General features: G+C 40.8%; 8 protein-coding genes and 3 non-coding genes across 22 annotated transcripts; 7 read left to right on the top strand and 4 right to left on the bottom strand.

Annotated features, from left to right (window-relative positions):
* Positions 1-37,248: 37,248 nt before the first annotated feature.
* RPS12 (ribosomal protein S12) lies at positions 37,249-41,313 on the bottom strand. Of its 3 annotated transcripts, none has more exons than XM_074924139.1 (6): positions 41,206-41,308; positions 41,016-41,067; positions 40,477-40,593; positions 38,673-38,775; positions 38,094-38,195; positions 37,249-37,335 (listed from the first exon to the last, which is right to left on the bottom strand). In XM_074924139.1, the coding sequence occupies exons 2-6, from the start codon at positions 41,027-41,029 to the stop codon at positions 37,273-37,275; spliced, it is 399 nt and encodes a 132-aa protein (XP_074780240.1). In that variant the 5' UTR covers positions 41,030-41,067; positions 41,206-41,308; the 3' UTR covers positions 37,249-37,272. The 3 variants fall into 3 exon arrangements, with proteins under 3 accessions (XP_074780240.1, XP_074780250.1, XP_074780259.1); XM_074924149.1 differs by having other exon boundaries at positions 41,016-41,064; positions 41,206-41,279; XM_074924158.1 differs by lacking the exon at positions 41,016-41,067 and having other exon boundaries at positions 41,206-41,313.
* LOC141956621 (small nucleolar RNA SNORA33) lies at positions 37,654-37,788 on the bottom strand. Its single transcript, XR_012632991.1, has one exon. It is a non-coding gene; the product is annotated as a small nucleolar RNA SNORA33 (small nucleolar RNA).
* On the bottom strand, positions 38,263-38,349 carry LOC141956569 (small nucleolar RNA SNORD100). Its single transcript, XR_012632941.1, has one exon. It is a non-coding gene; the product is annotated as a small nucleolar RNA SNORD100 (small nucleolar RNA).
* LOC141956595 (small nucleolar RNA SNORD101) lies at positions 39,660-39,734 on the bottom strand. The gene has a single exon (XR_012632966.1). It is a non-coding gene; the product is annotated as a small nucleolar RNA SNORD101 (small nucleolar RNA).
* Positions 41,314-49,423: 8,110 nt separating the features above from the next.
* SLC18B1 (solute carrier family 18 member B1) lies at positions 49,424-67,355 on the top strand. 4 transcript variants are annotated; one of them, XM_074896346.1, is made up of 14 exons: positions 49,424-49,518; positions 50,239-50,378; positions 51,448-51,543; positions 53,220-53,293; positions 54,062-54,209; positions 56,988-57,144; positions 58,663-58,799; positions 60,438-60,539; positions 61,539-61,630; positions 62,731-62,826; positions 63,631-63,705; positions 65,149-65,242; positions 65,343-65,389; positions 66,922-67,355. In XM_074896346.1, the coding sequence occupies exons 2-14, from the start codon at positions 50,247-50,249 to the stop codon at positions 66,992-66,994; spliced, it is 1,323 nt and encodes a 440-aa protein (XP_074752447.1). In that variant the 5' UTR covers positions 49,424-49,518; positions 50,239-50,246; the 3' UTR covers positions 66,995-67,355. The 4 variants fall into 4 exon arrangements, with proteins under 4 accessions (XP_074752447.1, XP_074752444.1, XP_074752445.1 ...); XM_074896343.1 differs by lacking the exon at positions 49,424-49,518 and adding an exon at positions 49,669-49,770; XM_074896344.1 differs by lacking the exon at positions 49,424-49,518 and adding an exon at positions 49,691-49,770 and having other exon boundaries at positions 50,242-50,378.
* A 2,038-nt stretch (positions 67,356-69,393) lies between these two features.
* Positions 69,394-75,791, top strand: LOC141956175 (pantetheinase-like). Its single transcript, XM_074896347.1, is given in 8 exon segments — positions 69,394-69,566; positions 69,662-69,792; positions 70,672-70,864; positions 71,401-71,692; positions 72,742-73,115; positions 74,001-74,136; positions 74,139-74,170; positions 74,562-75,791. Coding segments are annotated over 8 exon segments (1,332 nt in total). The 5' UTR covers positions 69,394-69,512; the 3' UTR covers positions 74,682-75,791.
* A 188-nt stretch (positions 75,792-75,979) lies between these two features.
* Positions 75,980-89,924, top strand: LOC141968866 (pantetheinase-like). 3 transcript variants are annotated; one of them, XM_074924118.1, is made up of 9 exons: positions 75,980-76,170; positions 81,246-81,487; positions 81,592-81,722; positions 83,488-83,680; positions 85,150-85,441; positions 86,789-87,162; positions 88,927-89,097; positions 89,357-89,445; positions 89,514-89,924. In XM_074924118.1, the coding sequence occupies exons 2-9, from the start codon at positions 81,275-81,277 to the stop codon at positions 89,530-89,532; spliced, it is 1,482 nt and encodes a 493-aa protein (XP_074780219.1). In that variant the 5' UTR covers positions 75,980-76,170; positions 81,246-81,274; the 3' UTR covers positions 89,533-89,924. The 3 variants fall into 3 exon arrangements, with proteins under 3 accessions (XP_074780219.1, XP_074780212.1, XP_074780226.1); XM_074924111.1 differs by having other exon boundaries at positions 75,984-76,170; positions 89,357-89,906; XM_074924125.1 differs by lacking the exon at positions 75,980-76,170 and having other exon boundaries at positions 81,342-81,494; positions 89,357-89,905.
* A 3,639-nt stretch (positions 89,925-93,563) lies between these two features.
* On the top strand, positions 93,564-105,026 carry LOC141956173 (pantetheine hydrolase VNN2-like). Of its 2 annotated transcripts, none has more exons than XM_074896341.1 (7): positions 93,564-93,797; positions 93,902-94,032; positions 95,087-95,279; positions 95,847-96,138; positions 97,131-97,504; positions 97,665-97,835; positions 99,108-105,025. In XM_074896341.1, exons 1-7 carry the CDS (start codon positions 93,585-93,587, stop codon positions 99,240-99,242), a joined length of 1,509 nt encoding a protein of 502 aa, XP_074752442.1. In that variant the 5' UTR covers positions 93,564-93,584; the 3' UTR covers positions 99,243-105,025. The 2 variants fall into 2 exon arrangements, with proteins under 2 accessions (XP_074752442.1, XP_074752443.1); XM_074896342.1 differs by having other exon boundaries at positions 93,640-93,804; positions 99,108-105,026.
* A 238-nt stretch (positions 105,027-105,264) lies between these two features.
* TAAR1 (trace amine associated receptor 1) lies at positions 105,265-121,183 on the top strand. Of its 4 annotated transcripts, XM_074924077.1 has the most exons (5): positions 105,265-105,478; positions 108,397-108,563; positions 109,726-109,802; positions 113,061-113,317; positions 115,537-121,183. In XM_074924077.1, exon 5 carries the CDS (start codon positions 115,572-115,574, stop codon positions 116,634-116,636), a length of 1,065 nt encoding a protein of 354 aa, XP_074780178.1. In that variant the 5' UTR covers positions 105,265-105,478; positions 108,397-108,563; positions 109,726-109,802; positions 113,061-113,317; positions 115,537-115,571; the 3' UTR covers positions 116,637-121,183. The 4 variants fall into 4 exon arrangements, with proteins under 4 accessions (XP_074780178.1, XP_074780188.1, XP_074780197.1 ...); XM_074924087.1 differs by lacking the exon at positions 105,265-105,478 and having other exon boundaries at positions 108,335-108,530; XM_074924096.1 differs by lacking the exon at positions 105,265-105,478 and having other exon boundaries at positions 108,335-108,563; positions 113,190-113,317.
* A 4,143-nt stretch (positions 121,184-125,326) lies between these two features.
* TAAR2 (trace amine associated receptor 2) lies at positions 125,327-126,562 on the top strand. Its single transcript, XM_074924054.1, has one exon. The coding sequence runs from the start codon at positions 125,474-125,476 to the stop codon at positions 126,509-126,511; it is 1,038 nt and encodes a 345-aa protein (XP_074780155.1). The 5' UTR covers positions 125,327-125,473; the 3' UTR covers positions 126,512-126,562.
* An 11,881-nt stretch (positions 126,563-138,443) lies between these two features.
* On the top strand, positions 138,444-139,529 carry LOC141968840 (trace amine-associated receptor 5-like). The gene has a single exon (XM_074924040.1). It carries the CDS (start codon positions 138,492-138,494, stop codon positions 139,527-139,529), a length of 1,038 nt encoding a protein of 345 aa, XP_074780141.1. The 5' UTR covers positions 138,444-138,491.
* The last annotated feature ends 3,089 nt before the right edge of the window (positions 139,530-142,618 follow it).

Genomic DNA, 142,618 nt, shown 5'->3' with positions numbered 1-142,618 from the left:
TAAGGGAGGTGCTCCAGACAACTGATCATCTTCGTGGGCTCCTCTAGACCTGCTCAAGAAGGTCCATGTCTTTCTTGAGTGGGTCCAGAAGAGGGCCACAAAGATGAAAAAGGCCACTGTAGTGCACAAACTTAGAAAGACCGCATACAACTCCTGCACCCACGTAAAGAGTCTGTAAATCTGCAAACATTCTTGGTTGAGGAAGCCGGCAGCTACTGCAGCCTCTTCACGTGCCTGGAGAGAACAAACCAGGTGATCCTGTCAGATAACTTCAATCCAGGAGAGAGACCCAGAGGACGGTATTACATTATTTTATACCAAGGTTGGCAAGAGTGTCAAACAGCTTATGTCAATGGCAAATCTCCCATTGCCTGCAGTGGCACCGGCTTTCCCCTGGCCAGAGTGCTGGAGCTCTGTGGGGAACTGCAAACCCCCAGGCACTACAGGTGCCCTCATGGCTCAGGCCCATCTCTGCATCTTCTGCCATAAACTCTGACCAACACAAGGAGGGCACATCCTCAGGTCTGAGCAGTGCTGACACACTGTAGATGTGTCACCTCAGAACCTTCACCCCAGGACTAAGCTCTGGCTGAGCAGTGTGTCCATTACCTATGGCATCATTTGAGGGAACTAGTTAACTATCCATCTTTGCAGGAGTGGGCTCTTTTTCCACAGGATTCATTGGAAGCATAAGTTTCATTCATATACAGGATTTAAGTTTACTTTTTCATCATAGGAACAATGCTGTTTGAGAGTCCAGATGACATAATGCTGAATATTGCAAAAATGAGAAAATAACCACAGGCAATTTTAAACCAAACACAAAATTATATTAGTTGCACTTGAATTTAAAGCCAAATTTTGGATTAGGGCTTCATTTATTGGCAATTCTGGGAAAAGGTTTCAGTATAATCCCCAGTTAATGAAACCTTTGCTAGTGAATTTCCTTTGTCAACACTGCATTTAATGTGAGAAGTGCTTATACCTGCTAGATCATCAAAACCTGAAAAGCTAATAGACTCAACTGGAATGTAAAAAACAGGGAGGATTTTCATAAAACTTTAATAAAAGATTTTGGCCTAGAATGGTGTAGGGTGATTCCTTTAAAAACAACTCTACTATTACTATTCTGCAGTTTCCAAATACTTCTTTGCCATGAAAATTGACAGACAGCTATGCTAAAAAAAATATATATAGCAAAGTATTTCTTGGAAATGTTGCACAAGTAAAAGAAAAAATTCAATTGTAAAATCCCCAGAAACCTAGCCAAGCTGAGGCTGAGCTTTAGATCCTTTTGGTCTTGTGCAGTGCTTACAGAGTCAGACAGATGCCAAGACCCAAATAAACTCGTCAGAGAGAAAGGCAATCTTGACCACTGCTAGGAAGCAGCAAGAGGAGAGGCTGGTTTAGTTCACTGAAATGCTGGGCTCCCCTGATGCAGTGCTGGGTTTCCCTCAGTGTCAGAACACACAGTGACTGACAGGAGCATGACAGAGAGATATAATTTGATCTTTATCCAGCTCATCCATCCTACCCTGCCACAGGACAGTCTAGGCTTAGCTGGGTAGGGGTATCTGCATCGGAGGCATTTTAGAAAAGCTACCTTTAATGAAAGAGCTGTAGGGTGGTGTATTTTTGTGAGACTTCTCTGCCAAAGGTGAAGTTGTTGATTCTGTTTTTATGTCACTCAAAAATGCTCTGGGGCTTTCTGTTGCCAGTAGCATTAATTATGGTATAGGAAAAGTGTTTCCTTTTTCAGGAATTCAAAGTAAAAATGCTTTTGAACACCACATGACTCTTTTTCCCACAAGCTGGAAAACTGCAATTTTGTAGTCATCCCTGACACCACTTCACTGGATGAAATGTCTCTTGCACTGTAGTGTCATTTCCATAACTGCTTATCTACCTGAACTTTAGGTACTCCCTTATTCCTTCTCCTGTATGAAGACATCTGCCACAAGGTCCTGAGATCCAACAATGAGAGAGACTTTTAAAGAATCCTTCCCTCTACATGTAGCATGTGCTGAGGCAGGACTTTGGAAATTCAATTAATGCTTCCATGAACACAAGTAATGTGTGAACGTGCCTGTGGCTGTGTATTTCCCCATGAAACCTTAGAACTAGGATTAAAGTGACTTTCAGGTCAAGCTGGATGATTGCGCTAAAAAAGAAACACTTTATTTTTCCTTTAAAATTTTAAACTCTTCATTCAACCATGTTGACTTTGTGTTCACAAAAACAGGAATGCTCATGGAAACGGTATTAAAAATATTTTTAAATACTCGGGAAAAGCAAATTTTGAAGTCCTACAAAAAATATTTGCAGTGGAAATCTCATTCCCCCTCATCCATTCAGGAAGCAGAAATACACCATATACACTGTACAGCCATTACAGCTGTTTGAAGTGTGCCAAGAACTACTCATAAATTAACTACAGACGTAGAATTTTGTAAATAAGTTTGATGAATAACTAATCAAAATCTTCTCAATGGCAACTCAACTGAAAAAAAGTGGAAACATTTTTTGGAAAATAAGGTATTACAGACTGCATCTCTAGATTGACTGCCCAGTTATCTGAACAACTGTGCTACTTTCTGCCAAACGTATCCCGGCTGACTGGTAAGAAAAACTTTTGCTTTATTTTTCTTCCCTTTCACTTGCCATATTTCTAGCTGAGTTTCTCACGACAGTGCTGCCTGAGTGGGATCTATGGGAGTGCACAGCAAAAATCCTAGGAAAACAGGGGAACTGCCCTTCACCAAAGACATACACTTGGGTACAGTCCTACACCAGTGTACACAGACCTCACCCTGATTTCTTGCAAAATCCCCTTCTTCACATTTATGCTTGAAGTCTCAATTTTTAAAAACACCTACACCCATGCTTAAGTTTCTCTCTGTTTGAAATATGCCTTAACGTGGAACAGACCTGTGACTGATGTTAAGTGCACTGTAAACTGACTTTTCTATAGAAATGCCTTCCTGAATTTGAGTTTAAGCACTCAGTTACTAGACACAAAAATAGATTCAGAATCTTTTTGGCTTCTAGTTTATTACAGTCATAATCACCACAGTGCTGTGTTGTCTAATACTGTACAACTAATCATATCCTGAAAAAATCATATCATTAGTTTGATATCAAACATTAGGTGAGTAGAAGCCAAAAACAGGATATCTGCAGTTGGGATTCCACTTGAGCATAACATCACCCCTGTCTTCATTCTTCTAGCCATGGGTAGAAGAAACACAAGCAAAACATCAGATTTCAGTGATAGCTGGATGATGTGCACATCAAACATCATAGCTAGTCCTTGAAATATGGACTCATCCAAACACCCACTGAAGCCAGTTTGATGTCAGTGAATTAGGAGGTTGAATTCGTCTTCAGAAGTATCACTCTCCTGGTTGGTGAGGAGAAAGTAGCAGCTAGTGCTGCCTAAGTAAGCAAGGTTAAAGGAAAATTATCTATCTATCTATCTATCTATCTATCTATCTATCACCTGAATTGTTCTGAAATCCCAAAGCTTTTTCAGTGCAAAAGTTTTCTTCCTTTCCCACATAAGCAAAGTTTTCTGTGATGCAGATTTTCTACAGGCTAAGTTCAGCAACAGTGTAAACCTCCATTTTGAGTTGTGTTCTGGTAAATAAAGGTAAATCAGTTACTGGACTAAGAATGAGTTGTCTCAGTATCAGATTACATTTTGCAAATATATAGAGTTGGTCCTTTTAGTTTTCAAAAGTAAGCAATGCTATAAGCAAAACTGTGAGGAGAAGATTGCATGGTAAAACCTGGAAGTGCTTCTTAAAAGTAATTTATTACATTTTGGTAAAAAAGCCCAAGAACTTTATTGCACAACCAAGGATGACAACTTTGGCTACAAATGCATTTTGACTCAGTGGCAAAGAGGAAGAAAAGAACAGAAATAGAGTCATAAACAACAAATTCAAGACAAAGATACAACAAGCAATACATACTACAAAGTGTGGAAAATTTATAGAGAAAGCCAAAGATGTTCACATGATCAGGCTGGCAATTAAAAAAAATCATAATAAAAGCAAAATCAAATTTAATGTAGAATGAGATGGCAGGGGTTAGAATATATAATAAAATGGTGGAAAAGCAAAATAAATAATTTTCTTTTGTATTTGAAAGACACAGAAAGATGAAATACTTTCAGTGCATTTGTAACTCAGGACATCTCCTATGGAGGAACATTCTATCCCTAGATAGATTGTACCCCTTTTCTTAAAGGAGACATCTTAAATGGCCACATGCAAATCGGTACATCTGGAAACAAGGGGTGCAGGTCGCAGGCAGGAATATGGGAGTTGCAGTCCTGGAAGGAACTGATGCTTGTGAGAACCAAGGGATCGGTATGGCTGACCCTGTGTGGCCCTCATTACAGCCACAGCATGAGCCCTCAGCCTGATTTTCCAGCAAAGGTGCTGCATATGGGGTGCAGTATAACATAGTAAATAAAAAGGCAAAAGAGAGTGTGAAGACACCAAAGTGGGAGGTACAAAGGGAGTAGGAGGAGAGAGTCCCAAGCTCTCTTCAAAGGAAACAGTGACCCACCAGGATAATGAGATGATGTGGGCAGAGGGGATCTGTGAGAAGATCTCCTCACTGAGAGCAAGGACCTCACGGAGGGACAGAGAACACTGGGGCCAGTGAGTCCCTGCTAGGTGCTGCACCAGTTTACAACAAAGACAGATTGCCACTGGTCACGATCCAGATACTGTCCTGATATATCTTTTAAGTACTTACCAGCCAGTCATTTTATTGCATTTCTAGAGCCTATAAATCCACTTGTACCTAAGAGGGATGTCTGAGCACCCGAGCCCTGCTCTCTGCTCACAGATTTTCTCTGCTCCCCTTGAAAGAGGCTCCTCTGGTCCAGTGCCTTTTTGGCTGAGGGGCAGAACCCTTTGATTTGCTTTCTGAACACTGGAATTTATTGTGATTTGCAATGATTCAGCCCTCAGCACTTGAAATGTTTATGACATTTTAAAATATCAAGAAATATAATAGTCACAAGTATAACATAAATAAATTTAAATATAATAAACTCCTCTTGCTTCCAGCCAAAGCAGACTATGAAATGAGAAACGTGGGGACTGTCTGCCTGAGGAAAAAGAGACTAAATACACTTAAACACACACAGAAGCCAAAGGATTTCTCTGTCCTGGGAAATGTCTTGAGTCTTAACCCCATAGACTAAGAAAAGTTTTTTGCTGTTGGTTTAAAGCAGTCTTTCTTAGGGCCCTTATTCAGAAGCCCATCACAGGTGACCCAACTGAAGGAAAGCACACTCTTGGACAACCCAGAAAACTGCTACTCAAGGCTTGAGCAAGGAGGCGCCTTTCCTAAGCCCTAAGCTTTTAAGCACTGAGGGCTGAAGAGCATTTCTCCTGCTCTTCTGGGATTCCCACGTTAGTGTCTGTCTCCCCATTTTGTGTTCTGTCTGCAAATTCCACATAGCAGGTACAGCACCTTGGTTTATGTTGGCATTGCACTTAGCACTGCAGGACCATGACCTGTGTCCACGCTCTCCAGACTCTATCATAAGACTGGTAAGTAAAGTCTGCAGATGTAGTACTGCTACCAACATATGTAGGCAAGAAATACAAAGACCAAATGAGTATGATTTGGATACTGGCTATTTCAGAGGCAAATATAAATTACAAATATTTAAAAGATCTGCTATGTCACTGGTAGAGAGAAATTATACTCAGTATTACAACAGTGGATAAGAAAAGGAAACACTAAAGCTAAAATCGGGGAAAAAGTGCTTCTCAAGAGGATGAGATATTAGTGTGCAAAAGAATTTTCTAGTGAACTAATATTGTCTTCAGATTTTAGGCTGTTAAGTACTGTATTGGACAAAACCATTTATAGATGCAGTAACAAACAATCTTGTACTGTCAAAAAACCAAACAGATGATGCAGAATTTTCCCCTCTGGAGTTGATAAATGTAAACAGCTATCTCTTTTTTCCTTTTACATATAATATGATATGAATCTTACTCTCATTTGAAAATACTAATTCTTCAGAAAATACTTCAGAATTAGTCCAGAAGTATTTTCAGCATAAAAGTTGCCTGTTAAGGGTTCACATTGACTAATCTATGTTCAAAAATAACAAGAAATTTCTTTGGCTCTGCTTCTATTTGAGGAAAACATTTTACACTTAGAAAAATAACAAATAAGAAATAATTATGCTTGGTTAGATAAACACTCCTCCAGATTTTTTACCCTTATATCCATGAAACTTGGAAGAATCACTGACATCTACATACATATTTTTAAGGCACAGTTTGGCTCAAGGAAAGAAGCAAAAGAATCCTGTATTTTCAAATGACATCATTCAGGCTTAAATTTACTTTAAATTCTCGTTTTTATTTTCTATAATCATGATTCTTTCCATCACAGAGAAGTTAAAAAGAATCATCTCAATAACTGCAGTCATATCAACAGGACACAGGAAATCAGAATTAAACCATGTATTTTCTGACTTAAATATTGACATTTGATTCTTCTGGATTAAATTTGCATAGTGCACACTTGATTGCAGTTAAATCATTATTAAACTCTTTTCCAAAAATCTAGTTTTGATGTCTGACGTGAACAATTTCACCATTAGACTAGACAGGGTTAAGCTTGTCTATGAGCACAGGACTAGCACAGAGCCTAAAACTTTCACCAACCCCTGAAATCCTCTGACGTGGCTAGACTTCTGCACCGCAACCGGGGTATCACAGAATTACATTGTATTTGAGTATTTTTAAATTTGATGGATTAAAAGGAAAAAAAAAAAACACCAACAAACCAACAAAACCAAAACAAAGAACAACCCTTTATTACTTTGAAAAATGAAAGCTTTTATTAGTAAAATACATTTTTGGAGTGCTCAAGCTCTTCAGTTCAAGGTTAACAACCTGAACTAACGCTCAAAGCTAAGAATGTTCTCACAAGCACCCAAATAAGTGGTTTGTGTATCTGTTTGAAAAAAAAACCTATTTAGTAGAGTGAAACCTAAGACAAATTCTTTTTCTTCTCTGGCAGGGAGAAGAAAAAATTAATTTTTCCATTTCTTTCTCCCACCACATAAAAGTGTTTAAATAAGTTCTCATCACTTTATTTTTGTGGAAGTACAAATAATACTTCATAGGTGAGTTTCCCATTTATATTCAGAATTGTATAGTGGCCCCATTCTGTTTCATGCAGCTGTTACAATACTGAATCAAGCCACTGTCCACTATCTATCATTTCAGAAAGAGCATGAAGTATTGCCCAGTTCTTCTAAATCAGGCTACTCGGCAAGCGTGGCTTAAAATAAAATTTAAAAGAAATACAAACAAACCCTGGAAAATATCTTTGTGAAACCGGCAGAATTGCAAGGAGATTTCAGAATAAAATTATTTTCTTTCTACTGCAAAACTTTTTAAAATCAAAAACTAGGGAGCTTCTAATCCAGAAGCACATTCTCAGCAAAGATGACCTCACATTACAACAATAAATATATTAAAATGTTGACTAAAATGACAGAATATATTAACAATTGTTGCATAAAATTTCAACTTTGTGAAGAAGGGATCTTCAAAAGGAAACAACCTGTATGCAAAGTATTTTTACCTAGCTAAAATAGAAGGTAACAATGAAGGCATGTTGCATTACAGCTGCTATGCTTATTAAGGGCCAGGCCCTCTGCCACTTTGGTCCCATCAGGTAGTACCCGAATTCCTTAAGTAATCCCACTGAATCCAGTGGGAAAGCTCACAGAGTAAGGTACAACTATTGTGATTAACGGTGGCAGAATATGACCTTAAGGTCATTTTAATAAGCATTCTGGGGACTTGCTACTTCCTAAGGACCCCTTTTCATAATACATTCCATAAAAATAAGCTCTAGAAAGATACGGTTTCTCCTTCAATATTCCAGGCATTTGGAAATCCTGGTGAGAACAAAACACTGTCTGCTTGTCACAGTGATGGAAATGCCCAGCAGAACATCTGTATGCTGAGGGCCATGTAAATGACAACGTTAAACTGTCCCCTGTGGCTCTATCCTGGAACTGCCCTGGCTTTCACCACCGACAAACCAAGACCACAGGTCTGATGTTGTCTTCCTGGTCTGCACATCACATAGTTTGCCTGGCCGGCAGGTATGTGCTTTAGAAAAACAGAATGATAGAAACTAAAGGTGAGGAAGTTTTATTAGATTGTTTTGTTCACCATCATCCCAGGGCAAGAATATTCCCTACAGGATAGTCTTCAGTACTTTGTCTAGTCTGGTTTGAAGCCTCTATGGCAGGAGGTATATAGGCCAAGACTGAGCAAGCTTGGCAAAACTGTGTGGGGAAACTCACATTATCCCAGCTGCAAGCCAAAGAGTATTAGTCCATCACTTTTAAGAGCACAAAACCAACTGACATTTTAAGCACTAGATTCACTTCCGCTAACATCAGCGCCAGGGCCATGAATACCACACATACCTTCAGGACCAGAGCTGTGCTGGGGAGTGGCCACACAGACTGCAGACTGGGATATGCTTTTGTGACAAACTGGCATGAAAGAGTTAGGTATAGCCTTTAGAAAAGCACAAAAGAAGTGTTTAATCTTCAATATCAGGAAGTAAAGAGGACATTAAAACACATGCTTAGCTGCAGAACAAGCTGCATGCCTGCATTACCAAGGTACTAGCTAGGCTGGCAGCCAGAGAAGCAATGCAGCTGCAGTTGCTATGAGGCTCCTCTAAAGCAAGCAAATGGTCGTAACACAGAGATTTATATCCAGCTCAGTGTTACCTTACTGGGTGGAAAGATATGGCTGATGATGCTGTTGGCTTTGCCAGGGCAAAGAGTTCCCAAGGGACTGCTGCAGGGAAAGAACCACACGATCTCAGAGTAAGTTCTGCCCTTGCAGCTTCCCATTGCCGATGGATGGCTCCTGCAGCCAGCAGGCTCTGCTGGATCGGGTACCCATGATGGAGAACACCCACAGGGTCTTAAATACAAGTCCCAGACATAACCATTCCCCTCTGGTATCTTTACTGATGTGTCTAAGACGAAATGCTGAAGCTTTAACTTGCTCCTGGTTATCAAGCTACTTTTTGTCAATTTTCATTAGTAAGTTTATACTCTGAGATAAAAGTAACACACTAAAATGTCAAACTGTTCCTTAAGTACCAATTTAAAGTTCCAACATATCAACAAAAAGTGCATTCCAAAGTGTAGAAACATCTTATGTAAACAGACCTTGTTGACAGTATTTCAACAGTAGAAAATATACATCTGATCTACACTCTCTCAGCATTATCTTCTAGCTGTTGTCTCTGTGCAATAAGAAAATAGCACATGGTTTATGTATTGACCTGTCTAGCATAGAAGAAATGGAAAAGGTACAAACCAACTGGTGCTGTCACTGAAAAAATACCTCAGGTCTTCAGTGCAAAATGTAATATCCTACAGAGATTAATATAAGCATACCAGGTTTATGGTTATTCATTATTAAGCTTCTGGGGAAATAGAACAATATATCCTGATAGTTTTAAATACATATTAGATCCTCTGAGTCATTGCTGATTATTTAGCCCATATTTCTGTCACCATATTTCAAAATGACCTGAGAGAGCATTCTGAATTTGTAAACATACAAGAAAAATCAGCAAAAATATATTTTTTTTTACACTTAAAAAGGACACTTAAATGCTGACTGTAGCAGACTCTCATCAAGACACCAGCCAGAAAGTGGAAGGCAAGAGCAGGAGACAGCTAACAATAACTTTGAACTGACCCTCAAACGTCAGCTACCAAGCGATGCTCTCAGGATCACATAGATTGTATTTCCTATAATGGGAAATAAAAGCCCATCGTGTTCTGCTCAAGTGAATAATTTGCTTTGGTCACAGGATTAAGAAGCTAAATATTTCTAGCAAACATAGGTACTTACAAAGTTCTGTTTTAAAGTCTGTTCTTATATTGGCCTTGGGAGGGCAAGAATAACCTGGTCCTCCCCATTCAAAGTGTAAACAGATCTCTCCATAGGTAGAGAGGAAAGGGTAAATTAATTAGCCAGCTTTTCTTTTGACTTACAAAGCTGTTTGTTGAGGTGGGGAGGAGAGTTGGAGGGGGGCTGGAAAAACAAAACAGCCCTTGCATAAGAGCCTTTAGCAATACACCTGAGTAAGAAAAGATGTCAGCTGAATTCAGATTAATTGCTTGCACACAAACCTGTTCAGAATTACAGTACAATTTATGTGAGCTGAGATGAATTTTTATGCATATCGGAGGAGCATGTTATAGCCTGGCTTAGAACAGGCAGTATCCTGGTAGGTATGGAAAACACTGCTGAGGAATTCACCATTTCAGTATGCAAGACAGAGCAAGAGTGAGGGAAAATGAATGTATAAGATTCATTTTGCAACAAAAAAAAGAGGATTAGATAGACCACAAATGGATGGTTCAGAGGATGAGAAGACCCACACTGGAATCACACAGGTGATTCCCCAGCACTCTCTCCTCTTGCGCTGTTTCGTTGTGATGGGTCCAGCTGGGATACCCGAGAGTTAGTCTTTTCTACAGACACTGGGTCTAGGCTGAAACCATTTAGGCATGTAACCACCTCTGAAAGCCTGCCCATAGACATGGCTGTGGAGAAGAGTGAGGTACAGCCTGGTAACACCAGCAGTGAAAAGGTGAAAATTTCATAATCTATTGCCTTCCTTTTGAACTCATCCCACCTAGACTATCTTCCCTGCTTCTCGAGGAAGATTTATTTGTGATCACTGAAGAACTGATGATTATTTCATTTACCATACACAGCAACTCTCATTGCAAGGATACAACCAGCATCCCTTGGCTTCAGGGATTCCTGCTGGTTTTATAGCCCTAAACCTCTCCTCTTCTGAAGGCAGGACTCCTGAGAAGAACTGAATGTTTTGTGCACAATGTAGAGGTTGCTAAAATATTCAGTCCACCACAGATTCGCTCCTTAATGTATGCAGTTCATTAACCACCACAGCTTTAGGTTTATAATTCAGCAATTCTACTGAAAAAAAACAAACAAACAAACAAAAAAAAAACCCAACCAACAAACAAACAAAAAAACCCCACCCAAACACCACCTGTATTAGGTAGAAGGCCATGCTCCAAACTCAGCTGGTAGAGCACATCCAGTTTTACATAGCTGTATCCAAGATCAGAATTTGACTTCAGCATTACCTTGAGCTTAAACAAAACCTCGAGGTGAGACCTGCCGGTAACAATGGGGGCTGAGATGAGCAGACCTCATTGGCTGGGATTCCCCCTGCAGCATACCTGGCAACCTTGGTAGCTCCTTCAGGGAACCCTATGTTCAGATGTCCATCAAAAAACAGATTTTCTGAGTGGATATTTTGTGGGACCTTTTGATAACTGTTGTTGTGCTAGTCCCCAAAGAGAAGCAGATGAAAATGAAGAAGAGGAAGAAGAAGGAGGAGAAGAAGAAGTGGAAGAGGAAGGAGGAGAAGAAGAAGAAAGAAGAAAGAAGAAAGAAGAAAGAAGAAAGAAGAAAGAAGAAAGAAGAAAGAGGAAGAAGAAGAAGAAGAAAGAGAAGGAGAAGGGGAAGGAGAAAGAAGGAGAAGGAGAAGGAGAAGGACAAGGACAAGGACAAGGACAAGGACAAGACAAGGACAAGGAGAAAAGCAACAAGCAACAATGGGTTTAAAGTTTATCAGAATTTCAGGCTTGAAATTGCACAGAGGCTAAGGAGTCAGCCCAGACCCCCCTCCATCCTCAGCCTGATCTGCATCCAGCATTCTTCGCTATGTTTACAGCTGGGGAGAAATTGAATTACCTATATAGTATTATTTTAGCATAAACGAACAGGAAGACTGCACCAAAATTGATGACCCAGCGGGTGTTGCCCCTCCCTGACTGTACTGTATACGCCAAGCTTTCTAGACTCCAATTTATTGGTTTGTCAGAAACTTCAGTTATTTTCATCAAGTTGAGTTTTACATTAAACATTCCTCCACTTAATTGGAACCATGCGGATACATTTGGGCAGCATCCATATTCCTGCTCAAATAAAAGGGGTACTTTGTTACAAATTCAGCATACTTTGCTGTTAAATTATATTTTGCTAGCAATTACAATTAAATATGAAGTTCACACTTAATAGCAGACCTTGTAATCATGTGGGAGTAGTTCTCCCGTGAACATCATGTGTGGGTGGGAAAAGGGAGAGTTCTGCAGCCTCATTTTAATAATGAAATAAACAATTCTGCTGGTGAGTAATTCAGGGATTTTAAAACAGGACAGTGGCACGATGGAAATTGTTTAAGAAGCTTATTTAACCCTCTCACCTGCTACTTCTCGCTCACTTAAGAATTACCCACCACCCAACTGCAGTCGGACAGGAGCAGCACCAAGAGATTTGGGAAGAGTTCAGGGAGTGGGGCAGGGGGTTGTGTCATGCCCAGTTTTATTCTTGCTTTTAGTCCCCTTGTGAAAATTGTTAAGGACAGCAAAGTCATATTTGCAGAAAGCTTTTAAAGTTCTCTTTTTTTCCCCCAATTGAATTCTGAATTATAATAACAACAATTCTCTAAAAATTTTCTGCTTTTCTGGCATTTGTCTTGGAAAATAGGTAATGTTGTTCTGCAAATTGAGATTTCATTTTAAATTTCATTTGTGGTTTTATATTTTTATGCTTGTTCCTCTTAGCCATAAGTGTGTCTGTTATGAAAAGGTATCAAGTGTTTTCATTAGAAGATGGAGAAATTTTGCTATGGAAAATCAGATTTGATACTTCAGTCAGTACAAAGCAGGCTCTTCCAATTTTAAAAACAGAATGTGAAATATTGTACCTATTAAATGTTATGGTATTTCTACTATCCTGAAACATGTTTCTACTGACATGTCATGGAATTATAGAATACAAATTACAATTAAAAATACAAAATATAAACCGTACAGGAAAACTTCTTCATTCTAAATTCAACTTTTATTTTCTTCTGAAAACAAAGTTTGAAATTTGGATTTGTGCATGAGGAAAACTTATGAAAGAATCTTCTAGAGGACTCAGTCTGAGAAGACACTGTGATGAAATCTGCTTTGCTAAAACAAAGAAAACCCAAGATTAACCTTGTGAAAATATTTCTGCCTAGCTCAAGCTAATTTCCTAGTCTTTGCCTTTAAAATCTCTTGTTGTCATGCAAATGAACCTAATCTCCATGCTGCCCTTTTAGAAGCAACTGGAGTTTGTCCTCCACATAAAATTGATACTGGCCTAGCTACTGTCACCCATCTTTCAATCCAAGGCATGCCCTGCTTTTTCTCTGCTAGACCAGGTTCAGTATGTTTGAAAGACAACTCCATCCATGTCTGACTCAGAAGAAAAGCAAATGATGAGACTGATGCTGTGTCAGCAGTTCAAAGAAACTGCCCTTGCTGATGATGGCAGCTGCTTGCATTTGTGATCACGTTAGTGGCCAGCAAGAGAGGTGCATATATCACAGGGCCTGTGGGGATGGGATTTTTGTCCCCAGATACACAACTTCCACACTGAGACTTGCAGTACATACCACAGAACTCTGCACCGAGCACCTACTCACTGTAGCGTGGAATTTAAAGGTCTGTTTTCCTTTAGCCTGAACACATAACCCGGTTGCTCCCACCATTGTTGTTCCTGCATAAAGCACACTGAGAGAAGCCAGATCTGTGCAGGCATAAGCCTTTCAGTTCTCTAGGATGGGGGAGTTAAATGAGAGCTACGGAAGACATCACCCTACAATGTTATCACCCGATTTCTGATGTTGCACCAGGGAATTAAACCCACAACAGCACACTGTTCGCACTATAGAGCTCGCCTTACTGTTTCCCTGGAGTGAACTGCTGAACTCTTCTGGTCGCCCCCAGAGCTGATGTCCCTCCTGGGGGTTGGTCATCCACAGAGCTAAAACTTCTCCTGCGGTCCTGAGGGGTGGCAAACTGCTTCCCCAGATTCAGACTTTTCTTGTTTTATGTCTCCTCTCTGCCTGTGCAGCCCTTATAACTGTAAACACTGGAAAGTCCATCTATTTCAATTATAAATGGGTGAACCTTGTGGCATTTGAAGCATTGAAGATACCTTGAAATACTTTGGATTCCCAAGACAGTTCCAACTCAGAAAACACTTTTACTTCGTACAATTTAGTTCCATGTTTGTCTCACCACACTGATTTCCAGTCACAATTTCATTTTAAGCTGGAAAAAAAATTTTTTTCTACACTGGGGCTTTCCTAAAAAGATGACAAACAACTGCACAGACAGCACATTGAACTGTGGAATCTCTGCTGTTTGAATTGTTTCGAAATTTTACAATATAATGATCCTTAAAAGATCCAAGAAGTGTTCCTGCTCTGTTATGAAGTCCCAATGGATCCCAAAGGATTTCCCTGGCCAGCACCTTGTGCTTTAGTTCCCAAAGATTCCCAGTGCTGTGCTCCAGCTCACGCTTTCTCTGGAGGTGGCCAGATTTCCCTAAAGGCAGACAACACAAGAAAATTGCAGCTGAAGAGACAAACCCAGAAATATTCTACTGAGCTTGAAGCACCATATTTCTTTCAGATCTTGAATCCAAGTCCCCATCATCCTGCAAATATGCCTGAAAAGGTATTGCACTAAAAATTACTCTGCTTTGCAGAAATAGATGCCTTCTGCTCTTTAAACAAGTCCCCTTCAACAACACATATTTTCATCTGTGCATTTTTAATAGAAGCATAATTTTTGTCATATGTTATAATGAATAACATACAACTAAACGGTGGATATAAGACTGTAATTCCATCTGGGAGTTTGTTGACATTGATAAACCATTCGGGTGTTGCTTTTGTGGTTTGTACATTACAGCAGCTCAACAGGATTACAGTTCTGTTAGGATAGCTGGTTGTAGGCATTATACCATATGATAATGACTGTAAGTTTTATTAAAGAAAAGATTTAAATTTAAATATGTAATTGAAAATTCTCATCAATGGTCTGATAATATGGTGATTAAAATTATCTTTATGTTTTTACCTGAGTGGATTGTTTATTTTATTTAAGATTCCTCATCTCAGGCAATGAACATACTTTAGTTGGATTTAATTATATCTATACTGAGGGACTGAAGCATTTCCCTTGCAATTTTGTGGCATCACGACTTTTATAGGATATGAAAGCCAGAACATTGCACTGCCCAAAAAGGAAAGTGAACCAGACAAGCCTAGCAATTTCATAGTCTAAACCAAGTTAAACAGATACACACAAAAGCAGATAAACAGTGAAAACTGTGGTTTTACTTTTTGTTCTTTAATTTCCAGACACTAACAGTGATAGCAGTGGCACTGCTCGGGATTGTTTAAAATATATAACATTTTCCTTTAATTTGATTATAATTAATAGATTGGCCAATCCATGTGTGCATTTCCCTCAAAATGAAGTTTATGTTAAGACATATTTCCCTCCTGTCTGCAAGTAAAGATATGAAATCGGTGTGAACAGGAGCTTTCATTCTTCGGTATTTTACTCCCAGTTTGTCTGGATCACCATGAGTTTTAAAAATTTCAGTCATGCGTCCTGTTTCTAGTGTAGCCTCTGTTAATTGCCATTTAGTTCACAATGAAATTACTACACTGACTACTTCAGCGAAGTCCAGATATCCTAGGTTGGACAGAAGGGAAATATTTCTGATCTGAATTTTTCTACTTATATAAATCACTGGAAATGGCCACCACTGCCTGACAGAAGACTGTGGGCACTAAGTCTGATGTCCTGCTGTTTGGCTCTGCCCAGTGTGCTCTGTGGAAAGGTTATTACCTGTAACAACCCCTGTACTGAATTTCCAGATTTCACTTTTTGCACCAAGTAAACATCTAGCAGCATCAGCAGGAAAATCACTGGGATAGGTCATGGCAACCCACAGGCACAGTGCGCATGGGACAGAGCACATCTACACTTCTCCTTTTCACTGGTGGCTTTACCAAGCTGCTGCTCACCCAATGCCTGCACATCAGCCTCAGATGCCTCACTGTTGCTTCCAGATGTTTGCTCTGTTCAACCACAGGAACTCTCGTATGGCGGGAGAGAGTAGAAGTACTCACATTATCACCAGTCAGCAAAATTAGGGTAAGAAACTAGAGGGCAAGACTGCCCAAAGAGCAATTGGAAGCTATTCTGCTGAAGCCTATGTGCTCTGGATCCTCGTCTTGAGGCTCTGCAGGTGATGAGAAGCTTCCAGGCAGAGGCAACATTCACAAAGTATCTGCTCTAAAGGCCAAGCTACTGTTTAAAGTGTTAGGAGATATTGGGGTACGTTTGCCCATTTATCTCCATTTCATGCAGTTTCAGACTCCACTTTAGACTATAAGAACTGAAACTTCACTTTCAACATAATGGCACTTCCACCCTGTGGCTATGGCCTTCTCTGTAGTACAAGATCCTTGCAGACATAGTTTTCACAACAAATTCTCCGAATGGAGATGTGGTGTATAGTGGCAAAAGATTTTTGTCAGCAGTGTTTATACCAGCTACCCAAATGACATATATTATATCTCTCAATAGAGCTTTTTGCTGGTATAAGAACATTTTCCAGAACTGGTAATTTAATTAGTGGTATGTTTCTTTTCCTCTCTTCCCATGCTCTTAGCTGACAAAGCTATATATGCAAAATGTTTGAATGCAGACAGACCTATTACTTCTGGGGAAGCTGTGCAATGGCCAGCAAACGATTCCAGCATTGATGGGGGAGTGGAAGGGGCTGAAGCAATACAGCCATGACATGCAGTGAAGCAGCCTTCTCATGGATCCTGGGCAATGTCCAACAGTAACACACAAAAATCTGGGGTGGGATTTAGGGCTGCAGGTTGCTCTTACAGAAGTTCTCTAGAGCAAAGGTGGAAGGAAAGGGAAGACAACCACCAATGAAGCTAGTTTCTCAGTGATTTAAGATGTTTAAATTCTTTCACTCAACATAGGTACTAAATTCTCATTAGCCTTAATATATAACAATGATCAGAAAACCTTCAGTATGGCACCTTCCCACTGAACACTGTCTTTGTCATCCAGCTATACCTCCTCACTCGACTAACCAACACAGATTTTTCCTCTGTTAACACCCTACAATTACGATGACTCCTGGGAGGGCGGGATGGAAAAGGAGAAAGACTCGGTGAGCCAGACATTATTCTCTCTTGCACATCTTAATAACATTGTCAGCTAAATAATTAAATCATCCTCATTATAAATGCAACATAGAACAGAACTTGATGCCAGGTGGGATCCACCACACTGTCAATTTTTTAAAATATTGTTTAAAGTAGGCAAATTAGATCTGGAGCAATTGAAAGAATAAATTTGGAAGACCACCAGGCCATTTTTACAGAATCCCTTTTGTAAATGTAATGGTACTTTAATGGAAGTTACACTGCATACACACATAAACAAGAGAAAATTGGTGTATATCAGTTATGATAATGTTTTCTGCTGAGTACTGAAAAATTACTGGAAAACCACTTAATAACTATGTAATGTTTTATAATACTGTCAGCTGAATGATTTCCTGCTCTACGGGGAGATACAGCCCTGCAGTTATTTTCACCGAGTTGCACTCAGGGACTGTTCCTATGCATACAAGTGCTCTTAGTAGTTGCCTTGTTTGTCATTACACAAAAGGGAGTACAGAACCTACCCTCTGCTCTGTCAAAACCCAGAGACATGAGATAGTTTTGGTATTATAGGCGTAGAGATTTGTGTTGGTTTTGAAGCTTTAGTTTTACCCTAGAATGAAGAAGCCTGAGCATCTCTGCCACAGCTGAACCAGGAATGCTCCAAGCTTTATTGACAACATCACTACTGTAATACAGCTATTAATAATTTGTTTACCTCAGGACTGACAAAATGAATAGTTCAGAAGAAACTAATCAGGAAACAGAAAATTAAGACTGGTAACTCAGACACTAGGACAGGCATGGTACCTCTACCAGAATTGTTGGGCGATTGACAGTTGGCACAGCCAAGCACAACTAGAAGGTGGTGTCACATGAAAGAGGTATAGCCATGCAGCAAACCCCCTTTAGCTCTTTCCTCTTTCTTCCCTTTATATGGCTCACAGTTAGATCAGAGCTGCATCTTCCCCTGTACCATGCTGATCTCAGCACTGATCCAGAGTGAAAAGAGTTTAGACCTTATCCATTCCGGATTTTCTAAGGTCACTTTGTTTCGTATATTGAAAGGAAGATCATGCATCTTTCCTAGGGTTAGACACATCTGTGGTTTTGACCATTTCATATGTTGCTACAGCTAGATCCAACACTGACTCCTAGCAGCTGGTTTGTACAAAAGGTGGATACACAGTTCTGATTCCTTATTATGAAGCAGGGGAGAAACTAAGTGTCCTCTGTGTCTTGCAGTTTTTCAGAGGGGAGAAAACAACATAACCAATACTTTTTAGAATGTACCATCCTGAACAAACATGCTGTGGAAGAGGTGGCAAGGATCTTTTGCTGTATTAGGTGTTTTCATGCCAATTGATTTTATTTCTGGGACTAAATAATCTCAAAACCTGATTTCAGTTTCCATATCTCCTTCCACTAAAGGCAGTGAGGATGAAGGGCCCAACTGCTTGCTAGTTATTCGTTTAAAAGTAGGGGCAGTTACAGTGTGCTCACATTTACTGGCACATATTTAACTGACTTTCAGCATACCTGACTGGCCACGTGGGTTTGCAATCTCATGGATCGCAATTTGAGCTTTGGGGTATATCCAGCTTGCACACTGAGAGCAAAACTGCAACTCTGAACAGTTTCTAGGTGGTTGTGGTCAGGGTAAAGCAGCTATTTGGTACTGTGTACACATTATTTTTAAGCACTGACCCTGTCTTTGATCTCCTTCCAATGCCTTCCCCCACACAGAGCTCACTAACAGAGCACAATACACTTCTTTTTCTGTGGCAATTCCTGGGGGTGTTTTTTGGTGTGTTTTTAAGGAGGAAGATTCTCCCCATTCTTACCAAATTTGGAGAACAGACAAATATTAGTGGCTGTCAGATTCCAGCAGAAAAAACACAGAGTAAGAGAACTAAAAGTTGTTCAACTCTAGCCTTTTCTGTAATATATTGAGCCAGGGCTACTTAAATGGGGGACTGTGATGCAGACCTGGTCTGAGGTAGCTTTGTTCACAGCACCACAAGTATGCAGACATCTGGGTCCATCATCAAAGGCTCTCTTTGCACTTCTAGAGGAGTAGGTGCTTCATTTCACTCACCATTTTAATTACCTACTTTCCAATGAGATTAAGGGACCCCCATTTTTGTTTTCATTGGCAGTAAGGAAATCAGGGATGATAACCATACCTGGCAGTAAGGAAAGTCAGGGGTGATAACCGTACCTTGCAGATGCATAGGTTTGATAAACCAGACTTGAAGTCGTAAAGAAACACCATGGGAGGGATGAAGGACCTTACCAGAAGAAAGTCAACAGCATTCCTGGTATTACGTCCCATGAACGGCTTCTGCATTTTATTTTAGAGAGTCGTTGAATCAAAAAAGCAAACAAAGTCCCAAGAAATTACTTGGACATAAAGGACCAAGCTTCTTTCTCTCCATTCTCAGTTCAGGATTGCATCCACTGAATTACAGATCAGAATCTCTCCTGCCTCTTCTCTTTCTTAACCCAAGACTTTAGCATTCCTGGCTGCACAGATCCACCTTCAGCAGAGTTGGGAGGACACTACCTACATAGAGAGACTGAAAGGGCTGGACTGGTTCAGAAGAGAAATCAGTAAAAATCTCTACTAGAGAAACTTCCTAACACAGGCAACAACTAATGAAATGGACATTTGTTCGCGATAATAAAAATATACCCAATTAAATTACTGCACATTTAAAAGTTCTTCAGGACTTCAGATTTTTAAGCTCAAATGAGTGAAACTCTGACATCATTATTATTAAAATCAAGAAAGAAATGAGTAGGGATAACATGAATATCTCCAAGTACATTACCTCCTTCAGGGAGGGAAACACACATGTATGCACATGTACACTTGTATGTGTGTGATCACATGCAGTGGGGGAGTTAAGAAAGGAAACAATTTTATTTTCCTAGACTCCCCAGGAAAAAGATATTTAGATAATGGTGTATTTTCCCTTAAATAAACAACTTAAAAGTTGCAAAACAAGGTAGAAATTTCTCTTTTGTATCAGCACAGATTTCTGAAGTATTAGACTACAATGTATTTTATAATGTGATAAATTTGTAAATGTTTTCAAGAGTAAACAAAAGAATATTATATTAATCTAATGATTTTTTAAATTATTATTATAGCTAAAAGAAAACATTAACAGATGCAAATGGTAGCTGCTGTCTTGACTTTATGCAGACAACAAATTAGGTCATGCTTAAAGCTGTAAGGATTTGTTTGTGCTTCCCATAGGCTTTCTGTTTGCCTTAATGTTATCCTACCATACTATCCTCTAAGTACAGGAAGTTTACTTGGAAACATTTGGGTTTTTTTTTTCAGTTGACCACTACTCCTTGAGATAATTGTTTTAACATTGCCTTTATGGCTGGGCTGTTTCAAGTCTATGTAGTATACCAAAATTATCTTGTGAGAACCTGTTGAATTTCTTTGTGAGTTTTCTCCCAGGATCCAAAACTTTAAAAATGCTATTATTTTGGTCCCTGAGGTCAGTTTCTGATGGAAAGAGCTAGTGGGCTTCTAACCTCTCTACTCAAAGTGTCTTCAATGCATTTCTTTCCTCCACATTCTTTGTTTTATGAATTTTCTCATGGCTACCCAAGCAATTTTCACCAAGGTTCAGCACAAAGTTTCGGTAATGACTGCTCAAGAACTATCAGTGAGTGGACTCCAGGTTTTCCAGGACATTCAGATGCTGCAAACTGCCTTCAGACCTGGGAACCACTGCAGCCAGAAACAGCCAGCCCCTCAGAGACGGAGAACATGAGGGACCACGAGGACTCCCTACAGAAACCAGGGAGATATTGCATGGATAAGACCTGGGTAGGTCTGAAGAAAATTAAATCATTATACAGTTATAAATCAGCTCACCACCTACATAAATCTGTTTTAGGAAAATTGAGTTGGTACACACTAACACTCTCCTAAACACAAACATTACAGTAGTGACATCACAACCATGAATCTCTTGTTGGTACAACACATGGCTATCAAAGTACAGGATGATGGCAAGCCATCTGTATTTCGAGGGACTCTATCAAATATTCTGTAGGTTAAAGTTCTGTTCTATCATTACCAGTAGACTCTGACTCTGTGTACAAAAATTGGGATCCACAATACATACATCTAACACAATGCAGTCTATGTCCTAAAGGGTTTCCAAGCTAAGTAGATGAAACACACAGGAGAAATAAAAAGCCACACTACCATCACTCTTTGTATTTGATGAGCTGAGTGACAGATTTGCTCTAGGTTTCACAGTAATCACTGGCAAAGCTGGGAAAGGATTCAAGACCCATGTCTTAACCATAAAATCATGCTTGCTCTCCTGGCATAGAGAGAAACAGGAACATGCCAGAGTTGCAAAGCAAATGCCAAGTTGTAGAACGGGCCCCTAAAGTATTTTGTTCCCTGGAGAGAGATTAAAGTCTTGCAGTACATATAAACACCTGCCTAATGATGACAGAAGAGAATTTATTGCTTCATGCAGCAAAAATGCCTCAGAAATAAGATACTAGACGTACTATTGAGATCATCCAAAATACAGCACATGTTGTAGTTATCACAAACTTCAGGTGATCAGCCTAAAACATCTGCAGCACATGTACTATCTATCTAGTGAACACCAAGACACAGCTCATCGCAACTCTGCCCAGGACCCTCCAGAGATTGTAAAGTAGCTGAGACATGATAGACTCGAAAGAACACCTCACTTCATGAACAACCACCACTACCCTAGCACAGCAGCGCCAGTGGAAGCACTGCCAAATGCCTAAGCTGCGCACCCTCTCCTTCAGCTTATTACACTCTTAGGTTAGTGAAAACACATTTCTGAGACTGGGATAATAAATTTGAACAGAGACCTTAATACAGAACTGCTGCACCTTTTCCTTCAGGAATAGACTATCTTTTATAAGCACCGAAGACACAAAGTATTTCTAAAAGACGAAAACTGGGTTTCAAAAATATCAATCAAATGCAACATTTTAAACAAACCTTTCTAATCCCTCTTGATACATCCACAAAGTTGAAAAACAAAGCAGTATCATAACCAGCATCTGTTGGAACAAGTAGTATCATGCCCATACATAAAAGCTTTCTGGCTCTACTGGGTTTAAAGTTGTTATGAGTAAAGGCAATTTCCATTAAACTGTATCTGACAGTGATGTTAAAGGTGAGGTACTGTAATTTATATACTGGCTGTAATATGGTTAAAATCCTGGTACAAATAGCAAAACAATCGACACTGCAGTCATCTGATATTGTTGGATTTCTTTTCTCTTATGAAAAAAAGTTTTCACGGCTTTTTATTGACAGAAGATATAATTAAAATAGTCACTCTTGACTGAAGAGAGTTAATCATGCAGGTTGAGGTGGAACCATATTTGCAGCTCATAAAAGATCCATGTTTGTTTATTTTCATTTCTTCTCCTCTGGACAAAAATCTCTATTTTATTATCTGGAGCAACTGGCAAATATTTTAAAATACAGTCCCTACAAATTACAAATTTAGCTTCACTCCTCAGATCTCAGGCCAACCACAGCTAAGAGAAAGAAAAAACCAAATAAATCCTTGCCCCCATTCACCCTTTCACCACCTTCACGATTCTTTCCTCTCAGAACAACTTAAGAGAACTGGTGAACTTTGCAGTGTGCCAGAGAAGCTGGTGCATACGGGCTATTTTAGATCAAAGGGAGAAATGCCTTCTGAAGTGCCAAAAGCTCCCTCACTATTGTATCAGAAAAGTGCCACTTCACCTTTTCTGCTGGATGAAATATCATGGAGAGAGAAGAGCTGGTGTCTAACATTGGCAGGCCTGGATCATTAAGAACTCTTTGGAGTGGATAAAAACCAACATTCAACTCCTTTTGGAAATAGCCCATCCTGGTGCACAAAGGCAATACACTTGCAAGGCAATAGATAGCATGTGCCAAATTCAGCCCCAGACTGACTTCAGTTTCTGATCTGGCTGGGTGAGTAGTTCCAAGTGAAGTGAATCACAGCAACGTAATTCCCAAGATGACAAAAGCACAGAAGGTATGTCCACTGCAAAACCAGCCCAACCTCAGAGGGGGAAAAAAGAAAAAAAGGACTTTTAACAAGGTTACCTACAAGTATCTAGAAAGCTAACTAGATTAGGTATGTTTAGAGTTCTAATAGTCTAAATTTAAACGATAGTAAGAAGGCCTACTGCTGCTTTTACTTTCATAATATATCACCCTGAGCCACCCTCAGTCTCTGCTAGTCTACAGTTTGGCCCCAGCTGCTAGTCAAGCAGATTCTTGAAAAAGTCTAGCTTATTGACTTCTAAAATATTGAAGTAGCCACCTCCTCATGTCTTGCTTTCTCTGTAAATGCTAACGATTCCTATTGTACCTTTTTATGATGTGACCATGAAACCAGAGGTTTTAGACATCCACCTAGGCTCTTTTAGCACTCATACTATTTCCTGGTGTACATCACACCATTTCCTATCAGAAATGCTCTACAGAGTGAGGTCAAAGTCCATCACCCAGTTTTCTGTCTCCGACAGTGGCTGTTGCAGAAGTTGCTCAGGGAAAGTATGTGAAATGAGTCACTATCTGAGGTCCAACCCTCATGCCCCTCCTGCATCCCGCTAGATTTCGGATGTCAGCCGGAACACTGATTCCTATTCCCCATAGTATCTGGTTTGCATCTTTTAACCATTAATTTGTCTAATCCATTTTGAACCTCTTGATGTGTTCTGACTCCATACCTTCTTGGAGCAGCAAGTTGTAGAAGTTTAGCACATGCTTTTGGGAAAGGCACTTTTAAAAACTTCTTTTAATTTATGTCCTATCAGTTTCAGTGCACTTTCCCTGATCTACCATAGTAGGATATGGTAAACAAGTTTAGCACTCATCTTCTGTACTGTCTTCTTGATTTTGTAAATCAGTTTCATCCCTGCTCAGCCTTCTCTTCAAACTGAAGTGAGACCCTAAGTCTGCTATTACTTCCCCTTAATAGTTTCAGATGTCCTTTTCCATACCTTTTTTCTTTTTTTAAAACAAAAAAGAAAAAGAGATGTAGAGACCAATTGTATGCAGCACTCAAGATGTGGAGGCAAAAAGATTTTCTACAGTGGCAAAATGTCATCTTTGGTTATGTTCTCGGTACCCTTCCTGATATGGGCAATCTGGGCTCCAGCTGAACACTGAGCCAATGATGACAAAGAACTGCTAACTCAGCATGGCTTGGATTATTCTAAAGCACCACAGAGTTGTTTTAGAGATACCCAAATTAACTCCAGACAACAGACTAGATCACACAACAACATAGGATAATGCCATGCAGAGATACTTGCTTAAGCCCTGGAAGATTTGTAACGAAATTAACACAGTGCACAGACTCCTAGATTTGGTAGCACCTTGCCCAACTAGGGTGCTTACAATCACAGCACACTGGGTAAAATGGGCAGGCCAGCAGTCCCTCCTGTGCATCTAACTTCAGAACAATACCTCTCTTTCGAGGAGGTCTCTCCCCCCAAGGTGTTCAGAGGTCTGTATCCAACGTAAACAACATCCAAAGTCCATGTACTACAGAATTAATCAATAAAAATCAGTGACTAACAAATTCTCCCCAATTTACAACTCGTTTTCAGTCACTGAGAAAATTTACCAGTACCCCATCTGAAGAGCAAGGCATAGCTGTTATGTGACAGAGGAGGATGAAAAGTATGAACTACTTCCTCTTCACCCAGTGCTGCATGTCTTCTCCCTCCCCATGTACGCCACTGATGCACCTCAGAAAATATTTATGAGTTCTCATTCAAATACTTCAGCTGATAAATTTAATATCACATTCCCTGGGGTAAGCAAAAAGTAAAATATTGCATTGGCCTTCGCACATGTGGAGATTATATTACTTTACAATGAAACCCAGCAAGCTGCACATTACAGTTTTTACCACAATCTCCTTGGTAGGAATGTTTCAAATACATTGCATATGTGTGAATACAATATATGCATACTGAAACTCTTTGAACACTGTAATACATCAGACACTTGAGGCAGTGGGGGAGAAAAAAAAAAAAAAAAAAAAGCCTTCACCTATCTTGGCTCTAAAGTCTGTATTGTCCTTTAAATGCATAATTTGACACTGGTGTTCTCTCGTCTCATAGATGGTGCTACTTACAATGTACAAAGCGAACTTCCAAACAACCGACTACTTAAACATGTCCCCCAAACCTCTCTACGTTTGTACCTTGTTCATTAAATATCTCTGTGAAAGGAAGCAGACGGGAGCGCTTGCTCTATGTGGTACTGCTCTGAGAAAAACAGACTAAAGGAGTCGCAGCTGTACAACAAAGTCCTTCGGTTTATGCAAACACATTTCTACACACCGTAAAAGTCTAAACATCTGACTGACTTGGATTTTACAAGGCTACAATACTGGAAAATACGCATAGAAATCGACAACATTCAAAGGCATTAAAGAGTTTCATTTCACATTTGTTTCCTATGTCGCCAGCTTGCTGGGATCACCGCACCACCTGCTCCTACCACTCCAGTCCCGGGCAGCCAGGCCCCGCCACAGGCCTGGGCCATGTTTTTTGGCCACGGCCCTTCAGCTGTAGCACGGGTGCCACCTCCTGCCTCGCCGGAGAAGCGCTGCCGGCAGCGGCCGGCCGGGTACGACCGGCGGCGGGACCGGGAGCTGCCCGCCGACCGCCGAGCCACGGCCCCGGCCCGGCCCGCCGGGGCTGCACAGGCCGGGCTCCCCTGGGCTGCCCCCCGCCAGGGCCTAGGTACAGCCCGAAACTGAAACACCAGCCAAAGCCCAAAGCCGGTCCCCGGTGAAGCGCTTGACAAACAGAAAGGGATTTGTCTTCACTGTCCTCCCAAAGAGGGTTATTCCCCGTTCTACACTTTGGGAAATGGTAACTCACAGGCTGCAGGCCCCCATTCACGTAGACTACCTCATCTGAGACTCTTGTAAACTCTCTTTTTTTTAGGAAAAAAAAAAGCATGCTTGGTAGCTTCCTGTGCTTACTGGGTCAGTAGCTGTGAATGTTCATTCCTACAGAGTAAGGCACAACCAAGCTGGTGCACCCAGAAAATGAAAACACACTCAGACCCCCTTTGTGAACATTTCCAAGTGACTTACCAACCTCCACATAGGAACTCCATGGCAGGAGCAAATCTACATCACCATTTTTAACCACAAAACCATAGGGGTTTTTTGGTTTGGCGGTTTGGGTTTTTTTTGGTTTGGGTTTTTTTTTGGGGGGGAGGGTGTATGTAATAAACAGCAGCCTTCACAGTAGTTTTAGACCATTTTTAGGGTCTGATGGTCTTCGTTGACTTCAAATTACATAAGACATTTGTAGAAACAACAGCACATGACTACATATTTAAAGAATACATATAGACCTACCAAGAGACTTGAACAGGGTGGCACATACAGCCTTTTTTTCCTATACTATTGTCTTGAGCTTTGTAATCTCCCTTAAAATGACACATGCATGTGTATTTGTACATGCATTTTCATTCTTCCACTGAATTTTTCTTGACAATCATCCTCCCTATAGATGAGTGCTAGAGGACAATGAGAAACATAATTTGACACTCATTGCATGGATGATTACTGGCAAGAAATCCATGGTGGGACAGCAGCCTTGAGGCTCAATACCAGACTCTCCTGTATCTCACTGACTCAGCCTATTGCTATTCCTGCTCTACCCCCACCTACTATTAATTATGTTGATCAGTCTGCCTTTTCTTTCCTACGCATCCAGATGATAGATGAAGGGAGAGTATTGGAAGTGCTTCTTCTCTCATCCCCCCATTTTCCTACTACATCTCAAGCCCATGAATGGAAACACTTGAACTTCCTAACAAAAATATTTTAAGAAGTTAGCTGAACTTTAAAAAAAAAGAAGTAAATAAACCCCTACCAAACACCTTAGATTCAACAACAGTCTCAGAAATAGCTATGCTGCTTTAACTAAAGTTAAAAAATAAAAATATTTGAGATAGACCCTCAACAAGGAACAATTTCAGGCCATGAAGAATGAGCTTAGCAAAGTTCTCAACAACTTAATTAGGATCTTATGGAAGAGCTAGCTAACTATCTACATTCACAACCATACTAGCTCGGTCAATAACGACATGATGGATTTTATCATAGGATAATGGAGACAGCCATACAAAGGGCACTGCAATTCCAACCCTGTTTCTTGGCTGTAGGCCAGTTTGGCTAAAAGTTTTTCTTCTCTTCTGAATATATGCAAAATCATTTATAGCTTATGTCCAAACAGTATTTTTAGGGGTGTTTTCACACAACTGCAGAGGCACATATATTCCAATTAACTTCCATTTGAAGACGACACAAATAGGCTTGAGGGTCAGACAGAATGATGATGCTGTTCGTAATTATCGGAAAAGGATCAAGACAATACTGGTCTTAAAAGTAAATGGTAAAAGCTATCATGCTGAGTTTAAAACAGAGGGTTAAATAGCTGTGAGTGAAGAATCAGAACAAGCTGAGATTTTGACTGGGATATAAAATGTATTCATGGAAGGAACGGAAGGGTGAAAGTCAGTCTCTGCAGAAAGAGGAATTGAATTTATAGGTTTTTAAAAGTACAGTAGCTTGCTAAATTCCATTCACATAAAGGCACTTCTTGTACATGTGCTGACAAACATTGTATTTTGTTGCCCTGAAAAAAGCAAAGCTGAAGGCTGTTACTTGAATATTGTCCATTCAAATAAATGGATAAAAAAGAGAATATAGACCATAGCTTGTATTGACATACAAACACTTATATATATGGATATCTGAGGGTGTTTCATTTTTTTTGTGCAGGGGTTCTACAAAACATGACCTCCATTCCCTTAAACACATATTCTTAAAACTAGAAACATTTCAAGGTTTTTTCCTCCCATTTGCCTTCCTAAACCTGTCCTAAACATCTGTATTATGTTATCCAACACACTGGCTGCTAACAATACTATCAATATAAAAGGTTACTTAGGGGGCATGGCTTTTTTTCTGCCCTCAAAATACAAAGCTTATTTTAACAGGGATTTGAACTCTTTCACTGTGGAAAATGTCTTAGAACCATTCAGAAAAAAAAAAAAAAGGAAAAATGAAGCATACTGGAATTACAATTTTTTGGAGTATGAAAACAGGAAATTTGCTTTAATAAATACTTCTTCTGCACATCAGCATAAAATATATTTTTTCAGTTTCATAACTTGATTGTTAAATTTTACAGGGCAGGATCTTGGCATGCCAGGCACTGACCTAAATGCCTATTAAGAACATCTGACCACTTAGGCATTGGTATTTTTTTAGAGTATTGACATACAAATTCTACCATTGTGCTTCACAGAGTAAAATTTACTCTCATCTTGGACACTAGCCTTGCTCTGGCTACAGCAAAGAATAGTTTCCTGACATTGACTCAACTCGAGGACTACCTGAATGTAACAAACTTCCAATCAGATAAGCAAAACAACAGCTAGGTTGATCTATACATAAACATTTTTCCCCTTGTAGATACATATTTTTATGGAACTCTGCTTTGTGCCTAACAACCTTTCAGTAATATGAAACAGCAGATGATCATTAAAAGGATTTTTTTTTAAACAAATCAATCAGGTACAAACAATTATTATATCAGTGTGTAAATTTTTGAAAAGCATGATTGTTGTTACTTCACTTATCAAAAGTATTCCCTTATTATGTAATACTGTATTGCTCACACAGGTCCCAGGAAAATGTTTTAAATACTTTTGCTTAAGTACTCTAAAAAGTCTCCCCAATTGCTTTTTGAATTGGAAGAGGAAAAACTCCTGTAAGTCAAAGTGATTTTCAAATTAGTTTCTACTATTTCACATGTCTCAGACACTTTTAGAATTAAAAAGAAGCACAGTTACCAATGGCTGAAAGTTCAGATATTTGTACAGTCATTTACTTTCATAAAAGATTACATCATCATTTAGAACAAGTCAGCTACATGAAGTAGTTAACGTGGATTCAGGGCTTTTTTGTAAGTGGACTTTCATTCAAAAATAATGCCAATGCATGAGAAAATTATGAATGTGTGTAGGAACATTATGTATGACAGCATACTAACCAGTTAATCTGCTCAATTTGTTAAAAAGACTCTCAAAATAAACATTTGCTTACTGACCAATGGCTGAAAAATTTCTGTATATTTACTTAACTGTCTAAAACCATTGGGAAAATAATTTGCCATTACTTCTGTTTTTTCTCAGGCTACATAAATCAAGCCACAGCTGTGCTCACCCAACATCCAGTATGTGGTTCAGTGGCCTAACACAAATTAAAAATCCTACTGAGGCTTCACATCATCTCCAAAGGAGAAGACAAGGCTGAAACAGATGTATGTTCAGAGTTCTTTTACATCAGTGGATGAGAGACCTTTGTGAGGTCTCCAGGAAAGGGAGCACATTTTAGGGACCACGTTTGCACCAGCTTCAGTAACAAGAACACAAGAGGGTCACTGGCTCACAGCTGGGATATCCAGGTTCCGTTGTACAAACAAGGAACAAAACTGAGCAGGTAGAGACAACTCAATCTGGAATATTAGTTAGAAAATACTGAGGCTTATGCCTATTTGTTACAGAAAGTGTTAAGGATACATGTGTTTTAATACTAAATATTTTTTTTCTTCATGTGGGATTAGTGTTCAGCCTCCATAAAATACTTAACATGTTAAATAAGACTGGAAAATACACTCTTCTCTTGGCACTTGGCAAAGCAAGCAGAATAAACAGTGCTCTCCAAAGGAATGGTTGGAGCCTGTAGAAGTGCTTGTACAGCATGGTGATTTGCTGCTGACAAGCCCTGGTCCCCTGACCTTCATGCTACTGCAAAACCTATCAGCATAATATAATGGGAGATCCTGATGCAAATGAGCTGTCCTGATAAGAAATTACCTTAAATGAGCACCCAGGCTCCCACTACATGTTACAAGCACACATACTTCCTTCTTAACCAGAATTAGCATAGAGTAGCTCTGCTGTTATCCCCGACTCCAAAGGATTGAAACAGTAAAATGGGCACTGTTATGGGAAAGAGTGAAGGGCAGGTACAATCAACTCCCCTACAGGAGCCACAGTCAGGGTCCACAACTCCATCAAAGTAGGAGCTGTGCAAATATGAGGTGGTGCTGTCCAGATGCTCAAGCTTTTACATCTAAGGTAAAATGCACAAGACAAAAAAAGCAGTACTGGCCAGGATGACACACAGATGGTTCCAAAACATAATGATCTTAGCTGTTGTCAAGATATTTTTTTATTATAAATCCCACATAGGATGTTCTTCCAATATTGTCTAGAAGTCTGTACTTTGCACCTTCAGAATGACTTACCAGCATTTCTTCAAAGCACTGTTAGCTTTCTACTTCACATGGAAATGTAAAAATGTAAGCCTGGAAAGGACTACCAATCCATTCAAAACCACTAAAACTTGGTATTTTAGTCCAGAAAAAAATTCATTCTGCTGCTTCTGCCAACTAAAAGCCACAAAACGTGCATCATGGAGCAAGCCATTCTGCATTATCATTTCACAACAAGGAAAACCTACAATGGACATCACGTATGATCAGCAACAGTGGAAAAGTCAGGGCCAGTCCTGGAACTCTAAATCCAAAGTCTCTAATTCCCAGTTCAATGTTTAATGCTGTCTACCCACAGGTACCTTTAGGGTGATAACTGCAGATGGCTGTAATTTAAAGAGTAATCCAAAGTCTAGTCCTCTGAAACCTTATCTGAAGTACTGCAGGTGTTAAGAGAGAAGCATTCTCACACCAGCTGAGTCACACACACACACCACCCAAAAATTTAACTGCGAAGACCCGGGTCCCTTCACAATGGGCAACTCCAGGGAGCCAATGAGTGCCCCTTTCAACTCCTCACACACACATGCTCACCCTCAGACACTACTTCCCTCACTCGACCCTAAGTTCTCCAAAGCAGAATCTCCAAAACAGGGCCTTCAAAATAAAAAGTGTAATTTATACTATGGTGACAAATTCAGACAGCTCGATCTAGGTCCCTCTGGAGAGGGACCCCAAATACTAAAATCCTGGTCAATTATACCCTTACAAGCTAAGTTCCCATCCCTCACACCATAGTCTGGTCCAGTAGTAATATTTGGGTCCTGGGTTGTCTTCTGCTTCACTGCACCTTTTCTTACCTCTAGGCAGATTCTTTCTTGTTCCTGTTTTTCAGGCTAGTGGTCACTATATCTCCTTTTCCTGGCTCAAAATGGTTCTGGAGCTTTACAAATCTTCTTATTCCCCCCAATCACAGAATAAGTCTACATTAAGCAAAAGCATTAAGCAAGCTGTAAGTTCTGCTTTATCCTGTACTACTTTTAAGTGGCTAAACAAAGTCCTTAAAGCCCTCCAAAACATATTAACAGCCTCTATATGTATTCCTGAGCTATTACAGCCTCATAATCTTATACCATTATTGCCACATGCTGTTCATATCTTGTCTGTTGTGGTCTGCATGCTCCTGTAGCTTCTCTTTGCCCTCTTCCACAACACAGGACACAGTTCATCTTCTATGGCAAAACAAAAATACCATCTACCACATGTGAAGAAACTCAGTCTCTAGTCTACAGAGGTCTCAAAGCATATGCAAAGTCTACCAGGATGAAGAAGGATTAGCAATCACTTGTCTTCCTCAGCCAATTTGAGTAAAACACAAATTAACTTTCACAAAAGATGATGGTGAACTAGAATGTTTGGGTGGAATTTAGTTCTTAGGGTATTTTTGAAAATAAAGTCAACACTATGGATAATCATAATAAGTATGAAGTAAACTGAGTCTTAACCAGTTCTCCAACACTGACCCTGCATAGGTTCTAAGGTCACTTCCAGGAAAGAAAACATTACAGGAAAAACCCTGATTTGATACCTAAGCATTTTGATCAGAAAATTAAAATCTCAACCCAATTCCTTCCAGCAAAAACATTTAGGAAATGTTGGTTCTAGTCCAACCTTAGCCCAAAGAATTGTCATTCCCTAGTATTAATATTCATTGCCACGTAAAATAAGGTGATGTAAAAACCCCACAGCTCTGAATTTGTATTATTCCATTGTTGCAAAAGAAACACTGCCTAAAAAACTTGCTCGTGGACTACTTGAACCCCTTTTCTTGCGAGTCACATGATCATACCAGATAGTAATTAAAAGGAAACCTATAACCCAGCTAAAGCTGAAGTAGCAGTTCCAACATCCCATGAAACACAGAAACCATTTTGATAATGAAGATGTTATTTTTCTCCCACTCAAAGTTAAAATGTGCAAAATTAAGTAGAATATTCTGTAGACTTGATAGCTGGAGTGTGCTGGACTTCTCAAATTGCTTGCATGTTTACAATATGTAAAACTCTTTAAGGACCTATTTACATTACAATTAATAGTTTGACTAGACATGTAAGTTCACAATGTGTTAACAATTCTCAAGTCTTATACAACTATAGATTGAATGCACATGTTCCCCATATAGGGCTTTAAAAAAACCCCAAACTAAAAAACTTGTTAGAAGGTATTTCACTGCTCATCTCAGAAGTAAAAAGCAGTATACTAACTTCAAATCCATGAAAACGGGCATCTCACCTTTAACACAAGCCTGAAACTAGGGTTGTACTATTCGAGCCTAGCCCAACAAATACAATCTTACCATGACCTTTGTGTAGGTTGAGTGATCACAGAAGATTTTCTTTACCCAGCATAGCCTGGTTCTCTACAATGTTTTAGTTGGACTGGAAATGCAATGATACTACAATGTGTCATGTTGTTTTGAATCAACTTTCTTTACACTTCCCTCAATATTTGTGAAGGGGAAGAAATTCAGATATTAAATTCAAAACACAAGGTGAACAGCCTTCCACATCCTCTATTCAGGTAAAGTGATAAGAGCCAGACAACTTCTTCAGAATTTTAATAAAGCTACAGGTTATCAACTTCATTTTCACTTCAAGACTATCTTCTCAGTTACAATTCACCTGGACACAAACATTTCTTCCTTCTTCCACCAATATCCTTCCTATTTTTTCCTCCTAATAGGAAATCATAATATAGTCCCCTCTGAAACTTTAGTACACATTGGTATTAGTGCTTCACAGGATACCATTAATAAATTTATGAGAAATTAAGTTTTACTAGCAGAGGTTTTCCATGTTGAGTTGACCTCAAGCTAAGTTTCATTTAGAACAGCAAATCCAATTTAAAAAATCTAATGTCTATTGTTTGCCCATGTTAAAGCAACCAAAATTTTACCCAGTAGCCTTAAAACCTTATGCGGGTTAACTTCCCATACTCATACACATGCAGAAAATAAACATGTAGATATGATTTACTTGCCTGAATTCCCACCGTAGTAAGTGAAGTGTATCTTAATTAGGGATGATGCTTTTCTCTATTGTCCTGGGTCTTCTTGTGTTACAATGTAACAAAAAAATGAGAAGTTGTATTTTAGCCAAAAAGCCAAACATCTGGAAAAGCTCAATTTGCTTGCACAGGCTTAGAATAGACTTTCCCTAATTTGGTAATTTACATCTATGGATTTCTTTTTAAAAATCTTCACCTGCTACCCTGGAGGGGCTTACTGGACTGCACATTTTAACCCTGCATCCAAGGATGTAAGGAATCAAGAGGAACTTACTACTCCTAGCCAAGTAAAAAACATTCTGGTACAGAAGCACATTCAATTAAGAAACAATTTTCAACCTCAGCAACACACAGGCATTGAACCCAGATACTGAGCTCATTTTGGATCCCAATTCCCTTTGTGAATTTAACTGATAGAGCAGCCAGCCAAGGAAAAGCAAACCATAAATCCTCTTAGACTGCCAACACCACCATTTCGGACAATTCTTTCTCTATAATGTAGCTACAAACATTATAAAAATATGACGAACAAATAGCCTATTTTAATCAAAACTCTTGGAAGATGCAGCTTCAAGACAGGACAAAAGATGATGTGATGTGTGCTTTGGTGTGCTTCTGTATACAAGTCATACTCAAAATTAGACAAACTGACAGCTTTTCAATAGTTGGCATTTTTCAACTCCATTTAAAAAGGAATATTCTTACAAATTACTCCTGTTCTGAATGTTTAGAAACCTCTAGTAATGTGATTATATAAGATCTGCAACTAAGTCTCTTATCTACAGGAATGAACTTCTGTAATTTCAACTATATTCAAATGGAAAATGGCAACATTCACTCATTTGTTAACTTCCCTTTATTTGCAATACTGGCTTCACTAACTGAAATGCTAAAAGCTACTTTAACTCCTTCACTGACTTTCAAAGACTGAACATGTAAGAAGTTCAGCACAAGGATAAATTTCTTGGTTTTAACCAGACTTGGAACAGGTGACTCCATCATTAAATACACCTGAAAATGTTACTATAGGAACCTCTCAAAAAAATCGAAGTCACCCCAATCTACCTATTCAAAAGCTGCAACAGGGCTAAACCCAAGCAACATTTCAAAAGCTTTAATGACAGCTGTGAGGAAGTGTACCTGAGCCCAGCATCTGGAGATGCCTGTCTCTACACTACATCAATGAATGGCAACATCAAAAAACGGGTTTACAAACGATAATGAAAATTCAAGCTCAAGAGCCTGAGAAGTATACAGATACATATTCCCATCCCCAGTTTACAGGTGCCCAGTCCCACCTATTCACATTCGTTTCCTACTTATTAGCATAATGGAGCAACATTCCTTACAATTCCGCTTAGAGAGCTGCTCTGCAGAAAATATAATACAACTTGCAGGAGAAAAGTAATCTTAAATTCCAGCGTGAAACCCACTTTGCTTTGAAAAAGCATGACAAAAGCGCAACTTCTGTACATCATCCAACTATTACAGAAACACCAAGACACTGGTTAAGTCAGAGTTCAACACTGCCGCCTTTGAGATCTCAACTACCTGGCTACCCTTGAACTGAGAACTCCCACAGAATAAGATCTAGAAGTACATGACGATAGTTCTTGTAAGAAGCCAATTCCACCCACAATTTGGGGGGTGGTGGAGGGTGGAAAGGGTCAGGGGACGGCAAAACACATTGTGTGAAATAAGTTCTCTGAATAAATGAAGACAGCATTTAAGACTCCCTCAACATCTCAGAAGCCTAAGATAACCATTAAGGCCATTTTCCTCATTTATTCCAGCAGAGGGAACCAAATTTTCATCACAGATACAGCAGTACTTCAGGCTCCTGTAAGGAACTTTTTGGACTTTTAGCATGTCTCAACATCACTGTCTCCACGACAACCACTTCCTGACTCAGCATAAAGGAGCACATCTTGAAGGAAACACACAGTCCCCCGACGAAAACCACATCCGCCCTAGACAAGACACCCATTGAGCTGTGCCTACACGTGAGCCGGGTGGAGGGGAAACCACGGCGAGACAGATCGGCCCCTTGCCAGCACGACCACCATGGACACCCAGGCATGCGCGCATGGAGGACCATGGGTGGCACCTACAACAACGAGCCCCGTGGAAATGGGCAGACCAACTGTGGGGTCAGAGACTATAAAAAAAGACAGACTGTGTACTCATTTGAAGAGGGGACCCAACTAACTAGAAGAAAGAGGGGACCCAACTAACTAGAAGAAAGAGGGGACCCAACTAACTAGAAGAAAGAGGGGACCCAACTAACTAGAAGAAAGAGGGGACCCAACTAACTAGAAGAAAGAGGGGACCCAACTAACTAGAAGAAAGAGGGGACCCAACTAACTAGAAGAAAGAGGGGACCCAACTAACTAGAAGAAAGAGGGGACCCAACTAACTAGAAGAAAGAGGGGACCCAACTAACTAGAAGAAAGAGGGGACCCAACTAACTAGAAGAAAGAGGGGACCCAACTAACTAGAAGAAAGAGGGGACCCAACTAACTAGAAGAAAGAGGGGACCCAACTAACTAGAAGAAAGAGGGGACCCAACTAACTAGAAGAAAGAGGGGACCCAACTAACTAGAAGAAAGAGGGGACCCAACTAACTAGAAGAAAGAGGGGACCCAACTAACTAGAAGAAAGAGGGGACCCAACTAACTAGAAGAAAGAGGGGACCCAACTAACTAGAAGAAAGAGGGGACCCAACTAACTAGAAGAAAGAGGGGACCCAACTAACTAGAAGAAAGAGGGGACCCAACTAACTAGAAGAAAGAGGGGACCCAACTAACTAGAAGAAAGAGGGGACCCAACTAACTAGAAGAAAGAGGGGACCCAACTAACTAGAAGAAAGAGGGGACCCAACTAACTAGAAGAAAGAGGGGACCCAACTAACTAGAAGAAAGAGGGGACCCAACTAACTAGAAGAAAGAGGGGACCCAACTAACTAGAAGAAAGAGGGGACCCAACTAACTAGAAGAAAGAGGGGACCCAACTAACTAGAAGAAAGAGGGGACCCAACTAACTAGAAGAAAGAGGGGACCCAACTAACTAGAAGAAAGAGGGGAACGTGGAGCATCATCGGACCGACAGAACATCGCCGGATCCCTGGTTGTGGTGGTGGTAATTAGTTGCGCCTCTACCGTGTTCTTGTTTAGGGATTCCGACCTTTTCCTTTCTTTTCCTCTCTGTCCTATCGCTCTTATTAGTTGTTATAGAAAATAAAGTTCATAAGGTTATGCAGCATCTGACCTCGTTTGTGTCTTAATCTCGCTCTCGGGATTGTTTAAGAATCTTCCCCGATATCGGATCGGGACAGCTCCCTAACAAGTTAGTCAGAATCCCTGCAGAAGTACAGGCCTAAGCACTGCCAAGCAAAGATAAGTCATCAACTGTCAGCATTTTTGCAACTCAGCAGCTGTGAAAAGTTCCCCAAGTTGATAACCTCTGGGGTAGGAACAGGAAGCAGAAGCACCCTAGAAGAGCAATGGCTGGGACTGCCATTATCTTTTTAGCAAGCTGACAGTTAACACACTAATAAACTACACCAAGACCCACAAAGTCTTTTTATCTTCTGATATTATCCTTTGCCATTCAAAACTATTCCACCAACACCCACCCATTAATCACACACACAAGACAGGTTCAAAATTTATTTTCCATTCATTTCTTGCACTTGAAGTACTCTTCGATGACATCTTTGGCCTGAGACTCCTTGCCGTAGTCCTGTAACACAAGATAACCCATTAACAACATACAGGCCCATGCAAAGCTTCACAAGCTATTTTTAAAAGCACAAGTGATATTCTGACATTTTTTCTTAAGGCATTCCCAAAATTTCATACCAATAACCTCAAGCAATCTGCCAGCTTCTTTCCCTCTAATAAAAGACTGTTTTGATAAATGACTATTTCATTAAAATGTAACACCCATTGGTATGAATCCAAACAAATTCTTAATTTCTGCTTAAGGAAAGCCAAGTAAAATATGTGAAAGTAGTAAAACCATGAAAACACATGCAGAAGGCATTAGTCTTTATTGTGAAGATGTAGCCAGCTCTTGGGACCTCAAAGACTACAAAGTCTTCAAGGCTCGTACTGTGGCTGTACTTTACCAGTGTAATTTAAAAATATGCTCCGCAAAACATTTTCAGGTTGAGCAGACACATTGAACTGGTTGTTTTTTTTCAGCAAAACTTCATCTCTTCTATAGTTAAAAGGCCTTTCCTTTGACGCTTACTGGCAAGAGGGCATAAATATTTTAAGGACACAACCATTAACTCACAAAATGAATACAAGTATTTTAAACAAACATGAAAGGGAATACAGAACAGGGAAACAGTTTATTTTCACTATGAACAATGGAAAGCAGCTGCTTAAAAAATATCTAAGAGCTCTACTTAATAGTCCCTTATGTAAAGCAACCTTATCTTTACTGCTTATTTTCAGAAGCCAAGAAGTAAGCTGTAATTAGCATCATCTTACTTTGACAACCACACAACTGCAGCCCACTACTTTGCGAGGTTTTCCTTCTCTGTCGATCTTGCAGAGACCTACCCATTCACCCAGTTTCTTGTTGTCATCAACCTGCATAAAACATTGTATCACGTTAGAACGAGCCATTTCCATCCTAACTGGGTTCAGCAAAAAAGCTGCTGTACTCTCAGAAGCATTGGGTAACGGATGGCTGCTTTCCTCACAAGTATCAGTAGAGGGAGCCAAAGTATCATCATTGTACAGCTTGTATTTTAATTTGAAGAAAAAGCCATGCTGAGACTCCTCCCATGCTCCACAACCACTTGCAGCATTAGTTCTTATACAGGACAAACTTACACCCGATACACGTATCGTTCACCATTTGCATCCAGTTTCTGTATTGCTTCTATGACAATCATACAGAACTACGACAATCTCCACCGCCAAGAGAAATTTTGCTTAGATAAGCCATATACAGAATTATAGGATAATGTTTCAAAGGTTCAGCTCTCTATATGCTGAAACTAGCATCTTACACTGCAAGCTGGACAACCGTTCCAAGCTTGTGTCTGAAGTTCTGACACTCACCTTTATTAAGTTGATCTGATGTTCTGCACAAAGTGCTTCAACTAATTTGACATATGTGGGTTCATCACAGTTTGAAGCCAGAACACAAAGATGGGCTTGACGTCTAAAAAACATGAAAACTGACAAATGTAACTTCAGAACTGCTTTAACCTTCTTTACAATCAAATCACAAAGAACAAAATTCAGCACGTGCATTTCTAGACAACCACTTCCCAATTTTTAATTTTTATTTTTGAGACACCATACACTTTTGAAATACTAAATAGACCTTTGCTTTTATCTACTACTATTTATGTTTTTCATATACATAACATACTGATATGTTGTTATGTTTATTATCAGGTTCTATTCCAGTTTTGGAAGCTTCTAAAAATTCCACTCACAAAATTCTCAGCCACTGGGAAAAGGTGTAATGACTGGATAAACACCAGGTCCCACGAAGAACTAGTGTCACTACTAGATAGCAACCAAGTGACAAGTTTTTTCTTCTTGCTTACCTCAGATTACAATAATTTAATTTTAGAATTGTAATTAAAAACTTGAATTTCCATGTCAAGTTGTTATAAGCTCTTCAGAATAATCTTTTCTACTTACGTTCAAAGAAGCTGTTATGACAGGGCCCCAATTCTAATTAGGATCTTTGTATACTGTGGTACAATGTTAAGAATACCAAGGGGATACCTGACAACAGAGAGAGCTGTATAGGTCTTCTATGCTTAATCTAATATAATGTGGCCACTACAAACAGTTTTCTTTTATAGCCACCTTCATCACAAGTTTCACCAGAACGTTTCAGAAACAACATTTCCAAGCAAGAACCATCACACACGAACACATATAAACCTTGTGCATACATCATCATCTTAACACAAAGCATATGAAGTTGTAGCTGAACTCAAAAGAAGTCTTACAAGCTACCTGTCAGTCACCCAAGTTGTATTTCTCTTCTATCATTTGGTACCTTGTCTTAGAGGTTTTTGCATACAGGTTTGTCAGACTGCTGTTCTCACTCATACAATGAGTGAAGGGGTATCCGACAAACTGTGAAGTCATCACCCAAACACTGTAGCACTGAACTTAAAACCCTGTCTATTCTTAAAAGCATGTGCCTATATAAAAAGCATGTACCTATCTATATATAGACACACACAGAGGTGTGTATGTATGTGTATATACACACATATACATACAATACTTCATCCTTCCAAGAAACCATAACTAATTACAAGAGTTAGCACATACATGACAACTTTAATATTTTATCAAAGCAATTATTTACAGCTGCAACAAAAAATGAAGCTAGTAAAAAAGTAAAGGCAAGCTATGAGTTCCAGGTATTTTTCATAAAAACTAAATCAACTCTTCAAGGTTAAATCTGATATAACATTAACCCTCCCAAAAAAAATCTTAGAAAGTTCTGAGAACAGTTTATCACTTCGTTAAACACAAGGTTACTGAGACCGAGATTTCCATAGCTCCATAGCAAAATTGCCATTCTATTTTCTTCACAAAACCAATTCACACGAAAACTCAATGGCACCGAGGTCACAGAAAGACAAAACCTAATACACTATATGCTGCTATTCCTGAATCACCAAGTTTAGCATGTGTATTTTAAGATCACAGTTAAAAGAATCCAAAACAGAGATAATAAAATACAAAACTCACTGGCAGAAAAACATGGTCTTCCAAAGGCTTTCAATTAAACAGCTAGACAAAGTGACCACTGCATGCGTTCAACATATCACGACATACCTCACCCAGTTTTGCTATTCACCAAACAAAATGAGAAAACAGAACTTACTTGTCCAAAGCTTTGGCTGCTTCACGAATACCACGAGCTAGGCCATCATGTATAAGTGCGGTCTTCAGCACTTCTTGCAGGGCGGTGTTAACATCCATTACACCTCCAGCAGTAATGCTACAGGGAGGACAGACAGTACTCTCTGATCGTGCCAACATGTTACAACTATAAGCAAAAGCTTCCCGTTCACCTGCAAGCATCCAGTCGTTAACAAATACACAAGCAAGCTAAGGCACTAAGCCAAATAAGAAACCGAAAAAAGGTGAACTTGAAAGCAAGCCAACTGGCTGCGCCCTCTCCGTGCTCCCTGACAAAGGGGGGGAAGTCACGCCATGCAGAGAGCGACCCTGTCAGCCAGACGCCGGCCGAGCACCCCGCCTCTCATCAGCGGGAAGCATGCGGCAGCGCCGCGGCGGGGCCTGGCATGCTGCACGCACCCGTAGCTGCCAGGCCCGACACGGAGCGGCGCGAAAAGGCGCGGTCGGGCGGGACGCGGCCCGCGCGGCCCCTCCACCCCCGACGGCCCCGGTCCCGCTCACCCTTCCTCGGCCATGGCGCTCTCGGTGAGTGCTGTTCCCGCCCGGGTTCCTGCTGCAAATACAGACACAGGCCGCCCCGGTGAGTGGCGCCGGCCGCCCCGGGGCCCCCGCCCGGCCCGCTCCCGCCGCGATGCCCCGCCGGCCGCGGGGATTCGGCCCGGCAGGCCCCGGCGCCATCACGGTTACTCACCCCGGCACCACCGCGAGCCGCACGAGAAAAAGGGGGCGGGCGTTCCGCCTCACGCTCTTATGGCGCGCGAGGACCCCAGCCCGCGCGGGCGCGGAGGCTGTCCGCGGCGCTGCCTGATCCGCCGCCTCGCCCGCCGCGCACCCCCCCGCCCCCGCGTAGCCACGGAGATGGCGGCGGCGGGGCCGCGGGGCCTCCCGCCCTCCCTCGGTGCCAGAGCAGGCCCGGCCCCGCCCGGCCCAACTGCACCAGCCGGCTAGGGGCCACCTGGGGCCACTTGGGGGGTCCCGTCAGCCCCTCTTGGGCAGTAAGAGCACCTGTTGCTGCTACAGCGGGCTGGCTTCACACGGCACCGTTCCTCAACACCTGCAGCCTGGAGGAAGAGCAAACCATATTTAAATCTCTGCCGTCTTTCAGCGGCGGTTAAAGCACTTAGCTGTAACTCAGAAACTGAAAAGGAGGAATTGCACGTTCCTGTCAGATGCGGCGTGTGTGATGCGTGCACGGGCACGCACAAGCGATCCCCCTGATCCGTGCATGCACAGCACGGCCATCACACTTCAAACGCGTTACTTGCTCCGGTGCTGTCAGTGTGACGTGGGACTTCGTCCATCCTATCTGTTTCAGACTTGACAGTTGCACTATTGGGTGGTCTACATATTGCCATCTTTGTAAAACTATGCAGTGACAAAATACAGCAAAAATAGGCAACAAATATTGATTGCCACGGTTTGTGGCTAATGCAATCAAACATATTAGTCACCAATGTCGTCAGTCACCCTTTCTACCATATGCCTTTCTTTGATCTTCATGGCATCTCCTTCATACTGCTCAGACCCCAGAAAGCACTCAAACACACACAAACTGTAATGGCCACCTTCTTTCCCTCTCCCCAGGGAGAATGTTCTTCCCTAAATCATCTATCACTTCATCTTCTTGTGCCCCTTAAAAAAAGTCCCAAAGATGCTTAATCTATAGAGGAGTTTTTGTACTGAGTGGAACGATAAACCATTATCTCCCTCAAGGTCTTCAAAGGGTAACAAGTCCGTAGCAACCATGACATACGCTGGATAAGTGCAATATATATTCTGTCCAGGAGATGGAAGCATGCACATCTGAAAGACTTGTATTACAGCAAAAGTGTTATTCACAGTCACATTATAATTTAATATTCTAGAAGTAGAATATGCGAAAATACTTTTCCTAGCACAGTTGCAAGAAAACAAAGCTGTGCTAAGATTAAGGTTATGTATGTGTAGAGGGAAGGTTGGCATTGGCATTGAACTCTGTGTTGAAATGTTTGTACAGCATGGTAGGTGCACATACCTACTGTGTGTAATAATTAATGGAAGTGTGTGATCCAGTTTGAAAGTCCACTGCACAGTGTGTTAATGTGAGCTCAGCGTTCACACAGGTGCTCTGCATGCTGTTGTCACTACTTGACCTTCTCCACCTTTCCGTCCAGATTCCTACAAGGAGTAGCTAGTTTCTTAACCCATGTATTTTCTCCTGGAGTTATGATGTCCACTTAGCACCCTTCAGTTTAAATGCTCACATACAGACACAGGGCATGACACGTTTAAGCCAAGGATTGCAGTCCTGTGCTAAGAGAGTACTTCTAGTTCACTTGAGGGTGGGCAAGCGGGGTAACAAGCAGAGTGCTAGAAACCGAGGAGCTGCCAGATGCGGGGTACAAGAGTCTGCCTGGGCTCCAGAGGGCTGAGGTGGTGTCAGTGCAAACGCTGGCCTGGTGTTTCACTGAGCGGCCAGCCCCAGCAGAGGAACTTGGTCCTCTCAAGATTTCCTTTTTATAAACACCGTAACATGCTGTCTATAAACTTGGATTTGGGGGGGGGGGGGAGTAACAACAAGCTGCTGTCCCATGACATTCAGGAATTTGGATTCTCACCAGCCAGCTGTTCTGGGTGATCCATTAGGACTCACCATCTTGCTGCATATATTTAAAAATCCTCTTGTTAATAGCTATTACCCTCTGTGCTCTCCATTCAGTTCCTTGACTCCCCCTGACTGTCCCCCCTTTCCACGATGGCAGCCTTCCTCTTTTTTCCCACTATGATGAAAATGACAACTGAGCTTGGGGGCTTTTTCAGGAGAGCTGTACTGCAGTGAGGATATAATGGTTCACTCTGTCTCAGCCACCCTCTTCCTTCTCCTTTTTGCTTTAGTTATTTCTCTCCTTGTCTCTTGCTGTGGTAACCTTTACCTTCACCCTGTGCTCACCCTAGCAACTACAACTCATCTTTTCGTCAAAATGCCAGATTCCAGTTATGGCTTAACTTAAGTGCCACATTCTAAACTGTGGAGACTCAGGAACTGAGTAGTGAGTAGTTTAGACAGTGGCACAGTATGGCAAGACAGCCAGTAGGCAAATGAAAGTGTCAGGTATTACAGACTTGCAAGAGAGGTCCACAGCACTGCTAAACTCTGAACAATCAGTTCTGAATTTCAGTTCTGAACAGTCCTTACAAAATTTATTTCCCTCTGACATCTGTTTCTAGAAATACAAAGCACAGGCATGTGCTACGATTGGATTTCCAGTGTCACAAAATAGAATCATCTAATTTTCCTTCCAAAACAGACATGATTTCACAGTCTTGTGGGACACTGAGTTGGAAGCCTTCTTGCAGATAACACCAGTGCACATTTCACCCTACTCTTCTTAAACAATTATCTTAATCATTTTGTGATCACGCAGTTCAAAAAGAAAAGGTTCTGCATCATAAAGATGGAAGGCCAGGCTATTTTTACCAATTTTCTTGCGCTATAGCCACAGAAGTCCTGCTCACCAGCCCAGGGGGAGAGGTGTGTATTTCCAAGTGCCTCTGGGTAACAGTTCAGAACAGCCAACCACATGATTCTACTCAGGAGCACAAGAGATGTCTGCATCGAGTTTCAGGTGCCTGAAGAAATTATGGTGAGACTATTCTGGGGTCTCAGAAAGAGGACAAGCTATGGCATTTCAATACCAATTTGAAAAGAAGAAAAACGTTGACGTCATGATAACTGAACAAAAGAGTTTTCTGCATTTTGTTGCCTTCCACAGATTCTGCACTAGCCTCTCAAAGGCTGTGGTTATCATGTGGTTACATTAGAGCCATTTTAAACTCTGTCCAAATACCTATGTGCAGCCACTATGACTTCTGGCAAAAGAAATATCAATATAATACAAATAAGCACTGGCTAAGTTATTTTTGGATTGTAATGCAAAAGTATTTCTAAGTTCTCTACAAATATACAGAGCAATAATAAGGTTATGTATTCCCATATGTGCTGAGCATTTCAGAATGTCCTGCATCTCCACAAAGGAAGCTGCTCTTAAAGCAACTTTCTTAATGTTTTTATCTTGTGAACATAAGCAATGGATGTAGACTCCACTTGTAGTATTTATAGAGGACTAGTGCTCCAAGGCTTGAATTCTACATATGATTTGGGATCTGAAGGGAAAGACACATTTTCCTAAAGTTGCTGCAGACATGACATATGCATGAAAGGTCTGTACACTGTTAAAAAAAATATTTTTGTTAGACATAAAAAAATACCATGACAGGCTGTTACCAAGTCCCAGTTCAAAGGTTCACAAACATTTATAGCTGTGTTATTTTTGGCTGGGATAGAGTTAATTTTTATTCATAGTAGCTAGTATGGGCTATGTTTTGGATTTCTTCTGGAAACAGTGTTGATAACACAGGGATGTTTTTGCTACTGCTGAGCAGTGTTTATGCAGAGTCAAGGCCTCTTCTGCTCCTCACCCCACCCCACCAGCTAGGAGGCTGGGGGTGCCCAAGGAGTTGGGAGGGGACACAGCTGGGACAGCTGACCCCAACTGACCAAAGGAATATTCCATACTGTATGACATCATGCTCAGCATATAAAGCTGCAGGAAGAAGAAGGAAGGCGGGGGACATTTGGAACGATGGCGTTTGTCTTCCCAAGTAACCATTATGCATGATGGAGCCCTGCTTTCTTGGAGATGGCTGAGCTGCTGCCGGCTGATGGGAAGTGGTGAATGAACTCCTGGTTTTGCTTTGCTTGTGTGTGAGTCTTTTGCTTTACCTATTAAACTGTCTTTATCTCAGCCCAGAGTTTTCTCACTTTTACCCTTCTGATTCTCTTCCCCATCCCACCAGGGCTGAGTGAGGGAGTGGCTGTGTGGTGCTTGGTTGCCAGCTGGGGTTAAACCACGACAGTCTTTTTTGGCACCCAGCGTGGGGCTCAAAGGGTCCGAGATAACAACAGGTTTGATTGGAATGTGCTGGACTGAATTTGCAGCTGTTATTGCTGTTTAGCTATTAATTGACAGGCTCCTATACTTGCCATGAGGCTTGCTTGCCTCGCCGTATATTAGAGTCTAGAGCTCATTAGTGGTGGCTTTTTGCTTTCGCGGCTTGCTGTAGTGCTGTACTGCTTATCATCTTCCTCTGCTGTGCCTGGGAACATTTTGATAACAGCAGTGGTGATGCGCCTGGGCTGGCAGATGGCCAGGGCACCGCTGCTGCTTCTGTGCTGCTGTACTGGACAGGCAGGAACTCCAGTGCGAACTCGAGTCGAAGGATGCATCCACGTGGGAGCAGGACACCCCAAAGTGTCTGTGGCCGTGATTATGTCTGTGCCACAGCAGGTATATCTCTGAAGGGATTGTAGCCTGTGGAGAAGGCCACGCTGGAACAGGTGCAGCTCAAAGGGTCTGTGGCTGTGGCTGAGTCTATGCCACAGCAGGTCCAACTCTGGAGAGACTGTGGTTCGTAGATAAGTCTCCACTTGAAGCAGGTACACTCCAAGGGACTGCAGTCTGTGGATAAATCCAAGCCAAAACAGGGGCAATGGGAGGAGTTCATTGCAATGTTAAACCTGATGGTCTGGCCCAAAGGGACAAGGGGTGGAAATTGTAATGGAAATACCTTTAAAGTGTTGTAATCTGGGATTTTAGTTGCATGTTATAAGAATTACTATAGCAGAAACCACTCAAAACAGTAGAGAACAAGCCTTACAAGAAGCAGTGCAAGTGCAGCATGACCCGACCTGATCTGGCTTTGATGCCCAATAACTCCACACAACACACCACCTCATCTGTCCTGAGTGACCACCATAACAGATGGAGCCCAAAGTCATGGTCTAAATGAACTGCATGGACATTTTGTGGGCACTGTGAACATTCATAGACATTTACAGACATTTCACAGGGATGGTTCATAGACTAAGAGAATTAAATCTGCATATCACATCAAAGGATGGGAAGGAGGATTGGTTAATGAGGATGTATTGAATAGTGTGGGACCTGAGCATGATGTAAATGGTACGGAATAAGGGGTGGAGAATGTGCTGGTTTTGCCTGGGATAGAGTTAATTTTCTTCATAGTAGCTAGTATGGGCTATGTTTTCGATTTCTGCTGGAAATGATGTCCATAATACAGGGATGTTTTTGTTATTGCTGAGCAGTGCTTACACAGAGTCAAGCCTTATTCTGCTCCTCACCCCACCTCACCAGCAAGGAGGCTGGGGGTGCACAAGGAATTGGGAGGGGACACAGCTGGGACAGCTGACCCCAACTGGCCAAAGGGATATTCCATACTGTATGACATCTTGCTCAGCATATAAAGCTGCAGGAAAAAGAAGGAAGGCGGGGGACATTTGGAACGATGGCGTTTGTCTTCCCAAGTAACCGTTACGTATGATGTGGAGCCCTGCTTTCCTGGAGATGGCTGAGCTGCTGCCGGCTGATGGGAAGTGGTGAATGAACCCCTGGTTTTGCTTTGCTTGCGTGTGAGTCTTTTGCTTTGCCTATTAAACTGTCTTTATCTCAGCCCACGAGTTTTCTCACTTTTACCCTTCTGATTCTCTTCCCCATCCCACCAGGGCTGAGCGAGGGAGTGGCTGTGTGGTGCTTGGTTGCCAGATGGGGTTAAACCATGACAATAGCTTATGAAGAATGTATGAAGAATTAGCAAACATGTTCCATCAACCATTTTCTTCTGGCAATAATGAGCAGTACATAAGTAAACTGCATGCACTCATAGGGAGTTCATAGCCCCATTTCATTATTGGAGCCACAGCTCATGTTGATCACAGTGCATTGCTATTTCCCACACTTCAGCCTTCTACTGCATACACTGACTTTGGGGAAATCTGACTACCACAGGCTTTAGTGGAATTGGATTACTCATTACTCGCATGTAATTATTAATGTGAGGAGGACTGGGTTTTGAAAGTAGTTGGAATCCATTGAGTGAGAGTCTAGACTGAAAAGAGCAAGTAGTTGGAATGAAAACTGTTTCATCTCCTGAACATAACTGTCTATCGCTAGCCACAAAAAGGAAAGCTTTACTCTCTCACCACAATTTTAACCTCTCTTTACAAGTTTCTTTTATTTGCTGTACTTGTGTATTATGTTTTGCATATATCACCTTTTTCTTATTTTCCTTTTGCAAACTCGGGATGACTTGCAAATGCTCTTCCTCTTTTTTTGGGGATAATAAGGCTGTTCAAGGGTCAGTATCTATGAAAAGGATTTATGTTTATGTCTTTTTCTGGAGGCAGACAGGAAAAGACCAAGGTAGTTCTTAAAGATTTTTCAACTTCACAGCCATAATATATGCCACACACAATATATTGTCAGAACAGGCTTCAGCAATGGAATGTGTGGCTGTTGATCTTTGTGGCTGCTAAATAGTTTTTAAGTTTCCTAATCTTGTGGTAAGAAAGTAATTCTGCTTTTTCCTGTCACATGGAATGTGGGATTCTAAAGTTAGGTACATAACAACTTTTGCTCTGAAATGTCCTTATCATGCATAACTGGTAACTAGATGGAATAGTGATGGCCTAGGTAAAATAGTGCTTTTAAAAAGTAACTACTGTTTTTTCTTTTCAAACAATAAGTGGTTTGCCTTTTGTTACATTTGGAAGAGGTCCCTAGCTCATGCCTCATCTCCTTCCTTGTGTCAGATGTGTTGATTATATTGCCTCTTCCTCACCTCTAGCCTGAGTTTACATTTGGCCAGTTTATAGCTATTAATTCTTGTGACAGCTTTGTCATTCAGCTCTTCTGTTACTGATTTGTGGATCCTGTAACTTGGTAGAGGCTGTCTAGATGATCAATGACCTTACTGGGTCTGTCAGTCCTAAGACGCCATCCTAAATCTCCTTTTGGTATGGAAGACAGGGACATTACACCTCTTTTAAAAACAGATGAATTTTTGTGCTTACAAGGCAAACCAGCAGTCCTAAACCTGCCAGCCACCCCTGAGGGAACCTTAGAGAGCAAAGCATTATCAGGAAAGGCAGTCAGGTTAGTCAGCTGTAGCAAGGCAGAGTCCCTGGAGCTGATCCCTCCTTTACCATCCAAATTTTCTTTAGCTGCACAAACTAGGATGTACCTCTTAGGTCCCTGACCTCAGCTCCCCCAGTCACAATAACATAATATTAATAAATTCTTTGAGCTCCCACTTTAATACACTTGGGATTTACATTTCCATTTTGAGGCTTTTCTGTAACGTGTACTGTTCTGCTTGTCAGAAACATCATTCTAATGTGCAGGTGAGGTATAGTTGTGTTCAGCAAGTACCTTGAAACAGGGTTTGCTACTCACTGTGCAAAAGCCAGTCTTACACACAGAGCTGAGATACCAGTTTGTTCCATATTTGCTCAAAGATGGGTGCTAGGTGGTAATTCCACAAAGCTAACACACCACACAAAGGAAATTCAAGGTATTTATACACTTCAGGCTACATGATTACATATTACTCCAATGACTATTGATTAGTTACTTATCACTTTTTTTCCTCATTGGTTAGTAACGTGCCTTGTCTCGATTTAAAGTTACAGGGGGTTTTAAATTTTCTGCTCAAGTTCAAAGCGTGAGGGTCTTTATTCAGGCAGGGGTCTTTGAGGCAGTGGGTGTGACTCTTGCTGCTATATAGAGGATAGTTCTTCTAAAGGGCACTCTAATTAAACTGATTTACAGTAAACAATTTTTAACAAGCATTCAAGTTCCAGGATGTTTCTCTTCTTCAGGGACTGTAGCTCCTGGTTAGAAGTTCCTTACTAATTATCGTTGAGGGTTTAAAGAACGGGCTGACCTAACCGATGCGTCTTATCTCTCCTTGTATTTGACGGGAAACATTTCTAGGGACAATAATACGCCCTATGTGTCCTCGTGCTTGAAATGTGCTCGCACATTTGTGGCGACTACATACCCACTCGTTCTCCTGACAGCTTTGTCCGCTGCCTCCTCGGTTTTCTTGGCCCGTAGCCTCCCGGAGCCGCTGTACCGAGAGACCCGCTTTCGGGTCCGGTAAGCAGGTAGCTCCCTCCCCGCCGGGGCAGCCGGCCCCGCAGGCCGAGCATGCTCCCTGCCGGCGGCCGGGCCGCCGGGGCTGGCGTTGGCCCCGGTGCGCTGACAGCCCGCGGCCGGGGCCAGGCGGGGCCGGGGCCGCCCCGCACCGCCCCGCACCGCCCCACAGCGCCCCGCGCCGGGACGGCCATTGCGGGCGCGGCGCTCCTTCCCCATGGGCAGCCGGGCGGCGGGCGGCGCGGGGGGCGAGCAGCCCCCAGGTGGGGAGGCGCGGGGCGCCCGCGTTTCGTCGCCGGTGGCCGGGGCTCTGCCGGCGCCGGCCGGGCTGGAGCTGAAGGGCCGCTGGGCAGCGCCGGAGCAGGGAGCGGTCGTGCCGGGGGTGGCGGCGGGTTTCTCCCCGAGGTTGAGTCCGGCGGTGCCGCGTACCGGGGCTGTTCCCGCGAGGCTGCGCCTACACGCGTGGGGCCGGGCCTGCGGTCGCGGCGGGGCGGCTCCTGCGAGAGCCGGTGGGCTGAGGGGCGCCGCGGGCCGCCACCGCACCGCACCGCACCGCACCGCGGGCCGCTGCCTCTGCGGCGCGGTCCGCCCCCGGCCGGCGGGGGGGAGATTTGATTCCCCCGAGCCGGGAGGGCAGAGTTTTGTGCGGATTTCAAACCCGATTTGCAAATCGTAATTCCCTCTACCAGTTCATAATAATTTATTTTTCCCTTGTCATTGTGCGTTTTAAGAAGATGGCATGCCAGAAGCACTTGGTGAGGAGTCAAGGCGGCTTACCAGAGATCAGCTATTTACAGTGATCGCGACAGCTTCTATAAACTTCAGTTCAATGATATGTTATTCAATCCTGGGACCCTTTTTCCCTTCAGAGGTAAACAATTTAGCCAGCTACTCTTTAGATTATTTTCCGCGTGTTGAAACTTTTAAAAGGATCTTGAACGCCGTGGGACCTTCATGTCTGGCTGTAAGCTCCGAGTTAAGACTTTTCAGTTCTTGGAATTCATAGTGATAGCCTGGTGCTGGCTAAAATAGTGTGTGTAACAGTGGCCTGGATCCTGTCCGTGGACTAACTGCGTCTTCCCTGTGGCTGCAGAGGAGACAGCAAACTAATGAAATGAGGTAGAAATGGATGCTTGAGGAAGTGAAGTAGTTTTTTGCCCAGTGTTGCACAGCAGTTTGGTAGTAAAGCTGCGATTAAAACTGCCCGTGTCCTGACTTGCATTTCAATGCCTTAGCCACTCAGTGACTTTTTATTTATAGCTACCTCTCTGTTAACACATCCTGGGATATCATTCTCTGTGTTAAACTTCTGACCTAGCAACTGGAGAGGAAAAAAATAATTCTCTGCTTATGTTGAGTCAATACAATGTTTAAATACAGGATGAAAAAAAGTGGTCATGGCACCTTTGCAGCAGAAATCCATTTCTTGTGACCAAGTTGTTCCCAAGTATTAACACAGAAATGTTAAGATTATCTTTGCTGAAAATATGCCTATGTACTGCTTGTACCCAAGTAAGTGTACTTTGCCAGTTGCATAAGTCAAAATTTTTCCTGGTTCTTGTTGTGGGGAGTCATGGTGCAGTGAAGATAACAGATAACTCTGTTCACTGCCCTCTCGCCAGACTTTATACAGTTGAAGCCACCTCTATAAGGTCTGGTCACGTGTGCAGTAGTTCAGCAAACAGCACGGTGTTTCCATTCGTTGAGGAATGAACGTTGCTTTTCCCTTGATTACGTGTAGCTTAAATAGAAGTGCAACATGTCTTCAAGTTGCTGTGTTGTTATGAACTGCTTTATGAACTGCTGTTGCCTTTGAGAAAGGAAATTACTTTGTAACTGCACTACTAGAAAATTTTAAAAAATTAAATGTACAAGCCATGACTGTTACTCACCTCACGAATTTGCTTCCATCTTTACACAGTTGTGATCTTTTTTTGCAGGCAGAAAAAAAAGGTGCCAGTAACACCGTTGTTGGCCTGATTTTTGGATGTTTTGCTTTGGTCAATTTCTTGTCGTCTTTAATCTTGGGAAATTATGTAAGTATAATTGAAACTGTAACTTATTTCTGTGATGACACAGGTTGGTACCTGAAGACAGTTCTCTAAGGCTGGGAAAAGAGCTGTCTCTTCAGTAGTACTCCTTCAGGCTTGTGTCTGTGGTAACTGGAGCCTAGCCAGTCAGTCTGCATTAGATCTAAGTCTTGTTAGTACAATTTAAAAATTACTCTTCTACAGCTTTGAGGGTAGCATAGGGTGGCAGACATGTAACTGTTTTGTTTCTTTGGTTAACTGTTCTGTTTGCTTTTGAGTAATCTGCTGATCAATTCTCCTTTCTATTATCTCCTTTCCCCCTCCCTTTCCCCCATTTTATTTATTACACTTATATATTCTGTTTGCCTTTGGCACCGTTCTTAAGGTGTTTGGTTTTTTTCTTTAGTTAGCTTCACCTCTTCTTCTTTTCTGGTATGTTGTCTTTTTCTTAACATTTCCTCCTATTATGACTCTCTGCTGCTTAACTGAGTTTCCCCTTCCACTTCATTATACAGCACTAGAAAGGAAATGTGTCCAGTTCTTGCAAATTCACTTTTCCTACAGATTCAGGATTTTTCTCATGCTGGAGAAATTACAAATAAATTATGTAACAGTTTGTTTATATGCTGGGGCACCACTGTGCATTCATTTTTGGCTAGGGCTGCTCAGGATCATACCCTAAGTTGGGGCTGCTGCAGTTTCACAGTATTTTCTTTCTTTGGTTGGGCGGTCTCTTCGCTGACCCCATGGTGAATGATTTTCTTTGGTGGTGAGGTGGCTCATCAAGGTGTCACACGAGTGCCATTGGTAAGTCCAGCCCCGGTGCTTGTGATGGCATTCAGCTGTGGCACAACCCTCGCCAAGTACTTTGCAGGAGAGAGAGAGAGTGAGCATGCCATCCTCACTGCAGACAGGTGAGGTGAGCACCAACAGAGGTAGACAATTCAGAAGTTAGAAATCCTGAGGGTTTCAGTGGAACTCGGCAAAATGTGGGCTTTAGTAATAACGGCAGAAATACAGGGACTTTGTCCAGGTCTGAACAAGAAAAGAGTCTGAAATACCTGCTCTCCTTAGGAGAAGTCACAGCATGGAACTAGAAGCTGAGATGTACTTTGTTACGGGATTGAGTTAGCTTTATGTCTTGCGTCGTCTTGTCTTTCATTCTGGAGTCTGAAATGAAGTAAGGTGTGGTCTTTTACTTGGTAATGAATGGGGAAGCCTGAAGCTACCATGCTTCCTAGACCAAAGCTTTGTGCTGGTAAAGGTGGTGATAAATTTGCTTTAAAATCAGTTTCCATTGACTCTCCTGAGCTATGTATTTGACAGGTATTGCTGAATTGGCATCACCCCCCAGTGCTGGAGGGAGTATTACTTTGTTTATAATGAGCAGTGCTGCTGTAAAGGGCTGCTCTGCAGAAGCTGTGATGCAGCATTGTGAAATAGTTAACTGCACCATTGTCTTAATGATTTTGAAAACTGGGTTAAGTCACTTAAACGTTTAGAATGTATTCACGTTCAGTATTGCATGAAGGCATACCAGCAGAAGCAATGTCTCCAGATCTTTTAGTAGCATATGCTATAAATTGCCCATAATGTTTTGATTTCTTAACAGTAACTTACATTGAAAGATTTTTGATCTAGGTTTGAAATAATGACATGTAAAAATGGTATTTAATTTACAGCTCACACGTATTGGAGCAAACTTCATGTTTGTGGCAGGGATGTTTGTTTCAGGATGTGTGACCATTCTGTTTGGGTGAGTAATTTTTGCTGGTTGGTTTTGTTGCATTTGTCTTTGAATCATTTCCATCCATATGAAAAGATGGACACAAAACAAAACTGGAAACTCTTGAGCATCTTTTGGGTGTTGGTTAGGTCACCTAAGTTTTTGCATCTTTTTATCTATTCCTTGTAAAGCAGAATGAACAATTCTCCATTGCAGTAGGTTTCAAAGCTTGTTTAGTACTTTGAAAGCAAAGAAAGAAGGTTCTGTGTATTTAGATAACTACCATAGCTGATGAACAGCAAGCAAGCAGTCTGTCAAAGTGCAGCTGTGAGGGAACTATTTATGAATAATGTTTTAATTATTCTTTTCTTAAAAATATTGAGTGCAAATAAGAAGCTTTGTCTGACAGGGGGAGGGGCTAAGCCTTAATTTTAGGAAAATAAAAGTTTTATTAACAATGAAGGAAGTTCTTATCAGGTAGTTGTAATTCATTGCGTCAGACTCCTTGCACAGTTGCTTGGAAAAGCTATGAAATACAACAGAAGATGGCACTGAGTTTTTCACGGGTTAGGTTTTTCGTGCTCTCTTCCACCAAAGAAAGGGGAAAAGAAAAAGCTGCCAGAAACCATTTGGTGGAATTTTGAGTAACTTCACTGATGTGATACAAAAAGATGTAGCAAAAGAAAGCATTGAGTGTCTTGTAACTGTGTCCTTTAATTAGTAAGATATGATGCTCCAGGGCCCTTAGTAGATGATTTGTTGCATCCTGAGCAATCTCCATTTTCTGTTTTTTTCCAGAATGCTGGACAAAGTGCCAAGTGGACCGATGTTCATCGGTTTGTGCTTTTTAGTAAGAGCAATGGATGCAGTAGGTTTTGCAGCAGCAATGACAGCATCATTTTCAATCCTTGCAAAGGCATTTCCCAATAATATAGCTACTGTCCTGGTAAGTGCAAAAAACAGTGTTAAGCTGAGTACCTGCAATATGATAAATTGTCATCAGGCAGCTTAAAACCAGGAGGAGAAAATCTGCTGTCCCATATGCAGGCATATTTGAAATTGTCACATAATGTTTGTTTGTTTGTAGTCTAGAATCACAATTCTAGAATAAGTTTAGACCTTAGCATTACTTCAATGCGATATAAATTAAGCAGTATGTATTAGTTGCTTATATTTTGAAGACAGCTGAGCATTGATGTCAGTAGTTATCTCTTCAGTTGAAATCAGACTATTAAAATACTAATACAGCTTTTAGCAACTACTTCAACATAGATGGTGAGAATACATATGGATGGATTCAAGAAATTTGATTAATTCCTTCAAATAGTGTTGATTTAAATGACTGAAAGATGCAAAACTGGAAACAATCCTGGTTTTATTTTTCTAATCTATTGATAAAAGTAAGGTATGACAAGAGGAGAGATAGAACGTCTTGAAATCTGAAGGGCAGTATTTCTAGTCATCAATGATTTATTACAACCAGAGATACTACCCATATTTAGCTGAGTTTTATGATGTTAAGAAAAAAAAAAAAAGCTTTGTATTTAATAAAGTGTTGCTTTTTCTTTCTCTTTTTCAAAAAATTCTGGTTTCAATTAAAATATAGACCGACAGAAATAACTGGGTTAAATTTTAATGGGTGAACAAATGTTAAGAACGTCCTTCAGAACGTTTAATAAAATTGGAAAAGTAGATGCTTTTATTAATATTGTTGTTAAGCCATATAGTTACTTTTATAAATAAATGTCTATAAAAATACGACCTCCTGATTAGCAGAAAATTACTAAATTGTATCAGCAGTGAGGGGCTGGCAATTTCCTTGGAAAGCAGGTTATATACTGTAATCATGTTTTGTATTTATTCAATCTATAAGGTTAAGATTTCCTGTTTACAAATTTTAAAATGTAATTTAAATAGGTAGGTAAAGTAACTTTGACTCAAAGGGACTTAGTTATCTATCTTATAATCAGAATTAAAAATAAATTAAATTCTGTGATAGCAACACAATAAACATGATGCATAGATGAAAATGGTACTTGGTGATGAAGGTCACCTCAAGACCACAATCAGAAACACTACACAGCTGGGGCTTGGTAGCTACCTTTGTTTAAAATCTGGAAAGCGTGCTGTCAGAAGACAGAACACCAATATGGTAAACAAAACCAAATATTGGGCTGTTTGCCATATTACATGGTCTACATGAGGACAAAAGCTTTTCAGATTCGTTCATGTAGACTTACTATCCTTAAATGGACATGATGGAGGGTTCTTACTGTGAGCTCTGCTCGTGGTGGTGGCAGAGGCAGGAGGAAAAGCTGATTATTTGAAACAAGGTGATAAAGTCATAAAGTCTGAAGGAATGGATGAGGGGAGTGTATAGGGAAGTTATTAAATGTAGACATGTCAGCCTTGTAGAAGTGGCACGTTCAGCATCTGTCAACATGATCCCTCTGTTGGGGCAGGTATGAACTTCAGAACATAAGCAATACCACTTTTCTTACACTGTCAGGTTTACCTTATGCTCCCCTGATCTGCCATATGCAACGCCTCTGCTCTGCTCCGCCCCCCCCCCCGCCCCCCCCTTAATTGATTTAGAAAGGCGAAGTGGTGTACAGCCTGATTTGAACTGAAGTCTCACCGATTATAAATATTTTTTACAGTTGATGAGCAACAGAGGTAAAAGCATTATTTGGATGCAGTTATGGTAACTCATGGGCATTCCATGTGTTGAAGTCTAACAAAATGTCTCAAACCTATCTAGAACTAAGTTTGAGGACTTCCTAGTCATGTGCTGTTATTAGTTATTTCCTCCCCCAGGAAAGTAGAAGGCTGGAACCCTAGGCTGACCTAGGATAAAGAATTTGGCTATTGCTGACTGTGCCCACTATCAGGCCATTTGACCACTCTGACTTGTATCAGTAAAAATAAAGATAAGGATGAATCCCTGTACTATCTTTCTGGGTCCTAGAAGTTAGCAAAACTTTAACTGTAAGCAGTTATTACCACCAGCTGTTACTTGTTAAAAGGGAGTGGTCTAAGCACTGATAGTCAAGTATTGAGGCAGATGTTGACAGTGGTTATGGTGCTGTAACACAAGACTTAAGTGTAACTGTGTTATTGTCCTTTTGAAAATTAGTGTCTCATAAAAGATGCCAGATTATTAAATAGTCAAAATAATCTCAGTTATCCTCATTACAATTTCACTGTCATTTCGTACCCCTAGTCAGTGAATCCAAACAGTCGGTTATGGAGAGAAAGCTTTAACGGGGCACGTGTGACTCATCCCATGAGATAATGACCCATTCAAGTAGGCTTGTTTGGGTCCAACCCCTCAGGCTGGAGAGTAACTGAAGGTGGGGGAGCTGATCACTTCATCCAGAGTTGTCCTACAGATGCTTTCCATCAGTAGAGCATTTGTCTTGCCTCAGGACAGGGATGTGTTAGGTGACAGCAGAGTAGCTAATGTTGCCATAGAGGTGGTTCTCCCATAGAGAAGCAAAGGAGGTGACTGCTGTCATGCAGACAAGTGTGAAATTCCTTTTGCTGTCCCACTTTGTGAAGGTCTCTACTAATCATTATCCCTCTTAGTGATGTGGTGCCTTTTTCTTTTCCGTAGCCTGACTATGTTGTGCTGGTCCTCAGAAAAATTGATTACTTTTATTGTTACATTAGAGTTTCTCAGCATTCCTCTCTTTTTTTGCTGGCTTTCTTTTTCATCCTTTAGGGCAGCCTTGAAATTTTTACAGGACTTGGACTGGTGCTGGGCCCGCCTTTAGGTGGCTTTTTGTATCAATCGTTTGGTTATGAGGTCCCTTTCATTACACTGGGATGCGTAGTGTTGGTCTTGGTGCCTGTGAATATGTGCCTATTGCCAAAATACGGTAAGCACCCTTTTCCTGTCTCCTTCACTAACCTCAATTTCTCATGTCTATAACTGTGTTTTAGAAAAATACCAGTTTCTGAAGTCTGATACAACTCAGAGGGCAAAGCTCCGGCTGAAATAACCTGTGATCTTGATCAGGCCCGTGTTTTAATGCAAACTAAAATTAGTGCATGCAGATGTCCTGGAATGAATCCAACACCTCGTGACCATCTCTGCGAACACTAAGAACTCTGTGTGACAGTGAATTAAGATTTTTTTTTTTTTCTTTTGTCTCTAACTTCAGGGCTTGTAAAGGATCAGTTTTGTCTTGTTTGTATCAGTTTGTCATTGTAGCTAGCTGAAGAAAAGCTGGAGATAGGTTTTGCCTAAAACAAGAGAATGTGTGTCATGTTTGAGGGGTAACAGGAAAAAATCAGAATTACAGGGAGAACAAAAAGGGTTTGTTTATACTGAATGATGCAGTATCTGATTATCATGAATTAATGTTAAAGTTAATAAATGTGGGGTTTAATTCAAGTACTGGAGGTCATATAAATTTGATTAAATTTTAGACGATCCTGCTTGGACAGAAAGTTAACTTAAATTTTCACACAAGATTGTAATTGCAGGGTCTTTTCTAGAATAAAAACTAGTAACTTTAAATTTCATTTAAAAAATATTTTTTCTTCTTAAATATGAAAACCTTGGAGAATAACTTCATAAATATTGGCTTTTAGAATAAACTGACAGTGGTTAACCATGTGCTGCTACTGCTGGCTTCCTCCCCACCTCCGTGAGCTCTGAAATTGTGTGGAGTCATGATATTGCTAGCCAGTTTGAAATTACATTAAAGAAATTTTAGCTTTGAGCTGGTGGATGCTAATGAATGAAGTTCTAGTTCTATGTATACTTTAACACCACATTCACACATTCAATTATTAAAGCACCAAGAGCATCGGGAAGAGAGCCTGCCTTAGAAATGACATCTAACCGTGACATCTGAAGGAGGCTTCCTGTCTGAAGTACAAGCTGAATGAACATGTGGGAGACCTGAATGACTAGTTGCTTAAAAAGTCAGTCAGATCTCAACTAATATACAGCAGTCTCTTTATCTTACTTTCAAAGTATGTTTCTCTGATTGGATATGAATGGTTGTTGCATTCATGTGTGCATGTTTTTTTGAGATGTATCGATGAGATTTTCTTTGCATAAGAGTTAGTGGACAAGTAACTTGTTTTCACATAACTGGGAACAGTACATGCTTTTGTTCAAGGTGGGGATTTGCAGTGTTGGAATAGAAATTGTGTACTTCACACCTATCAAATGTTTTTTTAATCTAAAAATAGTGTGGGGTGTAATAGTCTACTCTTGACTTTCATTTCTTACATAACAAGGGTAACAAGACTAGAAAAGGGAAATACTGATTTTTGTTTTAAAACAAGAAGATAAGTGTTGAGCTTATGCTGCTGAAAATAATGCAGTGTTGTCGTGTATGTGTGTCGTGTGTGTGTCCCCCCGCCCTTTTCTCTTGAAACAGATTCGATCCCTAGCAAGGACTCCTTTTGGAAGCTTGCTCTTCTGCCAAAAGTCTTAGTACTCTGTTTTACTATATTTTCTCTGAGTGCATGCTTGGGCTTTTTGGATCCCACAATGTCTCTCTTTATCCTAAAGAAGGTAAGTTCTGTTAACATGAAAGGAAGTCTTGTCTTGCTAAATAGTAAATAACTGGTTATAAATGTGGTTTACATATCCTGAACAAAATTAAGCCTTATCCAGCTACACTGATTTAATTAACTGTTAATAATATGATTTCCAAATAACTTGATTTCCACAGTACTGACAAATCACAGTTTCCATTGACACCATCTGTTGCCACTGGGTCTTGGTAACTTTGAGGAAATGTAAGGCCTTTAAAATGTGCTTTTTTCTACTTGATTGGCTTTCAACAGGGCATGGCAGCTGGTTTTGTAAAGGAGGGACTTTATCCTCCTTTCTGAAAGCAAATTCTGTAAACCTGAAACAGTTACTGACAATGTCACACCTCTTGATGTGGACATTTGTTTTTTGGGAGATATGATATCAGAGCTCTGCCTTGTCTTACAGCAATGATAGAATTAAACTTGAAACTATGTATCCTGTCAGCAGACTTCTTCACTTGCTCATTAAAAAGGCAAATGTTGTTTTATTTAGTTTGTATTTATTTTAATATTTATTTATTTGTTTCCTAGTTAATTTTATTTTTAATTGATTTTTCCCCATGGTGTTTAAGGTAATGAATTTGAAGTAAACAGTTTAAGATTCTTTTCCCCTTGTGAAATTAAGCAATGCTTTTTGAGTGGATTATTAATTGTTTTTTCTGGGGCATAGCATTTTGTTTATGCTAGTCCGGTACTTAGAGCAGTCATCCAGGTTGAAGGAGACTTGGTGCTATCCTCTTCCATCAGTGGAGATGTGAATGTATGTCTTCCACCACCCAGGAGGGATCTGTAATTATTCTGCTGTAGAATATTGCACACTGGTGTGACTCTTCTACTTTCAGTCTGCGTTATGCTAACAGATACTTGCTGTGGAAGGGCTGTAGCCTTCTTGGCAGGTGTTTTAACCACTAAATTAGAGTTATTATCATGTGCTTGCATATGGCAAGGATATTGTGAATATTTATGTAGTCCATGCCACATGAAACATCGTGGAGTACCTTCTAACTGGTAGTTAAAGCACTCATTTGAGAGACTAATATGGTTTTGGTTCCTTACACATTTTGTTTCAGTATGGAAATGCAACTGTATTAGGAATGTGTAGACCTCAGGGTGTTTTCAAGAAGCCTCTTACTCATAAAAATCCTCCTTTGGTTGAAAAGCCAGAGTTGTGTTTTGTAGCGCTATTACTCTTAAGATGCAATGATTAGCAGTGGATGACTACTGTATTTATGCTTTTCTAAGTGGAAATAAAACTGAAGATTGGAGAATTAAAGACTAAATCCATTGAAATTTCAGGGTCTGTAATGTCTGTTTCAAATATGCCAGATATTAACATTAGAATACAGAGTGCTGGTGTAAGGACATAGCATAGCATTTCCTCCTGAGATTATTTGGGCTTTATCTGAGTAAGTTGTGTCTGATGTTTTCACTTCATGCTTAGAAATGGAAGTGTAAGGAAACTGACTTCAAATACTTGAAAAACCTCTGTATGATACCAGTAAAATACTTAAAATCATGCATTTAATTATTTTGACCTAAAATACAATTTTTGGATTGTTCTTTAATGAAGGTAGCATGTATTGTTTGATGTTTTGTTTTGTCTTCCTTTCCATAGTTCAAACTCCCAGCTGGTTATGTGGGCTTGGTATTCCTTGGTTTGGCACTCTCCTACTCCCTGTCTTCTCCCCTCCTCGGATTCCTAAGTGACAAGCTGCCAGTGAGTACTACCCTGCTGTTGTGCAGGGTTAGTAAAGCACTTCGTGCATTTAGTTAAAACCAGAGGACTTCCCATATTGAAGCGATGGATGTAGGCCTGGTCCTGTAAAGGGATCTGTTTTTCAGGACGTTGCATGTGCAGTGAATACTGTCAACTTGAAGGTATATTTTGCAAGGTCCATGTAATACAAGAATGTCCAAAATAGTAAAGGATGTTGGACAAATATCCTGTAGTTGAAATGTGTTGAGCTTTTCTGGTGGACCAAGCACAATCTATTTCCAGCCGTTCTTTTATGGAAATATATTTCCATATGGATTGGAGAGTAGGAAAATATGTCCCAGTTATCTGTACTTTTGACCACATCTAATTTAATCAGCTTTTGAGGAGTAATGATGTTCTGGTTAGCTGTATTGACTTTATCCGTTGAAAAGTGTAATATCCAAATTAGATCAGCACACTAACTGGCTGTGGTTCTTAACTGAGCTGTAGAAAGAGACTTTGACAGTGATATACCTAAAACTGCCTGGTTGACAGCACTGCTAATTGATCAAGGAAACCAGCACTTTGAATGCTGTGCATGAAGGACGGTACCAGTTTTCTGACACTTTTTTTTCCTGACACAAACTAATAGTGCCCTTTGTGCATGAGAATTACATGCAACGCTACATGGTATTTCTTACACTAAGGAGGAGTGAGACCTAAAATACTTTGCTAAGAGAGAAGCACCATTACTCAGTACCCTGAAGAAATCTCTGTATTAAGCAGCTGCTGCCAGTGATTACATTGGTGGTGAGGAAATACGATTTCAGTGTTTCTTGATGGTGTTCAGAACTGGCAGAGAAACTGAATTCCCAGTTTGTGTGCAATGATGGTCTTTACAGGAGCCATACCTTTCAGGAGATGAAGATTTAGAAGAGGGGTATTATGAAGAACAAAATAGTTGCATTACAAATTCAAATCTTTAAATTACATACCTCTTCCTTTCCTTTTCTTTTCCAGTACCTTAGGAAGTGGCTGCTGGTATCTGGAGGCTTGACAACAGCACTGTGCTTTTTCATGTTAGGGCCTGCTCCTGTACTGCACATTGAAAGGTATGGAACTGCCTCTTCTTGAGCCTGTCCTCTTATGCAATGTTTTTGTGATAGCTATCATGACTATAGTGATGTATGTCCACAAGTTTATAATTAGCAGCTCTGATAATGAAACAGGGTTTTTTTAACTTCTGACATAAGACTATGAATGTAAAGCAGTGGAAGCATCGGAAAGTGGAGATTTATTTTCCTTTGCTTTTTACTATTACTGTGTTTTTTCATGTTAATGTGTGTGGTGGGAAGAATGCTGATTTTTATTTTCCTTTCTTCCTAATTCTGTGGCATTTCCAATGCAGGAAAACAAAGTTATTTTTCTATCTTATTTTTTTATTTTCTCTATTTCATCAGTTTCTTAACTGTGGGATTTATTTGCATGGCTGTGCAGCAGTATTGATTTTAATTCTTTCTATATATAGCCTAGTTTTCAGCTACCTAAGTAAAGACAATGTCTGTTGCACCTGAACACTGCATTGCCCTATCTCTCAAATTAATTCACAGCAAAGCACTCTGTGACATTTACAAAACAGCTGTACAGTCCTTTTGTCCTAGGTTATATACTCTGTTAAAGGTGATGATAGGCTTGCTAACGTGCAGAATTAGTCACCTCCTTCCTCCTAGACTTGTCATTTTTAAAGAAGATCATACATTTGAAACTGGTGAGATCATATGTTTAAAATGATGAAGAAAAAAAATCAGTAAAATCTTCAACATTCTTTTCTTTAGCTAAGTCTATCTGGTTATAATGTATTAGGTTACAAAATTTTAGCTGCAAGATCTTTCACTTGTGCAACAAACCAAGCCCTGTATTGCTAAGATAAGCTCATCTGTCTACCTCTTCTGTATGTACTACTCTTAAAATGAACTGCATTTGATAAGGAAATTTCAGCACAGAATTTTCAAGTTATTTTACAGAGTCTCTTTTTAAGCATAGAACTGTATTCTTCAAGTCTTAGTGTTCAATTAGAGTCGAGTCCTTGGCTTCAAGAAACCTAGTTTTCTGGTCAGTCATAGAGAGCTGATATAGCAGCCTTCAGTTAAACAGGGTTCTTACTTGAAAAGAGTCCTCAGCAGCTAACTTCTTTCAAATGCCTCTTTTTCAGTCAGCTGTGGATGTTTGTGCTAGTGCTGGTTTTGATTGGCTTTTCCCTTGGCATGAGTGCTATCCCAGTGTTTCCAGAGATACTGCATTATGCATAGTAAGTAACTTGGTCCAACACATCTTTCATGTTACTTAACAGTAGGAAACTGCAGCTGATGTTCAGGGGTGAATATGAAGTGGTGTTTTGGTGTGGCTTTTTCTCCCCTTTTTGAGGCAAAGGCAGTGAGTAACATTTAAATGTTTCCACTGTTCTTTTGTCTTCGTTTTTTCTGACTGAGCACCTCTGTCATACTCCAAACATAATTTTGTAAATGTGTACCTCAGTACCATGAACACACCAAAGTCTACCAGACTTCGGGTCTCATACCATGGGGGGACCTGTGTGTGTGGTTTCATATACATGGGATTTATTTCAGCTTCTGAGGATGATAAATAGCAAGCAGTCTTCACCAGATTTCCAGACTGCATTGGTAGCTGCACATACAGGTGTCATACTTGCTCAAAGTACAAGGTCTGTGATGTGGCTTGACAGTAATGACCTAGAAGGGTCTTGGTTTACTCCTGTTAGTATCTTCCTCTTAGAACAAGGTCTTACCTTCTTAAAAGCCACCTGCCACTGTTTTACACTTGCTATATGAAACATGGGGAATGAGTGATGGTGTGATGTTAGAAATCTCACTCGGAAGGCATCAGAGATGAGGAGTAGCACTGTAATCCTCCAAAGAGGCAGCAAAGAAGAAAGTACTGGCTGAACAGTTATGATTCCACTGTACACTTTTGCTTGTTAACTATTTGTGTTGTGTGTAAATTAAAAAGAGGGAAAAAACTCTTTATGGATGAAGGTTATAGACTGAGATACAATAATGTATTGTACTACTCTAACTGGTCTGTCTTTCTGCAGTGAGAATGGATTTGAAGAAGGTCTGAGTCTGCTGGGACTGGTATCTGGGCTTTTCAATGCCATGTGGTCCCTTGGGTAGGTATACAGTCACCTGTCTGGAAGCTATGAGTGTTCATTTGTTCTCTATTGCCACATGAAAGCCTGCTGCCTTACAACCAGAAGTCTTGAACTGCACTTTTTGCATTAATCTTGATTCAGAAGGTCCTTGCTAAACAGGTGCCAGGTGGACATGTTAAAACAAAACTTTTTACCCAACAAATGGATTCTGAACTTGTCTTCCTTGAAATGTATTACCCTGCATATCAAAAAGCTGTGGTGATTAAGTGGATGTTAGCTTGTGCTTCTGTGTGGTCATTTTTGTTGTCACTGAAGTATTTAATGCTTAATACAGAGAGAGGTGGACCCTGATTTTTTTAAAAGCTAAGTCCACTCACATGGAGTGAGCTAGAAGGTATCTGCTCCTGACTAATTCTATTCTCCCTTTTTTATCTTCCACATCTCCTACTTTTTTCTGGGATAGCTTGGGATAGAATCTTCTCTTTCAGGCACAGTCATTATTTAAGGTTTGTGTTTGTGTAGCTTAGCAGAATGTGTCTGTGTTTGTTACCCAGTGGTCATCACAGAAATGAGTGAAAGGCACTGCTGGCTGAGTGACCCTTCAGAGTTGTCACTCAGTGGGAAGTGATGGAGTCCCCATATTGACATCCACTTCCAGGATTTTTTTTATCTGCCCTTGTAGTCCTCTGTGGTTGCAGGTGGGTTTCAGTGGTACAAATTTACACCACTTTTTTTCTAAGCTAACTGAAGTTCTAGCTGTCCTATTCATCTGGTGTAGAATTCAGTACCAATATAGGTAGTATAAAGTTGCCAAACCCCAGTTTTATGCTGTTATCAAATCTGATTTTATTTCATAACTTCCTTCCAGGAGGTCTCTCTAGTTTTGTCACTTTCTGTAGGGAGAGACTGAATCATGTAAGACCTTACATAAAGTGACAGCAGCTGCATAACCTTTCATGGCATTCTTAGACAGGCATGAAGGTGCAAGGCAGTTATATACAGCTCAACCTTGCAGTGACTGCATCTGTCACAAGGTACCTCCCCACCTGTCTACATCAGTCAGTTTTCTCTTGAAGTTTGGAAGTTATACATTTCGAGGGATGAGATTTTAAATTTGTTCTGTGACAGAATTGATTGGTCTAGATGCCCTGTTCTAACATGGTCCTTAATGGGGCCTTTAAGCCTTTCCAGATATGGAAAAGTGTGCATTCAGCTTTCTGATGTGGATCCTATTTCCAGCTGAGGAGGTAACTAGTCAGGTTTATTGGGGTCATTGCAAACAGAGAATTAATACTTATTCTGGATTATAGGAAAGTTAGGTCTGTGGAAAACAATTTCTTTGTTGACAGAGTGGGGAGAATCAATGGAGGGAGGCCACACAACACAGTAAAAAACTTCGCTGAGAATATGATCTGTTCTTTTTTGTCTGGGATGCCAATACTTCATTTTGATTTGTTGCAGGGCGTTTGCAGGTCCCACTCTGGGAGGATTTCTAAATGAAAAACTGGGCTTTGAATGGGCCTCAGCCATCCAGGGAGGATGGGCACTGTTGAGTGTAAGTAATTACACATTTTTTGCTATTTATATCTATTGCAATTAAAAGCTATCAAATAAGGTTATTACTATTATAATTATAACTGACTGTTTCCTCAAAGGGTCTTGCAGCTGGAATATTCTATATCATTGAGGCAACAAGGACAAGGTATGCTGATATATTTATTCTTTATTTTACTTGCAGCCATATAAAGCAAACCTTTGAAACCTGTGCTTCCATTTTTTCCTCACTACCAACCTGATAATGAATGACAAGATGAGCAGTAAAAATACTGCTTAAAGACTTTGTATCTTTTGCTTTTCTAAATCCCTACTCACCTAAACAGAGACCTAAACCAGACAATGCCTGTTCTATACAAGCAACAAGACTGTGGCATTAAGAAGTAAACCCTCCTGATGGTTTCTCCAGGAGTGTGTCTGTGAGCTGGAGTTGGCTGGATGTTCACATTCAGAGAATAGTGGGCAATGGCTCAATGTCTAGATGGAGATCAGTGACGAATGGTGTCCCCCAGGGGTCCATATTGGAACAAGTAGTGTTTACTGTCTTCACCAAAGACATAGACAGTAGGATCATGTGCACTCTCAGCAAATTTGCAGGTGACACCAAGCTGAGTGGTGCAGTTAAGATGCCTTAGGGACGGGATGCCATTCAGAGGGACCTGGACAAGCTTGATAAGTGGGCCCATGTGAAGTATAACAAAGCCAAGTGCAAGGTCCTGCACCTCGGTCAGGGCAACCTCTGGTATCAATACAGGCTGGGGGATGAAGGAATTGGAAGCAATCCAGTTGAGAAAGACCTGGGGGTACTGGTGGTTGAAGAGCTGGCCATGAGCTGGCCATGTGCACTCGCAGCCCAGAAAGCCAACCATATCCTGGACTCCATCAAGAGAAGCCTGACCAGCAGATCAAGGGAGGTGATTCTCCCCTTCTACCCTGCTCTCTTGAGACCCCACCTGGAGTACTGTGTCCAGCTCTGGAGTCCTCAGCACAGGAAAGACAGGGACCTGTTGGAGCGGGTCCAGAGGAGGGCCACAAAAATTATCAGAGGGATGGAACACCTCTCCTATGAAGACAGGCCTAGAGAGTTAGGGTTGTTCAGCCTGGAGAAGAGAAGGCTCTAGGGAAACCTTACTGCAGCCTGTCAGTAGTTAAAGGGGACTTATAAGGAAGATGAGGACAGACTTTTTAGTAGGGTCTGTTGTGTTAGGACAAGGGGTAACAGTTTTAAACTAAAAGAGGGTAGATTCAGCCTAGATATGAGGAATAAACTTCTTACAATGAGGGTGGTAAAACACTGGAACAGGTTGGCCAGAGAGGTGGTAGATGCCCCATCCCTGGAAACATTCAAGGCCAGGTTGGATGGGACTTTGAGCAGCCTGATCTGGCTGAAGATGTCCCTGCTCATTTCAGGGGGTTGGACTAGAGGACCTTTAAAGGTTCCTTCCAACACAAATCATTCTGTGATTCTGTGAAATGATAGGTGTGAAAGCAGTAATAGATGTTTCTGTGCAAATAGTGGGAAACCAAATCTAGTGATCCACATAATTCTTTCCACATAATGTGTGGTGCTTTTTATTTTTTTTTTGCTATAATGTTGGTATTGTACAGAGAATATTGATATTGTATCTAGAGAATATTAAACCTGTTTTCTTTTTCCTGTTCTCTTCCTTGTGCAAACAGTTCCAGTTCCAGTCTGCAAACTTCTCCTGGTGATAATGAAGAAAGGACTCATCTGATGGGCAGTGAAACATAGCCAGACATACTTGCAATTCTCTGTTTACTATTTTGGTTTAACCTAGTGTTGAAATGAGTGGATTTAACAGTGTTTCATTATTCTGGAGCTGGACTACATGCATGATCCCTTAGTGAACAACTAGTTGTGGTTTAGTTGTAACTGCATTACAGTTTTGAAACACTGAACACTGACTGCCTTTCTTTTGGAAGTCCTCATGTGGATTGGCTGAAGTGATGAATAATCCTCAGATGTCAGCCTGTTTAATTGTGTTTCATATACAGTGCACCACTGTATGTGAAGAGGTGTGTTTTCAAATGTTTGGTTTCTATACTTGAGCCTGCTGTGCATTATTCTTGGTAAAGCTACTATTTTGCTACCATGTTTTCTGTATTTTTTAAAAGAAAATTCATTATTTTGTAATACCTTAACTGATAACATAAAATGTTGAAACAGATTTTGGAATGACAAGGCATTAAGCACAATAGTGTTTTCATTAAAGCAACTTTTTTTCCCTAAGTTTTGTGAATTTTCGTAGACAATATGAGTCTAAAGGACTTTGTGTCTACCAGCACTTGAAAGTGCCTGAAAAGGGGAGGCAAAGGTGATGGAAAGAAGGTGTATCTCCACACAGAACTAACTGATCTTCAGTTCTAGAGGAGACTTGGCATCATGTGTGTATAAATACATCCACAGACATATGTATGTTTGTATAATATATGAAGACTCAGATTGCTGTGTGTGAGAGCTATTCTACTAATGAATGCCAGCTGGAATGTCTGTACTAATTGTGTTGGCAACTGTAAATCTTATCAAAGTCAAGGTCTACTATTTTCCAACAATAGAGAAAAAAAAACCCTCCTCACGTCCAGATGCTCAGCAAAAAAAGGCAAGGGAAACCGAGACAAACACATGCCTGGTGAACTCACGCTAGATTTCTTGACCTCGGTTGTGGCAAAAGTCTTTTAATTTGTCCTTGAGTCCAGAACTGAGTCCTAGAAAGGGTTCTCTGTGGTACCCGTTTTTCCATAAATAAGAAAAAGGGTCTAATCCTAGCAATTTCCAATCAGTATCTCTTGTGAGTAACTGCTGGAATTTATATGAGAAATGCTTTTCTCTGCCTTTTGAGGGCACTAGCAAGAACTACTCTGGTAGCCAGATAAACTGTGAAGCATTAGGGTACCAAAGGGCAGGCTTCCCCTGGACACATCCTGGCAACAGCTCCCTTTCCTTTTGTATCAGATGTTAGACGTTACTGAAACTGGGAATGTAAACCTCAACCTGTTAGGAAGTGCTGGCCCTGAGGTGCTGACGGTGAGGCAGATGAGGACTAGAGGTCCTAAAAGCACACAAGATGCAGATCAGTAGGCATGAGACTTAATTAGCTCTCTTTGTGGAATGACTTGTTCACTTACCTGACTTGTGCCATCAGGACTCGGAAATGGCTAGGATCACAAAGGAGCACAAAAGTCCTTGAAATTAATGAGATGTCTTGCAGCACGTGAACTTCACTAGCACTCCAGTAGAAACTAGACAGGCTTAACTAATCCCTCTAGTTTTCTGGAAACACATCTCCCCTCCTCATTCTTTCACGTGCACAACAGAGGTGAAAGAAACCCAAAGGGGAATCCTGATTTCCAGGTTTCTTGTTCAACTCACAAGCATGCTCTCCTGCCATGATTATCCAGGGGTCCTGGACACATGGTTAAAGCAGATCAGTCAGGTCTCCTGTAGGAAGTTCAGCAATCCCCTGGCTACTGCTGTGCTTGTCTCATGTGGTGGCAGATCTGAATATCCATCTGCTGTTGCTAACACCATTGAACAATCTGTGAAGCTGTGATAAATAGGGACTGTGCCACGTAGAGCCGAACTACACACGGATAGATTGGAGTCAGCCCTGAGCTGGGGCGGCACAGGCAGCGCCAGCACAGCAGCACCGAGCTGGGGCCGGCCGCCTGCCTCCTGCAGCCCTGCCTGCACCCCGCACCCTCGAGCTTGGGCAGCAATGTGTCCGTGCTGGTTTTTGCTGAGATTTCCCAAACTCTGGCTTGCTTTCCTGCGGTAACCTGGGCTTGCCTTGAACTGCATTACTACAGCAATGCCATGCCCGAATCATTTGTAAATCTGGCAAGCGACGTGTTTCTTCAGCTGCAGCACAGCGGTGCCTCCTCTGTCGGCGGTGCAAGGCAGCATTGCTCAATGCCGGCGGCTCTCTTGCCTGTGATGGTGCCAGACCTTCTGGGCAGGGCGACTGCATTTCCTGGTGTCAGCTTTCTGCCACTCTGGGGAACTCCCAGGTTTTGTGCAAGACTTTTCTTTTTAACCCCCCTTGTCTTTGCTTGCCCCCGGCCTCCTGTTGGGCGCCTTCCAGCCTCCAGGCATGGGCCTTCCTAAAGGCTGTGCCTGTGCCGTGCTTTTGGTGCTGTCTGCAGTGGAGGCCTGTGCCCTGGGCAGCTACGTCGCAGCTGTCTGCGAGCACAGCGTGGTCTTGTCAGAGGACACTGAAGTGCCCGTTCCTCCTGAGGAGGCCTTGGTGCTGATGGACAAAAATATGGCAATTTTGGAAGCAGCCATTAAGGAAGCAGCCAGACAGGTGTTATGACAGAGCTAGAGATGTTCACTTTGGTAAACACTGACCATTTATTAATTTTCTTAATGGTGTTTTTTGGGTTTGTATGTTGGTACTAGGGTGCCCATATCATTGTGATGCCTGAAGATGCCATTTATGGCTGGGTCTTCACAAGGGAAACAATATACCCTTACCCTGAGGATATCCCAGACCCAGAGGTGAACTGGATTCCATGTGCTGATCCTGGAAGGTATCATCACTGCTGTGCATGGACAAACGGTCTGATGGGAAAGACGGCTACCTTTAGAAGTGGTTGTTTATAGTTTTAAATGTCTTGGAGCAACTGCTGTGAAATGAAGGCAGGTTAGACAATGTGTAGTTGCCATAAATATCTTCCGGCAACTTCATCATTTTTCTCTGTTGTTTTTTTCTTGCTGTAATTGTTTTGATTTTAGTTAGTATACTCATAAAGGTTAAGATTTCTTTAAAAGAAAAACAAAAACTTATAGAATCTACATTTCAGCAATGTATTCCATGCATGTTGAAGAAAATATTTAAGATACAGGAATATTGGGAATAATTGTGAATAAAATAACAGCTACTACTGAAAGGATATGCTGTACAGTTTCAAACTTATATTTTTGAATAATGACATGGTAGCCTTTTTATTCTTTTATTTTCCTTAATAAATTGCACCATTTTTTGAAGCTGCAATAGTTGGTGAAAGGTAACAAAACACACCATAGAAGAAACAAATCCTAAACTACTTCAGCACAGCAGATAAACCAAGAGCTGAAGCAGAATGGCTGAGATTAGCCCATGTGTTGGAGTAACATCAGTGCTGTGCCACATGCTGGCAGCAGAAGGGAGACTTTAAGGTACAAAGATTCGCTTTCACTGCAAGGAAATCCCTGTGTTCCTCACATAGTCAATGTGAGGTGAAGCCAGTTTCAGCACACTAAGCTTTGAAGCACAAAACCACTGCCTTGTGTTGAATAACAGAAAATGACATTTTCATATTAGATATGAAAAACCTATCATTCTTGTGATCTGCAGTCTTGGTGTTGTCGTTTTTATGGATTGGCTGTTTTTGACTTTTTATTTCCTTTCTTCCTTTCCTGCTGTTTAGGTTTGCTCCCTCACCTGTTCTGGAAAGACTAAGCTGTATGGCAAAGAATAACTCCATCTATGTGGTTGCAAATATGGGAGACAAGAAGCCATGTAACTCCAGTGATCCAAGATGCCCAAGTGATGGTTGCTATCAGTACAATACAAATGTTGTCTTTGACTCAGAAGGGAAACTGGTGGCTCGTTACCACAAGGTAAGAGGATTTTACAATGCTCAGGAAGTGCATGATCCTCAGGTGATTAAAGATGTGAAACAGAAGCTGCTTCCCAGGCTTAAATGTATTCGTATATGGAGCCATTATAGAGCAGGCATCAGAGGGCAGGTGAAAGCCACTGCCTTAAGAGATATTAATTCCTGCTATTCTGAATTTAATAGCAAGTAATTAAATGAAATTAATTCAAACTCAATAAGCCTTCTATTTTTACTGCCTCTCAATATGAAGTAACACATGAGATATTAAAACATTAATGCCCTAAACTGTTGCTAACTAAATACAAATCCCCCTTCACTGGTATAAATCAAAACCATGGATGTTTGTGCTTGACTCCTCTTGAAGTGGTATAAATTCTTCTTTTCAAAATTAAGATACAGCATGTTCACACAACATATTCTTTATTACTTGTGTTTAAGTGAATGAGTATTATATTCAACAGTCAATATTAGTCTGATTGAAATGATTTGATTTCTAGTTTGTTTTTTTTTTTCCCGTTCTTTCCTTTCTATGAACAGTACAACCTGTTTGTGACAGAGAAACAGTTTAATTACCCCAAGGATCCTGAATTTGTGACTTTCAATACCTCATTTGGCTACTTTGGCATTTTCACTTGTGCAGACATACTCTACCATGACCCAGCTGTGGTCTTGGCAAGCAGATTTCAGGTTGACACCATTCTGTTCCCAACCGCTTGGGTTAACACTCTTCCACTGTTGTCAGCAGTCCAGTTTCACTCAGCATGGGCCATGGGAATGGGCGTCAACTTTCTTTCAGCAAATACGTGCAACTCCACTTTAGACATGACAGGTAATGTGATATTGCTCTAATTGATCTTGTTCACATGGGCAACAGTTACATCTATGTAGTGCAGTTGACCTGAGCAGAAAGTACCACCAGCTTTAGGCATGCATTCACATAACAACAGGATTAGGAATTATACAGACAAAAAGGAAATCAAAATGTGATACAGAAGAACTCAGAAGTGCTTAAGTTGACTAGAACACCTTTAGTCATTTATTAAATGATCAGTCCTGAGAGCTTATGCATGTGATTCTTCATCTTCCGACCCTGGTGTTTATCGATTTTTGGTCATGTGAAGGCCCAAACTTTTTTTCCTCCACTAGGTGGAAACCTAACTCTGAGAAATGTTCTTTTGAGTCCTGCAAGCATTACTTCTGGGCTGGAGACTGTGTCATATTTTCTTTGCAGGCTCTGTTTTCACTGCGTATTTTTATTGAGCAGATGCTAGAATTCAAACACAAATTTTGTGGGCATGTGCTTGCAGAAGTGAGAGAAACTTACTGGTGTTGCTGAAATGTAGCCCTAAACTCTGCCTTCCAAATAAAAGCAGATATAGGCCGGTCCTTTAGTTCTTAGTCATTGATGACCTTATGTCATACAACTCATATTCTTTATGGATAAATTTTACTCTGGGTTTTAAAGATTTATGTATTTATGTAAAGAGCTTGCATAAAGATGTGACTTTTGGATTTTTTTTTTTTGATTTGACAGTGTTACCCTTAATTTTAATCAGAAATACTGTTAATTCAGCTAAACTCAATGAGGAATGTATAGCCACTTAAATCATATTTAATGGCATATAATTGGCACACTAATCTTGTCACTTACAATATAGGAAACATCAGAGTTTGGTCTACTTTCCACTGATTGCAAAAAGCATTAGGTTAGCATTGTACTCTGTGGAGGCTTTATTTAGTTTCAAAACAATCTGGTAAACATTAGAATAAAATTTGGCACATGTTTAATTAGTACACATGTTTAATTAGTGAAGACTGCTTGCTTGTCCCATACACTTACTTTCAGATTAAAAGCTTTCTGGTGTTATGTGTTTGCAGGGAGTGGTATTTGTGCCCCAGAAGGTCCGAGAGCGTATTATTACAATACAGAAATGGAAAATGGTCACCTTTTGGTGACAGAACTGAGTTCACACCCACATCTCTCTCCTGACTATCCTGCTGCTGTTGACTGGAAATCATATGCCAGCAGGACTGAACAGCTTCCATCAAACAACCACTATTTCAGTGGGGTTATTTATCATGATACCTTCTCCTTCACGGAGCTCACTGAACCCGAGGGAGATTGTGCCACTTGCCAGCAGGACCTCTGTTGCCATCTGAGTTACAAGATGGAAGAGAAGCAGAAAGATGACATTGATGTTCTGAGTGCCTTTGATGGGCTACATGTGGTTGAAGGAGAGTATTATTTGCAGGTAAAGGTTTTCTGTTCTTCTTTGGACAGTGGGAAGGCTGCAACACTTTCTTTGCAGTCCATTTGCATTTATCTCATTTTGATTGAGGGGGTTTAAGAGGAGGCATTTTTTAGGCTCCTCTGAAAACATTTGTTCATGATGCATTTTGACTTCATTAGGGATGTTGATCCTGCCTGTCTGTTATAAATTATGAAGTTAAGACCCTGAGTTGACTCTGTGCTATAACACCTCAAGGAGGTTTCCATATATATGTACAAAAGGGAAAGAGATTGTAGAGTTCTCCCTGTCTTCATAGGGATGGTCTTGTCACAGAGAGCTGTTTTCTGCTCAGTGGTTTTTACCATTGCGGTCATGTGATTCTCTAACATGCAGTTATCTAACAAAAAATAAGAAACTAAATATGGATATAACATTTGTATTCACATGGCTTGTCAGTGTATTGATTCTTTTAAATTTCACTGTTAGGCTTTTTTTAATGTGCTATATCTTTATATATTTCCTCTATAGCTTTAGTGTATTCCCACTGGAGTAGGCAAATAAGTATGGCTTCGGCTTTTTAGGAAACTCAGCCAGAGCTGAAGTAACTTTCCTACATCACAAACTATCCCACACCTATGACTAAATGCATATGCATTATGCATGAATGCACACATAACTCATAAACACTCGTGTGTAGACACAGACACAGTGCTTTCCTGTGGCGCTGACAAAGAACTGTCTTTTTACAAAGTTTTATATGCCACCCACAGATCCTCTTGGCCTAAATAAATGAGTAGAAGTATTGGATCATTTCTTCATCATAGTAGCTTTTCTTACAATCAAACCTAGCTCTTGATTGTTGAAAGCTTAGTGATATTTTGCTTTTCTGTATCCTTCTCCCCACAGATATGCACGCTTCTCAAGTGCAAGAGCACAGACCTGAACACATGTGGGCAGCCAGTGGAGACAGCTCAGACCAAGTTTGAGAGGTTCTCCCTCAGTGGCACATTTGGCACCAACTATGTCTTTCCAGAAGTCTTGTACATGGGGTGCAGCTGGCCCCCAGGGAGTTCGAGGTAATAGGACACCTTTGTGAGTTGTCAGACGTGTAACACAAATGGTCAAAAAGCCACTATAAGACACATGAGCAACTTGGTAGTTATCAGTATCCTCTATTTCAGTAACTGGCTTGAGTTCAAGACAGCTTTATTTTTGCCTGATTTTCCTGTTTTTATTCATACAGCAGGTCAATTTTGCTGATTGCCTTCTTCCCTGTCCCTCCACATCCCCTAGAACAAGATCTTCCTCAAGAAAGAAGTGTAGTTTTTCCTCAGATTTCATGGTAGCTCCAAGTGAGCTACCACATCTCTCAACTGGGTCAACATTAATGAATATATTATTTTGTGGTTTTCATACAATAGTACTGCTTTGCTGATGTTCCTGTTTATTTTACTTTCCCATAACTAGGTGCTAACTGATGGACGTCTGATAAGTCGGACTAGTACATCAAAGCCAGTTTTGAGTGTAACACTCTTTGGGAGGTGGTATGAAAAGGACCCTACACACACACAGCAAGTTTCACTATGATCTCACTGCAGATCCTTTAAGATCTCATCTCCTTGATTCTGTAATGCTAATTAATAATAATTAATCCTAATGTTAATGAATGTGAATCGCTGTTAATATGCTGTAATTATAATGGCATTCTATTTCTCAGGTTGCCTTATCTAACAGCATAATCATTGTACATTGATTGGTTGACTTTATTTTGCAGAAAAAATTAATTGTTTTGCTGGGCAGTTCTGTATGTTTTTATATGATAGTGTTGATTGTCGTAGGCTTGACCTTGACACTGGAGACAATAGAACTGAATCCCTCTGACTTTAGTGGTGTAGAGTTCAGGCATACGGAAGTGGGTTGTGGCCCAATAATAACCAATTTTTAATTCTTTGAAATTTTTGGTGGAGTATTAAAAATAATTTCTACAACACTGTTCCACCCCAACTCTGAACACATACTTTTCTAAACCAGAGATTAATATAACCTTTGAAAGACAATGGTTAAACTTTTTTATTCACTTTGAAAAAAGAAAACAAGCCTTGGAACACCACTGTTTCAAAAAAAAAAAAATATTCAACTGAGCACACAGTGTAATGTGTTATCCTGTCATGCCCTGACTTACAGTTGGAGGAGTTTACTTTAATCTTTCTGGCCACACTTTTAGGGTGTGGAAAAATTCGTTTCCACAAAACTGTTTATGACTGTGTCCCCTTTTTCAAGAAGTCAGCTGGATCCATATAAAAAATTCTCAAAATGAGCCATTTTGTAGGTGCGTATCTGTCTTCCTGTTAAATGGTTGCTTGTGCTGGTGCAAGGGAGTGTCAGGACTGTGCAGGCAAGTGTTGGGAGAGACTAGGGCACAGCTTGAACTGATTGAACGCATGTGTACAGGTGCAGACCCTTCAGACTTTACCTTCTAAGCAAATGGACTGGATTACTTTGTGTGGCACAGCTAAGATTTCTATGTGTGTTTAATTCTGTTGTTTGTTCTTCACGTTTGCTTTGAAATAAAAACATTGTTTGCATTTAATCTGACCAACATAATAAAAAATACTTGCAGGATGCAAAATACATTGGTTTTGAACAAAGTGAACTTTGTAAAAACAAGATTTTAGTCTGTAAATGTATTAAATTGTAACCCTCGACAATTCGTTTAATAGGAAAACACTCTAGGTGTTTGTGGAGAGAAAGTACTGTGTCTCTACCTTTGTAACTGCAGCCTAGGGCGTGGTGTCCTGTACAGCTAAGCAACATAACTATGTGCTGCTGCCAAAAATGAGTTGCTTCGGGTTTCCTCACCCCTGACCACGTGTCCTCACTGCTTTGCAGTGATTGCTGGGTTGCAGCTGTGACCCTTCATACAAGCTTCTCCACAGCATGATGAACACTTCAAATCAGGAGTACTCTTCCATGCAGTTTCTCTTAGCACAAGAAAAGGGTCAGAATCACAATCTGAAGAGAGACTACCTCTGCAGCTAAACTGATTTAGCTTCAGACCGCATCCTGCTTCACAAAAGTAAGTCCTTAGATAACTGCCATTCTCGGGCAGTAGCAGAGAGGGGGGTAGAGTGCAGGGCTGGGGAGAGTGGACCGGGAAGATGGAGGTGTGACTAGTAGAGGGAGCTCTAGGGCAACCTTCCTCTTACATTGCCCAGAACCATAGCCTGGACCGCTGTAGTTTCATTAAGTTTTCTTCAGTGGGTTTGTGTGTTTAACTGGAGTTAGTTCTTGGTTCCTGCATGAGCTCCCAGCTCTGCAGGCAGTAGGCAATGGTGCTTGCCGGTACAGAAGCAGACAGGGATGTCTCCATCCCACTGTACCACAGAAGCCCCCCTGTCCTGGCAGTTGACTTGAACTTTGCAGGGCAGTACCCCCGGCCCTGCACTTGTAACTTTTTCTTCTCAGCCCTGCCAGGATAGTCACCTTTCTGGTCTGACTGTTGTCCTAGATGTTAAACAAGGCAGCGTTGGCTGCTTCCTCTTTCAGACTTATGTCTGATTGTGGTTAATGTGACTCAATCCATATTTTATAAGAAAACCAGGGGGAGGGGAAGGCTTCCAAGCTGCATTATTTCAGTTATCACTGAAATCTCTATTGCAGCCTTTTAAAGGCTCTTATTTAAGGCTCCTAAATGAGCATGCTGTATCTAGTAATGTACGTAGAGAAATACCTAGAGATGAACATTACCAGATGTAAATCAACATTCCTAATAGTTGAAACCCTCAATCAGCTCTATTCTTGCAGGAAACGCCCTGGTATTTTCACTCATTCACCCATATTTCTGTCTTTTCTGAGACAGCTCTACAGTGACAGCTCTACGCTCTCAACAGGGTTGAGATTGTGTGGATTAGATTAAGGGCCAATAAAGCAGATCTTGCTGTGGGAGTCTGCTATAGACCTTCCAACCAAAGCAGCGAGGTGGATGAAGCTTTCTATAAACGGGAGAAATCTCACAGTCACTTGCCGTTGTTCTTGTGGGGGACTTTAACCTCCCAGATATCTGCTGGGCGCACAACAAAGCAGAGAGGGAACAATCCAGGAGGTTCCTGGAATGTGTGGAGGGTAACTTCCTCACACAGCTGGTAAGTGAGCCGACCAGGGAAGGTGCCCTCCTGTACCTGCTTCTTGTGAACAGGGAAGAGCTTGTGGGGGAAGTAAAGGCTGGAGGCTGTCTAGGGTGTAGTGATCATGAGATGATCAAATTTTTTTGATCCTTCGAGAAACAAAGAGAAGGGTTAGTAAAACTGCCACCTTAGACTTCCGCAGGGCTAACTTCAACCTGTTCAAGAGACTGATTAACAAAATCCCTTGGGGGGTTGCCTTGAAGGAAATGGGAGTCCAGGAAGGTTGGACATACTTCAAGAGTGAAGTCTTAAAGGCACAGGAGCAGGCTGTTCCCATGTGCTGGAAAACAAGCAGGCAGGGAAGGAGACCGGCCTAGCTAAACAGGGTCCTTTGGCTGGATCTCAAGAACAAAAGGAGAATCTATTGCCTTTGGAAGAGGAGCCAAGTCTCTCATGAAGACTAAAAAGTCATAGTGAAGTTACGCAGGGAGAACATTAGGAGAGCCAAAGCACAGCTAGAGCTCAACTTGGCTGCAGCTGTTAAGGATAACAAAAAATCTTTCTATAAATTCGTTAACATCAAAAGGAGGATTAGTGAAAATCTCCCTCCCTTACTGGATGCAGAGGGAAACATGGTAACTAAGGATGAGGAAAAGGCTGAGGTGCTCAATGCCTACTTTGCCTCAGTCTTTAGCAGTGGAACTGGCTGTTCCCTGGACACCCAGCCTCAGGAGCTGGGAGATGGGGAGGGGGAGCAGAATGAGGTCAGCACAGTTGAAGAGGAAGTGGTCAGAGACCTGCTACTGTCACTGATTTGCCACCAATCAGAATTAATAATGTTTGATTCCAGTATGAATACAGAAATATTTTAGTAGGGTTACATGTTTACATATACCTTGCATTTTGCACATCTAACCAGAAACCAATGCTACTATGAATTCCTCTGTATAGCCCTGTACTAAGGCTGAAGAATTGGTCAGTAATCATTTACTAGGTACACCTAGATACTGCTTAGGGAATTAGATTTAAAATTGAAAATAATTCTGTTTGAAGTTGTTGGAGATGTCTAGACACAGAAGTAATTTATTACCTAGAATACATTGGATAATGTCTCAGATGTACCACAACTTGAGATTAATGAGAACTGGGGAGAATGAACTGTAACAGTTTACAGATCTCTGCCAAGGAACAGTGAAACTAGGTAATGGGTAATTACGGCAGGGGGAGATCGCGACCACCGACTCATGGGCCACCGACCCAAATTACACCCCAGACTCATTTCTAGAGATTTCTAAGCTTTAGTGTGCAGAATCGGAAGTAGGAGGGAAGTATGATAATGATTTCCAGGAATTCTTGTGTTTATGTATAAATACTTAATGAATATGTATGGGTGAATAATATATAAACTGTATAATTCTTGTGACTGGTGTGCGTTGTTGGTGAAAGCACTCACGCACACACCCGGCCGTCAATAAAGAAGTGTCTGCTTATCTGCATCAAATTGGTGTCGATAAGTTTCTATCCCAGCTCTTCGGTGACACTACACCGCTTGGATGCACACAAGTCTGTGGGACCAGATGGGTTACACCCAAGGGTGCTGAAAGAGTTAGCAGATTTACCTGAAGTCATGGCTAACTGGGGAGGTTCCATTGGACTGGAGGGTGGCAAATGTGACACCCATCTACAAGAGAGGCAGAAAGGAGGATCCAGGAAACTATAGACCTGTCAGTCTGGCCTCAGTGCCAGGGAAGGTCATGGAGCAGGTCATCTCGGGTGCCATTAAAAGTCATATAATGGACAACCAGGGGATCAGGCCCAGTCAGCATGGGGTTATGAAAGGCAGGTCCTGCCTGACAAACCTGATCTCCTTCTACGACAGGGTGACTTGCTTATTGGATGAAAGAAAGGCTGTGGATGTTGTTTACCTTGACTCCAGTAAGGCCTTTGACACCGTTTCCCACAGCATTCTCCTGGTGAAACTGGCTACTGGTGGCTTAGATGGGCACACGCTTTACTGGGTAAAAAACTGTCTGGATGGCCGGGCCCAAAGAGTTGTGGTGAATGGAGTTAAATCCAGTTGGCGGCCGGTCACGAGTGGTGTCCCCCAGGGCTCGGTTCTGGGGCCACTCCTGTTTAACATCTTTATTGATGATCTAGACAAGGGGATCGAGTGCACCCTCAGTCAGTTTGCAGATGACACCCAGTTGGGTGGGAGTGTTGATCTGCTCGAGGGCAGGGAGGCTCTGCAGAGAGACCTGGACAGGCTGGAGCCATGGGCTGAGGCCAACTGGAGGAGTTTCAATAAGGCCAAATGCCAGGGGCTGCCCTTGGGCCACAACAACCCCCAGCAGCGCTACAGGCTTGGGGAGGAGTGGCTGGAGAGCTGCCAGTCAGAGAGGGACCTGGGGGTGCTGATTGACAGCCGGCTGAACAGGAGCCAGCAGTGTGCCCAGGTGGCCAATGGCATCCTGGCTTGTGTCAGCAATAGCGTGGCCAGCAGGGACAGGGAAGGGTTCTCACCCCTGTACTCGGCACTGGTGAGGCCGCCCCTCGATTCCTGTGTTCAGTTTTGGGCCCCTCACTCCAAAAAGGACATTGAATGACTCGAGCGTGTCCAGAGAAGGGCAACGAAGCTGGTGCAGGGTCTGGAGCACAGGTCGTATGGGGAGCGGCGGAGGGAACTGGGGGTGTTTAGTCTGGAGAAGAGGAGGCTGAGGGGAGACCTCATCACCCTCTACAGCTACCTGAAAGGAGGCTGCAGAGAGCTGGGGATGAGCCTCTTTAACCAAGTAACAAGTGATAGAAGAAGAGGGAATGGCCTCAAATTGCACCAGGGAAGGTTTAGACTAGATATCAGGAAGTATTTCTTTACAGGATGGGTTGTTAGGTGTTGGAATGGGCTGCCCAGGGAGGTGGTGGAGTCCCCATCCCTGGAGGTGTTTAAGAGTCGGCTCAACATAGTGCTTAGGGATATGGTGTATTTGGGAACTGTCAGTGTTAGGTCAATGGTTGGATTGGATGATCTTCAACGTCTTTTCCAACCTAGATGTTTCTATGATTCTGTGACAGTCTGCTGTAGCTAAAGGCAGACAGCCTGTTCTTCTTCCTGATATTCAGGAAACCTTTTCCCAATGAGAATACTGCAACTATTGGAAAGTCAAAATATGGAAAATGTCATAGCAAAAAATGCATGTGAACTGACTTGAATATTAAAAATGAAGGCCTCTCAATAACAGCATATTGCTGGGGACAAGAAAGGTCAGCAGAGGAGCAGGCATGCCACTGCACCTGGTGAACTAGCCTGCTCTTCCACTTCAGGCTAGTGGCAGCCAGCCAATGAGGTGATTACCTGCTTGATTTCAGAGGAAAACATTTCCTCCAGATGCATATTTCCTGGTGGAAAGCTGTTGCAAAGTGATTTACAGCTAAACAGAAGTGACTCGGGGAGCCACTGGGATAAATGCAAGGGCCATTTCTGTTGCTGTCATGTTAAGTGTATTACACCTAAATACAGAGAGATGCTAATGTAATTAATTTGGTTTAAAGAAACTCAGGAAAGCAAACTGCACATACTAACACATAGCACAGGAATTTGAGAATATGAAGACACTAGAATAAAGCAGTTCTTAAGATCCTTAGTTTTGCCACTCAAACTTCACAGACAGCTGGCTCTAGGGGTGACATATCCATCTTTTACCTGGGTGTCAGAGTTGAGCCAATATAGATAGCAAAAGGCAGTCAATGACAGAGAAAAGTAAACCAAGAAAAACTGTTCTTTCTGGCCATGTGTTTAATTACTTCTTTTTATATTGGCACAATTAATCTTGGCATTGCCTGTTTTTTTAGTCTTGTTGAGTTGCAACATCCTTACTGTGTACTGCTATACTTTCCCTTATGTCACCATCAATGCTTGACTCCAAGGTAATGCTTTAACAGACCAGCACTTCCTCCTTCCTTCAAAGCTAAACTTTGTCCCTCTTTTCTTTTCAATGCATGCTCCTTTTGGCACCGTTTGCCTGTGACTCAGAGCATTCTAGGAGCTGCGAGGCACCAGCCATGCTCCCTTCCCAGACTCTCCTGCACACTGCAGTGCTCGCACTCGCAGTCCTTCAGGCCCTTGCCTCTGACACCTTCATTGCAGCCGTCTATGAGCACGCAGTCATCCTGCCAGATGCTGCTGCTGAACCTGTTTCTCCTGAGGATGCTTTGGCCCTGATGAACAGAAACATGGATGTCTTGGAAGAGGCCATCAAGGAAGCTGCCCAGCAGGTACTCGGTGTGTTGTGAGCATTGTTAATTAGTGTTTTCTTCTCCTGCTGACCCTCCTGGTTATCTGTTGATGGGTGAATTCTTAACGGAGCCTGTTGTGTCAGGGCGCCCACATCATTGTGACTCCTGAGGACGGCATTTATGGCTGGCGTTTCACGAGAGAAACCATCTACCCCTACCTGGAGGATATCCCTGATCCGGCAGTGAACTGGATTCCCTGCACCGATCCCACAAGGTGATTTCTTCTGCAGTTATTTATGTGGTTTCAAACTAGTGTCTCCTGGAGTCATGAGCTGCTCCCAATAAATGCCTAAGAACTGCTAATACTTTTGACATGAGGGTAAGTTTCAATTAAAGTTGTATATGAAGGTGTTGCATGGTAAAATATATAGTATGTCCATGACTAATTGATGAGGGAATTCTGTTAAAAAAATATTTTTTGAATTAGATACTTTAAAGAGAACTCTAAACAATATATGGGGTTTGGGTTACTGAATGTAAATGAAACACCTTTTTTTGCACTTGGAAAAGCTTTGATGCCAGAATATGCTGGCAACTCATTCTGTTTTCAGTTTTTTCACACTACTTTGTGTGGAAGTAATTGTAAATTCTTAACACTAGTTTGTTTTGTTGGTTTGTTTGGTTTTTTACAAATATTGTGTTCAAACAGAAGCACACATAACATTTTGTGGACAGACAAGAACTAATTTCTGAGCAGCTACTAACAGAGGTGATGAGGTCAGTTGTCAAAGGCCAAACTTCTGAGTGATACAAACCCAGAAACTTTTAATCTTAGTTTTTCACAATTAAGATAAGATAAAGTCTGAATTGCTAGAGCCTGTGTGCTGTAGAACATGATCTGTCATTCAAGCATCATGTTCCAGCAGGGACGAGCTCACCTATAGTTGAGTGCTGGACTTCAGATCCATACAGCATGCAATGCATGCTCAGCCATAAAACTACAGCTGTGGTCTGCCTTTTTCAGCACGGCTTTCTGCACCTGCTCAGTGATGAGGTGCTTAGAGCATGTTATGACACCTGTGAGGCTGCAATTCCTCAACAGTCCTGAGACGAATATTCACAATAGAGAGAAGTCCAGGATGTGCAACTTTTTACTGAGATATAAGTACCTGAAATATACAGTCTTTCAGTGAATGTGGGGTGTGGGGTGGCCGCGTGTCTGCAGATCTTTATTCTAGTACTTTGCACAGTTTTTGTGAAGTTGATCTCTGTGTCTCTTCACTGCTTTAAATCAGGGTTTTCATTATCACCTTGTGGGAATATAGCACCTGACATCACAGTCTGGCATGCCCTATTCCTTGCTGTATATGTATCTTGCATGGTGGTCCTCCTGTGTGGTCCATGCATACCTTGCAAAGGCATATGCATTGCTGCCTTACAGAGGAGGATGTGTCTTCACTTTCCAGCCTGGTACAGATGCTTCAGAGGTGCTGCCAGTTTATGGCACATGTCCTGTCACATCTTGAAATGAATATCCCACTCTGTTCATGCCATGGCCAGAGAACTGTGTGCTCCCATCTGTAGGAGGAGATTAATTGCCTTGACCGCATCAGCTGCACTATTCCACAGCGCGATTCTGCTTGGTATGTCAAAGGCCCAGAGCTACAGTCCTCAGGTGCCGCTATGCCAGATGCTAAGATATTCTCCTGTGTGACACCAAGTTAGTCTCTCAGTGATTCCTCTCCTTACTTTTCCCAGCCCTAGGATTATCTCCTTGCTGCCGAGCATGTTCCGGGTGCTGCAGGACGCTGGCAGGTAGCCTAGGGGTGACATGTCCCTCTGGATGCCAATGGGAAGGCTCTGGGACCTACTCCAGGCATGGGAGGCAACCTGAGGGAGTGCTGCAGCAACCCTGTGTATCTGCCTGCCCTGCCAAGACTGCACGATCGGAATCATTCCAGCACTCCAGTGGTGGACACCACTGACAGCACAGATTTAATTAATTTTTTCTTTTTTTTCTTTTCCCTAAAATACGTTAGATTTGCTCATGCTCCAGTGCAGGAACGACTCAGCTGTATGGCTAGGAATAACTCCATCTATGTGGTTGCAAACATTGGGGACAAGAAGCCGTGTAACTCCAGTGATCCCGGCTGCCCCAGTGATGGTCGCTATCAGTACAATACCAACGTTGTCTTTGACTCAGAGGGGAAACTGGTGGCTCGTTACCACAAGGTAAAGTGGCCTTGAAAAATCAGGAGCTTTTTTTCCACTACTTCCAAAATGTCTCCATTTGTCAAGAGAATTAAATGCCGCTCATAGTCACATGGCATATTTTCCTTCTGTTTATAATTTAAAGGAAACTCTCTTGCTGTGAAGTGTTGACTCTAAATTTGCATTTGCTGTCATGTTTCTCAAAACAGACTAGCATGAAAAATGATTGCTCAGGTCCAATTTAATGACATGTGGTTTGGTTGATTTCCTCAGTTCATTAACTTCCTATTACTGGAAATCCTGCTGCTTAAGCAACTTTAGTTTTCAATGCCAGGTTTTCACCAGACTACCCCTTCGCATTCCAGATTTTAAAATGTTTATCTGCATCTCATCTTAGATGAGTAGTCTGATTTAAGGAAGACAGGCCCTTTCCTATTTTTTTTTTTCTGATCATGTTTCAGCATAGTTTTTGCATAACAGGTATTATCTGCACAAAACCTTGAAACTAAGCTGGGTGTAGAAAGAAATGAAGGCATTGAAACATTTGCATCCTTTGAAAGTATAGTCTTTCAGTTTTATGTGGCTACCTGCAAGGTTCATTGAAGTTGTCTGTGGGTCGTGTGCCAGATATCATGCCAATGTGGCTAGAATGAAGTCAGTTGTTTATTTAATGTACTTCAGGCCCAGTATTTCACCTAGTTCTTCAGAGACAATGCCAAGATATTTCTTTGTGAGTAAACTGGATGAGCGGGACACTGATAATGTGAGTCTGGTCCCCCATGTGCCAGCTTGGCACAGCCCACGCACTGAGTTACAAGTTCAGTAAACTTGAATCTCTTTTTGGCTCAGTGCACAGGTTTATTGTCCAGGCCATCTGGAGATTATAGAACTCTTTTAATAAATGTGAATATGAAGGAAGAAGGAAAATGTTGCAAAGCTAAGAATGTGGCAAACTGGGATTTTTCTGTTGGCTGAGGTCATCTGCCTTTCCCTCATCACCACAGCTTTTTTTTTCTTCTCCACTCCGCAGTCTCCCAGTATTGTCTCATGCTTCCTGCTGGAACTGTGTGCTTCCAGTCCTTCTACACATCTCCACACTAAGGTCACCAATCCTGTCTCTTGGCATCAGATCCTTCATGCTCCTCTTCCATTATTATTTCTCCTCTATGTGTCTTTTGGGTCACCAAAATTATAAACTAGGTGGGGAGAATGGAGAGATTATTTTTATGGGAGTTGCAGGTGGCTGACACCAATAGACCTGCAGATAGCTGGCTGCTTTTCTAGATAGATGCCAGGGCAATATGTGTCTCCCCATATTCACCTTTTGGGCACTATGGTGATCATACAATTTTAGCCTGAATTCATATGTGTGAAGGCTTCAAACACAGATCAAAAAACTTCTCTGGTCCTTCTGAACATTTTTAGGGAATGACTCCAAGAAATTGCAGTAGGTGCCTTTAAGTGGTTTCTCTTTTTTCCTTCTTCTACAGTATAATCTCTTTATGTCAGAAATTCAGTTTAATTACCCAAAAGAGCCAGAAGCCATCACCTTTGAGACCCCCTTCGGAAAGTTTGGCATTTTCACTTGCTTTGACGTCCTTTTCCGTGAGCCTGCTGTGGTCCTGGTGAGCGAGTTGCAGGTGGACACCGTGCTTTTCCCCACGGCTTGGATGAACGTCCTGCCATTTCTGACTGCCGTTGAGTTTCACTCTGCCTGGGCTATGGGCATGGGTGTCAACTTCTTAGCTGCTGATACACACTACACCAACATGTCTATGACAGGTAATTAATTCTCACTGTGTATGAAAAATCTTTATAACCATGAATCTTTATTGTCTGTTCTTCCAGATGATTTTGCAGAGGAATATAGTGTATTTATCTGAAAGGTGAGGAGTCTAGTCACCAAACTGTAAACCTGACAAATCCTGTCCCTACTGGTTCACAGAATCACAGAATCATTTTACTTGGAAAAGACCTTGAAGATCATCCAGTCCAACCATTAACCTAACACTGACAGTTCCCAACTACACCATATCCCTCAGCACTATGTTGACCCAACTCTTAAACACCTCCAGGAATGGGGACTCCGCCATCTCCCTGGGCAGCCCATTCTAATGCCTAACAACCCGTTCTGTAAAGAAATGCTTCCCAATACCTGGTTCCATGCAAGGCATAGCAAAATTTGTGGTGTTTTCTTCTCCCTTTCTTAGGATTTTCCTTTCTTTCTTTTAATGCCTCTAAATGAGTAGTAAGTTACTGCCCCTTCTACCTGAGCAGAAACTTCTGAAACTTAGGCTCTTTCACCTCTAAGTCTGTGATTGTATACCAAACTGTATATATACTTGTAAACTGCATACATGGCTCCATTTATTCTGGCCAAATGAAAGACTTATTCGTAGCTGTATTTAACACAATTGTGGAGAAGTGTTGAAAAAAAATTTCAGACCTGTTGCAGTAATGCTGCTGAGAAGTCTGCATTTTCTCTTTAAGAGTTTAGCACTGATTTTCTAGAGCTTAGCTTATCAAATAGTGTATTTCAGCTAGACCAGTATCTTCACTGAGCTGTGAAACCACAGTATTGGCTTGGGGATTCTGAAGTTGCCTGACAGGCTACTGGTTGTTGTCCGTTTTATGTGACTCTTTGGCAGGTATGTGTATGACAGATCTTTGGTTTCCCTCTGTCACTTGGCACTGGTGAGGTCTGAATTCCCCACATGGGGACGAGTCCTCAGCCAGTGTAAATGGGGTGGGACAGCTGTTGTGTTCACCAAGATGGGCCTGTGATACTTGCCTGTGTTGTGTTTGGATGTTCTCATTTGGTATATGGTCCCTTTGCATCAGTTAGCTTTGGTTCACTCAGGAGAAAAGACAACTGGGGAGGCCATAAACACAACCATAACATAACATTCTCTGCCTTTGGCTGCACTGAGCAGACCTCACCCAGTGAAATAAATGCTATTCTTTGCCAAAGTATGAACTCCATATACTGAGTTGCTAATGGTCACTTTTGGTTGAGACTAAAATTTCTGTAGTATTTAAAAATCAGCAGATAAGCTAGCAATAGGGACAATTAAAAGGACAATATGAAACTTTTTATTCTTTTTGAACTAAGTACTGTTCTCTCCTCAGGAAGCGGTATTTATGCACCAGATGGAGCCAGAACATACTACTACAATATGAAAACTGAGGAAGGTCACCTCCTTGTTGCTGAACTAGACTCACACCCTCGCCCTTCTCCTGCCTCCCTGCCCGCTGTCAACTGGAGCTCATATGCTTTGAGTGTTGGAAGATTCTCACCAAATGACTATGATTTCGGAGGACTCATCTTCCATGACTGGTTCACTTTCACTGAGCTCACTAAACGTGAGGGGAATTTCACTGTTTGCCAAAAGGACCTCTGCTGTCATTTGAGCTACAAGATGGCAGGGAAACAGGAAGATGAAGTTTATGTTCTGGGTGCTTTTGATGGGCTTCATGTTGTTGAAGGACAGTACTATCTGCAGGTAATGATTTTTTGGAGGGGGAGTAGTTATTTTAGGAAGCTTCTTTACAGGGAGAAACATTCAGCTCTGGGGGAAAAAGACAATGACTTTCCTGTATGCTGGAGTCCTGCTGTCCTATTTGTTAGCAATGGGAAATAGTTGCTAAAATGCCCAAGCTTGCTTACCTTTAAATCCATCATATGCAGTGGAAAGGTCTCTAAACCTCTTTCAGGTTCCCTGTGTGTTCACTAATGTTTTTAGTGTGCAATATTGGCTAAATTTAGGTCCTCTTTTGTGACTATCTGCAATAAGTGTTCTGAATCTCCTATGTAATCTTCATCAAACAGTTCCTGTGAAAAAATCAGTTGATCATATCCATCCTTATGAGACACTCTGATAATTTAAAGTCACAGAGACATTAATTTTTTGTCATTACCCAAATCATAACAATGAAGTTGACTGAAATGGCATATGAATTTTACCGGAAAAAATAAGAGATTTTTTTATTCTTCCTCTCTTTTAATCAAATGTTTAAGACAGTGAGTTACATCTTGGGTGAATTTGCTTAAAGGCATTTTAGAAAAATTTCTTTGCTTTCATAATCAAGTTATTGTGCCAGTAGATTCTTCTTTTTTAGTTAGTTACTTCTGTCTCTCAGAACAGCTTTTACATATCAGCTGGTGCAGATGCCAGGATATGGGGGGAGATCTCAGACAGTGAACAGCTCATCTAATACATTTAAGAAGGTAGCTTGAATAAATTCAGTTGTTGGTGAGCTCACTTGGAAAATTTATTTCAGTGATTGTGGAAGCTGCCAGATGGTCTCTACCCGTATTGAATTTTCTAGAGAAGACAGGAATTTCTACTCTTCCTTTTTCCCTCAGTATTTTTTTCTTTTCATCAGAACATGCTGAGAGAATTTTATTCTTTATTTCTCTGTTTATTTGCATTTCAGCACAAAACCATATTTTCTGATGAATAATACTTCTGATATTTGCAAATATGCTTGTTCTATCCTCCAATATCTGACACAAATAGAAAAACTCGCATCACCTGGCAGCAAAACCAGACAACATCCTTTGAATCTTCACAGAAGTTCTAACCCTATTTCATATTTCTTCACGATGCCCATAAACATCTATCAGCTGGATAATTAACTCTAAGGACAAAAGAAAAATATTGCCATTCCTACTTTCCTCTGTGTGCTGCAACTACTAACACAAAGGATGCTAGCAGAGGATGCTAACTTCATCACCTTGACATATATTCACCACAAGTTGGATCAAGAACATCAAATTCATATTTCCCATGGACTACCAGGCCATCTAATGAATTATCATTAGCAACATGTACAAATACCTGTAAAAGGACATGTATGTACAGCTCCACATTGTACCCATGGGGAGGACTTTGTTTCATTCGTCTAAAATTTCCATTCACAAACTCATCTTACTAAGATATGTGGGAAAGGAACCTTTAAACAAGAGAACTAGCAATTGGAAGAATTAGTGGAAGTGACAGGATTGGGTTTTAGGGATGAAGTAAGGTGCTCTGGTAGCACTTCTATGAGAAACACATTATTTCTAATGGCAGTGCAGTCTGGAATACCCCCAATCAGATCAAAGGGTGAAAAAATAAACTACAACTAAAAAGGAGTTGCTTAAAGATTATGAAGGAAGTCCAGTGACGGTCACCTGTTCCAACAGACACTAGCTTTGATGACACAAGGCTTTCCTATCAGAGTGTTTCTGTCTGGCTAAATATGTTGTTGTCTTCTCCCTGCAGATATGCACGCTGCTCAAATGCAAGAGCACAGATCCCAGCACGTGTGGGCAGCCAGTGGAGATGGCTCAGACCAAGTTTGAGAGGTTCTCCCTCAGTGGCACATTTGGCACCAACTATGTCTTTCCAGAAGTCTTGTACAGTGGGGTGCAGCTGGCCCCCGGGGAGTTTGAGGTAATGGGGCACCCTAGAGCTGTGTCATGCTAGGTTTCCTGTGGGATAGTAGTGGAATATACTGTCTCAAAACAGCCAAAGTGAACTTGCTCATAGTGAATAATCAGATCTATTAAACACCTTTTAATGAAGTCACTAGTTTCAGTAAGAGATATGGTCTGACGTACCTTCTTCCTGTTTTGTCACATCTCTCTGAGCTCTTAGCATGTTCATTTGGGTATTCCTTTAATCATGTCCTTCTCTCACCTTTTTCAACCAGGTATTGAATGATGGCCGCTTGATAAGTAAGACAGGACCAACAAAACCAGTTGTCACTGTGACGCTTTTTGGACGGTGGTATGAAAAGGATCATCTGAAACAAGATCCACAACCACCAACCTTCCCATAATATTACCATAAGTGAAGCTGCATACTATTAATCTTATGTCCAAATGAGATACAGCATCCTCTAGTATAACAATTCCAATTCTGTTTTTTATTTTCCAGCTACACAAACTTCTTATCAATGTACTTTGTTTAGTAGTCATTCAGCAATACAATTCTATTGCTCCCATTTATTGAGAAGTATCTATTTCTGTGTCATAATATTACTAATCTTATATTAGTGCAAAACAGCAGTTGTGTTTCTGTTTTCTGAATTTTTATTTTTCTAGCCCTCAGAAAAACTGTATTGTGGACCAGAGGATACACTCTCATTAAACTAACATCACATATTTTATAACTGCAAATTATTATGGGACCAGTAAATAAAACGGTGAAAGATGTGATTTGTGGCAGCTCTATACAAAACAGCTCAAGAACGCTTTTTCTCTGATATACATCTACTTATGCTGATTTATGCAAGTCTTCTCTTTTACCCCACTTATGCTTCTTTTTTCCTGTTTGTATTGCTTTGGTTTATTTGCCTTTATGCTGTTGGTGCCTGTTATGTGGCACATGGCAGCACAGAATAGTGGATCATGGAGGCTGAGCAAGGACTCCAATCAAAGAGCCAACTCTGAAACAAAACCTGCCACCACTTCTTGGTCAGAACTCAACATGAATCATCATTTCTTTGAAACTTCTTTTGAACCAAAACTTGAATTGAAACCTCAAAGTATTCCGCTTGCCAGTTCTGAGCAACAACAGTTGCAGTCTGCTGGCTGCACTGGATGCTATTCAGTGCTGGAACTGTTTGCATGCAGTAAAGAGGTCACTGAGTGACCTGGTATCATATAGCAGCTCCTCCTTCCCATCTTCTCTGTTACTTTCTGGTCATGTAACAGCAACACATGCGAAATAAGCCTTGTCCTGTACTCCATCATGATAATGCTGGGTGGTGCTGCCCTGCAGATGAATTTGCTGTAGGGATTAAGGCATTTAGATTTCTACGTAAGACCAGCTAGTCCTGGTGAGAAGGCACTGTTCACATCTTTGCTTCCTCTTCTCGCCCAGTGACCTGTGCTTTGTTGCTGCTGAGGGACCCAAGTGACCTTCCTTCAGCATATCAGTGTATAGATGTGCATGTTCTGTGTCTGTGTCTGTAAGAGTGGTCAGAGACCCCTCTTAGTCTAATTTCTCCTTTCTTTTCCCCACACTGGCACCATTGTTGGTCTCTGCATGGTGCTCTCGAGGTCCTCAGTCCCATGTACTTCTGTTATGGAGGCACTGAGTCATCGGGAGTGCAAATACTTTCTGAACTCCAGCAGTGATTATCACTGCTGTGCACCATATGATCTCTTCTGCTTTCAAATGTAAATAGATAATCACATGTGACATAACATAGTGTCATGTCTAAAATAATCACATGTTTATCAGAAGCCCGAGACAATGTACTCTGACTCATGGAAGCTCAGCATCATTGCTGTTAGAGTCACGCTTTCTTAAAACCTTGTTCACTGTTGGAGTCAGCTACTGTCTGACCACAGGCTGATCTCAGTTCAGCAAGGGATTATCCTGTGTGATCTTCCCATGGGTACAGATGCTGTGCAGATGCTGTACTTGTGCCCCAGGAACCTTGTGGGTGATACTGCAACTCTCTCCCAAGGAAAGGATCTGGATTTAAGGAGGCTATGGCACACAAGAAGGTCTCATCTTGCAACGCAGAAGGGATTCAGTAGGAGCACATGGCAGTAAGAACTGAGAGGCAGCGCTCCTTCAGGTTTGTTCACTGCTAATACCAGTCCTCTGGCTAAGGGAATGTGTGTGCAAGTAATATACAATCCCAACTCTGAATCTGGTGAGTAATCTTGAATTCAGGATTTGGTTCAAGGCCATTGTGGTTTGGTTTAGGTATATTTGTATGTTATTTTCCTATAGAGGACTGCCATAAGCCCTAATGGCACTAAATTCTTTATGCTACAAAGATTGCATAACATTTATTGTTGTGAAATGTGTTATTGTGGGACGTGAGTCAAGCATACAGAAAGTAATTCTATGCAAGACTATCTATTATCCACGCACCAACTCAGTCTATATAAAGACAAGGCTGTGTTGTAACCACCGATAACAATAAACACTTCTTTGAGGGAAGTGCAGCAAAAAGTGTTCTGTTACTTGACAGCTGAATCAGAACCAAAGAAGGTAAGAAATGTGGGCAACGAGATGCAAGTAACTTTTGTGCATGTGAAGCTTTAACTTCAAGATTTCTGTTGATCTGTAGATATAAGAAAGTGGGTTGCTGTAGGCAAAATTTAGATATTATGGCTCCCATTCATGACGCTTTTCCAGCAGAGACCTTTGGGAGTCAAAGATCTTCAGAGCTCAGTTACTGAGCAGTGTGCTAATGGGTTTGCTCAGAAAAACAGCCTGCTGGCAGTCCCCTTGCGATGCGGAGCAGCCCCCAAAGGCCTTGCAACTCTGAGACAGTGCTGTGCTGCGGGGGGGCGGCACAGGCAGCGCCAGCACAGCAGCACCGAGCTGGGGCCGGCCGCCTGCCTCCTGCAGCCCTGCCTGCACCCCGCACCCTCGAGCTTGGGCAGCAATGTGTCCGTGCTGGTTTTTGCTGAGATTTCCCAAACTCTGGCTTGCTTTCCTGCGGTAACCTGGGCTTGCCTTGAACTGCATTACCACAGCAATGCCATGCCCGAATCATTTGTAAATCTGGCAAGCGACGTGTTTCTTCAGCTGCAGCACAGCGGTGCCTCCTCTGTCGGCGGTGCAAGGCAGCATTGCTCAATGCCGGCGGCTCTCTTGCCTGTGATGGTGCCAGACCTTCTGGGCAGGGCGACTGCATTTCCTGGTGTCAGCTTTCTGCCACTCTGGGGAACTCCCAGGTTTTGTGCAAGACTTTTCTTTTTAACCCCCCTTGTCTTTGCTTGCCCCCGGCCTCCTGTTGGGCGCCTTCCAGCCTCCAGGCATGGGCCTTCCTAAAGGCTGTGCCTGTGCCGTGCTTTTGGTGCTGTCTGCAGTGGAGGCCTGTGCCCTGGGCAGCTACGTCGCAGCCGTCTGCGAGCACAGCGTGGTCTTGTCAGAGGACACTGAAGTGCCCGTTCCTCCTGAGGAGGCCTTGGTGCTGATGGACAAAAATAAGACTTCTCAGTGAAGCTACATAGTGAAGAGGAAGCTATTTCCAGGATGAAGAATATTTTCCTTGGTCCCTTGCTGAGTGGTAAATGATTAGCCAGGTTATGTTCCTTTACTCTCATATACTGCAAGTTCTAACAAAGGTCTTTTTATGAATAACTTGAAGCTATAGTAGTAATATTCTATTTCCAAAATACTATGTAAAAATTGCTTTCAGTGAGAAAAAAACTGCTTTGTATGAGTAATGTCAAATTGTTAATTTGTAAATAATGCCTTTTATAACAAAAACAGTAAAAAAAAATAATCTGTGTGTTTAATTCTTTCTCACAAAACAAGCAAGAGTGTTAGCTCTAGTCAGAGAGACCAGCAGAGTCCAAGGGTTAGTTTATGTTGTAGTATGAGCCCAGGAGGAAGGACATTCTCAGGGCACTTGCTATAACTAAATAAGCCATTGGCCAAAGGCAAGAGGCATGGCAGGGCCACGTGTCTCATAAGCGTAGATGAATCAGCTATGCTCGGAAGCACAAGGGCTGTACTTTATACAGGTATTCTGCCTGCAGCACTGACTGAATATTTGACTGATGGCAGCCATGTGCAGTAAGGTTATAGGGAGTAGTGTGCCCTAACCAGGGGAGTCTGGACTCCCCCAAGATGGGTTTGGAAGCCTGGAGAGGGATGTGCAAATGGAGCATGCAAGTGCTCCTTCCACAAAGTCGCTTTTAGATCAACATTGCTTCTGACATGCTCTCTTACCTTTTGTTCACCTTTTATTTAGAGTATTTCAAACTGGAAACAAGATCCAATTCCTAGAGATGTTTCTTTAACATCAATAAACATCCTGATTGTTGGCAGATCTATCCTGTACCTTCCCAGATTACTCAATAGAGGATTATTTCCAAAGCAAACTTATTAGCCTTTACTCCTCCTCTTTCTACCCGGTTTATATTCCCCACACACAATCCAGGAGCTGCGAGGCACCAGCCATGCTCCCTTCCCAGACTCTCCTGCACACTGCAGTGCTCGCACTCGCAGTCCTTCAGGCCCTTGCCTCTGACACCTTCATTGCAGCCGTCTATGAGCACGCAGTCATCCTGCCAGATGCCGCTGCTGAACCTGTTTCTCCTGAGGATGCTTTGGCCCTGATGAACAGAAACATGGATGTCTTGGAAGAGGCCATCAAGGAAGCTGCCCAGCAGGTACTCGGTGTGTTGTGAGCATTGTTAATTAGTGTTTTCTTCTCCTGCTGACCCTCCTGGTTATCTGTTGATGGGTGAATTCTTAATGGAGCCTGTTGTGTCAGGGCGCCCACATCATTGTGACTCCTGAAGACGGCATTTATGGCTGGCGTTTCACGAGAGAAACCATCTACCCCTACCTGGAGGATATCCCTGATCCGGCAGTGAACTGGATTCCCTGCACCGATCCCACAAGGTGATTTCTTCTGCAGTTATTTATGTGGTTTCAAACTAGTGTCTCCTGGAGTCATGAGCTGCTCCCAATAAATGCCTAAGAACTGCGATGTTTTTAAATCTATTAAAAATCCCAACTACTGTAGAAATGAGATGCATTAAAAAGACGTCTTAATTAAATGGTAGTGAGAATATGCAAAGTAAAAAGCATTGTGACAGTCTCACTTTTTACAGTTACAAAAGGAGGAAAATGAAGAAATTTTAGCAAAAATAATTATTTTTAAAACGTAAAACTATCACTTCAGACTGAAAATTTTCTGTTAGTATAAGCTAGTTTATTATGTCAGATGCATAGATTAGACAAGGTGATTCGGTTCTCAGCTCATGTGGCTGGGTGATTTCTAAATAAATTTGCACAAAATATTTATCTAAATCTCAAAGAAGTGCCTTTTAGAAGTCCAACCACTTGCACAATCTGCTGTGTTACACAGAGCTGCTCTGAATGTGTGTCAGCATGGGACACCAAGAGGACCAAGTTCTTGTCTGAGCTAAACTTTTGTATTCTTCTCTTCTGAGGCTTTAAGAAGATAGATTTAGGGAATGTTCAGCTCTGTAAATGCTGTGGCCACTTTTTAGTAAGGGCATATGGGCAGCTGACTTAAACAGAGTGAAGGGTCTTAAAAAAGGCTAAAATGGTCTTTTGAAATCAAGGTTTAGATCTGCTTCAAAATTTATTTTTGTTTATGTCTGTATACTGATTTATTCTCTCCTTTGTTTTCTGAAGCTGTCCATATCTTTGTATGTGTGTTAACTGGGAATTATATCCACATAGAAGATAACATTGTTAAGGGTACAGGAAAGAAGAACACAAGGAGACCATTTTTCAAAGTTAAGAGACCAGCAATTTAAAATGATGCTATGATTAGAGAAGAAAATGAACAGAAACTATGATTTGATCTATCCCTTTTTCAGTGCCTGGGAAATAGTGGAATAGCAATTTTGAATGCATTTTTTCCACATCTGAACTTAAACTTGTAAATTTTTCTGGTTTTTTTCTTTCACCAAAAATGCATTAGATTTGCTCCAACACCAGTGCAGGAACGGCTCAGCTGCATGGCCAGGAATAACTCCATCTATGTGGTTGCAAATATCGGGGACAAGAAGCCGTGTAACTCCAGTGATCTCGGCTGCCCCAGTGATGGTCGCTATCAGTACAACACTGATGTCGTTTTTGACCCTGAAGGGAAATTGTTGGCTCGTTACCACAAGGTAAGGAGGTGCTTCAGCATCACCCTGTAGTTGATTATCAGTATATTTTTCATCTCTCTGGCACCAGTTTCAGCTGGCTTATACGATAATTGTACATTATTGTAGAGCAACAACTAATCCAGGATGATCTGATGCAAGGATCTTATGGCCAGAGGGAAAAGCGGACAAGTGCTTGATCGATCAGACATTATTCCCAGGAAAATGACAGCTGCAGAGTGCATGCCTGATACCAAACACCTAAGGGGTACATTTATGATATTAAATGGTAAAGAAGCAGTGAACAAGTTTTCCATACTCAGTAAATGTTAGCTGGTCCGCCGTACAGTTTTAGCCAAGCCAGATAGCACTTTTGCAGATGACATCTTGGCAGGGTTTAGCAGTTAATATTGCAGCCACCCTGTTTTGCAGGGGGAGAGGGTCTGCTGGATGGATGCAAACCCCCTGTGCTAGCCAGTTCAGGCATCTCAACCCCCAGCTTTGCCTTAAAACCTCTCTCAGACATAAAAGTAGCTCTTCATAATCTTATCTTATTTTTAGTTTCTAAGATGCCTTTTTCTTTACCTGCAGTATAACCTATTTAGAAGAGAAACTCAGTTTAATTACCCAAAAGAGCCAGAAGCCATCACCTTTGAGACCCCCTTCGGAAAGTTTGGCATTTTCACTTGCTTTGACATCCTTTTCCGTGAGCCTGCTGTGGTCCTGGTGAGCGAGTTGCAGGTGGACACCGTGCTTTTCCCCACGGCTTGGATGAACGTCCTGCCATTTCTGACTGCCGTTGAGTTTCACTCTGCCTGGGCTATGGGCATGGGTGTAAATTTACTTTCAGCAAATACCCACAACATTAGCTCGGCAATGACAGGTGAGTTGCTTTTGGGAAAAGGGAAATTGTCTTCAGAGTACTGGATTCAGAAGCAGGCATAAATGTTTTACAAATAGTGATGTCTCTGGAAAATAGTGTTTCAGTCAGACCAAAAATCTTCGTGATGTTATATTGAATGTAGTAAAGAGCTTCAGGCAAGAAAATGTTGAATGTTCTGGGAGAGGTAAAATTAGAAAATCCATGACATTAAATTTTGATAATTTAAAAGTGAAATTTTATTTAAAAAATAGCACAAAGTTTCACTTAAAATTTCAGCCTCTCATTTAGAAGCAGCATTTTTTGTTTAAAATTCAATCAACAGTTAAATGGAGAAAAAATGTTTTCAATAGAACTTAATAACCTAAAACCAAAAGGGGGTTTTCTCTTGTATATTGAATAAAACATTTTCAGGTTTTTGTGTCTGCTGAAGAATTAGAGATATTTATGTTTTGATTTGATCTGAATATATATATACACTGCCTTTTTTTCCTGTAAACTGATAAAGCATTGCTGTAGCTGCCTCTGTAACTTTCCCCTGAAGCTGAAGTAAAAGCCACAAAGGAACATTTTTTCCTGCCTTAAATAGACTGAGCTGAGTTTAGGCTCCAGCCTTGGGTTTCCTTCCGTGAAATGTAATTACCCCCATGGTTTCCTTCTTTAGTAAATATGCCACTCTTAGAATTCTGATTTATATTTAAATGAACCTACGTTCTTAAAAAAAGAAGGGATGGTCATGTGTCAAATTGCCATTTAAGGCTCAGATTCAAGATCCAGTGAAGCACAAAACCTGTGAAGTTTAGGTCATGTTTTTACAGTATGATGGATTTTTTAGCACTCTGTGCTTTAAAATTCTTCTAGAATTCCCCATAACATGTTGACTGAAAATAGCACTGCAAAAAGCCCTCCAGTGTGGCACAGAGGGTAGCTGCCCCCCCTGCCTAGCTGTGCTCTGGGGTGCCAGCTGATGGAGGGCTGGTGGATGTCTTTGGCAGGCAGTGGGCTGTTCACGCCGGAGGGAGCTGCCGCTTACCATTACGACAGTGGAACTGAGGAGGGACGTCTCCTGCTGGCAGAGCTGAGTGCACGTCCTCGTCTTTCCCCCACCTATCCCCCCGCTGTCAACTGGAGCTTGTATGCCACAAGCATCAAGACATTTCCAGAAGAAAAAGACACATTTTCAGGGGCTGTCCGGCGGGATATATTCACTTTCAGTGAACTCAGGCGCAAAGCTGGAAATTACACCGTTTGCCAAGGAGACCTCTGCTGTCATTTGATCTATCGGATGTTAAACAAGAGCAATGATGAAGTTTATGTCCTGGGTGCATTTGATGGACTTCATGGTTCTCTCATAAAATACCATTGGCAGGTAATTGGTTTTGTAGGTGTATGTGTGGGTTGTATATGCCTACATCCCAACCCACACTTGTCCATTACTGCATTGTGATAACTTCTCTTGCTATCAAATCCAGCTCTTGACTGTTGAAAGCTTAGCAGTGTTTTGCCTTTCTGCATCCTCCTCCCTGCAGATATGCACGCTGCTCAAGTGCAAGAGCACAGATCTGAGCACATGTGGGCAGCCAGTGGAGACGGCTCAGACCAAGTTTGAGATGTTCTCCCTCAGTGGCACATTTGGCACCAACTATGTCTTTCCAGAAGTCTTGTACAGTGGTGTGCAGCTGGCCCCCGGAGAGTTCGAGGTAATGTGACACCCTGAGGATGTTTGATGCAAGGTTTTCCAGCCTGTGGTGCTCAAAACCAAAATGATAGTAAAATCCCATCCAAGAACCACTTTCTTCGGTTCTGCAGATGGTAACTCAGGGGGACATTTAAATGGATGGATTGAATTAATCCTTACTGATGAGAATGTATAAATGCTAAGACCAAGTCTCTTCAATGTTTTCTTCAGCAAATATGCCTTCCCACTTCAGATCCCCAGTCTATACATAGCAGCTCTCAAGGACCTATTTTCTACAGGTTAATGCTGATGGGTGTTTTAGGAGACAAAGAAATCAAATATTCTGAGAAACTGTCCAAGCAAGTAAAATTACTAATGAGTATCATGCATAAGAGCAGAGATCCTATACAGTTAAAAATGTTGATTTTTTTTTAACCTTTCGAAGGTTTTATTTTTTCATTTGAAACTTCATAATATATTTAGCTAAAACATGTTTTCATTCATAAACCTTAGATTACATTTATGTAAGAGGCTAGATGAAATCTTAATTGATTTGGAAAAGTATTTAATAGCTTACAAGAGACAACAAAGACAGATAGGGAAAAAAAGGGTGATTTTCTCACAAGGTAGAGAATGGAAAAGCATTGCTCATCCTGCATATTTGTTTTGAATAGGACTTCTGTAAAAACATACACATCAAAGGATTTATTGGTATGCTAAAATATGATCATGGTCTAATTTAAAAAAATATTTTGTATTTTCGTAACAAATACATCTTTATAGTTTGTCACAGAGGCTCTTAAAATGTTGCAAGTGTTCACTGTCTATGAAAAACAGTGATTTCAAGTTGATCTGTAAAAAGTCTAAGGAAAGCAAGATATGTTCAGTAGCTTGAAATTCTCTACTTCCATCTGGAAATTTTTTTGAGTCTACAAATCAAAAAGATTTAAAATTACCATCCTAGATATGTATATAACCTTTATTGCCATGTATGAATAACTAATGAGAACCTTACAAATCAGTTATTCTCACTCTCACCTTCTTACAAGGTGGAGAAAATGATCCTTTTTTTCCAAAGATGGAGCTGGGAGAAGTTTTAAAGACCTTCAGGTTCCAGGAAATGTGGGAAGGCTGTGGCAGAGCCAGAGAGAATTCTGGTTTCTTTCATTCTCATGATTGTCTTTTAGAAGTGCTGCATAAAATATTCAACAGTTAAGGCCTACCCTTTCTGTACTATGCAGTATTGCTACTCTGCTAGTGGACTATTAGTGTCAGTCTTTCTCTTTTCAACTAGGTGCTACGTGATGGACGTTTGAAAAGTAAGCACGGAACATCGCAACCACTTGTAACAGCGACGCTTTTTGGAAGGCTTTATGAAAAGGACCTACCGCATCCTCTGCGAACCTCCCCACATAACATAAGGCCTTAGGTGTTACACAGTCATCATAAACAGGAGGGGAACTTCCTGCAGTGATCCATCTCCCCATGAGCCGTGGCAGTTATCCTGTATCATTCCTGCTCTGCAATCTTGCACTTCTGCTCAGCAGTCATAGGACTTGCATTTATTTAGGAGAAAACAATGTGATTGCTCTGTTGTGTATACCTTTTCAAAAGCGCTTGAGCCAGTGCAATTATTTTTTTAGTACGAATGATCTGTCACATGTAATCTTTAATTAGAAATTATTTTTTTCCCAAAGATATCCTGTAGATTGACAGAGTCACACTAGAAGGAAGACTGATACTGAAATGTGTGAAATATGGAGTTTACCAGTTTGCTGCTGAACAAACCTTCTCCAAGGGAAGCTTTCTGTCCTTTTTGCCCCTTTCTGTTTGTCAGATTGTATAAACACTAAGTGTCCCTGTTTCTCAGTTTTACACACCAATCTGTAGTGCCTCCCTAATACTCAATGGGCCTTGGCCCCATTGTGACCAAGGGACTGTTCAGACAATGCAGAGAAAACCAGATTTGAAATGGTTTTAGGTGCAGCCTTAGAGAGAGAAAGGAGTCCTCCACAACCCACATAGGCACTGATTCTAGCTGACCTCCATAAAGCATCTTCAGTTCTGCAGTCCTGCTGAGCTTGCACCGCATTGTGCATGGCAGACGCATGCTGGGTCCAATGCATTTCAGATCATACATACCATATAAACATAGTACACCAACACCTTCTCCTGGACATTTTGAAAATTTCTTCAAAACTGTGAAAACATATGGAATAGGCAGTGTTTTAGTACCTGAAACACGTTTTACCATGTAGTGTGAGAAATAGGCATTATCTGGAACTTCTAGCAATGATATATAAAACTTGGCCGTCTTAGTCCTGATATCTGTCTATCATGTTTTGCAGCAAATGGGCCTCATTTGCACTACATATGCCTTGGAGTGGTCCCTGCTTCAGTACTTATCCCATAGTCTTTTGTGTCTCCTACCCTTCACATCACTGGCTTACAGCCTGCATCTTGCTTGGCACTGAGCTGCACTAAATGTGGCACATTTGAAACACTCTCTGGCTTCCCACCCGATGCACACCAACATGTGTTATCCAGAAGTTGTTGAAATCACATGATTTCTATTTTCCCATGTGCAGCTGCTTCCCAGCACACAACTTTGGAGGCTCCTTCCAGAATTTCATCCTGGAAATAAAACAGCTGAGCTCATACTCAGGGGAAGGACTGTGCCACGTGGGAGCAAGCTATTCAAGATAGACAAAGCCTTTTCTCACCTGACTTATGGTTGTAACTCAGACTAGTCTTTCATCAAACAGAGAAGGTTTTGGTCAAGAGAGGTTATGGTTGATCTGTGGCAGTACAAATCCCATGTGACTTTTAGGCGTGTAGTGCATACAGGGTCCAGAATTTCAAGATGCAGATGGCCACACCAAAGGGTGGGAGCTGACCCTGCTCCCAGAGCCAGTCTGGTGCACTCCAGGAGCCCATTGTCTTGCCCATAATAGTCAACAGTTTGGGAAGGGTAAATGAGACTGAGCATACTGGTTATGAAGGTCTGCAGCATCATCCTCTTGACTGTGCAAGTCTGTTGGTTTGCACTGGGGTCAGCACAGTCAGGCAGATATTGTGGAAATTGTCTGCAGAAGAGTACTGGGGAGCTTTGTCCTGGGGGTGGTCCCCACGGTGGTGCTTCCCCATCCAGCCTCAGTGCTGCTCACTCAGCTATCTGCCCTGGGAGAGCTCAAGGAAATGCTCTGAGAAAGGCCAGAGCTACCCTGACTTGTAAACTCCAGTACTGAAAAAGATCGTAAAACGGTTTTTAACTTGAAAACATAATTCTCTCTGCTGTTCCTGAACCCTGATTTTTCCCTCTCTACCCCAGAAGAGATACCTCTGATACCTTTCTGTTCTAGTCTTGATTGTTCCTTGAGACAGCTCAGGCCTTGGCTCCAGTGCGATAGGGCTGGAAGAAAGAGGGAGCCCTGAGGTGAGGGAAGGCCACTGCCTCCTGCTGCCCTCTGCCCTCACTGGCTCTGCAAGAGCTGCAAACTTGGGTGTGGAGCCCATGCTTCACATGCCCTGCCACTCACCTCCATCTCCCCCTTGGGTGCCCTTCAGGTGAAATACTCTTTTATTACCTGGCCTAGCTCATGTGGAAAAGAAAAAGAAGAAAACCAAAACAGGAACAGCTACTGGAGTGGCATGTGAATGCAATTTGACTTTTGCTTTTGTTGTTGCAGTCAAATCACTTGATTAAAATCTTTTTTCATTGGTTGGCATCAATATCCTTATATCCTGATCCACAAAAAAGAAGAATCTAGGGACATTTGAGAGATAAGTGCCTCATAGATGCATCAGTGGCACTCTTGAAACAGATATTTTGCAGGTTGCTGGTACTCTAAATCCTGAGTGTTTCATGTACTCCAATGGACAGAGAATTTATAAAAATCTTTCTGAAACTGAAAAATAGTACAGTTGGGAGACCTGCACTGAACAGAATTGTAGACATTCAGTTTATTATTACTAGCTTTATCTTTCTCCTATCAGGTTAAACTTCCCAAAAACATCTGTAGCAGTGGAGTTCATTAGTCTTAATGAAATTGGGCCCCTGGCGAGGTAACTAAATTTTATATAAATATTTTCCTTTTATTCAAGGGTAGATTTTATGCCATGTTCTGCTCCCTTGTCACTATTCAGGCTGTGATAATTGAACATAAAAATCTCTCACATATTGCTTTCTGGCATTTCTGAAGTATGGAATACTTCCCAGATACATGTAGAACTGACTGTCTTAAGTGGTTGGAGCAGAAATGGGTAGGATACAATTGATATTGCTAGTTATGTAGCTTATAGGATATCAGAAAGGACTCTCAGACTTCACCATTAGGGGTGCAGAAGCCCAGGATTATTTGAAAATTACACTAAAACCAAATTTGAAGAACGGTTGACCTGTAGTTTTCAAGATTTGCTGCACAGCTTTCCTCTCCCTGAGAGGGTAACAAGGATACCATACAATGGACCACTGAAGAGTTTATGAATCCCTTTCTCATTTCTGGTGATAAAGCAAGAATTTAACCAAGCAGAAGATGAAGCTACATGGACTGTAGCATTAGTCTCAGAATAGCTCCATCATTTTAACATGCAAGAACCATGAACCCTGCTTTTGGATAAGGGTTCCCTGGAAGGAGTTCAAAAAACAACCAGATCTTCAGCTGAGGAACTTGGTGGTCATAGTGACTGGATGAAGTTCAGTTTTAAGAAATGTGAGGTTTTGTAATAAAGGCCAGCTTCAAATGATGCAAATTACAGAAACATCCAGAATACAGAAGCAGAAAGATTATGAATGACCAATGCAACAAATCACATTCATCAAGAACAGTTTCAGTTGAATTCATGGAAAGTTAACTGGCTATGTACTTATTTTCCTACCTGCTAGGTGGGAGGTAGAAAAGAGAGATTGTTAGCTCATCTTTGGGGGAAAAAAAAAAAAGAAAAAAAAAGAAAAAAAAAAAAATCCTCTCTTATGTTTTCCTTAGGGGACAGAATTTGAGTTTCTGAAAGAACAGGCAAGTTCACTGACTCTGGAACAGATATGCCAGAGGAGAAGAGTAAAATTAATTTATATATAATTCATGTCAATGACTCCACCTCAAAAGCTACTCCAGATGGTATCCTAATGAACCCCATCCTTTTCTGAGTTGGAAAAGCCTGCTTTTCACACGTCAATATTTCTTCCTTATACCTTGATGCTGGCCAAAGCAAACAAGACCCACCTGTCCACTGTGTTTCTGATCACACAGAGAAAAAAACAAGTCCTTTGTAGATTTTATTGATGCAAGGCTTCTGATGAAGGTAGAAAAATACTGTGTTAAAACAAGTGTGAGCCAAACCTTATGGCTGACTTAAGTAAGACTGGTAACAACTTTAGGGAAACTTTAACTCTGAGTAAAATCTTATGTACTTTATTGTACATGCTGAATTAAAGCAAGCAGACCTTGAGCAAAAATAGACTTGACAGAATCTTAATAATACGGGTTTTTTTTTAAAGAGAGCAGGACACTACAGCCACATCCTTGTGTGCATATTCTAGTCATCAGAATCTCAAGTTATCCATTAAATAATGTGAAACAGAAAGGTGCAGTCAGAGATTGCACAACTATTAAACCTAGTAACAATACTAAATGTTTATGAAAAATTCATCATAGGTGAATTGCTGGCAGTATAAGACACTGTTCTTAGGTACACAGAATCAGTGTAGATACAGTGAGTGATAGACAAGTGACCATGATGTGAGTTTGAACTGAATTCATACATTTCTAATTAACCAAGAACCAAATAATAACCCCACTTCATGCAGACAATGTTTGCAACGTCACCATCCACCATCAGAGCAGGGAAGCTGAAAAAGGGAAATAACTTGCATAGGTCAATAACGACAGCAATTATAAGCCATTATCATAAGGCTTGCCACAGCTAATACAAGTATGTTTCTCAGTGGCTTGTGATAGACTATGAGATGTCATGGAGCCCAACAGAGAAATAATTCCAGTATACCTTCCAAAAATTAAACTCTCAACACCATAGACAAACAGTACCTCATACTGAAGCCACAATGAGAACAGCATTACCTGTGGATCAGGCACAGTTAGACATGATCAATCTTGGTGAAACAGAAACTTAAGCATATTGACAATGATATGTTAATTTCTCTTTCAGTTTAGAAAAGAAGAATTAGCAGAAGCACTTGTAGCCTCCATCTGTGAAAGTATAAACATGTTTCTTCTTGTAGCTATTAATTACTATAAAGTTGTAAGTGAAATAGTCCATTGTCTGTTCAAGATATTCTTGTGGCAGCAGTGAATTTCCACCTCAAGAATATACAATATAAGAGATGCACTGTAATGACATGATTTTAATCTTGCCTATCCATCTTCATTTGCTGCTTCCAATGTTAGTTAATTTTGATGAACTCATAGTCTGATAGCTGTGATTGTGTCAGGATGCAACAGCAGCAAGGGGTGTAGGAAGCAGTAATATCTTTAAATATTGGAAAAAATAGTCAATCTTTAGGACATCCCTTTCCAGAAAAAAAGACTAAGTATTTGCATACAGTTGATTGCCCAGCTCACTTACTGCAATGCGTAATAACATAAAACATTTTGAAATAGAGTACCTTAGAGATAGTCCTCAAGATCAAGTGATGACTTTTGTAACAGAAAGTTTTGAACATGTACTTCTAAATGAGTGTTAGGAGTATGAGACATACCTGAATTTATCAAAGTCAAATAAATGGAAACATTAAGGTCATGTTTTTTAAGATAATTATTTTTCTATTCTGCAAGTCACCTTGCTGTGTTTTCCAGACATTTGAGATTGCTATTTGTACATTGAAAAAGTACTATTGAGTTACAGTTTTGGGATTCTTTAAGGAAAAGACATTGTTTTTTTCAGGCAAAATTTTCTTAGCAATTCATGTCAAGTTTATGAATGGTTTTGGAAAAAACCTCGTTCTGCAATATTTATTAAACTATTAGAAAAAATATTATAGTGACAAGAGGTTTTAATGCCTTAGTATTAACTCCATTAAGCTGAGAAAAGAGAGTACAGTGAACTTTTAAGTCAATGTCACTGCTAAGTTACTTAGAGAATCTTTAGGATACTCTCCCCCATATGTGTTAGAGACCTTTCTGAGTTTTCCATACAGCATTTGTTACTGTGTTGGCTAAGTGCTGCTATCTAATACCTAAAGCTCTCTCTTTTCTTTTTTCATTTTGTCTCCACTAGAAGCCAGAAATTTTGATTTATTGTTCTTTTCATTGAAGTCAAATGAAGTCAAATGGGGTCAGTGAGTTTGCTACACTACTACTATTCAAATCGATTAATCACATCAGTTTACATCTGCTGGTTGTGCATCTGCGGAGACAGAGATGTTCTGCATTTAGTTGTGAATTCTAACAGTTGTATTCTGTGTTTTTTTTCAGTCTGCCCTGTGTGGAGGCTTTCACACCACTTGACTGGGTTTGGTTGGAGCTGGAAGTCATCAGCTCTGTCCAGGAGAAATAACAGAGACAGTGATCCATCTAGTTCCCACCCCAGCAGAAGTTAGGTTCACTGGCCCTGTAAAATCCCTTCTACCTTCATTTGTCACCCAACTGACAAACTACAAAAATTGATCAAAAGTGTACAAACCCCTGTTTTCTTCTCATCCCCTACCTGGTTAGTAATTTCTTCTCCAGTTTTCTCAGAGATGTTCTTACACTGAGTTGGCTGCAATAACTAACATAACAAAATCATGGAAATACATTATAATTAATTCATGGAAACTTATTGTTCAAAAGAAGAAATATACTTGCCTAAATAGAAATCAAATATATCTGACAGATACAAAAGGGAAAAGCAAGCTGTAAAAACATGGCCATTGTTGGACAGTAATGTGTTTCTTGGTAGCTAGGCTGAAACACAGAAAGCTTTTGGCAGGTGTGGGTAAAAATGCATGTGTGGTGCCTTACATAACAGATGTCAGCTATACCTCAAGAGTATCAGATGGTTGCATGTATAAGGATCAGAGCTATAAAAAAATCTGAAGTTTGATCAATCATCATTACCTAGCAACAGGCTTAAACATTCATTTTGTTGAAGACTTTCTGAGCCTATCTTTAATGTTTCACTAGACATTTTAGACTGTTTATTCATGTTAACATTAGCCTCTGTTTGCAGGGATTCTTCAGCATTAGACTAAACAAAAAGCAGACAGAAAACCTCTCGCATTTGAGGGTCGTGCAACACTTAATATAACCACTCTTATGTTTTGCCAAGAGAGTCTTACAGTGCCATTTGTTTTCTGACAAGTCTTTTCTCAGTGATAGAAGTCTGTTGCTCTTCTATCACCAAGGATGCAACCTGTACCCCTCCTGGATTTGTAAAGGCAATCTATCATTAGATAATATCTTCATGTCTTACAAATATTTGCAATCACAGCATTTATATGAAGCTAGGAGTAATTTTTATCCTATAAAGTAGATGAGATTAAGTGCAAAGAAACTGATTTTTACAGTAGACACTAAATTAGGTGGTTAACTTGAGATGCCAGAATAATTCATATTACAGAAATACTGTATATAGTCAAAATGTGATTGTCCCTGGCTTCATGTGCAAGTGCTGACTACCTGGAAAAATCAGCTCCTGGCATGTACCCAGAAAATGAGGAGCACATGTTCAGTGAAAGCTTCAAAGCCTGTGGTATGAAATGACCCCCATAATATTGTGTGGTAACATATAGAACGTGTTAGAAAGGAGGGAAAGGAGGAAGGGAGCTTATACAAGGGTCCATTTAAGGCATTGGTCCACATGGGCAGCTGGGGCAACAAGACTTGCAAGGCACAGAAGGAAGAAGCAGTAAAAACTGCAGATAAGAACAAAATGAACTACAGGGGGGAGAAAAAGAGAGGAAAAAAAAAAAAAAAGAAGAGAGAGAGAGATTTTCTTTCTCTTCACCAACCCTCAGCTGCATGAATAAAAAGTTATGCAAGCTGCTAGAGGCACATTTAAGCAGCTAAATCTCCTGTTGTTGCCATCTGTTCCCTCTCAGTCTCACAGGTATTGATCAGGAGATGGCTGGCAAGCAGGAACTTGATAACAAGTAATGAAACAAAGTCAAACTGACTCCAGTGCACCCTTACCTCTTTTTTGGTGATCTGCAAAGCATATTCAAATGACATACAGCAGCTACTGAGAAGATAAATGAAGCAGTTCTGATGAAAAATCAGGCTGCTCATGCATGTCTTCCTGAGACTGCGCAGCGGAGGGTGGGCATGAAAGGGCACAGCCTCTGGCACTGGTAGTTTTAGCAGTTGCTGTTCTGGCAGTGCCATGCTCATTCACAATGTTGCTGCTTCCTGCAGTGGCAACCAACCATGGAAGCAGCGAATGGCACTGGCAGATCCCCCCCTTAAAAATGGCCCAGAGTGCAACAGCACTGGCATCTGCTGTCTGCTGGGCTTGCAAATGGACAATTAGAAGCAATCAAACTTACTCAGTATTTCTAGGAAAATAGCATGTGTCTGATAAAAACAAATCCAGCATTTGTGAAAGGCTACTTCATGAGAATGGAGGCTACCGGAGACTGCTTAATGACATGTAAGTCTTTATTGGCAATTTTAGAGCTCAGTGGCTTGCAGTAGAGTAGCCACACTTCCAGACCAGAATGTGACATTTCATGACCTTCACTTCACCAAGAGTTGTCCTTCTTGTTCAACCTCATGTCCCTTGTGCCATCTTGCCAGGGCCATACTTTCCTGTCTCCCAAGGCCACCCTAATCCCAAATCCTCAGGGAGAAATTGTAACCTGAGCCCCACAGGTCCCACTCAGGGTTCAGTGAAACCTCAGGGGAGCAGGGGCTGGAAGGCATGGCTCCCCACCAGCACAGCCCACCAGCTGATGCACACAAACTGACCCAAAGTGAGTCAGTTCTCCTCCCTGAGATTACTTCTTTCTGGAAGAACTCTCCTCCTTCATTTCCACAGCAATACTAATACTCTAACTGTTTGAAGATGCAGATGCCAGTCAATGAGCAGTGCTTTAAAAAGCAACAAGTTGCAGTTTGGCCACTGCTGATATGTAATTTGGACATATTTAGGCACAGTTACTCTGTTATGGTAAGAGCTAAATAAATAGGAAGTCAATACCTCTTAAGTCCCTGCTACAATGCATATAAACCCCAGATCATCATAGATAGAAGACAAGCAGAATTTTTTTCTTTAGGAGGAAACAATATCTTTTTAATCAGTCTTGTTTTCAAATACTGTTGAAATATTGTGGTTGGAATTTCTTTTTTTTAAATATCCATTTTGGGATAGACAAATTTTCAGTGAAAACTGAAATTGCTGTAGTTTGTCAACAAAATTGAAAGGAGGGTGAGAAACATCAGGCTATCTTGAAAACAGTTCAGTGCTGCTAACTCCATCTGCCCACAATAAACATTTGTCTTTATTTTGTATGTTTCTTTCCATGAACCTGGCTTTAACTTAATTCAGATGGATTCATCTTTGCATATGCTAGTGGCCTGTGCCAGAACAGATTTATTATCTGCTTATCTTTTCTGAATATTTAATGCTTACGTCATCCTGTTGATGAGATTTTTCCAGCAGGCTGTAAACCAGTCAGACCAAATGTGCAGCCACTCAGCTGGGGGATTCATGTGGGATGAGTCACTATCGCGCTGCATCCACAGGCTGCACCGGTCGTGGCGAGGAAATAACTCCTGAACAGGTACCGTCTCCATGTCACACAGTCTGAAATACGGTGAGCTGCTAATATATTAATCTGGGATATTATTTTGTTTCAAAGATGACTCTTCTGTGGTTAGTGTTGAAGATACTAGTTATTACTCTGCACAGATCACTGCGTTCTTTCTTTAATGAACAACAATAGCACCAACAGCAACAAGGTTTTGGTGGTGGCTGAGAGGATGATTTAAAAAAGCCATTCATTCCCAATAGCTGAAAGAGAAACATAGCTAGGGGGCAAAACTCTTTTCAGGCACAGCTCTGAATTCAGAGTAAGGCTCTTTACTTTCTGTGAAGCTATTCCAGGGCCATGAGGATGAAGAATGAGAAAGCTGGGATTGTACCTGTTTACTGCTCACTGCCTCCCTCCTCCACTTTCACCTTCATATTGGAGGCTGTGTTTGGAGACCACCAAATATCTACAAACCAGCCACAGTCCTAAATTCATTCCCATGGGCTTGGTGGGTGCACAGGAGCACTGGAGAAGCCCGGGGGACTTGCCCCACTGCGTGAGTGCCTCTGCTCTGCACCCGTATCGCAGCTGTGGGGATGCTCTTGCCCTGCCCTGTGGGCAGAGAGATGAGGGGCTGCCCCAGCCCACCAAGGAACCCTGGCACTGCTGTCTGCTGGAGCAGCTTTTGCAACTGAATGGAGGCAATGGACTGTGTTGTGGCATTACTTAGCAGGGCTATCAGATATGTAGAAACCCCCTTCACCCCATGCAGAGATAATTTCTTGGCTTTGGATTAATGTGTTTTGCTTTCCTGTAAAAACATTATCTTCCTAGAATCTCTTATTCCTCTGTGCATTTCAAAGATTTGCATTTATCTTGAGTTTTGAATTTATAGTCCTGATCCTAAGCACTCTGAGAAAGCACAAACATCACATTACTCTGTATAAACAGATAGTTTTACTTGACAAGGAAAAGCGATGGTTTCCACTGAAAAGTAAGAATATAAACCATGGGAAAAGATCTAGAGGTCAATCATCTCACCCATTCGTCTTTAAATTCCTCTGGTAAAAATCTAGGCTAATCTCAGATAGTCTTCAGTGGAATTGCACCATGTTTGCAGCAATAGCATTCAGATTACTAGCTGGCAGATCTTCTCGTTTAACTATATAATGAAATATTTATTTTGAACTAATAGCTCACTAGGAATTTGTGCTTTTCCCCCCAGATTTCAAACATATGAATGGAAACAAGAAGACAATTTTTTGTAATGCTGTGGTTTTATTCATGAAGACTGCATAAACTGTGAGTGGAGTTATATACTTTCAAAATTCCTCTCTGGCCATGGGGCCACCTTAGAGCCTACAGTAGTTTTAAATCCATGGTTCTCCTTGCAGAGAGCCCGTTTTAAAAAGAATCATAAGAAAAGGAGAAACTTTCCTCTGTCTAATATATATTGTAAAATTATATTTTCTGCCAAATGACCAAACTGTACCCATAGAAATGCAAGCTATAAGAATCACAGTAGAAATCAATGCTGTCCTGCCGTTTGGTTTTTTTCTTGGTCATTTCCAAGCCCCATTCTGTTCCTTCCCATTTCCAGTGTCCCTTTCACAGTCTTGCCTATAAAGGGCAGAATCATTTTTTGACGCATTGTTCAAATGACAAAAGTGCTATTTCCGTTCTCTTCTGTAGCGTTTTCCATTTTAATTACTTTGTTTTTTAAAAACAAACAGTAAGTGTAGAAGAGCTGAAGTATGCTAACAGAGTGACATCTCTTTTTCTTAATTTTCCAAAAATCTGAAGACTAATTACTGCAGAAATCTAAGTTTTGCAGAAAAGAAAGCCACAGCAACAATTTTCTAGACAAGTTTTTACTTTGAATTTTGATGTATAACTAACTGGTTTATGTATTACAGACTCAAAAGACTGTTGAACACTATTTGCAAGTGCTCTGAGGTCTTCCAAAAATAGAGCTTGACATATTCTCTTTAATATTATAAATAACAAGTTTGAGAATACACATCAGCATTAAACCACGAGAAAATGCCTTTTTGAAGCATCTACAACAGCATGAAAACTTCTTACCAGTTTTCTCTAAATCAGTTGTCAATTTGGCCTGCTTAATTACTTAATTATCTTGATATCTTATAAACTGATACTTCACATTAATTTCAGTAAACATACCATTAAATACCACCCTCCACATGCTTGCAGCTTCTTCTAGGTATGTGGTTCATTCCTTTCTGATTGCGTATGGGTCTTGCAGTACAATCTGGTGCATTCAGGAAGAATGAATGATAAGTGCTATGTCCGTGGGTTGGTGTTTGGTGGAAGAGTGAAGGGCATCTCCAAAAACAAACTATACAGAGACATCATCCTGCTGTGCCTTCCAGTGGCTCTGGCCACGGGCAGCCTCCTGCTGCCATAGGGCTGCTGAAGGCATCTCCTGGTCCCTGCACTGGCCCTGGCCCTGCCTCAGACAGTCGTGCTCACCAGCTAGACCCAGCCCACTCTCTCCCCTACACTTTGCAAAGTGGTAAGTGTTTTGCAGCTCTTGGCCCTGAGAGGATTTTGGTAGGAGCAGGAAGACTGGCCAGCCCCATAGATGAGTCTTTTCTTCTTTAGAGGCGAAGTCAAGGTGAGAGCCCAGCCACGTTGATATCAAGGACAAAATTCACCTTTAGTGTCACTAGGTCCCTTTCTCTGCATTTCTTCTTTCAAAAATACATTTCATTATTTTAAAGTATATAGGCGTTTTGGGAAGTCAGCTAGAGAGGGAAGATGGCCTGCCCTGGAAATCTGCACTCAAACTGGCTGCTCTCGGATTTGTTATTTGTTATTTGAACTTTGCCTCCACCAGCATATTCCAGTGTTAAGTGCACAGTGCAGGCACAGTGCAGGCAGACAAGATATGACTATCATACAGTCATCTGATAAATATAATAACCCTGTAACATATTGGTCTGCGTCATTGGGTTTTGACTCTTGATTTTATTTCATCTCCCTGAGGACTCCTAACACTTCCAAAGTCCTCAACAGGTTTACAAAGAAGCAGGTTGCCTCCTGGAGAAATGTCACACATGAGAGGAAGAATGGCAAGTTGTTCTTACATTTTATTACAAGTCAGAAACTGGAGGGAAATGCTCCCTGACTGGACTCAAAATCTGGTCATGAAGGGAGGCAGATCAAAAACCCAGACTTCAGAGCCGGCTGCTGCCTGCCCCCCTGCAGCGGAGCAGAGCTGCTTGGGGCAGGGGAAGGCTCCCCAGACCCAGAGGGTACCCCAGGGGTTTGACTGGTTGCTGCCAGGTGGCTGCCTCTGAAACAAACACTTCAAGCAGAGCTGACTTTCCAGACTGTTCACTTGAGTTCTGGCCACTGCATCACTTGAAGGAGAGGCATGGCAGGGGAGCAGTGTGTATGCATGCGTGGATGTCCTTTGACCAAGTCCACGTAATGAGCTGGCCACCAGACTTCTTTACAACTATGAGTTTCGTACAGAGTAAATCACATTGGATTTGTTCACCTAAACTTTACCTTCCTACAATATGTATGTGTCAGTATGGTAATTACCAAGGCCTAAACATTCACTCCTCAAAGAGAAATTCCTGGCTCCAAGGAAGGCCCACAGCTGTGTATCTCAAAATGTTGAAGACCTGTCTCAGAGAACTGTATTTGAGTGCCCAACCTCACTTTGACATTTCCCCAACTATCCCACGTGGTTTCTCACTCAGCCTGATGGTTGTTCCTGCGTGTTTTTTAGTTGGTAAACTCTCCTCCCATAACAAGAAGAGCCTTGCATTGCAACACCCCAGTCTCTTTATGAGTGCACCGTCAAGAAAAAGAAAATAACTGAGTTGTTTGCTTTTATTTATATTTTTGTGCACATAATATAAAGGAGCAGTTAACCCACATCATGCAGCAGATTTTGCAAGAAGTGGTATGTTAATCTACCTTGTTGCATATGTCCCTGAGGACACCCGGCATAACTGGGCTTAGCTGATGGTCACCATATTAACAGTCATTTATATTCAGCAATATCACTGTTTTAAAGGGCTGCACGGTCCTTTGTTGAGCAAAAAATTGATGCTGCTCATCTGTGACGCCAGTACAGCCAATAATAGATGTTTACTTTAAACACCTTTTTGGTAGCTGTATCTTGCAAATAGCTGTTAACTGATTAGGCTGTTAGATTAAACCTGTTTGTTCACTAAAGTAATCAAAACGAGGCTGGTAAATACACATCATGTCACTCAGTACACAATATGCCTTTTCAAGGAAATCTTACATGCTGCTGTAAACTACGTATAATTATTTATTTTCCTGTATTTTAGAATCTCACAGAAGGGTCACTATATCATGGGTTTTGTTCTGCACCTAGATAATCTCGGACTGCTCACAATGTAACCACAACATTTAATCAAACAAGTAAAGGTACTTCAAATGAATTCAAATTACCTATAAATAAGACCCATTAAACAAATATGAGTGTTACAGTCATTATTTTGGTCTTAAATGGGTGACAAAATAAACAGTTTGAGCTACTATTCACGTTAACAGCTGCTCCTCAGACCAAGGGCCAAGAACGCTATTCATTGCACCCAACATCCTCCAGCAATGTGCCAGAGCTTCTGAAGGTTGCTCTGGCTGCGGATTAAGTGCCCATCCTCTCAAAATTTGTGTATCCAGAACTGTTATGATGGTGAAGAGGCTCAGCTGTCTTTTGAGATGGTCTTCAAAAGGAAGGGGTGACACTCAATCATCAGAAAACAAGTCAGCGTCAAGAGCAGACTTCTACCCGGCATGAGGGGAGAAAGGTAGGAGAACATGATTTTTAAAGGATGCTTCTTCATATTTCTATTTTATTGAATTTTAAACTTTATAATTAATTATGGAAGAGAAGTGTTCTTTCTTCTGAAAACTTTTTCAGTGTTCAGTTTATTTGGACAGTTTGCCACATGAATTATGATTTATTTTGTTTCCATTTCATGCAAAGCCACACACCTGATCTCAGTTTGCTCAGTATTTTGGTTGGAGGTTGGAGTTTCTTCTTTCTGTTTGATGAAAAAACAAAATCCCCTGAAAATAAGGGTTTTTTTTAAAAGAAAAACAGTTTCCAAGGGAGATCATATTTCTTTAGGCTAAGCAGTTTCTCTGTCAGCGAACAATAGGGAAGTTATTAATCTTTTAAATAGAAAACTAGAGATAGCACCTTAATTATTTTTAGTTGCCTTTATAGCCTGTTTTGCTATATTTGTTTAATATATATATATACACATAAACAAATGAAAATCAAAATCTATGTGACACATTTATAACCTGAATGTGCTTAAAACTTTTGTAATTATGTCCAGTATAGACAGTTAAATTGGTGTTTAATTATTTCTGCTACGAAAATTGAAAATTTGAGTTAATAAAGATCCAGCTAGCTGTGTTTTCTCTATCTTGGGTGTAAATGCACCAAAAGGAGGAATGATAGGAAGGAAAAGAAACATGAAGAGATAGACCAAAAGTGGAGGGAAATAATATATGAAGTGATAGTTAAAGTGAGGTGGAAAGGAGCAGAGATGGTGTTAAATATTAGTAGACAGAAAAAAAGGGGGAGCAAGAGGCACGCCAAACAGTAAATTAATATACTCTGATTGCACATGTCCTGTTTTCCCGAGACTATCTCTGGATGCACCTTGTCCCTGGCACTCGAGTGCCACTGCCTGGCACTACTTGAAAATCCCTCTATATAACACAAGCTGTTAGTGGTAGATACCAGAGTTTCACAAGCTACAGTTTATCATCTATATTCAACTCCCATTTAGCTTCTAATGGCATGGTGTGCTTGTAATAACATTAATTTTGATATGGGAAAATATTAATTATTCTGTGTGTTCTATTGAGAATAACCAGACGCAGCAAAGTCCCAAAGCAAATGGCTTAAATTAGTACTGGCTGAATTGCCATGTCAGTATTTTTCTGATTTAAACAAACATGTTATACCTTACCGATAATGCCAGTGAATAACATACCTTACCGTTCTGTATTTTTCACAATAATACAATTTTTCTGTTAATTGAAGGAAAACCAGATTTTTCAACAATGAATATTGCTTGCCAAGTGCTTAAATATTTTCATCAAATGCTTTTGTAAAAAGAGAGACTTGCAAAAGGGACATGCTACTGCATACACAAGAGAAACACGCAATATTTGTGTCCTCAGATGCAGACTAGACCAAAGTTCAGAAAATATTTCTCTCCATGTTTGTGCCTTGGCTAAAAGCAGTATTAACATAATAAATACACATAAAGATGCTAAACTAACTAGATCCTGACAGCAAAGATATTTGCTTATACAGCAGCTAATGCTTCAGATTAGTCAGGCTCTTCCATTATATTTTGGCAGGAAAAGGGCAGAGAAGTTTTTTCTCTTCTTAAAACTTTTTCTTACATCTCTATCTACAGATATAGCCCACGAGAATTTTGCAGTAAGACTTGATGTGGTGAGGCAGTGCCATCTGCCTAAAAACTGAGGGCTTATGGAAACTTGTTGGTTTTGCTGGGCTGCCCAGTGGGTTCAGTTATTGCTATCAGGACAGGGCTGGAGGAGCTGCTGAGCATGGGCTCCTCAGCTTTTGCCTTCTGTTTTAGACTTGTAGATCTTAGACTTATGTATCAAAAAACAAGGTGAGGGAGCTTCAGAATCTAGAATTACTGATTTTCAAGAGCAAAGTGAGAGATACAGCACTCCAACTAATTTTTATGAAGACTAGGACTGTCCAAACAGAAAATAATGAAAAGGACTTCTCATCTTGCCCACTAGACAAGACATTGCCCAGTGCTGTTCTGGTGTGAAGATGCCCCATTATACAGTTTATTTCATCAAACAAGATTCCCATTTCAAAGGGAAGTCTAATGATAAAAGGGTCATTCTGTTAAAAGTATAATTATAAAATAGTTTCATCCTTCACAAATAATGAAATGTGAATTTCTTATGCATTCAGATAAATGAAGGTGTTTACAATCGCCCTTTTCTTTCCTTCCTGCAGCTCAAACTGTATAGGAAAGAAAAAACCAGTTGTAAATGTACCTCAGGAAAAACAGTACCAGTGCTGCATATCTACGTGGATTTGAGACCTCAGTAAGGATGCAACTGTGCTGTGAATCCGTAAATGGCTCTTGCATAAGGAGCAGCTGGTCAAACAGTATCCGTGTTTCCATGTATATCTTCATGGTCTGCATAATTCTGGCCACAGTGGTTGGAAATTTGACGGTTATCATCTCAATATCACATTTCAAGCAGCTCCATACGCCTACCAATTTCCTTATACTTTCTATGGCTACAGTAGACTTTCTGCTGGGATTCCTCATCATGCCTTGCAGCATGGTGCGCTCTGTTGAGCACTGCTGGTATTTTGGGGAGCTCTTCTGCAAGATCCACACAAGCACAGACATTATGCTGAGCACAGCTTCCATCTTCCATCTTTCCTTCATATCCATCGACCGCTACTATGCTGTGTGTGACCCTCTAAGATACAAATCAAAGATAAATACTTTCGTTATCCTGGTCATGATATTTGTAAGTTGGATGGTCCCTGCTGCTTTTGCTTTTGGGATGATCTTTCTAGACCTAAACTTGAGAGGGGCAGAAGAGATATATAATCATGTCCATTGTGCAGGAGGATGCTTTGTCATTTTTAGTGAAACTTCAGGTGTTGTGGCCTCCATAGTGTCTTTTTACATCCCTGGATTTGTTATGCTGTACATCTATAGGAAAATATACTCTATAGCCAAGAGGCAGGCAAGATCCATTGATGCAATTAGCCAAAAAAAGATGCAATTTGAAATGAAGCACCACATTTCATTCTGCAGAGAAAGGAAAGCTGCCAAGACATTAGGCATAATAATGGGGGTGTTTCTCATCTGCTGGAGTCCATTCTTCTTCTTTACAGCAACCAATCCATTTATGAATTATGTGATACCTCCTATTCTCATTGATGCTTTGGTTTGGTTTGGTTATTTAAATTCTACATTTAATCCAATTGTTTATGCATTTTTTTACATGTGGTTTCGCAGGGCATTAAAGATGATTCTGTTTGGAAAAGTTTTTCAACAGGACTCTTCCAGGACTCATTTGTTTTTAGAATAACATGCTTTAAATGGTTGGATTCCTGACTTTGAATTTTTGCCCAGAGGCTGAACTCCAGATGTAAGAGCTGAAAATATAGGATACACCTATTTGTTTACTCATTTATCAAACCTGGGTCAAGCAGATAAACAAAGCATAATGTGCTTTACATTTTCTTTCATTACAGATTGGGATTTGTATGTGGCATTTTGGTTATAGCTATTTATATGCAATGCACAGAGGAGCAAGATGAGTTTAAAAAAAACCCTACAGCAGTTTATATCCCTGCTCCTGATCATTAAGAAATTATTCTGATCCAACAAATTAATTTCTTGAACAAGGTGTGTTTATATTACAATATTTGTGCTTATTTATTGTCCTCTAGAAAGAGCAGAAAAGCCTTTCCTTTTGAATTTCTAGACATCTTTGAGTAATAACCCAAAACTCTTAAGTTTTGTCCCTTCCTTTCAGTATGTGTGCAGAGGTTAAACTGGGCCCATAACCATTCATACCAGCACACTTCATGGAGGGAAGATGGGACAGGGAAAAGTTGTGCTGCTTCTTCTGTTTCCATTTCAACTAGTGCTTGTCACTTATGAGTTTGTCACTTAAAGGCTTTGCTGCTTAATGAGACCAAAAGCATGTTTAACAAGATCAAAGACAAGAAAAAAAATTATGTATGGAATGGAAAGCAATAGCAGAAAGCAACACTGAACCTGACAGTGACAGAAAATTATGTTTGTCCAATGAATGTTTTGATGTAAAATATTTACCAGTTTGCATCTCACAGAACTTTCTTTTGTCTTGGACATATTGTTATTTTGTCTGATGGCAATGCTGTGACAGCTGGTGAAGAAAGTACATAGAGAATTGTGAAGAAATGCTATGGTTGGCATGAATGGAGTGTGAATGGGGCAGAGTGGCTGTGGAAGCACCAGGAGGCAGAAAAGGGGCTATAGGAATGGTTTAGCGTGATGGCACCTGGGTGAGAGGCTGCCAAGGTTACCTCTGTGAGCAGCTTCTCAGGGCACCCAGGTGAGCACATCAAAAACTAGCACATGGTCACCAGTTGAAGAAGACCCACAGACTGCAATTTTTTTAATCTATCACCTGGCTTTTCTAGAGTTAACATAATACCAGACAGAAGGAAATAATACCTCTGTCCTGATCTTGTGACATCTGGTTGGACTATGAAGGACCAGTCCTGGGAATGGACAGGAAAGGATTAGTACCTGAGAAGAGACTATGAAGAGAAATTGATGACTCTGTATTGAAGTAAGAGCTATGCTCAGCAGTAAATGATGTCCTCCATTCACATTGCTTGGATAAGTGCACATTGTATGTGTATCTTGTCTTTCTTTTCCATACTTTGTAGAGCACTGAAACACTCTGTACAGCATAAAAGTTGAATGATGCTACATTTCAGCAGAGCAAAATATCAGGATTTGAGATTGTGTCTTCTACTGTTTCACTGCTATCTTGCAAGTCTGCGCTCTCCAAAACGACATAAAACGGAAAATGAAATATACACCACATCATCACTTGTGCTGCAGAAGATAATCCTTGCTAGTGACAATATGTCTACTTTAATACTTTATCTCACAGAAATAAAGTAAGTTAGGGTTTTTTAAAAAAATCTGTCTTTCTGATAAATTAATAGGTAATTATCTTCTTCCTTCATCCCCAGTGAGGCTGGCCACTGTAGTCAATTTTCTCATGCACAGTGTTACTTTCTGAAATGAATTGCATGATCACTTGGACATCTTCATCTTTCAGAACAACAGCTTCAGAAGTGCTATTTCTTCTGGTAGTGTTATAGATTGAAGGAAAGTGAACTTTCTCTATGAGGAATGTCACTCATCTGAGGCTTTCTAAGTATATTTAGTAAGTTCAGCACATACTAACCTAGTCCCTTCAGGAAGTCAATGGAGAAATTGTTTCTTTCCCTTCATCCACTGTCTATATCCCTGAAAATTTGGAAATACTACTCTTTCCAAAGAATGTCAGCTCTACTAGAGTTCACAGCTGGTCAGTCTGTCTTCATAATTTCTTCTGGCATGTTTATGGCATTATCTTCTGGTCACAGGAGGAGTTTGTGAATGAATATGATCTCAGCTTGCTTGCAGGATAACCTCTAGTGCAAATAGAGCACACATGTCTGCAATCTGTGCCTAGACCCTAGTGCAAAGCTAATCCACTCAAAACTATAAAAACCAAACTCACATGCCTGAAGGTTGATAGCCACCTAATCTAAATTTAGAAATCTAAAAGTTAGGCACTACATCTGCTCTAGTCATTAGTAGCTCTCTTTATACTCACTAGAAAAATAGTCACCTTCACAGGGTGTTTTGTCTCATCACCTTATCCATTTTTAGGTAAGTTGAATTGTTCCTGTAGATGTTCTTTCTGTTACTACCAAGAGGAATCTTCCAGTCACTAGAATAGAAATTTTGATGATTTTAGATATAATTTTTAGGGAGCTGAAATGAGGATCACTCATCACAGGTGAATCCAACACTATGGAAAAGTTGGGATGATCCTGGAACTCCGAAAATGCTTGTGTCAAAGGCCACTTTTCTGGAACTAGCAATTATATGTCTTCTCAGGACCAACTCTTGACTAGCAAGCACCCTGAATTGAGATTTTGGATCTAGGGAGTGATTCATAGAGCTACTACTGAAGATCTGTGTGAATAGCTACAGTTCAGGGACAGTGGTGGGATGGTGGTTTGTAAAGTCCCAGAGGCACACACGGAGTTCCCCATGTCCTGCCCTGAAGCACATCAGGAGGGAAACAGGTCAAAAATTGTTAGCAGCCAGTAGATCATCCTGAGGACACAGGGGAAACCTTGGGTTATAGGAGTCACAGCTATCCCATGCATGCTGTGCAGAAGTTTGGAGGATGTCATGGTTTAACCCCAGCCAGCAAGTAAGCACCACACAGTTGCTCACTCACTCCCCCAGAGGGATGGGGGAGAGAATCAGAAGAGTAAAAATGAGAAAACTTGTAGTTTGAGATAAAGACAGTTTAATAAGTAAAGCAAAGCTGCTTGCACAAGCAAAGCAAATTAAGGAATTCATCACTACTTCTTGTCTGCAAGCAGATCTTCAGCCATTTCCAGGAAAGCAGGGCTCCACTATGCGTAATGATTACTTGGGAAGAGGAGCACCATAACTCTGAATATTTCTCTTCCTCTTTCCCCCAAGGTTTTATTGCTGAGCATATCATATGGTGTGGGGTATCCCTTTGGTCAGTTGGGGTCAGCTGTCCCAGCTGTGCCCCTCCCAACCTCTTGTGCACACCCAGCCTCCTAGCAGAAAAATCCCTGAGGCTGTGTGAGAACTGCTCAGCAATAGTTAAAACAGGGGCGGTGTTATCAACACTGTTTTCATCACAAATCCAAAACATAGCACCATGCAAGTTATTATGATATGAAGAAAAATAACCCTATCCCAGCCAAAAACAGTAGAGAGGACAACCCGATGTCATGGCTGCACAAGATCACCACAAACTATTTAGTGTAAATGGAAATAACAGAAGAAATTTTCAATGTACAGACCAACAACTCTCCTGCAAGCTAGTCTAGCCAAGATGTCACCAATATTCGCAGAAGTAACAAGGGGCTTCCACACACAGACTGCTGGTGACCTTCATCCACACCTAGAAGGCAGTTCTCCTTGTTCTTAATAACCTACAATATAAGTCAGCTTTGTGCATGGCCCAGCTCAGAAAGTTTTAGAAATAACTTTCCTCTGGTGTCCTATTACCTAAAGGTGGCACTTTCCAGAAGAGCCTCCTTGCCTTCTGTTTACAGAGCACCTTCTCTAGCAGAGCAACTTTAATGAAGTCCCAGGTTACTTTCTCTCATTAGCTCTAATCATGGGCAGCGCAAAGCTATTTCTCACTGTGAAGGGGATGTACAAATGAGATGTGTTAATGAGGCCACAGGGACTCTATTTGAACCCAAGACTGAAAAATTAGGAGAGCACAAGAAAAACGCCTCATTCAGTTGTCTGACCAGATTATGAGTTATGTCTGGAGAAGCAGAATGTACCTTACTACAATCTCAAAGTGTCATCATGTAAATGAAGTGCAAAGGGTATTGTTAAATTCCTTATCAACACATTTAATTAGTGACCTTATTAAACATTTCCCAGATGGCTACCTTTTTCAAAACAAATGAGTCTCCAGTGGGTGATTTCATATGTCTTAACTTCCCTGAAAACTTGTGCAAAGCAATTACTCCAGCATGATGAAAGGCTCTGTTTCACCAGTAAAGCTATGTCTGTTCATTTTGCCACCAGTGAGCACAATTTGCAATGTCACCTTCCTCTCATGCTTTGTACAGAACTGATAGTGAATTTCAGAATCAAGATCTGCCGCCTGTCCCCTCTGCCTCAGTGCCTGTAGCTCGTGTTTTGGAGGTTGTAACATGGTGCTGCAGCCTGTGAGGTGACGCCTGCTATGGCCTCCTGCATGATGGTCCCACCTCTGGTTGAGACTTATTGTCCGTCCGTCGGACAGCAGATACAGCAGGATGGGGGAAGAAGAGAAGCACTGACTGTCCAAGCAAGACCCTTCTAGAAGCCTCACAAGGAAAGCTTCAATACAAAATGGAGTATTTTAAACTGCTAGATTAAAAAAAAAAAAAAAACAAAAAAAACAACAGAAACCAACACCAAAAAAACAACAAAACAAAACAAAAAAACCCACAAAAAACCAAACAGCATTAGTGCAGTGTTCAAACAGAAAAACTGAGCTCTCAAACTGTGTAAATATTGCAAAGTGTATGGCTTTCCTTAAATCATTAACACATCTAGGTTGTGCACTCTCTGTCCTCTATAATGCGCTAATACCCATTCAACAAGGAAAAAAATACTAGATGCAGTCAAACATGATACTGAGTGTTCTACAGAAGTCCTTTACTTCTGTAGTTTTCCTGATCATCTTAGTTATCTACAACACTACTTCCACAGTAGTGCATCTAAAGACATAATTCAGAAATACGCTTATCTGTAAGCAGTTTTTGACTAGTCTGTTTCCATTAGACATAGCTTAATTTTTGTAAACTTCTATGAAGAAATGACTGGCCTGATAGACACAGGGAGAGTGGTGGTTATTGCCTACTCAGACTGCAGTAAGGCTTTCAACACTGTCTCCTGTAAGATCTTCATAGAGAAGGTAATGAAATACGGGCTAGATGAGCAAACAGTGACGTGGATTGCAAACTGGCTGAATGGCCAGGCCCAGAGGGTGGGGATCATTGGCACAAAGTCTAGTTGGAGGCCAACAACGAGTGGTATACCTGAGGGGTTAATACTGAGCCCAATCCTATTCAACATCTTCATTAATGATCTGGATGATGGGGAAGAGTGTATCCTTCCAAGCTCAACCATTCTGTGATTTTATGATTCTAGGAAATTCAATTCCCATATTTGCTGAGTCTTGCTTAATGTTGCGGTCTTGCATAGTCAGATTTTTCCAACTAAATTTAATTTCCTACTTTGTAGGTTTTTTGGTAAGATCTTTTCACCTTCATGCTGACACTTTAAATCCAACCAGCTGCATAGGTAAATGAAAATGTTTCTATGTGATGACTATGCAATAGCCTTTGTAAAATAAATTCATTTCCTAAGAGATTGGCTCCACAGGTAATTTAGGCAGTGGGAACTCCACAACCTACTTGTAGAGTTTTCAACTTATTTCTTATATTTAGAGGTCTTATAGAGGTCTTAACTTATTATTTCCCATAGTCATAGAAAAAGTCAACCTCCTTAAATACTGAGTACTCACAGCATACTGACTAAAAGATATGTAGGCTAAAGAGGTTAAAGATCACTGAAAACAGAGTGCATCCTACACCCTTTAGACTTTCTCAGTTACCAAGAGGAGAAAAAAAAATATTTGAGAAAATTTGAGCTTGTCTTTTGCTCTCTATTGCTGTGATTTCTGCTTTGCTGAAGTGGTTAGTAATAAGTAACCAAATAGTTCAATCAATAATTACAACAACACTGAAATGATGAGGTACAACATAAAGGAAACTCATAGGCTGTGACAAAACTAAACTGTTTTACCAGTGAAAGTAATGACAACAATTTTCTTTCTACACTGCCTTTGCAGTACAGCAGTGCCTCACATGACTAATTCTCAAAGACAATCTCTAAGGTCCTTTCTGCAGTCTTGTTTTAACCCAGTTAAACAGTTTCTTTTATAAAGGTTTCAGTTCCTGTACATTTCTTAGCAGGTTTTAGACGTTTAATTTCTGAAAGGCAAGGTGTCAAACTGTTCCCCCATCCCTGTCTTCCATCTCATGCTGAATGGAACACCAGCGGTGAGGCACATGGGACGCTGCTTTCTGAAGGTAATGCTTTTTCAAGTGTAGCCTCTTACCACAGATTTACTTTTTTATAATCTAATATAATTGTGTCTGCATAGATTTTTGCACAGATTTATGTTTTAGCAATTTCTTTTAATAACTAATAATCTGTGTGAATCTTACATGTCTCTCACTTGTTTACTTAAAAAGAAAGTTACTAGACAAAAAATACTAAACAGATCTCAAAGATAAAATATCTCTGCTGTACACCCTGACAAAATTTTATTATTTTTGGAGTTTGCAAATGATTCTGTTGTAGATAATCCCAGATATTTGCCTTTTATTTCCAACAGAAAGTTTCCCTGTTTGTCTTTAAAGCAGCTGCCATAAAGGTAGACTCCTTTAAATGTTCTTACTCTTTCCTTAATTAATTTTAAAAAACGTGTTTATTTTCTGCCCTGTTCTTATGACATACTGTATATCACATTCAATAAAGATCCAGTCTCTGTGGAATAGCAGTCATTTACCCTTGGTTTTGTAATGCATCTTCAATACATCTGCATAAGGGTCAGCAATAAGTCTGAATACCCACCTCTGACCTCAGAGGACTCCACTTATTCACATTATTAGTGAATTAATTTGGTCTTTTCTTGTAACAAAAGAAATACTACCTTTCCTAATTTTTATTTCTTTATAAATAATAGATTTCCCAGTAACAGATGATAGATTGACCTAAATTAACACCACTTCTTTTCCATTTCTGTAACGTGTGGGGAAGATTTTCTGTACATTATGCGAAAGCTACACATGCAGCCAGCATGAGAGAAAGTGCTGTTGTGGCCCATTAAATTACAAGGTAGTAATCTTCTTCAAGGTTATTAAATATTTCATTTCTAAGCTTCATTAGAAATGGTAATGATTGAAAAATGTTAAAGTATTGGCCACTAAAATAGATAAACGCTCAGAACGCCTTTCCTTTACCTTTACCTTTAGCCTCTCCATTCAAAGCCTCATTTTGGTATGACTTGTATCTACCTTAAGTCACCAAAATAGCTCCTCTATATGTGAGGGTAAATGAATTAATAGAGCAAACAAAAATAATGGTCTTGGGAATACAGACACTTGGCTTTGTTTATCTTCTGTTGATGTAAAACCCTGATTTATATACATATTTTTAACTCAAAATCTCCTGGGAAGTAAATGCAATGTCATAAAAGAAAAATAAATTCCCACCTTTAATTAATCTGAGCCAATTTACAGAGGAGGTTTGCCTTTTACTGACATGCAGTTGCAGTTTTGCAGGACAATAACAAAACAGAAAAATGTCAACTTAAAGAATTTATTGATGGTATTATTAAAAGAGATGCAGGTAGGATTAGCCAATAACAATGACTGCCAAGCACTCTATTTAATATTTTGATGCTCTGTTTCTGTATTTTCTTTATTCCAAGGGGTTACCTGGTGGACCAAGCTGCTTCCCAAGTTTCTTTTAAGTAGGTTAAATTACTGTGGAGAAGAGTATCTCCTTCTGCTTCTATTTCTAAATTTGCTCTCAGTCCAAAACAAGTTATGAGGAAAAGAGGTGGAAGAAATGCATCTGGTTGTCCCCAGATAAATGAAGGGAATTTTTTACCCCTTGAAAATATTCACTGGTGTATTCATTTGCGACTACTGCAGCTGGACCAGAGTCTATTACAGGAGACAAGACTCAATTTATCTCCCCTCCCTTTCAGTTAGTGGGATTATAATCATAGAAAACAAGTATATATGTAGAGAAAGTAAAGAGTATTTCTTATCATACCAATTTTACAACCTATTTCTATCAGATGCGTTCATTGCTAATAAACCACAGCAGGTGAGTTTAGCGTTGTAATTAATTTGGAAAAGGGGGTTTTGGCAGCTGATTTGTGACTCTCAAGATGAGAATTTAGGTGAATATCTCATTAACTGAAATCTTCAAGAAAGCTGAGATATGTCAGCTCGCATAATATTTCTCATATAGATAAAAAAGATCGAAAAAAGATCATTCTAAGATTGAAGAGACAAATAAGTCCTATGTAATATTTACAGACTGAAGTGACTTGATGGTTTTCTTTGTCTATACGTCTTTTTCTTCTAACACTTCGAAATTACTAAAATTGTGATATATATATAAAATACAAGAACCATATTTTACAAAATTCTCCAGATACAATAGAATGTACAAAATAAAATTAATGTTATAAAATAATTTATTTAAGATGTAATTAAATTTACTTTCAACTGCTTTGTTTAAATATTATTTGCAATGAATTTTCTGATATCTTCCAGTTATCAGATTTCATGTACTATTTCAGAAAAATAATGGGAAAAATAATGGTCCTTATTTAAGCCAAAAGAAAGTTTGCCTCTTAATTACTTCATTTCACTTAGTAATTAAGTTCATGGTCTTGACTTATCTTGTATTCTCACTTCAGGATTTGGAATCTTTTGGAAGCTTGTGACAATTAAATCTGCCTATGGAACCGCATCTCCAATAGAAAAGTCCAATATAGGATTGATTATGCTTTCTCCAAATATCTCAAGGGATTTGACTGATTGCTCTGAGTTTGGAAATAGATCCTGTCCTGAGAGCTTTAGGTCAGCAGCAGTACAAGGGATAATGTATCTATTCATAACAGCAGCCTTCATTCTCACCATCTTAGGGAATCTGGCCATAATCGTTTCCATCTCATATTTCAAGCATCTTCATTCTCCAACCAATTTTCTCATCCTATCCATGGCTGTCACAGATTTCCTGATGGGCTTTGCTGTTATGCCCTACAGCATGATGAGGTCTGTGGAGAACTGCTGGTATTTTGGGATGACATTCTGCAAAGTTCATTACAGTTTTGATCTGATGCTCTGCTTAGCTTCCATTTTCCATCTTTGTTCCATTGCTGTGGATCGGTTTTATGCAATCTGCCATCCTCTGCATTACGCCACCACCATGACTGTGACGGTCATAAAACAAATCATAGCAGTGTGCTGGTCAGTGCCCACTGCTTTTGCTTTTGCTGTGGTTTTCTCGGAAGCTTATGCTTCTGGAATTGAGGACTATGAAATGCTGGTTAAATGCTCGAACTTGTGCCCTATTGTGTTCAACAAACTGTGGGGAGCTGTTTTATTTATAGTCGGTCTATTTGCTCCTGCTTGTGTTATGATAGGGATTTATGTTAAAATTTTTACAGTCTCCCAAAGGCACACAGGTGAGTTGAGCCAGGTACACAGGCACAGTAAAAGTGACAAAAAAGATGAGCTTTCTAAAAATAAAGATAGGAAAGCTGCCAAGACTTTGAGTATAGTTATGTTGGGTTTCTTAATATGTTGGTTTCCTTGTTTTTTCACAATCTTAATAGATCCATTTTTAAATTTCTCTACTCCTTTACCTTTGTTTGATGCTCTAAACTGGCTTGGGTATTTAAATTCTCTCTGCAATCCATTAATATATGGCTTTTTCTATCCATGGCTTCGGAGAACCTTTAAGTATATTTTAAAAGGCAAAATATTTAGCCCGTATTTTCGTATGATAAAACTTGTATCTGAAGATCAGTCACAGTAATAGATTCTACTACTGACAGCAGCTCTAGAAATGAAGAAGAAACTATGGATTACTGGATATTCATGGTTCAGTAAAAGCTTGAAATGTGCAATATGAATTTTATGAGTCATCCTGTAGAATTATGTCACCAAATATTTCTTTAATAAAATCAGATTAATTTTATATTATATTTATTTACCACTTGTGTTCACTCTTAATGCCTTGATAGTGTTTCAGAAGATAAGTCTTTCTAGAATCTCTTAACACATTGGGTTTGGTTTTGTTTTGTTTTGTTTTTATTTCAGAAAGTATTTACATACAGTCTATAATTTCATCTAACCTTGTATGCATGCAGTTATCTTTCCAGACGTTCACAATCAATAATATCCTAAACTGAACACATCGCAGGCTTATCAATTTTTATCACCCTTTTGTGACTGGGTCATTAGCAGATTATAGAGTATGCTGTTATTCTCAAGAGTGTAATTTTGGCTTGAAGTTGACCTTTTTCCCTGAAAACAATAGAATTAGGTTTTCAGCCCTTATCCTCCATGTGCTTTGTACTTGGGGAGGAGTACTTCGGAATGAGAGTACTGCTCACACTCAGGTATGTGCTTGTCCTTTCTTTCTTTAGATGGCAGGCTTCCAGATGTTATAAAATATGTTTGCTGACAGCCCACGCCATATGCACCCCACCACACTTTCACACTGAACTGGAGCCTCCAAGTGAGTCCTTGCCATGCTGAGCTCCCTCTGAAGTCAGTAAGAGTCACTGCCAGAGTTCACGTCAGTTACATGCTTAAAATAAAGTTGGCTGAGTTGTTGTTACTGAATGCAGCTACTGAAGGAGTTTTTTTGTGAATTGTACCTCTGATTTACCTTTCATGGTATGCATACAATGTATACTCTACCCTTATTAAAGTCTGACTACCAAAAAGTCACCCATATGCTTATTAAGTTCTTGGCTTATTGCACCAATATTAGTATGGCGTACCAGTGATAACTGCTCATTTTCTTTGCTGAAAACTTTTTAATAGATCTGTGGTAACACAGACACATTATCATTTGGATCTGGAAAATTTCAATTTCACCTCACCCTGAAACACTTGAGACAGCAAGGATCTGGAAGGTTACAGACTTGTCTGGGATGGTGTATAAGTCTCTCACCTTTCATAACAAGAAACATAAAACCCAAGACCTTTAAGTTGTTTCAAATGCTCTCTCTGCACAGTTGCCACCAGTTGAACAGTCAGAGCAGGGAAAAGAGCAGGGCTGGATGCAATAAGGGCTTTAGACACCTAGTAGCTGGATAATACATTGTCCCCTATCATTGCTCAATACGTGTCCAGGGAGACCTCTGGGTTAAACAGAAGGACCATGGGAGTGATGCTCAAGGAGAGCAAGAAAACTAAGCAGCAGGTTTCTTGTGTTCAATGTCCCAGCTCTGGAGAGCTGCATCTCTTTAAGACTGCCCAGTCCTGACTTTCAGAGCCTGTGCTGTCACCTCAGGTTTGTCTAGACTCATCTTAATCTGGTTTTGCTCCTGCAGTACCTTCCTTGGGGTCAGCTTTCTGGAAGCTCTAGTGAAGCATAGGGCAACCTTTGCATACATTTCACACAACACCTTACTGGCCAGGGCACCATCTGGGATGCAGTCAGGAACATTCTGCTTCTCCTGTTGGAGCTGAGCCACATGAAATACACACTGTTTGGGGGTGATACTGAGACCCCACACTGTGCAAGTGCTGGCAGGGAGAGTGGAGCTCCAAGTGATGGGGGGACACAGCAGAGGCAATGCTGCAGCCAGCCATGCCAGGTCATGTCTGCATGCAGCTCAGTGACGCTTCAGAGAAATCTGCATGCCGTCAGATCTATCCTTGTGTTAAGACTAGCCCATGAGAGTTTTTTATTGAAAACTAACAAATGCTAAATGTCCCTGACATCCTTCCAGCAGTGAAACCACGAGTCAGATCAGGGGCCACAAAAAACACTAGACCGGGAGACAGCTACAGATCCTCTTAGAGTGTTTTCACAGTGTTTGCTGCCAGCAGTATTTGCCACTGTACTCAACTATTCTGCAGTGCACTTTAATCCCTCCTGTTAGTTACACAAGAACGTGTTAAATTAGTTAGACGTCTAGTTAAGTCTCTAAGTCCACATTTAGGCATGTCTGAAAATTTTTGTACGTATTAAATGTCCAATTAAATGACACAATGCAACTGGAGGCACTTTAAGTAATGATTAAATTACTTCATTAACATAAAGCCTAAATCATTCAGAGTCAACCCAATACAGTACATTTCCTACAAAGACAACATTTCTTCCACACCGCAGATTTTCAGGGAATGATTTTGAGACATCTGTGAGGCTTCAGCCTGTCATGTCCTTCTGTGTGTCCTGTGTGTGCCCTTGGATGTTAAAGGAGTATCTATTTAGTCAGTCTTCCTTCCCAACTTGCAGCCCATAGCTAGATCTTCTTGAGTAGTTCTTCTAGCCAAGGGGTCTTGCAGATCTGTCAGATGGTGGGGTTTGGTTCCTGAAAGATTTTGTGGCATGTCATGCTGTTCCACCTGCTGTTAAACGTGATGCTGGTGCTAAACTTGACGCTAAACAAAGCACTTCTTTGCACAAAATGTGGGGCATCAGAGTAACAGATATTTTTTTGTGGACCACACCTGCTGGTTCACAGGAGAACCTGAGTGCCTATGGGTTTTGCTATAACATATTCATCCCATTCAATTCAATAGAGTACACCATTTATGTTCAGATGCAAGTATTACAGATATCTTCATTTCTTCCTCTCCTTAAATATCATGGTAAGTTGCTATGTTTTATTTTTAGTGAAACACATGCTCATCCATTAATCTATTTTTCCAAACTACACAGTGAATGTTTTAGCATGCATTCTGGTCTATATCAAATGCAGACTGTGTTCTTCTCTTCAGAGCAGCAGCCAGAAAGGTTAGGACTTGTATCTTTTTTAGTGTGAATCATTCCAGCAAGAGCTAATATTGCTCTTAGACTATATAATTCCAATCCTGGATTCAGGAGGGAATTCAAGCTCCCACATCCAGGTGGGCACCTCAGTCTGAGAGCACCCCCATGGTCCTCTTCCTCTCTGCTACATCCTAGTTTGAACATGCAGGACAGCAAGACACACTTAAGAGGATCCCAGCCAGGTAATCCACACTCACTATCCCTCTTGCAATGCCTCTAACAGCAACATTCAGAGCTGTCTTCAAGGCCGGTGATCTTTATTCACACAATTGCTATGTTTTTATTCTTAAATGGCTTGCAACTCAGCAACTAGAAGGTATTATCTGCAGGGCCAGCTTGCAGTCGGAACAGTTAAATTAACTATTTTTTGTTTAATCTTTTCTGTCACAGCCTAAACTATTAGATACCCCCTTGTGGAGTCCACAGGCAAAGGCAGCTTTAAGGAAAAACGTCAGCATCTATTAAGGCAGGGGTAAAAAAACCAGTTAAATCCTTGGGTTGCAAAAACACCAGCTGAAAACTTATTGAGAAATATATTGATTTATTTTTGCAAGATTTGTGCTGATTTTTATTTTATACCTTAATACTGCAGAGCACTTAACAAGTATTTAGCATGAAGTCACTGATACAACTACGGTTCTGAAGGCAGCCATGTTCTGGAGATGAAGAAAGTGAAAGTAACATAAAATATTCAAATGACAATTCTCTGGAGACACTGCAATAGCATTTCCAAAATAAATTCTTCAAGATTTAAATTAAAGATTTTGGTTTACAGGCATTATTTTTTCTATTCAAAATTAAAATATGCCAAAGAAGTCAGCTAAATTCAGGTAAATTAATGCTCAATAGTCAGTATCCGATTTTCAGTTTTAAAGTTTTTTTGACAAAAAAAATCCACATTTTAATCAGCTTTAGTGAAAACTAAGTAAATAAAAGTGACTGTTCCAAGAAACTCCTAACAAAAGGGCATATACAGCTATAACTGTAATATATTAAAATTACTTATTTATTCTTCTATTTACATAACCTAATCAAATCATCTTCCCACTGGATCAGTTGCGTGTCATGGCTGCAGCTGCAACAAAGCATTCATGAAGCATTACAGAGAAAACTGACATAGGAAAGGATGTGCAGTTTCTCAAGAGAGAGCTGTGAGTCTTTTTAGCTATATATAAACCAAGAACATTACAGTTTTCTTGTAAAGAGTGTTTTCAGTGTATTTTTAATTACACATTTTCAGCAAAATGCAGGATTGAGAAAATTCAAAGCAGATTTGGATTTTAATAAGAGAAAGGATCTGGTAGTGCTCTGGGGTATAGACAGGAGCAAGATGGAAAGACAGGGGAAGGGAGCCTTCTGAGGCAGGAGGGGAGAGGAAAACAGGCAAATAGTTGTTTGCCTCTGATGAGGAGCAGTCTTCTCTTGCTCCGTGCCTGCAAACAGAGGCTGTAGGTGCAGCAGCTCACAGGCAAGCCAGCCGGGAGCAGAGGAGGTGGCCTGTGCCTCCAGCCCACATCAACATTTTCATACTAGGCAGCTGGGGACAACTGAGCTGCTTCCTGCACTTGGGATCCTGCCCTCAGACACTTCCATTTCAAAGCCTGCACATGACCCAAGTATGCTGACACTGCAGGTAGAGCTGATATCAGTGGAGCTAAGGGCCAGATTTTGTCCCCTCAGCCTTCAGCTCAGATGAAGCGTGACAGAAGTGGCAGTCACAGCACTTGCGACTGTCACATTTGTCTCTAGAGTTGATGTCACACTGTAATCGTGCTGGTTCAAAGATACTTCTGAAGATATAAAGAGAAGTTTTAAATTAATAAGGAGAGGCAAGATTTGACCCAAAGAAGGGATTATGTGCTCAAGAACACCTTGATGAACTTTCCTCTATAGATGTTTAAGCAAATATGTTCTATCTGGTTTTCTTCCCCTGGACTAGCAGTGTTGCACTACTTCGGTGAACACTTCATGCTGCTAAATCATTACTTCATCCAGCCTCTGGAGCTCACAGATGGTGTAGTGTTGCTTTGATTTTGTTAAGATTTTAGACCCTGCAAATACAAGGCATAGGTTTTGCCCCTGTGCTACGTTACATGCAACTGAGTGAACCGTCCTGTCCAAAAATGGGGGGAAATACGTCTGTGCTCCCATCCATCATCTCCAGCAGTCCACTCTCCTATCAAGTTTCTGGTCTGTTCCATGGTCAAAACTGACTTTTTCTCAGTGTCACGTTATGCGCCACAGCACAGCCAGCTCCATCAAATCATGCTGGTACCTTGGTGTTCTCTCCTGAAAACTCTACACATCTTGCAAGGCAGTTGTGTATAGCACCTGTCCTTTTTGTCTGATTTATTTTTCTTGACTGTAATTATACCACCTTTGACACACTGCATTACATCACCAAATAACAATTCCTATGATAGAAGTAATTTGCTTAGATAGCTAGTCAATTTTATTCTTGTTTGCCTTTAGCATGGTTTTCTCAGGGTTAAATCCTGACATTACTGGGGAATATTTGGCACCTAGTGCCTGTAGCAGTTTCTGTGTTTCTCTCATACGTAAAAAATGCTGAGGAGTGGTGGCTTCTCCCTTTCCTTCACCTTTTCCAGACACAGTGATGATAGAGATACAAGTCCACATATTTTCTGTAGCAAGAAAACATTCCAGAAAAATACTAAAATTCTCTGTGTGTCACAATCAGTTGTAAGAATCAGCATTCCTTCAGAAAACAGAACAATGTAACGGAAACACCATGTGTAATCATGGAAATTTGAGGGGGTTTTGGTTGGTTGGTTGGTTGGTTTTGATGGTGGTGTTGACTGCTTTTCTAGAAATAGTTGATCTTTTTATTAACTTCTCAGCAGCTAGGGACTTGTGCAATGCCACCTTCTGGCTGGATCATTTCAGCTCTGTGTGCAGCCCAATCATTTATGGTTTGTTTTACCCTTCATTTCAAAAAACCTTTGAAAATGGTCATTGCAGGTGCAGTATTCAGACTCCTCTGCTTTCAGGGTACTCTGCTGCCTTCCTGTAAAGACTTGGTGAACTAGTCACACTCTTTATAAATGAATTAGCAACTCCTGGAATTACTTGCAGAAAACTTCGCAAATATTTATGTGGGTTCTTTTATCTTTACAGTATTTGTATATACTGTCAATTACAATAATAAATAACCTATGAGTGAACTTACATTCAGCAGGATAATACAGTATCCTAGGAAATGTTGTGTCTGGATGCTAGGAAATGACCCAGCACGCTGACAACCTATACAAGATACATTAACCAGATTCTCTGCTGTGTGTGCAGAGACGCAATTTACGTGGCCAAGATGCTGAAGATCCATTGGGTCCAAGGGCCAGTGTGAACTCTCAAGTTTAAGCCGCATGATGTAATTATTTAGATATCATTGTCTGAAAATTAGCACCCTAGTCATTCTGATCTATTAGCCAAACTTTTTGAACAAACCAGGGGAGCAGAACAGAGCCAAAATATTTTTTTCCAGCTGAAAACACTCCATTGTCTTTATCTATTTACATGGCTCCAGACACTCTTACAAGCACTGGTAAACCAACCTCAGCCTGATTTTATAAACATGATCTTTATAAATGTAATTTTTCATTCTGTAACTGAAAAACATTTTAAATGTGGGTTGATTTAGGGTTTGATGGTCTAGCCTCTGAAAACTGCCTCTCTCTCCATGTTCTGCCCTGCACTGATTATAAAAATAAGCTATCATCAAAATAGTAATCTGTGAAGGTGGGTACATTCTCCGAGATAAATTAAAGTTTAGATTTTTAAATAATATATACATTTTAAAAACCCCATCGTATTTGTCAAGGTTGCATGGGCAAAACTTCAGTTGTATCTTCCCAGTGATTACTGCACTGTACCCCTTTCCCAGAGTCAGGATGCCAAAGTGATGTTTGGGTGGTGCCATGCAGCTGCTCTCTTGTATGAGTACAAAAGTGTGCTCCTATTTGGAGAAGCAGGACACTCCAGCACATCTGGCTTTTCTAATATTATTACAGGCAAAAAAGTGATCTTTATTCCTCACTGTGACAATTTAGCAGGACTTAGTATCTCATTCACGTGACACTACCAGCAGTGCCACATTGCCTAGACAGACAGGAAGAAAATGTGCCTATAGAGCAGCCCTGAACCAGAACATCCCCTCTAGTCTCTCAGGCCCCACACCAGCCGAGCAAGGAAGAAGTTGTAAGCAATTATATTGTCCATTTCTGCTTCATTTCGTGGAAATTGCAGGGAGTAAGTGATATCTACCCAGCCTGGGATCCACGGTCTGGCTACAGGTCAATGCTGTGCAGGTGCCTTGAACCAGCCATGTAACCTGCCATGTGCTCTCCTGCTCCTTGTCCAGGAGAGTTCAGCCACCTCTGCCCACTTTCTGCCACTAAAATATTGCCCAGTATAAAAAGGCAGCTTAGCATGGGCCATATCCAGATGGTTGAAGGCCACCTGATGCTTTTCACAAGATGGACTACTTGGTGGCTTGTATTAAATCTTCATTTATTTTGTTCTGCCAGTGCTGTGAACTACACCACCATTCTTCTCCCTCTCCCTTCCTTTTTTTACCAGCTTAAAATATCTTAAGTTTCTAATGTTTCTTCTGAAATGTGACTTAACAGGCCCTATTAACATAGTGCTTGTTTTGGTTAGATTATTCCCAGCTGACATGTGTTTTGTTCACTGCAAACAACAGCAAAGGGAATCGGAAGCTCTGGGGAAGGCCTGTATTGGCTGTACCTGCAGCCCTCTTTTGCAGTCTTGGGATTATCTTTAACACCTGTTATTAATGAATTCTTCTGCAAAGAACTCTTGAACCAGAATATGTCACACTCAACTTTTTTCTGTGTGTATTTTGACTTTTTCTGTTGTATCTTTTGCAATTCCTCTGCTGCATCACTAAACACTGAATTCATGGAAAACTGCACTTTGGAGTCACATTCAGAAAAATGATTTGGACAGAAGAAAAATGATGAAAGGGAATGTTTTGAAGATGATGAACTAGTGTTTTTTTCACTTTATTATGATATTAATAATTTCAAATTTGATATAAATGGGAAGAAGACAATAAAAGGATACCAAGATCAATAAACTGAAAGAAAAACATTTTATTTTGGGTTAAGGCAATCCTAGACTGAAAAAAAAAAAAAAAAGTTATTAATTTCAAAGATAACAGATAAAATACTTGAATTTAGTAATTCTTTTTATTAACTTCCTGAACTAAAATATCCTTTTTTTACTCCCTCTCTAATCTACGATTCCTCAGCTTTAATCCTTCATCTGACTAATTTGGACACAGATGGGGACAACACCAGTGAGTTTTCATCTTTGCTTCCACTTTTAGCACAGTTTAAGCTGCCACAGTTAACGTACAAAGGTACTGCTTCTAAAACGGCTCATATAGGTGTGTCCATTGTGAGCACTTGAATGGACAGAACACAGACGAGTGTAACCAAGTGCAGGAAAACATAAAAGCAAAAATTACATAAAAATGGGATCCAGCAGGTGGAACAATTTCTTGAGGACAAGAATTTTCCATAGTTACAAAACTGAAGGCCAAATGCTGCCTTTTATGTAAGAAATAAGAAGAAAAAATAAATACCACACCCTATGGAGACCCCCTGTCTGCACAGAGGTAGCGTGTGCTACACCTAGCAGAATTTTAAGCTGGACTGAATGAGTATTTTCACTACAAACATTTCCACTACTCTGCAGTAATGATAAAACACTCATATATGATATGCTGACTTTTTCAGAGATTATTATTGCTCACAACTACAAGGGAGAGCAAAAGGCTGCACTATACATAGGCTATATGGCTGTAACACACAAGATGGGAGATTTGAGGTTTAGGTTCACTAACTCAAGGTAGGTCATCTTAGTAAGCCCATAGCCTTCTCATACTATTATATTCTATTTAGGGATCTCAGACTGACTCTTTTGGAAGATATGAGGAAAATTTTCATGGCAAAGGGGCACAGATGAGGGCCCTCTTAGAAAGTCTGTAATGCTTTGAAATTGTCTTGTTCTATTTTAAGGAACTCAGACTCAGAGTTTATTTAGAGGAATTTAGATCTTAGAGGATATGTGCAGCAGTTTCAATAAAAGAAGTCATTGACTATGCATGTTTTCACTGCAGGAGATCAAATCATAGCAGATACACTTTTCCTTCTATTTTTTTGTGTTTTCCTGTTGAATACTAGGTCACATAGTACATTCAATAAAAATTCAGTTTGAGATTATATCCGGCAATTTTGTCTGAAGACAGAAGGGTAAAGAGAAGGAACATCTTGGGAATGATTGGCATTTTTCATTTTATGATAGCATTCTTACTTTCAAAGTTGATACATGTTAAAAAGGTCTTCTTGTTCCAAAGTATAAAGACCTACATTGTCACTATTTGAGCCTTCTCTTAACCATGAACTGATGTCTTTTCCCGTGACCAGAGGAGAAGAGGGGAAAAATGCAAAGCGATTTTAACAAGTAATGTGTGCTGAAAGGGTGAGCTGAGATGGTTCTGTTTCATGTTGTTACCTTTAGGGCTAGTGATAATCACTTCAGAAGCATCATGATAGCTAGCTAGCTAGACAGGGTAAGTATTTTGACATGATTTTACTTGGAATTTGAATGACAAAGTACTTAGATGAGAATTACTCTTTATTGCATATAAAATACAGGAAAATGTCAGAGCACCAAGGACAAAAAAACCTGCTGTTAATATCAAGAGCTATCCAAAAGCCTCTGACAACCTTAATATAAATGATCACATATTAAAATGTGGAAATAGGAAAAGGAGAAGCAAGTCTCTTTGAAATTTTATGGTAAGTCTGCAGCTAAGCAGCGTTTCAGAGAACTATGCCCAATTTATACCTTTTTGCACTGGGATTTTAAATAGTGATTAAATGCTGCCTTAAATTGTTGCTGAAGCAAAACTGAAGAAAATAAAAATATCTTGCTCTTGTAGGAGTTTTTAAATCCCTATCGTAATAGCTGCTACTCATGTCCTGACATAAAACAGAACAATATGGAGACTGATGATGACTTTAGCTCCTTCTTGTATTAAAAATTCAGTTTAAAAAATTGCCTCAGCCTTATTCTAACAGTGTTTCTGCTGGCGTCAGAGTGCCTCAAAAACATCAAGAGGGAGGGGAGGAGAGCTGGGGAGCTGGGCAGCTGGCAACTTCTTAACCAAAGAATCTCAAAGTAGGGAAGAAGAAAAACGGCAGTCATACTGGAGAGCTTGTAAAAAACGAATTGCAGAGCAGGGAAGAAGATGAGCTCTGAGAGATATACCATTGGAGTCCCTTAAGGAGCTGGTATGATCTTGTCCTGACTGAGCAGGAGATGAGCGTAGAGAATCTGATCACTGCAAAAGCTGTCAGAAGTGAGAAGCTTGTTTCAAAACCCTGTATTCTGCCTAGAATGAAAAGTCCAGGACTTCCTCGAGAGATATTTGGCTCTGTAATGTCCACGTTAAAACAGACTGTTCCACTGCATCAACTATCACAGAATCATCCAGGAGTGAAGGCTGCTGAACCCACCTCTTCTGCCAGCTTATACTGTGGGGTAGAAATGGGGGCTGCTACGGGACCTCCTTCTGGAGTGAAAGAGGTGGTTTTGGGGAGACTGAGACTCAGGAGCAGTCAAGGGAGGCCTCCATGGGCCTCGGGTCACTGATGCCCCAGCATGAGCTGGCATTAGCTGCATCTTCTAGCAGGAACACCCGAAGAAGGAAAATTCACAGCAAACTCTGATATAAATCTTCAGAGATTCTACAGCAGCTGAGCATGTGTGCATTTAAACTTCCTCTTAGAAAACAGCAATTTTTGTGAAATACACAACAGTCTCTCTATACCCCTAAGGTATATTAGTCACCTAGAGGGACTCTCTCCATCTGGTTCATATATCATCTCACGCTTTACGCCCAGGCAGTAGACATGTACTTAGAAAAGGATTTCAGTGCACTGCAGTACAGTTCCCTTTCGATGAAAAGAGATATTTTACCGTAAGTATTCCTGATTTAAATGTTTATGGAAATACAATTAAGAGAGATTTGCTATTATGTTTTCTTGCTGCTGGGAAGGATGGGAAAGGTGGGAATAATTTCCAGCTATTATACCAGTCATTCAAGAACAAAAATACACATAGAAAAATGTCATATATTTAACTGTAGTTGGCCTACTGTTAAAAATCTTACCATCCAGTTATCTGATTTATTAAAAAGACTACCGGAATAATCCATTAATATTGTATATTTCCTACAGTTCAAATTTCATAAGTAAAAAGTAGGGACAATATTTTGGGCATATAACAATATTTCTACTTGCCTTGCTATTTATGTCAAGACAATGGGTATCCCTATAGCCAGAACACTAGAAAATGAGCAACTTGCCTGGAGGGGTTTTCCTTTGCAATCAGATATTACTTGTTTTAGAATAATCACTTTGCAGCTTCTACTTAATAAAAAGAATCATAACTAAATTGGAACTTCATTTCCAGGGAAATTCACAAGAACCAGTGTACCATTACACTAGAGTCAGCTTTCAAAACCCTTAAGGATCTTTGGCTTTCAATGGCTGTTACTTAGCACTGGTTTTCCTTCTAAGGCAGACCTTCTCTTTACTGATTGCTTGCCCACATACCTCTGGATTTGCTGCATTTCCTGCACTACTCGTGGTATTGGCTGAAAGAAAACCAAAATATAATATAAAAAATGATGCCACAAAAATTGAATACACTGATCTGGAGATACTTTATTTCAACAGAGATATAAAACAGATAAATCAGGCTCCTTTTTTTTTTTTTTTGAAATATGGAAACTCTCTGATGGCTTTAATAAAGTACTTGATTAAAAGACATCTGTCCTTCTAAGATGCTTTTTTATTCTTTTTTTTTCCAGGTTACTCATTTGGCATCTCTGCCAGAAGGTGAATCCTTTTCCAGGTTTGTGGCAGAGCCAAAGGAGGCAGTAGGACCTGGGATGACTAGCATGAGCTCAGACCTGGTCCCCAGTGTTGAGGAGGGGATGCTTGTCACCTTGTGCTACGAGGTGAATGGCTCATGCTACAGGACCTTACACCCCTTTGGGGTCCAGCTGGCCATTTATTTGGCCTGTGCCTTGGGCACACTGATAACGGTGCTGGGGAACCTGCTTGTTGTCATCATTATTTCCCATTTCAAAACGCTGCATACCCCCACCAACTTCCTACTCCTCTCCCTCGCTGTTGCTGACCTCCTCCTGGGGCTGACCGTGCTGCCCTTCAGCACCATCCGGTCCGTAGAGCGCTGCTGGTATTTTGGAGATGACTTCTGTAGGCTGCACACCTTTCTGGACACACTCTTTTGCTTGACCTCCATATTTCATCTGTGTTTTATTTCCATTGATCGGCACTGTGCCATCTGTGACCCTTTGGTCTACCCCACCAAGTTCACCATAAGAGTCACCTGCATTTATATTGGTGTGGGGTGGGCCGTGCCTATGGCTTATACCTCTGTCTTCCTATACACTAGAGTGAATGCAGGACTTGGTCATTTCTTGCAAGACATGCCCTGTGTTGGTAGCTGTCAGCTGGTGTTCAACAAGATCTGGGGATGCCTGAACTTTCCAGTATTCTTCTTCCCTTGCCTTGTAATGATAGTTTTATATGTTAAAATATTTACTGTGGCTAGCAAGCAAGCCAGGCTGATAAACAATGTGAGTAAGAGTATCCGGTCTCAGCTACATGTAGGAGCATCCAAGAGTGAAAGAAAAGCAGCAAAGACTCTTGGGCTAGCTGTAGGAGTCTACCTCCTGTGTTGGTTGCCCTTTACTATTGACACCACGGTAGACAGTCTTCTAGATTTCATTACCCCCCCAGTTCTGTTTGACATCCTGATTTGGTTTACTTACTTCAATTCTGCCTGCAATCCCTTGATCTATGTATTTTCCTACCGCTGGTTCAGGAAAGCTGTGAAACTAGTCTTAACTCATGGGATCTTTTGTTCCAGAACATCTACAGTAGACTTGTACCAGCAGTGACCAGAGCCTTCACATGCACTGTAGAAAATATTGTAGGCTATATCATCGCATTTTTCATTAATATTCTTCAACATCCACTTAGGTAGTATTCTTATTTTCTAATTTTTTTAAACAGCTGGCTTGGGCAGATCCCCAGTTTAAGTAGACATGCCATTCTGTGACTCACCTTCCACAACATTTGGCCCAGCACACACACCTTAGTAAAGTCTTGCATTTGGTATGTGATGCCAACAAGTGTTTGAAAATTGGCTGTGACCAGCTCTAAAGAGGAGTCTGTCCATACTGTTCCTCGGGTATCCTGAAACAATTGCTGCCTGTTTCTGAAAAGACTTGCTTCACAGGCTATCGTCCAATTTTTACACAAAGCAGATGGTGCTGATTTACAGAGTAACATAGGGTGTTATGTCAGTTTTTAAATACAAAAAGGAATAAGGATGCAACTACAGGTGAGATCAAATGTCTGCCTAAGCTAGTGGCCAACAGTAGAGGAGAGAGCAAGATTATACCAATAATTTTTTGACTATTTTTTCTGGCCCACAGGAACATGCCCCTGAGCATGGAGATACGGGATATGGGAGATACTATCCTGAATTCCTCAGTAGTGTCCACTGAAACACGTGGAATTTTTTACTGTTGGATCCGTGTGCAAAGGGACTGCTCCATAATTTTGAACATCCTTTTTTGCATTGCTTTATCTCTTTTCTACTCCTATTGCATAAAGGGAGTTAGAAGGGGAAGAGGGAGGACAGGAACAGCACCAGGTACTCCAACTCCAGATACCAATAGGTGTTATGATGGTTTATGTTTTGTTCTTTTATATTCTTTTCTCTGACAGTCCTGAGATCCCACATGCTCTTTTGTTTGCTTGTTTCCAAAGAAATGAGTAGGTGTGCTTACAGACATAACATATGCTTGCATACTTAGACTGAGCAAAAAATGTCAGCAGAGGTTCTCAGGTTTTTTTGACTATGTTTATGTGCTTTCACGAGGCCAATTTTAAAACTGTAGAGTTGCTAAATTAAATCTCTCTTCAGCAGCAAGCTGCATGGTAAAATTTTGTATTATTCGTAAGGGAGTTATTTTCTATCTCACTATTATGAACAGTTTTTGAGAAAAGAAAAAATTATAGCAAGCTATACAAAATTCACAAGCAGCCAAATAATGCTAATAATTTTGTCTCCTTTTTCTATTATGGGTATGTAAATCTATTATTAGGTTTGAAGGCTTTTAGTGACATCTAAAAAATTCATTCCACTCTATAGTCAGCTGCATATTTTCTGAGTGACAAGCACTAAAAAGAACAAACAGCTACAGAAAGCATGTAAATAACAGTAAGATGCCCCATAGCCTACTGAAAAGAGTGGTCCATTTTTCACTACATGCAGTAGGCAATTGAATCAGGCCCTACAGTGTATAAGAACAAAAGAAAGGAATTTCACAGCAGATGCTCTGTAGGAAACCATTGCAATACAGTGATCGTTGCAACAGCTGCATATTTTAATATATGCAATAAACTAAATGATAAAACTCTGTTCCCTCTTTTTTGTCGTATCATTATGTTTTTTGCATGGCAAGAACAGTTTCCTCTACTAGTACAAATAGCTACAGTTTTGGGATGTTGTAATCTGTTCTGACATCTGTTTATCTCAAATCCTTTTTTGGTTTTGTACGTAATACCAAGACCCCAGTCTTAAGATTGAATATCAGTATTCAAAATAGTCGAAGCTAAAGCATGTCTGGAGAAAGGAGAAGAGAAAGAGGGCTTATGTGTTATATTCAGGGATGTCCTAAATAGAAAGTAACCATAAAATGTTCATGTTTTTAAACTGAGACATTGATGAAGCCTTATGCCTGGAGTTGGAGTGTCATTCAATCTCTCTTCATTCTCCCAGTGTCTGATATCCCTCCAGTTTGCTACATTAATCTCCATTGTTTCTTAGGACAGAAGCAAGGCTGCTTCTTCTGTCTACTCATGCTGTAGCAAGAGGTAAAAGCCTGACCCCTACTGCATATAGCTGTAGATTTTCTGTAATAAGGGTATCAAACCCAGGGACAAGGCTAAAGAGTGAAGGGCAGAATCGGATTCTTAGAAAAATTCGGTTGCCAAATTACTATAGAAATATATAGGTAAGCTGTGGTACATCTTGAAAGACCTGGACGGTGGGACGAGTTTTGAGATGAAGACTCTTAAATTTAATGTGTATAGGTAGGTGTTTATAGTTATGATAAATGCCTAAGCACTGATTATAGCTACAGCCAGAATGGCTGTTTAAACTCAGGCTGTAATCAGCGGATATTTAGAGGATATGAATCATTCGCCTAGTGCCACCTAAGGTACCTTAGGGAACCTGAGATGTCTACATCCAGCACCAATGAAGCAGCAGTTGAGAGCCAGGTGGGACACATCTGGGCTCTAAAATGGAACTAGACACCCATCTGTGGGGCACTGAGCTTAAGCAAGGCATATAATAGAAGTTAAGACATTTAGCTATGTAGAAATCTTCAAGTCTCAAACTGAGTCATGTCCTAGGGGCATCTTAACAACATCTTTCATTGACATCGTTCACTCCGAACTCACTGCAGCCAAAAGCAATAGAGAAAGGGAACTTCCACTGAGTTTCTAGATTTTTTTTAGACATTTTCTACCAGTTCTTAACAGATTGTAGGAGGCATATGTTATGAATGCATTCAGTTGACCACTTCTGCATAATCTGTCTTTAGAGTTTTCTTTTCTTCTATGGAAGTGGATGAGACTTATTCCCTCGATGAGTTATCACCATCTATACGGCCGTATAAGGACTATGTCATAACATCATGTGCTTGTCGATAGATCTCTTTTTTGGCTAAACAGCATGCTGGAATGATGGAGAGAAGGAAAATCAGAACCCAGAGTACTGATTTGTACAGTCACAGTGGCAGAGCAAAAAAGTGAGAAAGAAAAGCTGCTAAAATTCTGGGAGTAGCCAGGATCACTTTCCCAATTTTCTGACACCACATTTCACAACTATCATTAAATGATGTTTTCTTCCTCTTTATAACTCCCCTCTGTCCCCTTGCCTTTGTCATCTGGTTGGTTTATCTAGCCAGAT

This window comes from Athene noctua, chromosome 1 (genome assembly GCF_965140245.1).
Source record: "Athene noctua chromosome 1, bAthNoc1.hap1.1, whole genome shotgun sequence".
Taxonomy (NCBI): Eukaryota; Metazoa; Chordata; class Aves; order Strigiformes; family Strigidae; genus Athene; species Athene noctua.
This window is presented reverse-complemented; position numbering and strand designations above follow the sequence as displayed.

Bases quoted from the DNA above. Each gene is read 5' to 3' on its own strand.
- TAAR1 (XM_074924077.1), top strand. From the start codon at position 115,572: ATGTACCTCAGGAAAAACAGTACCAGTGCTGCATATCTACGTGGATTT.
- LOC141968866 (XM_074924111.1), top strand. From the start codon at position 81,275: ATGCTCCCTTCCCAGACTCTCCTGCACACTGCAGTGCTCGCACTCGCA. The intron at 83,681-85,149 runs GTAAAGTGGCCT...CTTCTTCTACAG, and splicing joins TGGTGGCTCGTTACCACAAG to TATAATCTCTTTATGTCAGA. The intron at 85,442-86,788 runs GTAATTAATTCT...TTCTCTCCTCAG, and splicing joins CACCAACATGTCTATGACAG to GAAGCGGTATTTATGCACCA.
- TAAR2 (XM_074924054.1), top strand. From the start codon at position 125,474: ATGCTTTCTCCAAATATCTCAAGGGATTTGACTGATTGCTCTGAGTTT.
- RPS12 (XM_074924139.1), bottom strand. The intron at 38,776-40,476 runs GTAAGTTCTGTT...CATGTTTTTTAG, and splicing joins GCAGCCAAAGCTTTGGACAA to ACGTCAAGCCCATCTTTGTG. The intron at 37,336-38,093 runs GTAAGATGATGC...CTTGTGTTACAG, and splicing joins GCAGTTGTGTGGTTGTCAAA to GACTACGGCAAGGAGTCTCA.
- LOC141968840 (XM_074924040.1), top strand. From the start codon at position 138,492: ATGACTAGCATGAGCTCAGACCTGGTCCCCAGTGTTGAGGAGGGGATG.
- SLC18B1 (XM_074896343.1), top strand. From the start codon at position 49,725: ATGGGCAGCCGGGCGGCGGGCGGCGCGGGGGGCGAGCAGCCCCCAG. The intron at 50,379-51,447 runs GTAAACAATTTA...CTTTTTTTGCAG, and splicing joins GACCCTTTTTCCCTTCAGAG to GCAGAAAAAAAAGGTGCCAG. The intron at 60,540-61,538 runs GTGAGTACTACC...TTTCTTTTCCAG, and splicing joins TCCTAAGTGACAAGCTGCCA to TACCTTAGGAAGTGGCTGCT.
- LOC141956173 (XM_074896341.1), top strand. From the start codon at position 93,585: ATGCTCCCTTCCCAGACTCTCCTGCACACTGCAGTGCTCGCACTCGCA. The intron at 94,033-95,086 runs GTGATTTCTTCT...AAAATGCATTAG, and splicing joins CCCTGCACCGATCCCACAAG to ATTTGCTCCAACACCAGTGC. The intron at 97,505-97,664 runs GTAATTGGTTTT...TCCTCCCTGCAG, and splicing joins TCATAAAATACCATTGGCAG to ATATGCACGCTGCTCAAGTG.